Source organism: Elephas maximus, chromosome 3 (genome assembly GCF_024166365.1).
Source record: "Elephas maximus indicus isolate mEleMax1 chromosome 3, mEleMax1 primary haplotype, whole genome shotgun sequence".
In the NCBI taxonomy this organism is placed as follows: domain Eukaryota; kingdom Metazoa; phylum Chordata; class Mammalia; order Proboscidea; family Elephantidae; genus Elephas; species Elephas maximus.
The window spans coordinates 171106161-171249577 of NC_064821.1; the positions used below are offsets into that span (position 1 = coordinate 171106161).

The 143417-nt window shown below is 49.0% G+C and overlaps 3 protein-coding genes across 5 annotated transcripts in view; all 3 read right to left on the minus strand.

Annotated features, from left to right (window-relative positions):
• Window positions 1-8276, minus strand: part of KCNC4 (potassium voltage-gated channel subfamily C member 4) — a 26455-nt gene extending 18179 nt beyond the window's left edge. Inside the window, 1 exon segment of the mRNA XM_049880119.1 lies at window positions 6536-8276. Coding sequence (XP_049736076.1) covers window positions 6536-7213 — 678 coding nt within the window. The 5' untranslated portion in view covers window positions 7214-8276.
• Window positions 8277-22829: 14553 nt separating this feature from the next.
• Window positions 22830-75725, minus strand: SLC6A17 (solute carrier family 6 member 17). 3 transcript variants are annotated; one of them, XM_049880121.1, is made up of 12 exons: window positions 75420-75725; window positions 53970-54342; window positions 48193-48287; window positions 45987-46113; window positions 45053-45234; window positions 43301-43411; window positions 30949-31190; window positions 30486-30678; window positions 28470-28662; window positions 27513-27672; window positions 25233-25395; window positions 22830-24537 (listed from the first exon to the last, which is right to left on the minus strand). In XM_049880121.1, exons 2-12 carry the CDS (start codon window positions 54253-54255, stop codon window positions 24169-24171), a joined length of 2121 nt encoding a protein of 706 aa, XP_049736078.1. In that variant the 5' UTR covers window positions 54256-54342; window positions 75420-75725; the 3' UTR covers window positions 22830-24168. The 3 variants fall into 3 exon arrangements, with proteins under 3 accessions (XP_049736078.1, XP_049736077.1, XP_049736079.1); XM_049880120.1 differs by having other exon boundaries at window positions 48193-48350; XM_049880122.1 differs by having other exon boundaries at window positions 24507-24571; window positions 48193-48350.
• Window positions 75726-124759: 49034 nt separating this feature from the next.
• On the minus strand, window positions 124760-125266 carry UBL4B (ubiquitin like 4B). Its single transcript, XM_049875577.1, has one exon. The coding sequence runs from the start codon at window positions 125264-125266 to the stop codon at window positions 124760-124762; it is 507 nt and encodes a 168-aa protein (XP_049731534.1).
• Window positions 125267-143417: the final 18151 nt, after the last annotated feature.

Below are 143417 nucleotides of genomic sequence, written 5' to 3' on the forward strand. Positions count from 1 at the left end.
GGGCTCCCCTAGGAGCAGAACCTGACCCTGGCCCCTCCCACCCTAAGCCAGGACCCTCTGGTTCCAGTGTCCAGAGCCAGCCCCTACCTATGCCTATCGATGCCCGTCCACTAGGAGCCTCTCAAAGCTGTTGGGCTGCCCAGAGCAGATGGGTCTCGGCCCCAGAAGGAATTAAGCCCAGTCAAGATCACTGGCCGAGAACTTGCTACTGTCTCACCAAATGCAGTTCCTGGTTATTGCCTAGCCATGGCCCATGTGGCCCCATCTCTGCTCGGGCTGGTCCCCTAGCCACGCAATTTCCCCCTTCCCTAACTCGGCATGGTTCAGCGCTACCCACATTGAAGGTTTATTTATTTATTTATAACGTGTCTCCTTCCCAACATTATTTAAGGGAGTTCAATCATTATCATCCTGCCAGGCCCACCCAGCTCATCTTCTATTTCCTTGTTGAAGACTCTCTATCAAAAAACCCAAACCCACTGCCATCGAGTCGATTCTGATTCATAGCGACCCCACAGGACAGAGAAGAATTGCCCCATAGGGCTTCCAAAGCTGTACATCTTTATGGACACAGGCTGTCACATCTTTCTCCCAAGGAGCGGCTGGTGGGTTCAAACTGCTGACCTTTCGGTTAGTACCCGAGCATTTTAACCACTGCTCCACCAGGGCTCCTTATACACCCCCCAAACCCCATCTGACAAAGAGCTGGGGTTTATTACTCTCACTTTCTATTCAACTTATTATTATTATTTTTTTTACAACTACCATGGCTCCTCTCATGATTTGTCTTGTTTTATTGTTACCATTTCTTGTCAGCTATTTCCCCAACCGCCACCTACTCCACCTAACCTGACATTTTTTAGTCTTTGTATTTCCAGAAACCAGCATAGTACCTGTACACAGTGCTCGATAAATGTTTGCCGCATTTCAGAATGCCTACTTCCTCTCCCAGTCCCGGGGAGCGTGCCACTAGGAAAGACTGTTAGCCCCACTGACTAGGGCTAGAGATGACAAAGGTGTGCTCAGGAATAGCGCCAAGCATTGGGCCTCCGGGGGCAGTGGTGGTTCTGTGGTAGAATTCTCTCACTCTGTGCAGGAGGCCCAGCTCTGGTTTCTGGGCAGTGCACAGCCAGCACTGTTTGTCAGTGGAGGCTCGCATGTTACTCTGATGCAGAAGTTTTCAGCGGAGCTTCCAAACTAAGATGCTAGGAAGAAAGCACCGGTGATTTACTTCCTAAAATCAGCCAGTGAAAACCCTGTGGATCACAATGATCTGATCTTGTTGTGCATGGTGTCACCATGAGTCGAGGGCTGACTCAACAGTAGCTAACGACAACAACCTGGGCCTTCAGAAATCGGCTGCTCTCCAGGGGGGCCAAACTCACTGCCTGATTGGTACCCCTGTCAGGGGCCAGACAACCACCCCTCCAGCCTGAAGAAAACCCCTGCAGGGAGCTGGGCCGGAGGTCATGGCAGGCTGGCTGTGCCCAAGGAGCAAGGATGGCACGAGTGCCCCGGCGCCCAGCATCCCAGGCCAACACTGTCCTGGGTGGAGGTGAGGGGCCCAGGGGCTCCGCATTCCCAAGGCCCATCTGCTTGACTCTGCTCTTGCCTACTCTTGCCCCCGCTTTCCAAAATAGCCCAGGTTTATTTTATTCTCCCCTTACTCCACACCCCACCCCAAATGATGACAAACAGAAACACCTCATCATCGAGAGACAAGATGTTCAGAGGCAAATGTTGGTCTGTTCAGAATGAGACAGGAAAACACAAAATAAACCCAGGAGGAAGCTAGAAGTTTGCCTCAGGGCAGGGTCTGCAGGAGGCCTGCAGCCCTCAGCCTGGCACCCCTCCTGCTCCTCAGGAGGCCCAGGGGTTACCCTGGGACATCTGCCCTCCTGGGGACTGGGCAGGCAGGCCAGGGCACCAAACTTCCTGGGCTTAGGTTCCCGCCTCACCCTAGCCCAGATGGCAGAGGCTCAGCGAGCCCTGGGCCTCATTCCGAAGCTAGATATGGCCACAGCTGACTGGTCCCGAGGCTTCACAAGTCCCAGGCAACGTCAGGTCCGGAGAAAAGAGGGTGGAGGCCTTCAGAAGGGGGCAGGTAGGAACAAGGCTCTGAATTTCTTTTCTAGAAGGCCTTGGTTTCATTCCTCTGCTTGTACCAGTGGAAACCAGGCCTCTACTCCTAACCAAGTCTCCTTTTTTTTCCTAAGAAAGTCCCATCATGAGAAAAAAAAGAGAGTGAAAACTCAGGCTTGAGCAATTCTAGGGAGTAAAAAGACCCGAGCTTAAGTCTATAGGGGAAAGAAATAAAGGAAGGGCTGGGAGGAGAGCAGAGAAGAGAAACATCTCCACTTGTCCCTCACGCTGTCTGCTGAGAGGTGTCCTGCGTGCCCTCCTGTAGCCAAAGGCTCTCTCCAGTCAGAAGGCACAGGAGGCTGCTGAGGCATAGTCTTGGATTCATGAGACCTGGGTTTGAATCTTAGTCTACCATCAGCTGTGTGACCTTGAGCAAGCCCCTCTGCGCCTCAGTTTCCTCTTCTGTAAATTGACGTTAGTAATCCTTGGGTCACATGGGCCAAACGAGGTATTAGGAGAAGGCACAAGTCATAGCTCCTGACACACTGTGGGTGCTTAACAAATGTTAAAGCTAGCTCTAGCTGCATTCCTGGAGCAATGGGGATCCTATGGGCTACTTCAGAAGGGAAACATCGTGACGAAACTCAATCCAGGAACTCACTCAGTATGACTATCATCTGTATAGGGCCACTAACTGAGATAAAGCCAGCCCAGCCCGAGACCTCTGGAGACTGGGGGCGAGGGAGGGTGTCCCAGGTCCCCATTCACCAGGCCCTCCTGTCTGCCCTCAGAAAAGGAGGAAAGCATGATTTTACAGCTGTAGACACTGCCCAAGGCCTTCCTCAAGCTGTGAAGCCTCTCTGGCAGCTGGTGAGGCTCTTATTTTGCCTGGGATGGTGAGCAGCGGGCAGGTGGGAACAGGGCCAGCCTGCCCCAGGTCAGGCCACAGCAACAGAACCACAGCAACAGCTGCCCATGGGCCAGCCACAGAGAAGGCAGCAGGAGCCAGCACCCTAGGCCGGTAGGTAGCCTGACTTAACGGGAATGGCACCGTGGGCCAGGCTGGTAGCTAGGCAACAGTCTCCCATAATCAGCTCAGTTCACTTGCCGTGTGTGTCTGTTTTGCTCCTGTCATAACGCACTTCTCAAATGACTGGGCTGCCGTGTGAGAACAGAAGCCTCGGGGCAGAGCACTATCTTCTGCCCTTATTCGCCCTCGGCAAGCACCCCCAGCCCACCACTCTGCAGCCTGGCTGTTCTGGGCTGCAGGCTCTTTCCAGGGAGGCAGTGGCTGAGGGAGGAGGTATGGGAAGGAAGGCTGCACACATACCTAGGGCAACAGGGCTGGGGTAGGGAAGAGCAGTGGACTACGCGGAAAGAGGGGGGTTTGGCCCAGAAGCCCCTGCACAACCCTGTACCCTCGGGCCTAGAGGCATAAGAGAATAAGTTCCCTTTGGATGTCCCCATCTGCCCCTGGGTCTCCTGATGTCATCCATAGAAGGAACAGAACCTGAGAACACCTCCCAGGCCAGAGTAAGAAACGAGCCACCTCTTCACTTTGAAAACAGCCTAGTTTAGTGGAAAGAACATGTAATCCGAAGAACAAGGGCTTGGGAGTCAAGGAACCCTGGTTTTGATTCACAGCCCAGCCACTGTCAAGCTGTGTGATCTTGGGCAAGTTGTTTACCCTCGCGTAGCCTCAGTTTCCTAAACTGTTAAATGGGAGTAATACCTCCCTTTTAAGCTTAACGGAGATAACGCCCTCTCTTAAGTTCCCTGGGACACTCAGAGATTAATGTAAACTACATACCAAAGTACCTGCACTAGGTGCTCAATAAATAGCAATTATCAATTACTTTTTAAAACTTACGTACTCTCCCACGAACAGGCAGCCAGCCAGAGGGCTTGCCTTTACCTGTGTTCCTTAGCATCAGCCACACCCTCTTTTGGCACATATGCCGGCCAAGGCTCCACCCAGCTATTCACATCAGTATTAAGAGCCAGAAGGTTGGAAACTAGGGGTGGCTTGCTGGCTTTGCTACTAGTTAAGTGTCTCTGGCAAGATACTTAACTCCTCTGGATCTTGGTTCCCTCGTCGCTGAAATGGGAAGAATTAATCCTGCCTTTTTTTTTTTTTGCCCCCAACTTCAGACCTCAACTGGAATGCCCTGGCTGATGTGATTCCACGTCAAAAAGGAAAAGTACCTCGGGCTCCAAGAAGCCCTGGTGGTGTGAGTTAAGCATTTGGCTGCTAACTGAGAGGCTGGCAATTTGAACCTAACCTGTACCTCTGCAGAAGACCTGGCGATCTGCTCCAGTAAAGGCTACAGCCTAGAAAACTGTATGGAGCAGTTCTGCTCTGTCACATGGGGTCACTAAGAGTTGAAAAATCAACTCAGTGGCACCTAATAACAACAACATCTTGGGGTCCTGGAGGGCTCCAAGGGGGCAGACAAGGCTCTGAGCTTACTCACAGAGGCCCCTGGCTGGGCCACTCTGCGGTGAGTTGAGGAGAAAATAAACTCATTGATGATACAGTAGTGCCCTAGAACCCCAGAGAAAAGAATCCGAGCAGGTGAAAAGCCCCCCGAGATCCCAGAAGGCTCAGAAGTAACGTCTGGCTCCTCTAACCACCTGGTCTCACTTCTGCCTCCCTGGCTTGTCCTCTTTTCCCCATCTCTACCAAAGTAAATACGTCTCCTCCTCCTGCTAGCTTTCAAAGAGGCGAGATGATGTGTGGTTGTCTTTCTCTTCTGGTGCAGCCAACCAAGAGCCGACACCAGCAGGGTTAGCTTACTGCATGTGAAGTCCATCCATGGCACTCAACAGCAGACCTAGGCCAGGGACATTACTGTGCCCTCACCTTCTGAGCTGGTGTCAGGCTTGTAGGGAAAGAAATGAAGGCAGCTGACTCTGGTTTCACGCTTAACCATGAATAACGTCCTTGGCCTTCCAGTGGTTGCTCTGTGGTACCTGCAGCCCCAATCTGGAAGGCCACAGCCCCTGACACCTCCCTTCTCTGCCAAGGTAGATGTCTGCCCTGGTCTAGCATGCATACCTGCCTGGCCCCTCCTTGCAATCCTATCCCCCAATCTCCTCCCCTCCCCTGGGTGGGGAAGTGGAACTTTTCCTGCCATGACTGGGTTGAGGCTCAGCACATGAGATGCTGAGGAAGGAAGGTGGCAGGGCTCTGAGACTCATTAACATGACAACTTGGGACCCTGTCCACAGCAGGAAGCAGTCAAGATCCAACAATTCATGTTGCTCTTTCCTATCTCCCAGACCGACCTCAGTGGGCCTCAGGATGCTGGTCATAAGATCAGACGACAGCCTGCAGGGCTTTCTTTCCAGTCGACAGCAACTTTTTTTTTGTTGTTGTTGCTATTGTTGTTTTGGGTGAAACCATCCTTTGGGTTTTTTTTAGCTGCCCAATTATAAAGGGTAGAATGAGTGTCTCTCCCACCACACCTTTATATGAGACGATTAAGGGAGCCTAGATTGATGGGGGGGTGCTGGTGGGAAGGGACAAGATCTTGCCTAAATCAGCCTGTTCCCCCTAGCCCCATACACCCATTTCAATCAGTAACCTGAACCAGGCTTTGTGGGGAACCAATTTGTGCTGTAGCAGTAAGAAACAAGTGGTACCAAATCTGGTAGCATCACCAGCAGCCTGTGGCTCGCCACTAGCTGTGGGTGCTGGAAGGACCCAGAACACGAGGCCCATCCAGTCTCTCTCTCACTCCAGCTGAGGCCAGGTCATGCGAGGTGCGCTCCCTGCCAGGTGTGTCCCTTGGGGACATGACATGGGGCAGGCATCTTGACTCAGTGCCTGTGAAGAAAGGCCTCTCCTAAACCTGGGTGATAGGCCTGAAGTCGAAGATGCTGGAAGCCTGCATCCCCTCTTCTAAAACCAACAGTTCCTACCACAGTGAGCTGCTGCTGGAAGGATTTAAATGAAGTGACCTGTATGGAAACATCTAGCACAACGCCTGCCACAGAGCAGGTGCTCAGCGCACTCGAGTTTTCTTCTACATTCTGTGATCCTAGCAGAAGGCCTTATCCCAGCTCCCCAAAACCCCGGCCCTGTGGGGTGGGGGGCAGCTGGAGATGGTGGCCTGTGCAGACCAGAGACCAGAGAAGGGGGTGGAAGAGCTGAACTAAGGGCACCCCACTCTCTGGAAGGGTATGCCATGAAAAAGACAGCTGGGATTATATCCAAGTAGTAAGTGTGCAATCTCCTGATGAAGCGTGCTGGGAGAGGGTGGGAGTGTGTAATTCCCCAGAGGGCCCATGTAAACCGAAAAAACCTAAGCACAGAGGAATTGGGAGAAGGGAAGGATGAGGGAACATCACATCCCCTGGGTAAGGTAAGTCACAGCCTTAGCTCCCCCTCTGTCTTGTCCCTACCCACCACCGCCAAGGCCCCTCGCAGACCTGAGATCCTGCCACTCACCCTGGCCGCCCGAGAGGAGTAAGGATCCTCGAAAAGCGCCCACATGCGGGGCTGCCAGCCGCGGCAGCCCCCCAGCCCGGCGCCGGGGCCCGCGCCGCCTTCATGGGGGCCCAGGCGCTGCAGGGCTAGCTCCCGCTCATCGTCGCCGGCCTCGTCGCTGGGCCCCGCGCCGCCAGCGCCTCCGTCCGGGCTCTCGAAGATGTCGAGCGCCTCCTCGGCGTCCCGGTGCTGCCGGTAGGTCATCCAACAGCAGGGCTCCACGTCGGTCTCGTCGATGCCCCAAAAGGTGAGCTCCTCCTCGAAGAGCGGCCCGCAAACGTCCGCCGGGCAGTGCAGCTTGCCGGTGCGGTAGTAGTTGAGCACGTAGGCGAAGACGCCTGGGTGCCGGTCGAAGAAGAACTCGCAGCCGCCGCTGCCGCTGCCGCCGCTGCTGCCAGCACCGCCGCCATCAGACTCGGTCCGGCCCCCGCCGTCGGGATCGGCCAGCCAGGCGAGGCGGGTGCCCGGTAGGGTGCGCAGGGTGCTGCGGTAGGTCTCATGTCGCGTGCCGCCCACGTTGATGATGATCTTCTCCGACGCCTCGCCCTTGGCCATCTCCTCCTTCAGACATGTTTTGGACGGCGGCTTGTTCCCCGACTTGCGCCCGCGGTAGGAGGAGACACACACCGAGCTGATCATAAGAAGCGCTGCGGGGCTCCGGCTTGGGGCTGCCGCTGCCCTCCAAACACCCTTCCCGAGGAGGCAGCGTCAGACGGGGGAGGGGGAGGAGACGAGGAGTAGGCAGGAGGTGGCTGCGGCCCCTCTGCGGCGTGGCCCTGCCTCCCCGCCGGGGCGCGGAGCCGGAGGAGTTGGGTTTCTTGGGCGCACAGGTGGTTGAGGTTTGGGGAGGCAGCGCCGAGAAGGAGACAGGAAGGGGAGAGGTGAGCCGAGGACCCAAGTGAGAGGCCTGGGGAAGCAGGGGCCGGCACACACGCTCCCCAGAGAGGACAGGGCACGCAGATGCTTGGGGCCGGGCCACGCCCCCCCTACCCCCGAAAAGACAGGGAAGCGCACAGTCCAAGCGCACTGCGAGGGGCCGGGACGCGCGCGCGCTCACATTCACACGGGCCACCCTCCGGTTCCCAGACCGCACCGAGCTCCGGGAGCTGCCGGCTTCCCCGCAGCGGCTGCAGTGCAGCAGCAACAAGTCTTCCGAGCGTTTGCCGGGGCCGGGGCCGGGGCGACGCTCTCACCGCAGCCGGAGCTCCGCGGGCCCGGGCTGCGTGCGGTCAACACGAGGCGGCGGCGGCCGCATGTGGCCTCTTCCCCCCATTCATAAATCCAGCGCTGGGCACGGATGGCGGGCGGGGCTGAGCCGAGCGCTGCGGGCGGGCGAATGGGGGCTGCGCAGGGTGAGGCGGTGGCGACGGCAGGAAAACAAGCGCGCCCGCAGGAGCGAGCCTCGGGTCCAGCGTCCGCGGCACGGCAGCGGCTGGCAGCGGGACTGGGCTGGGCGCAACGCTGCGGGGGCCGCGCTGGGGCGGGGGGGCCTCAGACGGGGCGTCCTGCGTGGCGCGGAGCGAGGGGCGGGGCCCCTCCGGGCAGCTCGGCTCTTGGCACTGGCGAAGGAGTCCCCCGGGCGGCGGCGACTGACCGGCCAAGGACACCTGCAGGCTTCCCGGGCCGCGCCGAGCGGGAGCCTCAGCGCAGCGCCCCGGCGCCGGGCTCCTGCGATCTGGCGCCGCTGAGAGCCACGCCATCTACGCGTCTGCCCATCTCCGGGCGGGGAGGTGGCCTAGGGAAGGGGGTGCCTGGGCGGCGGTTGGCGGGGGCTCGGGGGGCTCCGGGTCTCACTCCCGCGATGGCTGCGGCCGCCACGCTCCAGTGGCGCCTTTTCCTCCTGGCTCCGCCTCGCCCGGATGCGCCCTCCTCGGGGCGGGGTCGGTGGGGCGCGGCGCGGGGCAGGCCCGTTGCGCTGCAGGGCCCCGGCGGCGGAGCTCAGCTTGCCTCCGCCGATCCGAGCCAAGCTGAGGCGCGTAACCCCCTCGTCTCCAGGGCCCAGCCCAGCGCGCGGCTCCTGCGCGCCTCCGCTACCATCCCCTTCCGCCCCCCTCGGCCCAGCTCCCGCCCTCCCCGAGTCCGCAGCTCCTCCCACTGCAGCCCGTTGACACCGGAGCGCTCTCGACCCCTGACCTCTAACCTCGGCCTACCCTCCGCCAGCCTCACCAGTCTACGTCCATCGTCCCCCCCCCCCCCCGCCAAGCTGGTTGTGTTGTTGCGGTTTCACTGCAGCTGACTAGAGGCCTGGAAACTAAGCGAGTGGGGAGACGGCGTCGTCAAGGAGCGGCTGCCCCCTCCTGCCCCAGACACCATATTGGGGCCTCCTGACCACCCCGCCCCCATCCTGTGCCTTGAGGCCCAAGCAGGGGCCAAAATGTCTGTGGCCTTGATGTTACTGCCTCGGTCACGGCCACCGAGTCCCCCGCCGGATGGATGGGGGATAGGGCGGCCTTGGGCAGATAAGCGACTCCTTGCCTGGGTGAAATGAAACCGGAACCCTGAGGGGGCGGGGTGATGAGTGGCCCTGAAAGATCATTCTATTAAAGCCCTTGCTCATTGCTGCTCTGGGGGGCAATGGAAGGTGACTGCCTCGTGACTCCTGCTTTTACTATTGTTTCCCTCATTGCAGTTTGACTTTGCCAGAGGCATGCCTCATCTCCCCTCACCGACCCTGAGCTCCTCAAGACTGCGCTGTGCTTTTTCATCTTGATAGCTCCTACAGTGCCTGCCTCAGAGAACCTATTTGCTGAGTGATTGAGAAGTTGCCATACCCAAAACATTAGGCACCAATCCGACTTTTCTGGCACTATCCCAAGAGCCATTTCCAGATTCATTTGTTTTTGTTTTTAAATCCAGAACCGCTTTTGCATCTTTAATCCCCAGTTTTTCTAGTTGAAGGCAGTCTCCATGACTGGGTGATGTAAGGAGGATTTTAAGGCAGAAATCCAAGGTGGGTGACACATCTGCCCTGGACACCTGTGTACCATCCACTTGCCAGATCAGGCAGTAGCAAGGTATCCTGGGAAAAACAAGACAAGAGCCTGGGTGTGCTCTGAGGAAAACTTAAAAGCCTAGTGCAGATGGAAAGGATTCTTACAAGGAAAAGTCACTCATGAAGTCAGAAAACCAAAACAACAATGAGCTTTGATGGTCTGTACTCATTTTTACTCATATGCAGGGAAGGTGGGGACCATCCTGGATGGTAATCAGAAACACACATTTGCTGGCACCCCTTTGGTGCCCAGTTCCCTTACCCCCCAGGCTTGAGGTTTACATTTCAGACTTCAGCTGACTATGAGTTTGCTACAGCAAAAAAGAAATATCCCAAATGCGACTGGGCAGAGAAGACCCAGGAGTGGCCAGGAGCTGGACTTAGGAAGGAAGAACCACAGAGAGGATATTCAAAAATTGACCTTTAAAGCCCTGTTTGGACTGTGTTCTGGCAAGCTCTCTTAGGGTCCCTCCTCTTCTTTCCATTCCTCCAACTTGCCAATTCAGCCACTCCTCAAACTGGGAGAAAGGGGAGAGGTTCATGGGGATGGAGTGAGAGAGGGGAAAAGACCAGCGCAGTATCCTACACCTAATGCATTTATTTATTCAATAAGTATTTCTTAAGTCCCTACTATGTGCCAGAAACTGTTCCCACCTCACTTCCCCTCCCCCTCCAATAAATCTCTCCTCTCATGGGGCTTCCGTTCTGCAGTGTTTGTGGACGAAGGTGATGAGCACCTGAAGAGATATGCGGAGGGAGAAAGGTGGCAAGGGAGAAGGAGACCTGGAAGGGAGGACGGAAGACTGGGGTGGGCTAGGAAAAGACAAGGAAAGCAGAGAGTCCAGCCTGGGAGAGGCAGCCGAGTGAAGGTGAGCTGGGTGGGAGGTCACCTGACTCAAGCACTGACGCCCTCCTGGACATGCAAGCCTAGCCTCAGGCCAGAGGCCTACAGAGAAGGCCTTACCAGTTGCTTCAGGTTTTATTCTAGAGCCCTGGGCTAGCCTGGACTTTTCTGGGGGAGTCAGCGTGCTGTGTTGCCATCATGTGGCTTGTCTCCATTAGTTCTCTGTGCCTGAGGTCATGATACTCCCCCAAAGCACAGAACCCACGAAAGAGAGCCCCCTGCCCAGCCTGCTTTATGACAGCCACTGTGGATGGGTGGGTGCTGCCCCCTGGTGGCTTTAGGAGACCCTGGTTCTGGCCCGCCCCCTCAGTTCAAAAAACCCCAAATAAATACAGTTGCTGTCAAGTCTATTCTGACTCATAGTGACCCTATAGGGCAAAGTAGAACTGCCCCCATACAGTTTCCAAGTCTGTAATCCTTACAGAAGCAGATTGCCACATGTTTCTCCCACGAAGCGGCTGGTGGGTTTGAACTGCCAACTTTTGGTTAGCAGCTAAGCAGTTAACCACTGCTCCACCAGGGCTGCGATGACCAAAAAACAGAAGTAAACCAGTTGCCATCAGTGGATTCCAACTCATGGCAGCCTCATGTGTTGCACAGTAGAACTGCACTCCACAGGGTTTTCAAGGCTATGACCTTTAGGAAACAGATCGCCAGGCCTTTCTTCTGAGGTGCCTCCGAGTGGGTTCTAACTGCCAGCCTTTCAGTTAGCAGTTAAGCACTTAAGAGTCTGCACCACCTCTGGACTTCTGGCTGTGATTAAAAGCCCGATGCCATTGAGTCGATTCTGACTCATAGCAACCCTGTAGGACAGAGGAGAACTGCCCCATAGGGTTTCCAAGGAACAGCCGGTGGATTCGAACTGCCAGTCTTTTGGTTAGCAGCTGAATGCTTAACCACTACGCCACCAGGGCTGTGATAGTGGAGAGAAAAAGGGACTAGTAAGTCTGGTCTAGGAGCCCCTTGGTGGTACAAACCGTTAATACTCCTGTCTGCTAACCGGAAAGAGGTTCAAGTCCACCCAGAGGTACCTCAGAAGAAAAGCCTGGTGATCTACTTCTGAAAAATCAGCCACTGAAAACCCTATGGAACCCAGTTCTACTCTGGCACATATGGGATTGCCATGAGTTGAAATCGGCTTGACAGCAACTGGTTATTTATTTTTTTAAGCCTGGTTTTGGCCTGGGGTGGCACCAATTCTGGGCTTCCTATTAATTCTAGGACCTCAGGTATCTCCCCCAGCCTAATGCTCCCATCTTGGGACTCTGCCTGTTCTTCATTCCTCTAAGACCTTGATAACGGATAGGCTTAAGCAAGACCATGAAGCAGCCACAGTTGGAAATTCCTAATTCGCCAATCTTCTTGTTCCCATTATCATCTTTTCTCCACCTTCTACCTCGTGGAAACCCTGGTGGCGTAGTGCTTAAGGGCTACAGCTGTTAACCCAAAGGTCAGCAGTTTGAATCCACCAGGCGGTCCTTGGAAACTATATACGGCAGCTCTACTCTGTCCTATAGGGTTGCAATGAGTCGGAATCGACTCGATGGCAACGGGTTTCTACCTCGAGGTACCCTGGTTTCTTCTGGCTGTCAGGGAAGAGCATCTGTCTAGGAGCCAGTTCACATGAAGATGTCAGCCATGGTGGGTTTTCTCCCCGGCAATAGAATAGGAAGAGAGGGCAATGTTTGATCCCAGAGTGACAGATGGGGGCCGTCAAGCACTTGTAGCCTTTCTGTTATTGTTGTTAGTGGCTGTCGAGTCCACTCCAACTTATGGTGACATCATGTACAACAGAACAAAATGTTGTCTAGTCCTGTACCATCTTCACATATGCTTCAATCCATTGTTGTGAGCACTCTGTATTTTGAGTGCCTTCCAACCTAGAGGGCTTATCTTTCAGCACTATTTCAGACAATATTCTGTTGTGACCCAACAAATTTTCACTGGCTAGTTTTCTAAAGTGGGTCACCAGACCTTTCTTTCTAGTCCATGTTAGTCTGGAGACTCTGCTGAAAGAGTCCTGCCTACCATGGGTGAGACTAGTGATATCTGAAATACCAGTGACATAGCTTCTAGCATCATAGCAATACAACAAGAAGCATAGTACAATAGATGGTCGGGTAGTGGGTAGCTGTCTTAGCTGTCTAGTGCTGTTATAGCTGAAATACCATAAGTAGATGGCTTTTACAAAGAGAAATTTATTCTCTCACAGTTTAGGGGACTAGAAGTTCGAATTCAGGGTACCAGCTCCAGGGGAAAGCTTTCTCTGTCTGTCAGCTCTGGGGAAGGGCCTAATCATCAAGGTCCCTATCACTCCCATAGTGTTGGAGCTTCTCAGTGCAGGGATCCTGGGTCCAATGGATGCATTCTGCTCCTGACTCTTTTTTCTTGGTGGCATCAAGTGCCCAGAAACCTTGGTGGCATAGTGGTTAAGTGCTACAGCTGCTAACCAAGAGGTCGGCAGTTCGAATCTGCCAGGTACTCCTTGGAAACTCTATCAGGCAGTTCTACTCTGTCCTATAGGGTCACTATGAGTCGGAATCAACTCGACGGCAGTGGGTTTGGTTTGGTTTTGGATAAAGTCCCCATCTCTCTGCTTGCTTCTCTCTCCTTTTATCTCTTGTGGATCAGGGCTGTGACCTCAGCAAGGGTGTTGCATCTCACCCTAGTTTTCTTTAACAAAGCCTAATCTTGCCTTCCCTTTTGGTTTTTCATCTCCAGCTCTTTGCACATGTCATTATACTACTTTGTCTTCTTGAGACGCCCTTTGAAATCTTCTGTTCCGTTATTTTACTTCATCAATTCTTCCTTTCGCTTTAGCTGCTCGACGAGAGCGAGCAAGTTTCAGAGTCTCCTCTGACATCCATCTTGGTCTTTTCTTTCTTTCCTGTCTTTTCAATGACCTCTTGCTTTCTTCATGTATGATGTCCTTTCACAACTCATCTGGTCTTCGGTCACTAGTGTTCAATGCATCAAATCTATTCTTCAGATGGTCTCTAAATTCAGGTAGGATATACTCAAGGTCATATTTTGGCTCTCGTGGACTTGCTCTGATTTTCTTCAGTTTCAGCTTGAACTTGCATATGAGCAATTGATGGTCTGTTCCATAGTCGGCCCCTGGCCTTGTTCTGACTGATGATATTGAGCTTTTCCATCGTCTCTTTCCACAGATGTAGTCAATTTGATTTCTGTGTGTTCCATCTGGCAAGGTCCATGTGTTTAGTCGCCGTTTATGTTGGTGAAAGAAGATATTTGCAATGAAGAAGTCGTTGGTCTTGAAAAATTCTATCATTCGATCTCTGGCATTGTTTCTAAGGAAGACCAAAGAAGAACTGATGCCTTTGAATTGTGGTGTTGGTGAAGAATATTGAATATACCATGGACTGCCAAAAGAACGAACAAATCTGTCCTAGAAGTACAACCAGAATGCTCCTTAGAAGCAAGAATGGCGAGACTGCGTCTTACATACTTTGGACGTGTTGACAGGCGGGATCAGTCCCTGGAGAAGGACATCATGCTTGGCAAGGTACAGGGTCAGCAGAAAAGAGGAAGACACTCAACGAGGTGGATTGACACAGTGGCTGCAACAAGCATAACAAGGACTGTAAGGATGGCGCAGGACCAGGCAGTGTTTCGTTCTGTTGTGCATAGGGTCGCTATGAGTCGGAACTGACTCGATGGCGCCTAACAACAACAACAATCTTGCCTTATTAACCCCAGGCAGAGATTAGGATTTACAACACATAGGAAAATTATATCAGATCTCAAAATGGAGGACAACCACACAATACTCAGAATTCTGGCCTAACCAAGTTGACACATATTTTGGGGGGACACAATTCAATCTATGACAGTAGTGTTTCCTTAAAAAAAAAAAAAAAAAAGGTTCTGAGTAGATTCTGATTCATGGCAACCTGAAGTGTGATGGAGTAGAGCTGTTCCATGGAGCTTACTTGGCTGTAAACTTTACAGAAGCAGATCACCAGGCCTTTCTTCTGTGGTACTGCCGGACTTAGGCTAGTAGTTAAGCACCAACCATCTGCACCACCCAGGGACTGGCTCTTGAGAACCGAGAACTGAGGCTGACCCTGCCAGTGAGATGCTCAAGAGTCTTCAATCAAAGCCATTTACCTCCCTCCTTCCTCCACCAGGGGCTTTGTGTGGGGCTCAGCTTTATTGTCTTAGAAGAAGTACAACCAGAATGGAGTAGCTGGAGCCATCTAATCTGCTGGAGCCATCTAACCTCCTCTCTGCCTTCCTACCTTGGGCCCGACTTGTTTTGTGGGGCTCCAGGCCTGGGAGCAGGCCCCCATGGCTGCCAAGGCAAGGTCCCATCCCCACTGATACTCAGGTCTGCTTTTGCCATTCCAACTCCCGCCAGGTCCAGGCCAAGGAGCTGACATCCTTTCCCAGCATACCCTGCTCCCTCCCAGCCTTGTAAATTGAATTGCTTTATCAGACATCATCTTTGGATGGAGGGTGATGGTGCCTTTCTCTTCATGGAGGGCAGAGAGGAGGGAGGATGAGATAAAGCTGGAAGCCTCCAGTTTGCTTATCAGCTCATTTTATCCTGCCTTCCTCCACCCCACCCTCACCCCCAGGCAGCCTGCAGAGACTTGCAGGTCCCAAATCAAATGCTGATAGCCTTCCTTGGAGGGATATGGGGAGGGCTCAGCCTTAGAGGACAGCCCATGAAGATCCGGCCTAGTGGAGGTCAGCTAAAATGGCTCTGCCCACAGTTGTAAGCAAGGTTGGGTTGCTGTGAAAATCCCAGTGAAAGTGTATGTGGAGTTCTGGACAGCTCCAAAACAGCCTCTGATGGCCCAGCTCTTAGAGGGAAGGAACCAGAAGGGTATAAACCATAGCTTGGGCCAAGTCAGGGCTCAGGGTCTCATAAATCATGGACTTGAAGTCATAGGGCCAGAAGGGACCTGGGTGCCAGCTCACAGGTCCATTCCCTTTGAGGGGTTTCAAGCCGCTCCCTAGAGCAGCGGTGAACTGTGGGAGACTGAGTTGGGATGGGGTTGGCCAAGGGCAGGTAATAATGTGGGGACCCAAGTGGCCTCCTCATGGGAGCAACCACAGGCTAGAGTCCTTCTCTGTCAAGGCTGCTGGGCTGGGGAACCAGCTTGAGTCCAGAGCGCCTGTCCCTCCCATTCATCCCACATGGTACTCAGGGCCCAGCTGGCAAGACTCCTTGGCACTCAGTATTTCTCCATCTAGAAAAGTACAGATTCCTTCCACCTGGGCTAAATTCCAGAGAAACTGGTTCATTTCATTAGAGTGTGTAGTTAATTAGTCCTGATGAGCCCGGTTCCCTCCAGCAAAGTCCTGGGGAAAGGGTAAGCAGCTGTCTGGAGAGGCAGACCAAACTCTGGACCCTCTTGGATGCTCATGAAGCCCAGAGATCCTTCTCTGCCTGGGCCTGCCCTGGGCAGAATGGAGAGACCCAGCCAGTTCTGACAGGGAGCCAGAGGGCAGACCTTCACTAAGTCTTTTTGCTTAGCAACTGGCACTGTGCCTGGCACGGAGTAATCTTAGTAATGGTTTTCTTGTTGTTGAGTGACAGAATCTTCTCCCCATCTCCTAGCCTTCTTACCTAAGACAATGTAAGTAGAGCAGTGTGCCTGGCACCCAGTGGGTCGCCAGAGAGTGGGATGTTTGAGTCAGATTGTGAGTCCCTCTGCAAGGGAGGGACCCGTCTGATCCTTCTTTGCATATTCCTAGTGCTCAGCACAATTCTAGCCACACAGGAGACTGAACTCATACTTGATGCGTGGAATTACTGAGGTGAGTGGGATGAGGGTTGGAGACGTCCCGTCAGTACCTTGCTGTGTAGTAGAGGGAACACTGGATCGGGAGTCAAAAAACAAGCTTTGGCCCAAATTTTCCCACTGCCAGGTTATGGGAATTCTGAGTAGGTCTCTTCCCCGCTTTAGGCCTCATATTCCTCAATTGTTATATGAGGAGATTGGACCAGATAATCTCTGAGGTTCATGTTCTGGCTACTATCACTGTAAAACAAATGACCCCCAAAATTTAGTGGTGTAAATACAACCATTTTATTTTGCTCATGATTTTGTGGGTCAGGAAGTAAGGAAGGGCTTGGTTGGACAGTTCTTATTTAGGATCTTTCTCATGCAGCTCCAGTCAGATGTCAGCTGCAGCTGTAGCCATCTGAAGCTCTGCTGAGCTGAACATTCAAGATGGCGCAGTCATATGGCTGCCAGTTGATGCTGGCTGTCGGCTGGGAGGCCAGCTGAAGCTCCAACCGAACACAGCCTCCCCAGCACAGCAGATTCAAGGTAGCTAGGCTTCTTACATGCCACAGATCTTATGTGGATATTGAGAAGGAGTATCCCAAGAATACTAGCTGGAAGAGGCGTGGCCTTTTCTAATTTAGCCACGGAAGTCATGTAGCTTCACTTCTACCATACACTATTTGTGGAAGGAGGTATTTGCTGACCCAGATTCAGGGGAGGGTATAGACTCCTCTTCTTGCTAGGAGAGGTGTTAAAGAATTTGGGGGCTTTTTTTAAACCACCACTTCCCTGCAGTCTGTGGAGTCCTTCAGTGCTGACGAAAGCTCTACAACTGGAGCCGGATAAGGGTGTGTGTCTAGCTGTGGGCGTTTAATGGAGGGAACACGACAGTGTGCAGGACTACCCTGGGTATCCCTTTTCCTAGAAATGGTGCCTTCTCTGCTCTCCTTCCTTGGTTTCTTTGGGGTGTAGGTCAAAACCATCCTTTTTTAATATCTCTGGGAGCCTGGCTCATTGCACAAGTGATGGGGCCTCCAGTATAAAGCAGTCCCCATGGGCTCACTCACCCAGGGTTGCAAGAAAGAAGGAATCTAATAGTCAATGAGCACCTATTGTATCCAGGATGGAATACAATCTTCCCTCTGCAGGGAAGATATTTATTGCCACTCCCCATTTACAGATCAGAAAATGGAGCTTCAGAGAGTTAAGTGCCTTGCCCAAGGTCACACAGTTGGTGACAGAGCCCTGACTCAAACCTATCTTATGCCATCTGTCCCTGGGCAAACACGAGGCAGAAGAAGCTGTCTCTCATGTCCTCCCACCAACCCTTCTCTTCTCCCTCCCTGGCTGCTTCTCCACCCTGGGCCCAAAACTAGCCCCTCACCTCCCCACCAGAACTTACCTGTGCTATGTCCCAATTCTGTGTCTCTGAGCTGGATATCGCCTCAGGAGAAAGCAGTTCCTACTTGGGTGCATATGGCTGACAATGAAGATCCCCAGGACTCTGGGACAGGCCCGTTACATGTGCAGCCACAAAATCTGTGACACCCCTTCCATGGACAAGTGGGGTCTGTGCACACTCCCCTAAATTCTGGGCAAGCGCTGTGACCCAGAGAATGTGGTAGAAGTGACTGTTTCATTTTCTAGGCCCAGGTCTTTAGAAACCAGCAGCTTCCACCTCCTGTCTCCTGGAACATTCTCTCTGGGCACCCTGAGCTGTCATGGAAGAAGTCTTGGCCACCCAGATTACCTGTGCTGGAGAGGCCAGTTGTAGACACACTTGAGCCCAGCCTTCCCGCCATTCACCGACCTACCAGACATTTGAGTAAATGTAAATGAAGCTGTCTTGGGCCCTCCAGACCAGCTCGTCTGCCAGTTAACTGCCACTGAGTAACCTCAGTTGCCATGGAAGAGTTGCTCAGACAAGCCCTGCCTGAATTCCTCACCCATAAAACCGTGAGATATAATAAAACGGGTGTTTAAACCACTAAGTTCTGGGGTAACTTGCTACATAGCAATAGATAGCTGGAGCAACATGCATTGTCTCATTCAATCCATTAATTATCCCTATCTCATAGACTAGGAAAAGCTGAGAGAGATTTAGTAAATTTCTCAAGGTCTCCCAGGAAGCACGAGGAGAAGCTGGCATCTGAACTTGGAAGTCTGACTGCAGAGCTCCCTTGCACCCATCCCCTTGCTATGCTGCCTTCTGACAGGCCTATGTGCCCCTTCTGGCAGGAGGGTTGGCATGAAACACTACCTTCAACCAGAGGATTGAATTTCTAGCTTGGGGACATGCCCATTGAAGAGAGATTTGGGGAAGATTTGGTGTCAGAGGGTGGGTTTTCTGCCAAACTCAGGGCAGCAGAGACTGATTTACCTATTTTTGTGTATCCATAGCTTGCATGGAGCCTGTCCATGGTGAGTACTTAATGTTTGTTCAATGAATAAACTAACCCACAAAGGAACAAGTGATGGAGGGGGAGAGGGTGAGACCACTAAGATCTGGAGACAAAGGTTTCCTGCCATCTGGTGGCTATTCCTGGAACAACACTTTCCGCTCTATGGCGGGAGAAGAAAATGGAAGGTTCCTTTGAGGAGACCTTAGCTGTGTGTGTTGAAGACTGAACAGCACCATTCAAGATTGGAGTGGGGTGGAATGGGGCTGAGACCACTTCCGAGAGCCAACCTTCTTGCCCCTTCCAATACCTGTGCTCTTTGAGGTGCTGTTCTTCAGAGGGCTGCATTCAGTATCTAGTTGCACCAAGTAGATTTGGACTCACGGTCAGTGGCGGCACTCACTAGGATTGGTGTCACCCAGTGCAGTAACTCGTGGTGTCCCACCCCACCCGCCTGGAGCCGGGGGTCAGCCCGTGAACCCCTCCGGGAAGGTGGAGAGGCCCGCACCCGGCCAAGCGCCCTGCCACGCGGCCTGGCCCTCCAGACCCCGCCTCCCGCGGGTCCCCACAGCTCCTCCCCTCTTCCTCTTGGCCCAGTGCCGCCTGGGCTCGCATACCCTGACTGGCAGGTAACAGGGTGGGGGGAGAGTGACGAGTGACCACACTGGGTGACGAGTTACACCAACCCTAGTGATGCCACTGCCTTGGCGGCCCCTCCCTGGCACTGCCCACCACCACTACTGTGGACCCTGGGGGTCGTTTTGGTGTCACCCCTTCTGACGGTGTCAGGGGTAGTGTTGGCACCCCCACACCCCTCTAGCGATGCCACTGCTCATGGTGGTCCCATGTTTCAGAGTTGACCTGCGCTTTAAATGGCTGATTTTTTGGAAGTATCACCAGGCCATTCTTCCTAGGCACTTCTGGGTGGACTGGAGCCTTCAACTTTTGGCTAGCAGCCTAGCATCAACTGTTTGGACCACCCAGGGACACCAAGCATTCAGAAGGACCCAAATCCAAGTACCAAGTACTTAGAACCGAATGGGAACCCTGGCAGCAAAGTGGTGAAGAGCTATGGCTGCTAACCGAAAGGTCCCCAGTTTGAATCCACCAGGCACTCCTTGGAAGCTCTATGGGGCAGTTCTACTCTGTCTTACAGGGTTGCTGTGAGTCGGAATCAACTCAACGGTAATGGGTTTGTTTTTGGTTTTTTGGAACCTAATAAAGTTCAACACAAGGGTGTGCATTTTCCTGTTAGCTGCCATGGAGTTGGCGCCCAACTCGTGGCAACCCCACACACAATGGAAGGAAACACTGCCTGGTCCTGGGCCATTCCCGTGATGGGCTGGGGATTTGACCATTGTGATCCATAGGGTTTTCATTGGTTAATTTTCAGAAGTAAATCACCAGGTCTTTCTTCCCAGTCTGTCTTAGTCTGGAAGCTCTGCTGAAACCTGTTCAGCATCATAGCAGCACACAAGCCTCTACTGACAGCCAGCTACATCAGCCTCCACATGAGGTACATTGGCTGAGAATTGAACCTGGATCTCCCGCATGCAAGGCAAGAATTCCACCACTGAACTACCAGTGCCTCACGTGTATTGCTGATACCTGGAACTCCTAAGAAAACATATACTTGTCCCCTTCCTGCTTTCCCCCAACTCTTCACCCATCCAACCAACACCCACAACTCCCACACACCACCCTGTCTAGCCCACTCCATTCTAACCTTTTACCCCAAAACTTCCCTCAGGATCCTGGGCTTCCCTCATTTCCTTTCTTGGATCCCAGGGGCAGGTAAGAAAGGCAATGGGAGTTTGGTAAGAACAGACACTTTATTGTACATCAATAGAGAAGGAGGGGTGCTGAGGGATGACAATTCCATGTCCCCTCCCTTGGGCTGGGCGGTCCTGGCCCAGGACTGACCAGCCATGGGACACATGGACTTGAATGGGTCTGAACTTGTGCCAGAACTGGAAGTAACTGCCTGGTGAGTGCGCTTGGGTCTGTACAAAGCAGCGCTTTGGATTGGTAGGGACGCTGAATCCCCCTCCCCAGCCTGTCATTAGGCCCCAGTGAAGGAGCAGCAGACCCCACATTTCAGGGCCTGGTGGAAGGACCCAGGGATGCTCAGGAAGTTGGGGTGCATTCCAACCTGTCAGCCTCTCTTCCACAGTGGGGTGTACTGTGGCGGGGGAGGGTACGCCTGTGAGGAAGGGCAGCCTCACGCCCTGTAATACTGCAGGCCTGTACGGGGCCCGGGGCCGCGCAGCTTCTGGCCTCCAGTCTCACTGCTTATGGCAGCTGGCTCAGGGGGCTTCTTCTGGTAAAAGCAGCAGCAGCCCTGACAAAGTTATTGCTGGAGGATAGAAGCCATTGTGACTTGGCATCGATGTGTGCAGCCCACCTGTCTACCCTCCCACCCCCATGTGGGCCTCGGCTTCACATTGCCTCAGTAGAGAGGGAAGAATGCTCCCTGAGCAAGAAGCTGGTGATTGGGGCCAGAGGGCGGGATAAAGGGGACTCCTTCAGAGGGGCCCCGGCCTGCCCCCACCTCCAGGAAGCCCAGCTTCAGAGGGCACTTCACTGTGTCCACTGGTGAGTGCTTCATCCACAGCACGAAAGCCTGAGCAGATGGACCCTGTGCAGGGATTTGGGGGCTTGCCCCTCTCTGGCCACCTTCTGTTCCTCCAGAGATTCTGGGGCTGGATCTTCCCTCGTCAGGGGGGCCACCTGCCCCTAAACCCCTCTGGCCTCGCCCCACTGTGGGCTCCCCAGCTCCAGTGGAGTGAGCAGAGGTGTGTCTGAAGCACGGTGAAAGGGCCAGCTGTTCTCTTCTGAACACTGTCAGGATTGTCTCAAGGACAAATGCAGGGACAGAGGCCCTGTCACCCGTGCTTTTCCCCCAGGTAAAGAGCATGTGATTCCAGTGGGAACAGCAAGAGGCTGATGGAGAAATAAATTCGGGGGATTTTTTTTCCCCCGAGGCCCCTCTGTCCGTGTTGCCAGCAAGCCCAGTGGTATGAAGGCAACGAGCTGCCAGGAAGAATCACACTCAGGCTTTCTGCAGGCCCCACCCTGAGGCCCAGCGTGCTAGAGCTGAGAGGAGGAGGAGGAGGCAGATGAGGGCAGTGTGGGCTTCAGGAACGTGGTGAACACTGGGAATCACAAATCAGCACCCAACACACACCCACACCCATGGATGCACACGTCACACATATACACACGCACACAACGAGCTCTGGGCCCCACAACTAACACGACACATAGCCGGAACAGGGCCAGCGGACAGCAAAAGGCTACGAGCACTACTAAGCCCACGGAAACCAAGCGAGAAGCCCAAGCTTAGCCCCTCTTCCCGCAGGCTGGCCCAGACACACGCTACAAAATTAAAAATATATCAAATATACAATGAAAATAGATCTGTACAGCACTGAGGATGAAAATAGTCCACCAGCCACGGTATAATATTGGGTTTGTCATTTAACAGCATTTACACCCACATGTACAGATTGAATATACAATAGAAATAGAATATATAGAAGAGTATATATAGTAGGGTGTCTCTCCTGGGGCCTCACTTTTCCTGTTGCTAATTCTGCTTGGGTTTAGGCATGGGGCCAGGTAGGAGGTGTTGTCAGGTGAGGCGGCCTATGGCGGGACGTTGTGCCCCAAATCTCATCTTTCTGGGGAGATGTGGGCCTTCCTCTCCCCTTGGGATGAAAGGGGGAGAAGTGAGGGAGGGGTGAGTAAGGGAGTTGGTGGTGGGGGTAGGTAGAAGAGAAGCTGGGCAAGGGGGAATTATGGGACCAAAGGGAGAATAGGGAACCCTGGGCCTAGTCTGTCCTTCCCAGAGCTGAGAGCAGTTATAGCCACAGGCAAGAGTAACTTGGGACCCTCCATGAAGGTGGGTCTGCTCCTTGTGGCCTGCTCCTACCCTGCCAACCACAGCTCTCAAAGATGGAGGCTTACTGTCCCAACGAATCTTCCAATTTTTTTCCTTCCTTTCTTCCTTCTTTCCACCCTTCCTCCCACCCACCCATCCATCTACCCCTCCATCCTTCCATTTACCTTTTCACCCATCTACCCACCCATTCATCCTTCCTTCCTTCCTTCCTTCCATCCATCCTTCCTTCCATCCATCCATCCACCCACCCACCCACCCACCCACCCACCCATCCATCCATCCATCCATCCATCCATCCATCCATCCATCCGTCAGGTCTGAATCCTCCCAGCCTGCAAATCCGAGGGTAGTCGCTCCGTCCGTGGAGGCCCTGTAGATGAGGGTAGGTGCGGATGCTGCCATTGGCCCGCACTCTCCTGGGGGTACCCTCAAGACAGAGGCTCTGCCCTTCCCCTCAGCAGCCTCCAGCGTCCATAGTGCTGCCTACGGGGAGGCTTGGGCAACGTTTCCAAAGTGTCTACACAATGAATGCATACTGGGTGGCTGTGCTTGTGCAACAGGGAGACGGGGTGGTGGCCCAAAGAGGCAGTGAAGTTACCTGTCTCTCCTCAGGCATGAGGCTTCCTGGGTGTGAGCCCCTGAACTCCAGGAAGCTCTGATCCAGGGGAGAAGCTGCCATTAGAGAGAAAATCCAGCCCCAGGTGAGGAGAGAGGGAGTGTGCTTCACAATTGTGCTCCAAACCATCAAAACTGTGCTGTGAACCTTCTAATTTTGCTCTGGAAACCTCTCCTTGCACTGTCCCCTTCTCTCCTGGGTGAAGAGGCAGAGGCCATCAACCTGGGCTTCAGGCTGGCTGGGGGAGGAGGGGCAGGGAGACAGTTAAGCTCTAATGGAGGTGGGGAAGGTGCTGGGCCAGTCATTGCGGGAACACATCCCACCCACCCCAGGCTCAGGCAAAGGACACCCAAAGATACCAACCTGGAGCCCAGAGTTGAGGAGCCCCCTCACCCTTGCTGCTGCCAAGGCTTGTGCACAGGCCAGAGGGCAGCGTCCTGCCTCATAGAACAGAGCCTTGGGGCTTCTGCAGAATGCTGTCGCAAGGCTGAGCCTGAGTCCTGGCACTCCTGTTCCCACCCAGCCTTACATCAGGCAGACTCTCAAACCCAGGAGCAGCCTGTCTGGGCTGGGCAGGGTGGGGAGGCCTGTTTCCATGGCAGACTGAGCCATAGACACCCACCCACCTCTTCACACCACCACCTGGAAGTTCAGGGGGACCCCTAAGATCTAAGAACTACAGGTGGCAGGTTGCAGGGAGAGAGGGAGCGTGGGGTGACCTCTAAAGTGGCCACTTGGAATTTTTCCTGACAGGGAGTCAGGCCTTCTGGATTGTTCCTGTTATACAGCTGCAATTTGATGAGAGGATCTCAGAGGGTAGAGGGGTTGAGGGCTGGACCGAGGGGGCACAGCTGCTCCTAGCTCCCTCCTCAGGTCTAGGACTGGGTGGGGCTGTGGCAGGGCGAAACCCTCTCTCCCTAGGCAGAGGGCCTGGCCTGGGCTTGGTAGAAGAGGCCAGGCCAGGACAAGTGGGCAGGTTGGGCGTAGGGGGAGTGGTGGGCAGGGTGGGGACAGTGGTCACAGCTCCGACTCAGGGGTGCCGGCCAGGAGGTAGCCACTCCCATAGCGTCCGTTGGGGTTCCCGCTGGTCTCCAGGGGTGACGTGCTGCCTGGCCCCAGATAGGAGCGGTGAGTGGGCATGGGGGAGGGCGCCTCACTGGGCACCTTGCTGAGGATGAAGCGGGTCTCGTCGTTCTCTTCCAGGTTGGAAATGTCCTTCATCATGCGACCCTTCTTGTAGGACACAGAGAGGGTGTTGGAGCCATCGGAGAGTAGGTGGAAGTGCCTCAGGACAAACACCACAGGGATGGGCAGGGTCGCCACAACGATGAGGGTGATCAGAAGGGCCATGGCCCAGTTTGGGAAATACAGGTAGCGCTCAGCAGCCTGGGGGTGGGTGGGAGACACGCAGGGTTGAGGGCTGCTGCCAGTCCTCCAGGACCTCCAGGATAGCCTCTTCCAGTCCTTGCCCACTGCCTTCCTATTCCCCACCCCGCCATCCTGGCCAGGCACCAGCAGAAATGGGGGGGCAGCAGGGGTTGCTCCTTGAATTAGCTGGTCACCTCAGTCAAGAGCCTGAACCTCTCTGGGTCTCGGTTTCTATACCTGTAAAAATGGATGCATAATTCCACTCCACAGACATGGAGAGAGAATATGGGATGGAAAGACTAATCAAGTGTGTTAGCCTTTCTGAGCCTCAGTTTCCCCATGTGTACTACAGTAAAACTTGGGAAGGCCAGGACTGGTGTAAGGCTGAAACCTGTCAGACAAGGAAAACTCAAATACTTTTCACTAAACCAAGCGATAGAAAAGTAGTAAGACTGCACCCTGTCAAAGGCAGAAAACTAGCAAGGCCCAGAAAAACAAGGCCATCCCGTTGAGTTTCGGCTCTCACAGATTTCACTGTATAAGGATAATACTATCTTCCTCTTTACATTATGTTGAAGGTTACAGATGAGGTAAGCAAAGCACCTGGCAGTACCTGGCACATAGTAGGTGCACTATAAAGGTTTATTCCTATGGCTTGTTGCAGTAAGGCCTGGGAAAAAATGTCCCTGAGGTTTTGGGGGCTCACCCCTTACCTCCTCCTTGACCCAGGCGCTGTAGCCAGGTGGTGTGACCCCCAGCTGGATGATGCTGGCAGTGGTGAGCACAGCCATGCACAGTGGAGACACGAACTTCCACATATAGAAATAGAAGCGGTAGGGCCGGAAGCCCAGCATCTCCGTCAGCTCCTGCATGAACCTGCCAGGTACAGGAGAAGACCCAGCAATCGGCAAACCCACTGCATCGCCTCCTCCCTCCCTTCCCCAACAGACAGCTCCTCCAAGAGGCCTTCACTGACCAGGCCCTCCTTTCTGGCCTCTTCCTTTTTCAAGGTGCCCACAAATGCTCATGGTATATTATTCTGTGGCCAGCTGGTGTCTGGGAAGATTGCTGTCATCTCTAACCTCCTCTCTGACTCCATCATGTCCCTCCCAGGGATATGATATAGCTGATCAGACACACCTGGGGCAGGCAGGTGGCACTAAAGGGGCTTCTATGTTCACCATGGGAATCCCTGGGTGGTGCAAATGGTTTAAGTGCTCAGCTGCTAACTGAAAGATTGGAAGTTCAAGTCCACCCAGAGGCACCTCGAAAGAAAGACCTGGCAATCTACTTCTAAAAAGTCAAAAACCCGTTGCTGTCGAGTCGATCCTGACTCATAGCCACCCTATAGGACAGAGTAGAACTGCCCCATAGGGTTTCCAAGGAGCAGCTAGTGGGTTCAAACTGCCAACTGTTTGGTTAGTTAACCACCGCACCACCAGGGCTCCTCAAAAAAATCGGCCATTGAAAATTCTATGGAGCGTAGTTCTACTCTGACACACAAGGGGTGGCCATGAATTGAAATCCACTTCACTGCAACTGGATGTTCACTATGAACTCAGCCCCCCACCCCGCTCACTGTCACGGCTTCAAAGAAGTCTATGGAGCTAGACTCCCCCTGTTGGGGAAGAGGGAGAAATGCACTTCCCTAGTGTCCAAAGGCAGAAGTCAGCCCTGGCTCAGGGTTTTTTAAACACAGGGTCTGTGGATAGAATTCCAGGAGGTGGGCAATTAAAAAAAAAAACTTTACTTCACTAATTCTTAGATGAAATCTAGACCTTCTTTCTATAAGTGTAAGCAGCAAATCACAGTAGTGTTAACAGTACTGACTTTGTCACCAATAGATTACATCAGATATTTTCATACCACATAACAGTTGCTTGAAGTCACCTAGAAGCATCACTTATACTCATCACCACTTTGAAATCACAGTTGTTATTAGACCCACTGCTAAATCCTGTCATTTAATGCCTGAAAAGTAAAGCGCACACACATTGCTATCTCACAAATTTTAAACAGTGTTTTGTTACTTTTCAATATAATTAGTTTCCTACATAATCCTATATATTTTACTTTATGCATTTAAAAATAATATTCTGAAGCAGAGTCCAGGGGCTTCACTGCCAAAGGAGTCCATGACATAAAAAAAAGAGTAAGAGCCCCTTCTAGCAAGATGCCCCCAGCCTGGCTCACAGGGGGAGGTGGAAACCGTGGCGTGTCCCTTTTTGTATCACTCCCTGTCCCTTCCTAGGGAGCAGAGAGCTGTGAGAGAGCCCCGATTCTAAGACCCAGTCCAGGCATCAGGAGGGAGTGAGAACTGAGTGGGTCATTGGTGGTCCCAGCCTTGCTGAGGGCAAGGACGGCACAGCCACCGCCATGGCTGAGTGAGTGGGAAGGACCAAGTCCTGGGGCTTCCTGGGGACACAGATGTGTTCTTAACTGAGGAACGAGGCTGGGAGCTGACAGTGAGTGTAGGTCTGCCCTAGGCCCTGGCCGTGACCCAAGCCTTTCTTATTGCTGAGTCCTCCTTCCTCGCCCAACCTCAAACTTAGGAACTGCATCTGCACTGCATCTCACACCCTTACCCAGAGAACCTTATGACTGTGAATCAGGCTGCTGAAGTCCACAAGCACCCTGACGGCAGGGACCCCTCGTATACCCGCAAAGTGCTTAACAAACTGACAGAACCCTGAAGATGAGTTGCTGCGCAAAAAGCAGCTACGGTGATTCAAGGCAGTTTAGGATAATGCCAAAACACTGAACCTGAACCCAGGAGACTTGGGTTCTCATCCGACTCTCCTCTCACCAACCGTGTGGCCTGGGACCAACTCATGTCCTCTCTCTCTGAGCCTTAGTTTTCCTAAGTGAGCTGACATTCTGATTCTACACTCTCCTGCCCCAATCACAAGCAGCCCTGGGAACAGAGGATTCCCCAGAGTTGTGGTGAGACAGAGCCTCCCTCCTGTCCCTCAGGTCCCCCAAGTCCCCCTTACTTCTTGGTTCCATAGATCCAGGCCACAGCGACGTTCTCTAGGATGACGATGACTGTGAGCGGCAGGGTGGCTGAATAGTCATCAAACATGGTGACAAAGTAGTTTCCGGAGCGCTGGACGAACAACAGCCCCGCGAAGAAGGCAAAGACACAGCAGCCCACTACAGAGAGCCGGGAGGCCAGTATCAGGGCACAGGTGCAGGGTTGGCAGGGCCCAGGGGTCTTGGGGGCACCCAGGTCCCTCCCATTCCACCCTCACTCCTCTGGGCCTGCAGCCTGCCCTCCTGCAGGCCTCGGCCTGTAAGAGGGGCCCAAATGCCAAGGTTCTGAGCTCCTCCTCTACTGGATACGAGCATCTTGAGAGAGGCATGGTGTCTTCTCCCTTCTCCCATGCCCCCTGCCCCTGGCACTGTGCCTGGTCCTAAACAGGAGCTCCACTTAATTGCTGGGATTTAGTTTAAAAGATTAGTCTGACTGTTCGCAGAGTCTTTTCCTTCACCTTAGTTTCCCATTGGAGAACAGGATACTCCCTTCTGAGGATAATGGTAAGAGGTCGCCCTATGGAGCCCAGATCAACTCGGAAGGTGGGGGACCATGGACACAGCCTAGGACTGGGAGCAACAGAGCTGCAACAGGGTGCAAGGCTGAAGGAGGGCACCCCTTCCCAATATGACTCAGCAGGCCCTTGGGGGAAGGGGCAAATGAGCCCTAGGAAGAGGCCCATCTCCCAGCTCTGGTGTGGCCAGACTCCCCAACAGCCCCTCCCTCTCCTCCTGGCGTGAGCTCTTCTCTGGGAGGCAAAGCCGGGCTGTGTCCCAGGACTGGAGGTGAGCCTGCTGGCTATGGGCCCACAAATGACCCAGTCAGCCCCCAATCTTTCAGAAGTCAGAGCCAGAATCTGACCGCTGGCCACGAGGGCAGCCCCCAGGGCCAGGCGGGGGCCGCAGGGAGGAGTTACCTGTGAACATTTCCTTGGGCACCTTGAAGGTGTCAATGATGGGCGTGGTGATGCCTGCCATGGTCCCGATCATGCTGCCCAGGCCCAGGTTGATAAGCATCAGGAAGAACATGACGGACCAGAATGGGGAGGCGGGAAAGTGCGTCATGGCCTCGGTGAAGGCGATGAAGGCCAGGCCTGTGCCCTGCACGGACTGAGGGGTGGGAGGGGCAGAGTCTGAGGGAGGGCCAGACCCAGCCCCACTCTGGGGAGCCCTCTCTCACGGGGATCCCCACCCCCACCTAAATCCTGTTGTTGTTTCAGGCCAGTGGGTCTCAAAGTTCAGGGGGCATCAGAATCCCCCGAGGAGAGTATAAAACACCAATTCAGGAGTTCACCCGTGGCACCTGCCATCTACGATTTGGACAAGGACCCCAGGTGACTCAGATGAAGATTTCCACGATTAGAAACATGCCCAGCTCTAGACTCTCCCCCTCTAAGAAGCCTTCCCCGATTGCCCCAGCCTCAACTGAGCTCTGAGCTCTGGACCTAACGCAGTGGTTCTCAGCCTGGACCACCCAACGGAATCCATGGGAGCCTTTAAAAACGCTGATGCCTGGGTCTCACCCTGGGAACAATGATTTTATGGGTCTGGGGTGAAGCCTGGGCAGCAGGGTTTATAAAGCCCCCAAGTGATTCCAATGGGCAGCCAAGGCTGAGCACCACAGCTTTGATGCTTGGGCCCTTGCTCACCGGGAAATCTGCCAAGCACGTCTCGTGGATACCGCTTATCTGTTGTCATGCAATGTTGGGTGACTGTGAGAGAATGCCTAACCCCAACTGTGTGGGTGTGTAATTCTTGTCATTTGGAGGCTCTTGGGATTGTGTTGTATGATAAATCTGCTATAATCTTCATTCTCTTCAGGGACCAGGCCGTAGCCCGTGAGAAGGGAGGAAAGGTCTCATGGAAGGGGAGGTTCTTTATGCTGCCAGGGACCTGGGGAAGACACCAGGCAGGGGCCCCCCAGATGGGGCCTTTTGCACTTGACTGCACGGGAGGACCTCAGGGGCCCAGGGTGCAGCCTCCTTAGTGTCACACTGCCAGTCGGGCAGAGCTGGACTTTTAACGTGGAGGTCAGGGCTCAGGAAGGGTCACCTTCCCTGGTCCCATGAAGAAGGGGCAGAGTTGGCCTGACTGAGGGGAGCTGGCTCTGCCCTTGCCTGACTCTGCCCCATGTGAGCCATGGCTCTGGACTGGGTACCAACCAGGCTCCAGGGACCCTGGGGACTTGTCTGTCTCCTGTTACGCTTTCTACCAGAGTAGTCATTTTGGAAGTTGCAATCTGTGCAAATGGGAACAGAAAGAAGGTGTCCAAACTTGGGTCTGAGCATTAATGGGGGGGGAACACCCCCTCCCCTGCCATGCCCTGACCTGGGGGTTAAGGGTCATTGTGGCAGTGGGAGTCAGAGTGGGAACAGCTGTGGGAGGGGCAAAAGCATGGGCTCTGGACCAGTCTACTAGGATTTGAACGCTGACTCCCCACTTACTAGCTGTGTGACCTTGAGCAAGCCCCCCAACTTACAGGTTATTCATCTGTAAAATGAGGGACAATATCAGTACTCAAGTCATAGGGTAGTTGTGAGGGTCAAATGAAGTAGAGAGCAAAGGGCAACACCAATTTCAACTCTTATTTTATGCACACTGTCTACGAGGCACTGTTTTAAGTATTCCACACGGCAGTGACCAGTACACAGGAAACATTCAATATGTGTGAAAGTTCTCCTGCACAGTTACTTGTGATTTCTTGTGTGTCTGCCTTGCCTCCTCATCTAGACTCAAGCCTGCCTAAGGGCAGGGGCTTTGGCTGAACTGTTTTCTCTGTCTCTTGCTGGGAACATAGAAGGTCCTCACATATTAAGTAAGTGAAGTAAGTGAATGACTCCCGGTCAGTTTTCTAAGGCCTATGTCCAAGCCCCAGCCACCTGTGGCCTGTCTCTGGATTCCACACTCTCACATCTGCCTGCCCGTCCCCGCACCTTGTCCAGCTCGTCCTCCAGAAGGCAGGGATCGAGGCCCAGGGCTGAGAACTGATCTTCCTTCACAGTCATGATGACATTGTACATCTCTGTGTAGTCCTTGGTGGTCAGGTGGGAGAAGTTGACGTGGGGTGGGATGAGGTCCCGGCTCAGGACGTTGGTGTTGAGGTACCCCAGGATTTTCTCAGCATTTCTATAGTATGGGGGGGAGAGGGTGAGGTAAGAAGTCAGGGGTGGGGTGGCAAGATCCTGGAGGCACCTCTCCGATACCTAGGACCCTCACAAGCCATCAATAGAGACATCTCTGAACTTGTCCCTGTGGCCTAGGACTGGGGACAGAGAGCTTCTCTGATCCCCATGCCCCAAACTGGTATGGGGAGACCTCCCTCCAACCACAGCCCAGCTGCCCACTCCTAGGTAAGATGGACAGACACAAGGAAGGCTAGTAGGAAATGCCACCTACTCGACCACACACTTCTCATTCATGATGTTGGCCTTGAAGCCCAGCACAGCAAACACAACGAGGGTGGCCAGCACTGAGGTGAAGAAGTTGATGAAGGACACCAGGGCGGCGTCAAAGTGGCAGTTGTTGTCCTGCTTGTTGTAGCTGGAGAAAGCGATGACACCACCAAAGCCCAGCCCCAGGGCAAAGAATACCTGTGTGGCTGCCTCCCGCCACACCTGGGGGTCCAGCATCTTGTCCAGCTGAGGAAAAGGACCATGGCAGGAGGAAGAAAAGGGACACAGAGATGAGAGTTTTATCTATGTGTAATGGGGTTCCTTCCACACCCATTTCCTCAGCCTCAAGCAAGTTCAGAGGCAGCCTGACATGGTGATAAGCAAGCTGTTGCTGTGTGACCTTGGGCAATTCTCCTAACTCCTCCGAATCTCAGCTTCCCCGTCTGTGAAACATGGGTAACAATAACATCAAGTTTCAAGGACTGTTGTGAGGTCTAAGTAAAACAAAATAAATGATAAGTGCTTACATAGTGTCTTAGTTTCTCAGGGCTGCTATAATAGGACTACCACAAATGGGTGGCTTTAAAGACAGAAATTTATCAGGAGGCTAGAAGTCCAAATTCAGGACACCAGCTCTAAGGGAAGGCCCTCTCTCTCTCTGTGCCAGCTCTGGGGGAGGATCCTTGTCTCTTTCAGCTTCTGTAGCCCTGGTGTTCCTTAGTTCCACGGAGAGCTTCGCCTGACATCAACCCCCCCCCCAATTTGTACTCACTTTTCATAATAAGTAAACCCTATTTCCAAATGGGTTACATCCACAGGTATAGGAGTCAGAATTGTAACACATATTTTGGGGGGGGACAACTCAATCCATAACACATAGTTAAGTTCTCAGTTAATTTTCACTGTTATCATTGTCTTACCATGAAGGATCATACTAAGGTATATTGCCAGGGCCATCACATACGGTTGTACAGTGCCTAGCCAGAGAAGGAAGTGAGGAGATAAGCCGGGGAGAACAAATGGACATGATGAGGATAAACAGCTCCTTGGAGATGCTAGCCTTGGAATGAGCAGATGAAGCCAGGGCAGTACCAGGAGAAGGCCATGAAATCAATGACCCGAAACAGGTGGCTTTTTTATTTGTTGTCTTGTTTTTGTTTGTAATGGTGTGACTCGGCCATATTTAAAAGCTGATGGAGGGGAGGGATCCAGAGGAAGGGGGATTGTCTTCCATAAGGAGACCCTTGGCTGCTCATTTGAAAGCAGGAAGGAGGGCAGCATGGGGCAGCTGCAGGCGGGTTGGGACAGTTGATTCCTGAGTCTGAGGGAGTTCTATTTAGTGGCTTCTGTTTTCTCTATAAAGCAGGAGGCAAAATCATCTGCTGGGTATGGGATGTGCTGGGAGGGGAGGCCAGAAGGTCCAGACTTGTGGAAAAGGTTCAAAATGGTCACTGGAGAGCAAGAGGACCAGAGAAATGGCGTAGGGCTATCCAGCACTGTTGAGGGCTGTTTTTAAAAAATAAGATGAAATGTTATCTACTTTCCAAAAATAAAACAGCCCCGCGCCAATGCTCACAGCAGCACTTTTTGTCAGCTAAAAGGTGGAAACAACCGATATCCATCAACAAATGAATGGATAAACAAAACATGCTATATACACACAGTGGAATATTATTCAACCATAAAGAGAAAGGAAGTTCTGATGCATGCCACAACATGGAGGAACCTTGAAACCACTATGCGGAGCAAAATACGTCAGTCGCAAAAGGACAGACGCCATATCATCCACCCCACTTCAGTGAAATAAGCAAATATATAGAAACCAAAGATTATTAATGGTTGCCAGGCGTGAGAGCAAGGTGGAAAGGGAGAGGCTTTTGTTTGAGAAGCACTGAGTTTATGTTAATGGCGGTGGAATATTCTGGAAAAGGATAGTGATAACAGTGGCACAAATGAATTATAAACATGGAAGCTGTTGTATTAGGGAATGTTTTGGTCAGTATATTTTCACCACACACACACACAAATGATATGGGCCCACATTCTCTTATTTAAAAGCCCTGGGGCCAGAGGGGTTTCGGATATCAGGATTCACAGAAATTATTTTACAAAGGTAGTATGGTACATATGCCACATAATTATATAACACCCCCAGCAGGGCCTGGGGCAGCACCCTGTAACCCAACACATTAGCATTTCTGCGCCAGAATGTAGGAAAGTTCACACACACCAAGTGAATCAATCAGGACTATAAATAGCCTCACATCTGTTCAGGTCATTTTGCTGCCAACTGAGTCCTGGGGAGAAAAACCCAAACTTTTGTGTTCCAGGGCTATTTGGATTTTGGCATTGTGGATAAGGAAATAGGGGTGTATGCAGGCTCCTAATAGAAATTTGGGGATGATACTAAAGAAGAAAATAATCATAGTCCTACTGGGGAAAAAAAAAAAAAAACCACTGCCATTGAGTCAATTGTGACTCATAGCAACCCTATAGGACAGAGTAGAACTGCCCCTTAGGGTTTCCAAGGAGTGGCTGGTGGATTCAAACTGCCAGCCTTTTGAGTAGCAGCCAAGCTCTTAACCACTGTATCTCCAGGGATCCTGACCCTGCTGGAAGAGGAAGTCTGTAACTTCACTCTCCAGGGGGCAGTGGTGGGTGAGTTACATGATTATCCCAGAAGGCTCCAGAAATGGGTGAGAGATTACTTATGCCTAGAAGGCACAATGGCATTCACTGGTGTTCAGGGATGTCAATCATTAAGTTCTACCAGTCAGCTGAAACCTGGGCATCTCCTTCAGGATAGAAACCGGGACCCAGTGGGAAGACTCTTGGCAGTTTGTTGAGTTCCAACTAGGATGACGAAGTGCAAGATTTTTGGAAGGGGGGCAGGTTGAGATGGACACAGCTCTAATCGTGTTCCTCACATGTTGAAAAATCTTTGATGGCTCTCCACTGTCTGCTGGGGGAAAAAAACTAACCCCCTTAGTGGCCTACAAGGCCCAGTCTTTTTCAACTCTTCTGTGTTCCGAATGGAGTCGCTGGTAGGTGCAAACAGTTAACACGCTTGGCTGCTAACGAAAGGTTGGAGGTTCGACTCCACCCAGACACACATTGGAAAAATGGTCTGGTGATCTACTTTCAAAAAATCAGCCATTGAAAACCCTATGGAGGACAGTTCTACTCTGATGCCCGTGGGGTCACCATGGGTCGGAATCGACTCAAGGGCAACTGGTTATGTTCTGAACACTCTAAATGCAGTGAACTTATTACACTTCTAAAGCTTCACAGCGTTTTATACCTCTAACCTTTACCTAAGCTATTCCCTCAGCCTGGGATTCCCTTCCTCCTACTCACTTCCTGGTGAACTCCCATTTATTTCTCAAAACCACACATAAATATCACCTCCTCTTTAAACCTTCTCTTGACTGCTATGGGCAGTCACTTCCTCCTTGGGCTCTCACATCTCTTGTCAATACCCCTATTACAGGTTTATGTGATGTCTTCCTTTCAATACTCTGTGCTTCTAGGAGTGCGACCCATCTCTTGTTCTTGTTCATCTTTGTATGAACAGTGCCTGCCACAAGGAAGAGAAGAAAGAGTGGGGAGCAAGAAAGAGACAGACAGAAAAAGGTTAAACTGCCTCCTCGAGAGTGTGAGCAAAGTGAGCAGGGCCAGAGAAGAAAGAGTCTGTGAAATTGTACCAGCCTTTTTGGGCTAAGATGTGGTTTCCTAGGACAAGAAGATCCTTAGGACTTTAAACTTTACCTTCTAAAACAAGGCTGTTTAAGGCTGGTTTTATTTATTTATTTTTCTTTCCTTTTCCCTTCCTTCCTTCCTCTATTTCTTCTTATAAATATTTCCCGTTTTGATCTACATCAGTCATTTCTAAAGTTTTTACAGAAAGACCTGGACCATCTGTGAGACTCCAACACTTGCCATCATCAGGATTCTCACCACTTCCTAAACCTAAAACTAGGATATGGATAAATTCCCAGGCCCAGTCACTGTCAGGGCCAAATTTCACAAATGAAGGCAGCCAACCCGGGAAGACGCCACAATCCCAAACAGCACAAACAGAGTTGGCCCTGCAGCTTGGGGCACTTCTCCGAGGAGAGGGCCTCTGACAAGTCCCTTACACGTGGTAATTTTGTAAGGGAATGAAAATTCTTATTTTTTCGTTTTGTTTGTTAAGATTTTATCTACTTGTTGCTCTTTTTCTTTTTTTTAGAAGTATGGAACATTTATTATGAAAAGTACAAAAGTAGAGAGGACAGTGTTATGACCCCCCCACGTACCCACCACCCAGCTTCAACAATTGACAGCACATGGCCCATCTTGTTTCCATTCTCCCCATTCCTAGATTATACTGAAGCAGACTGACAAATCCGTATCTGATATCGATAAGGGCCCTGGGAAAGCACCTGAGGGTGCCAAGGCTTGATGGGCCTTTGAGGAGACAAGAGCCCTAGATGAGTGGTCCCTGAGCGCTTGGAGGGGCACTCTTGCTAATGGAGAAGATGACCACAGATGACCTAAGCTGATCTGGGGGGTAAACTGAGTCAGGCACCTTCAGTACAGGACCTGGGGTGATGGAGTATGATCTCAACAAGGTCCTGATCATGGGGTCCACCAAGGATGAACTCATGGCCAGACCTCAGGAAGCCCAATATCCCTTCTAGAAGACCAATGGGAAACCAGCTTTCCCCACCAAAGATATGGCTTGCATTCTCCCTGGGGTACCTGCTCTGATATAGAGTGATGACAGCTTCCTGCCATTTCCTTGGCACAATGACTGAGTCACTTCCTCACGCAAGGGAAAGAGGTGTTTCACTGTGTCTGACTCACGGGCATGAAGATGCCTTTTGAATCAACAAGCAGCAGCCGAGACCTAGCTGCACTGCAGTGTGTGACAGGAGCTCACGCGCTTGCTTCCCAGCCTGCTGCAGCACCAGTCGGTGTGAGAGCCAGACGGGCCACGAGACACCAGATGGCACTGCAGCGCTGGGCTCCCACTGCCCCAGAACAGTCTCACCTTCACCAGGGACTAGGATAATAACAGCGAATGCCCAGCATGTGCGCTCCATTCGCCATGAACAGTCCCACGTGCTCTCCTGACAAGCCTGCGAGGGAGCTACCACTGTGTGCCCCAACCTGCAGCTGAGGAAACTGAGGCCCTGAGAGGTCAAGGAACTTGTCTACCCCAGTACTGAGTGATGATGAGCCGGGTTCTGAACCGGATCATCTGATTCCACCACCACCCACACTGCCTCTGGTAACAAGGCTGGGCTGCCTTCATCACCCTGCTTGCTCTAATTGTGGAGTCAGGAAGTTTCACCACTAATCTCCACACCTGGGCCTTTAGAGCTTACAGAGACCCCGCTTCTCTTTTCTAACAGTTAACGCACACCCTTGATCCTGTGGCCACTATGGCCCATAGGGCAGGACCATTTGATAGTCTAGACCCCAGAGGTGACCAAGTGGAAGGCAGGTGTCCAAAGCCACTGCACAGCTCAGGTTGTGCTGCACCCACCCCCAGAAGATTGGTAAAAGAGCTGAGAGGCCAGGTTGTTGGAAGGGACATCTGTGTAGAAGATAGGTAGGCGGTTAGCTAGGTGGGTAGGTAGGTAGGTAGGTAGGTGGGTAGATATAAAGACAAGAATGTTGTTGTTATATTGTTAGTTGCCATCAAGTTGATTCCAACTCATAATGACCCACGCGTGCAGAGAATAACTGCTCCATAGGGTTTTCATGGCTCTGACCTTCCAGGCACCCCTGGGTGGGTTCGAACAGCCAACCTTTTGGCCAGTAGTGAAGTGTTTTAACTGTTTGCACCATGCAGGGACTTGAAATCTAAATCTAGATATCCCTCCCCCTTTTCTTCCTACTGTCCATGGAGCTCAGCGCACTCCTGGTGCCACCACCACCCTTGCCCCAGCCTCAACACTTTCTCAGAGTGCTGAGCTGGGAACCCCCAGATTCTAGCAAGCTGTCTCCCTCTGCCCTTGCCCCCTCTTAGCCTTGCCCCTACAGTCTGCATGAGGGACCACCAGGCCTGAGCCCTCATGTCCCAGGTCCCTGTCTAGTCCAGTCCAGACACTGCTGGGTCACCCCTCTTCATCTGTACTTCATTCCCAGATGGCTGGGTCTGTCCCCTACTCTGACTCAGGCCTCCACGCCCCCCCCCCCACAACTCTTTGCACCCTGCTAACAGGAGCCCTGATGGCATAATGGTTAAGAGTTCAGCTTCTAACCAAAAGGTCAGCAGTTCAATCCACCAGCCGCTCCTTGGAAACCCTACGGAGCAGTTCTACTCTGTCCTACAGGGTCACTATGAGTCGGAATCAGCTCGACAGCCACAGGTTTGGTTTTCTGGTTTTATAACAATGCTGGCAGAGTTCACCTTCCACTCCTGACCCCTAGCTTCCCCTCAGCAGTGCCCCTGCCCACTCATTCCCCTGATCTCTTACAGAACTATTTCACACTAGCTCCTCCTCAAACTTCCAACCCCACCTTCGCCATTCTTACTCCCAGCTGATGACCTTGCTTCCTACTTCACTGAGAAAAATGATGCAATGAGAAGAGAACCCCACAGACCATCCTTGCCACAGCTTCTCCTCTACCGGCGTCTGTGCCCATGGACTTGACCTCCTGAGACTCTGGGGAACCGTCAGTGCTCCTCGCTAGGACCAACTCCCCCACTTAGATGCTGAATTCTTTTGTTGATTTAAGGACTTTGGTCCCCTCCTCTCGTAAATCATCAACTTCCCCCTCTTTTGTGGATTATTATTTTTTCAAGTGTACAATTCAACGGTTTTTAGCATATTCTCAGAGCACATTTTCATCACCCCAAAAAGAAACCTCATCACCATTAACAGTCACTTCACATCTATCCCCCAACCTCTCCTTAGCCCTAAGCAACCACTAATCTTTCTGTCTCTGTGGATTTGCCTCTTCTGGACATTTTATATAAATGGAATCATACAATATGTGGTGTTTTGTGACTTGTTTCTTTCACTCAATATAATGTTTGCAAAGTTCATCCACGTTGCAGCAGGTATCAGGCCTTTATTCCTTGTTATGTCTGAATAGTATTGCATTGTATGGCTATCGAACTAACTAAAACCAGCAACTGCTCTAACCGGTTGCAGTCAAGTAGACTCCAACTCATGGCTACCCTATAGGACAGAGTAGAACTGCCTCATAGGGTTTCCAAGGAACAGCTGGTAGACTCGAACTGCCGGCCTTTTGGTTAGCATTTGTAGCTCTTAACCACTGCGCCACCCATATTTTTTTCATTCATCAGTTGGCATTTGATTGTTTCTCTTTTTTGGCTATTATGAACAATGCTGCTATAAACATTCATTAGAGTTATTTTCAATCTTTTGTTATCAAAACAAATGCTTGTGTGGGAGTACAAGTGTAGGATAAATACCTAGGAGTGGAATTGCTGGGCTGAAGGACATGAACAGTTATAATTTTGATAAACATTCCCTGAAAGTTTTGGTGGTTAGAAAAATCCATCATAATCCGCCATTTTATGTTGACCAAATCACTTGGTTAATTGCCTGGTACCCCAGGCTGACCTGGGTTTTTAACTGGATGGAAAGAAAGTAATCAGGGGGGAAACTACCCAAGAAGTTCACTAGCTATTAACATGAGTTACTGGTCCATCGAAGGTGCTAGTGGGTCACCATGTTATCCTGGTCACATTGTATTCATCATATCCAGTAGCTGTCTGCTTGAAGACATGAACCAAAAGTCCAAGTCCTATGGCCTGGATTATTTCTGACGCTGGAAGACTTTCTAGGAGGTAGAACCTTTCAGGTCATTCAGTATAATTCAGGAGAGACTCGGCCCCTCCTGGATAGGTTCTGAGATGCCCTGGCCAAAAATCTACTTGCACTTTGCCAGGGCTGCCAAATGGCACAACCCCTGGGAAGCCATTCACATTGTAGTCTATGAATGGAGCAGTGCACAGCCTGGACAACTGTGTGCAGTGATCCTGGCTCTCTATAACACCATTCTAGGGCAAGAACTTGAAATGGCTCCCCACAAAAAAACAAACCTGTTGCCACCAAGTCAATTTCAACTCATAGCAACCCTATAAAACAGAGAACTGCCCCATATGGTTTCTAAGGAGCGGCTGGTGGACTCGACCTTTTGGTTAGCAGCCATAGCTCGCCATAGCTCTTAACCACTGGGCCACCTCATTTCACCCCAATCCTGTACTGAAACAGTCATAGCTCTGCACTAGTAGTGTGTATAGACTGTCAGGCAATTTTTGAGTGAGTCCGCCCTCAAAGCAGATGACTTGGAGGGGTTTGTAATTTGGAGCCTCACCCCAGCCATCACCACTGACTAGCCTTACCTGCCTTGAGCAAATTGGCACAGGCTGTGAAGGGCCCTTGTTGGAGCAGTTTAGCTTCTGAGGCCCTCTTGGACTCCTCTTTCTGCTCAACACATACCTCCATGGGGAGCTGCCCCCATGGAGCTGGTCAGTGGCAAGGTCTCAAGATGGGCCCCCAGGCTCTACTCAGACCTGAAACTTCCAAGGCTTGGTTGGGCCAGAGGCTGCACCATGCTGGTCATTGGTGACTTGGCTCCTCTAGGGCCCTCCAGGTTTGATCTTTAAAGCTTCACCTCATGAAGACTCCGACCTCTACAAATGCTCAGGTAGAATCATTCTGTGTTTCCTGAACATCCAAGAACAATTTTGGAAAGGAGCGCCCCCTGTTGTTCAAAGGGCATATCGATCATTTTGTATCTGATTTGCCACAGGGTCGCTGTGAGTCCATATCGACTCAGGGCAACAGGTTTGGTTTTTGGTTGATTGGCAAAAATTGATGTCTGACAAATGTGGGGCAACTAAGACTCTCATATACAAAAGGGGGGAGCGTTAGTAAGTACGACCACTTTGGAGAGCAATTTGGCCAACGTCTAGTGAAATTGAAGCTACGCATACCCTTTGACATAGCAGTTCCGCCCCTACATATATGCCTAGAGAAGCGCGTGCACGTGAACACCTGTGCAAGAATGATTGCGGCGCATTATTAGCAATAGTGAAAAAAGTGGAAATAAAGGATCATCAACTAAAACATGGATACATACATTTTAGTTTAGTCCTTCAATGGAATACGAGATGCACTACAGCTATGCATACTAGTATGGGAAGTCCCAAAACAGTGCTGAGCAAAACTAGAAGCAAATCGCAGAAGGATACGTATAATGTGATGCCATTTACATAAAGTTTAAAAGGATGCGCAAATGCTGTACATTGCTTATGCACGCCCATATATGAACAAGTTTTTTTTTCCTTTTACTGTGCTTTAAGTGCAAGTTTACAATTCAAGTCAGTTTCTCAAACAAAAACTTTTACACACATTGTAATGTGACCCTAGTTGTTTTCCCTTACAACGTGACAGCACACTCCTCTCCACTCTGTTGATTCATAATTTTAAGGAGAAAAACAAACAAAGCCAGTTGCTTGCCAGTTGACCTGACTCATGGCGACCCCACATGTGTGGGTAGAGCTGTGCTCCACAAGGTTTTCGATGGCTGGTTTTTCAGAAGTAGATCACCAAGCCTTTCTTCTGAGGTGCCCCTGGGTGGACTGTACTGCAAATTTTAATGTCTTAGCAGGACAAACCCCAAATTCAGCATAGTGCTTATCTTTGGGGAGGGAAGGCAATGAGATCAGGGAGGGCTACACAGGCACTTAAACCGTATCTGTAATATTTTATTTCCTAAGGATATTGGTGGAAACCCTGGTGGCGTAGTGGTTAAGTGCTATAGCTGCTAACCAAAAGGCTGGCAGTTTGAATCCACCAGGTGCTCCTTGGAAACTCTCTGGGGCAGTTCTACTCTGTCCTGCAGGGCTGCTATGAGTCGGAATCGACTCAAAGGCAACATTTTTTTTGTTTTTTTAAGGATATCGGTTGTATTATTACCTTTGTTTTTACAGCCCGAAATATCTTTTTCAAAACTAAAAAGAAGTTTTAAAGAGTGTTTGAATCAAGTGGGGAGCAATGCTGTGTATGCTGGGACCAGAAGCTAATCCCAGCAAATCTGTCCCATTTCCTCCTGGAGTTCCATGACCCGGACTCAATACCACCAAGGCGCCCATCTGGAGACCTTTGTGAATCTCCACACTTATGGACGAAACCAGAGCATATAAACTCCTCATAAAGTGAATAACTGAAAAACTCAAGCGAACACATTCAACTGATTATGAAATCTAGAAATATAGTTGAAGCCATTCATAAAAACAGTTGGCTTCCTTTTCACGGCCATTTTCCCCCCAAAGAAACCAGGCTTGTATTTTTTTCTTCTTAACAACCGGGCCAGTCACATAGCCAGGGATTCACATTCATGCCTGAGGAAATTCACTAAGTGCTTCATCAAGGGGGCCTTTGTGGCTGTTCCCGCAGAAAGCTCTGATGTTATATCCAAGAAAGCCTGGGGTCGGTGTACGGACGTGACCGGAGGAGTCTGTGCCTTGGCCATTGCCACCCCGCCCCCCACCACAAACATCACAGCAGCAGAGCAGGGGAGAAGGGAGGGAATGGGGGTTTTAAGCCCCAGTGGAGCTATACTCTTTTTTTTTCCCCCTTTTTTAATTTTTATTGTGCTTTAAGTGAAAGTTTACAAATCAAGTCAGTCTCTCATATAAAAATCTATATACACCTTGCTATATACTCCCAGTTGCTCTCCCTCTAATGAGAGAGCACTCCTTCTCTCCACCCTCTAATTCCATGTCCATTCAGCCAGCTTCTGTCCCCCTCTGCCCTCTCATCTCCCCTCCAGACAGGAGCTGCGCACATAGTCTCATGTGTCTACTTGCTCCAAGAAGCTCACTCCTCACCAGTATCACTTTCTTTCTATAGTCCAGTCCAATTCCTGTCTGAAGAGTTGGCTTCGGGAATGGTTCCTGTCTTGGGCTAACAGAAGGTCTGGGGACCATGACCTCCGGGGTCCTTCTAGTCTCAGTCAGACCATTAAGTCTGGTCTTTTTACAAGAATTTGGGGTCTGCATCCCACTGCTCTACTGCTCCCTCAGGGGTTCTCTGTTGTGTTCCCTGTCAGGGCAGTCATCGGTTGTAGCCGGGCACCATCTAGTTCTTCCGGTCTCAGGCTAATGTAGTCTCTGGTTTATGTGGCCCTTTCTGTCTCTTGGGCTCATAATTACCTTGTGTCTTTGGTGTTTTTCATTCTCCTTTGCTCCAGGTGGGTTGAGACCCATTGATGCATCTTAAATGGCCACTTGCTAGTGTTTAAGACCCCATACTGGAGCTATACTCTTCTCCCAGTGTCATCTGGTATGAAATTTCTGTGTGTTTGCATGCGTGCACGGGTGGGTGTGTGTGTGTGTGTCCGTGAGTACGTGTGCAAGATGGTACCATTGAGCAGTGGGGGCCAATGTGAGGGCCTCGAGCTGGCCTGGCCCAGCACTGACCTAAGACCGGGGACTGGCATCTCCCTAGGCCCCTGCTGGTTGCTTATTGATCAGCTGGCATGTTGGAGGTGGACTTTCCAGCCTGGCCCGCCGAGGTGACTCAGGTACATTGCTTGGAGCACCTTGAAAGGCATGCCAGTCTGCATTTGAAATTCTCTTATTCCTCAATGGACTGGCTCATGCCAGCTGGGTCCAGTGGTCTGGGGGGTCACAGAGAGGCAAGGCCACATGTTGGAGCAAGACCACCTTTAGGAAACCTGGATATTCATCTCAAGACACCTGTGCCTCAGCTGCAAGCTCTGGATGTGACTGTGACCTAGCTCTGTCCCCCTCCCTGGACTACTGAGAGAGTTAAATGAGAGGAGATGCGAAAGGCCTTGAAAAGGATGAAATCACTCTCCATGTAATTTATTATCTTTAATAAAATAGTAACCTCGTTCCCCCGATTTGGGTCTGAACTGGGGTTCCCAGGGGAGCTCTTGTCTCTTAGGCATCTTCTCTCCGTTCCTGCTGTGATGGATCCACCCAAGGAAGCCCCCCACTTCTCTCTCCCCACTACCCCAGCCACACTGACTTCCCACCCTTGCCTCATAGGCCCAGGGCTTCCCACCTCCACGCTCTTGCCCAGCTGGCTCCCTTTAATTGCAATGGCCTAGTGCAATCCTACCTGTTCCCTAAGGCTCATCTTAGATGTCACCTCCTCCCTGAAGCTTTTTCTGATTTCACCCAAATTGATGCATTGTCCCTCTCCTTGGATCCTTGAGGGCAGGGCATCCCTCTGAGACCTGATACGATGCCCAACACAAGGTACCACTGCTCAGTGTGCATTAAACTGCGTGCAGTTGACCAGGCCCAGGGGAGCGGTCATTGTCTCCCAGCATGCGGGAGCCCAGACTCTTACCTTGGGAGTGAACATGTGAAGGATGCCATCGACAGCCCCTCGCAGCAGTAGCCCCCGGACCAGGAAGCAGGCCAGCACCACGTAGGGGAAGAGGGAGCTAAAATACATCACCTGCAGAGAGGACAGGGACTCATAGAGGGCAGAGCCCCTCCTCCATCCACAGCTGAGGCACACGAGCCTCCTCTGAAGGCAGCACAAGGCAGAGCCCTAACGCTCCTGGGCATGGGGCCAAACCACCGCACGCCTGGCTTTGAGCAGAGGGAGAGGCAGGATCAGGACCAAGCTGGAGTCCGCATGGGCTGTACCTGGGCTTGTTTTCTCCTTTCAAGCGCTGGCAGGGCCAGGCCAGGCATCCCCCCCACACTCCAGGGCCACCAAGAGCCAAGAGAGCCCTTTGTTCTCCCCTCTTCATTTTTCCATGCTTCGTGTCTGCTCTTCTCTTCCTGCCTCCAGCGGACCCCCTAAGCATCTCCCTGTCCTCAGAACTCCTTTGACACAAGATCTGTGGGAGGTTCGATAGGTAGGTCCCAAGCAAAAAACATCAGGAGAAGGTCCTAGCTTCCTGTGTGCTCTTTTTCAGCAGGGACCATGTGCATCTTTTGCATATTTCCATATCCCCATGTGCCTGGTGGAAGAGCCTCACACAAAGGACAGGCTCACAAAATGTCTGCTGAGGTGAAACAAAGTAACAGGAGAGCTGCTGGGGCAGGATGGTGGAGAGGTTAAGAGCCTGTATATCTGGAGCTAGACTATCTGAGCTCTGATCCTGGCTCTACCATTTACTAACCATGTGACCTGGGCTAATTACTTAACCTCAATGTGCCTCTATTTCCTCACCTACAAAATGGGTATAATGATCCTAACTCATAAGGCTGTTATAGACCATATGCATTCATACATGTGGCAGTGCCTAATAAGTGCCATGAAGTGTCAGCTGCTATTCGGGACTCTGGAGAGGGAAGAGGCCGGTGCCTGGGACCACTCTACCTTTCCGGGTAACTTAGCTTCACTCCTCCTCAAGTCTGGTTAAGGACCCTGGAGGCTCAGACAGACGGCCAGGGTTCTAGTTTCAGCTCTGAGACTGACTGGCTGTGTGACCTTAGGCAGGTTGCTGTCCCTCTCTGGGCCTCAGTTCCCTCATCTGTAAAATGAATGCATAGGACTACAGGATCTCAAACATTCTTTCCAGCCCTAGCAATTGATGAATAGTGATATGTGACAAATAAGAAGGGCCCCTACTTAAAAGAGGGCTGAGCTGATGGAAAAGGGTGTATGGGGCGTGGCTGGTCTGCACTCTCAGAGATTGGTACAGAGCAGCCCTCCAAACCCCCTTCATGCACAGCACCCACCTGCCCAAGGAGCCCTTCAGTTGTAGCCATGATGAGCTGCTGGTTTTTACCCAAAATTGCTCACAGCAGACTTTTCTAGGGCTTTTGTTTGGGAACCTTGAAGGACCAGGATCTAGATGGATATCCCTGGGCCAATGCTTCTAGTTTTCCTTCTCTTTAATGCCTTCAGAGTAGGCCTGAGTTTCCTGAGTGCGGAGGCAGCTGGCGGGCAGGGCAGTGATGTCCCCGCATCGCCACTCCTGATGGGCCGTCCACGGGGAACAACGCTGCGACAGTGATGTTCCCACCCCCTCCTCTGTCATCACCCTGAGCCACTCCAGAGCCGGAGCCCACCCTAAGGACCCCGCACGGGGCCACCCAGGATTCTTAGCCCTCTCTTTGGGTCTGGGTGTCCCCCACTCACCTTCCCTGAGGACTGGATGCCCTTGACGACGGCCATGCCCACAAGGCTCCAGGCCACGAGGAGGCAGAGGGTCATCTTCCAGTTGAGGCCCCCGCTCTCCGAGATGGAGTTGGAGATGTCCAAGGCCTCCCGGTACCAGAAGTAGGTGGTGGCTGAGCTCTTTTCACACTCAGCCTCCACCACTGAAATGCAGCAAAGACCACAGGGCCTCAGTGGCCGAGATCTGTGGGGTCACCTCCTCTGCTGGACCGCCACCAGGGCAGCAAGAGGGTGACAAGATGGCTGACGGTGGACAGCAGGGAGGGGCTGTGCTTGTTCTGGGTTAGCCAGGATCTGGCAGAACCTGAAGACTCCCGAATCCTAGTGGGGCCTGGGAGGTGTCAGGACACACTGACCTGGCTGAATTCCCACCCAGGCCCCCCTCCAGCCCACCTCCACCCGTGGAGGGCAGGAAGGGTTAGGATGAACCGGCCTAACATTGTTTGGGAAAGGTCCCAATCTGGGACCTGGGGATCTGGATTCTCATCCCAGACCTTTGGTTAAATGGGTGGTGTGACTATGCGAAAGTCACCCTGGACCTCAGTTTTCCCATCTGTGAGGTGGGATAATAATCCAGCCTTTATAGGACAGGCAGGCAGATTAGATTGTTCCGGGTTAGGATGGCGTTAGAGTTACACAGCACAGATGATAACAGTTAAATGCAAATCACTCATTATTTTACTCAATGCCCATAAGAATTCTGTTGGGATAGGCCAGTAAGAGATCATCCTCACTGGGGAAGAGGAAAGGAGGTTCAGAAACATTAACTGACTTATCCAGGGTGGCACAGCAAGTCAGTGAACTCCCAAATCTGTGCCCTAAATCTCTTATATTCCTTCAGGGGACAGAGCTGGCTGGGATCCCCAACGGGGTCCCTCATGGGTCTCATACTTGCCTGCCACGGTCCCATTCCTGACAACGGGACATTCGCTCCAGGGCAGTGGGTACTGGAAGGACTTGAAGAAATAGAAGATGCTCCACCCGATGATCACATTGTAATACAGCCCGACAAAGAGGCAGACCTGAGGGCAGCGGCCAGTGGGTGGGTGAGGAGGCTGCAGGCGGCACCACCTCCCTCCAAAGCCCAGGGCACAGGACCCAACTGCACAGAACCCAGCTGCACGGCCTCCAAGAAGGAAGCTGAGACAAGTCGTGGGCAGCTGAGGGCCTCCCCCCAACACTCCACTCATCTGGTATCCAGGGAACCCACAGGAACTTTCAGATATTAACATTTTCTCCTTTAAGCAACAAACTCTTAACGATGCTAATCCTTTCCTGTTCGAAATTCTTCCCAAATGCTGGAAGCTCTTCCCCAGCTTTCCTGATGACTCAGGATTGCAATTACAGAGAGCCCCCAAGGCTATGGGGGCCTGTACAGCTTTTTGCCCCGGAACAAACAGCCTCAGACTGCAGTGTTTTTGAGGCTTTCTGGATGCTTCTCATTGGTTTCCTATGTCCTCGCTTCTCTCTGGATACTACTCTCTCTTTGCCGCGGTCAGCAGCCTGCCTCTAGAAAGATAACCGTTCTCATTTCTTGCTTCTAAGCTGCTGTAGGCCTGGAAACACAATATCTAACCTTAGTAGGATTTCTTTAAAATAGGCGGGCATGGACTCTGACTGAGGGTGCCAGGGGTTTCTTTGAAAGCAATGCTTTTCCTGTGCAGGGATGTGCTACACCCACTTCGGGCATTGAGAGGTCCCTCCTTCCTATCTCCAGGGGCCTGGCTATATTATGCATCACTGGGATTGCTTGTTAGTGCAAGAGCTGAAGGCCATTTGCTTCAGCAATTTGACCTGAGCCCCTGTGTACAGGGGCAGATGCTCATATGGCAAACCTTATGGGGACTATAGGGGGAGAAGCCACAACCTTTACCTGGGCATGTTCAGTCTAAGGAGAAGATCACACACACACTCCTGCGTATACACGCAGCAGCCTCAGCAGAGGGCTGGATTTGGCTGTGTTGTAGTACCTGGGTGGTGCAGACAGTTAACACTCTGGGCTGCTAACCAGAAGACTGGCACTTTGAGTCTACCCACAGGCTCCTCGGAAGAAAGACCTGGCACTCTGCTTCCGAAATAGCAGCCATTGGAATCCCCTATGGAGCACAATTCTGCTCTGACACACATGGGGTCACCATGATTTGGAGCTGACTCATATGGCAACTGGTGCTGTTTACACCCGTGCAGAGGTGATGCCCTGGGTCACACAGACCCTCTTTTGCTCTCCGCCTGCTGCCAGGCCTGAGAATTACCAGCCCCTTGCAGAAGAGATTTCCAAGTGTGAGCATGGGTGTCTGCAGGCTCTGCCCGTAAGGGATGCTTGGTTGCCTCACCTACAGCTCTGAGGAGGGCCTCATCTGCAGCCTCCTTGGAGGGGCCAGGACCTTCACAGAGTCCCCCACCTAAGGCCAGTAGGGTCACCCTGTCTCCCATTGTTCCAAAGCTTCACCTGTCCTGGGTTGGCCACAGGGTTCCTGCCTGAGCCTTCTCTCACTCTGCTCACTTGCACAGCAAAATGGCAAGGAGACCTTGAGGCCCAGTACTAAATCGCCTCTTCCTGCTCCACCCACTTACCCAGTTAAAATGCATTTTAACCACGGAAAGAGGAAGAGCCTCCCCTCACAGGTAGCTGGCCGGCTGATCAGGAGATGGTGGTATCTCAGATGGCCCACAGGCCCGCAGAGAACTCTGCTTGACATGTCTCAGGTAGCCCCTCATGAATAAGTCCCAGCTTTTTCTGCCTAGCACCAATATCAAATATGACGTCCTGTTTTTTAAAAAAACCTGTTGCTGTCGAGTCCACTCTGACTCACAGTGACCCTATAGGACAGAGCAGAACTGCCCCATAAAGTTTCCGAGGAGCGCCTGGTAGATTTGAACTGCCGACCTTTTGGTTAGCGGCTGTACCTCTTAACCACTACACCACCAGGGTTGGCAGGAAATATGGTGACTGTGGTCCTGGGATACTAGTTGAGGGTCTCCCTCTCTGCCCTTGACCCAGCCCAGGGCCCCGGTCTGTAAACGGTGACCTCCTCCCAGGTATCCAAGAGCAGCCCCTTTGCCTCTCACTTAGCCGGCCCCCAGCAGCCCCCTCAACTCACTATGCAGCTGGAGAAGCCGATGCCCCCCAGGCGGGGGCACACGTAGTGCCACACACCGATGCTCCCGCGGCGGATCCTCTGGCCCACAGCCAGCTCTAGGAAGAACAGGGGCATCCCGATAACGATCAGCAGCACCAGGTAGGGCACCAGGTAGGCACCTATGGGGAGAGAGGAGGGGTGCTGGAGAGTAGGCAGGCACACAGCAGGGTGAGGGAGAAGGGGTGCGGCACATCCTGTATCTCGGCTACATCGCTGACATCCTCAAACCGCTCCAGTCCTTGTGCTCCTTTGTGAATGGCCTGGCTCATTCCTGTCACCCAGGGGCAGATTATCCAATAGGCAAGGTAAGCACAGTGCTTACCTCGCTTACCAGATCATGTGTAGTGACCAATTTCACATTTTTCACCACATCGAAGATTCTGTTTCTAGGTATGGTTGGCATCTGTCTCTCTCCCAACCCCACAGCACCTTCCTCTTTTCAAATTTACATTCCCTGATGAGGTGGATGACTCCATAAGCAAGCTAAGCACGGGCTTACTTGTGCTTACTTACCAATCTGTAGTGAATAATTTCACTACAGATGACCTGGTAAGCAAGGTAAGCACCCTGCTTACCTTACCTAATGGACAATCACTGCTCCTGGTGTGACCCACTACACACTGGCCCATGCAGCCCTCCTCCCCGCAATTCCCTTGACCTGAAACACTAAAGGAGGAATCCATGTGTGGTCGGTGCCTCGCTCTCAAAACGCTAGACTCAAAGACGGACAGACACAACACACGTCGAACTGCCTCTCTGGAATCCACATGCAAGTCACACACAGACAGACACAGTCACCTCATGATGTGGACACCTGATTACACCCCTCCTGCCCACAAACAGCTGACCCAGAGGGAGGGGCCTGCTTGCTTGTCCCCCTCCCCCACACCCAGACACATGGCACAACTTCCCTGAGGAACCAGATGCTGACACAGCAGATTTGGCAGCTCCGGGGAAGCAGACCTTCCTTGGAAGCCCTCCAGGGAGGAGGATCTGACCTGGATGGCCATTAATCTACAGCTAATTAGGAGGAATGGGAGAGAAATTAGCAGCTCAGGAAAGCATAGCCGGGAGGATCATAAAGAGGAGAATGGATCTCACTAAAGATTCCAGATGATAAATTAATCTCGCTGTCCTGGGCCTCACTGCAGACACAATCTCGATTTCAAGTGACAGGGCATTTAGCAGGAGAATTAAAACAACGTCTGGACACAGATGAGTGCCTCCGCTGAGAGCCAGGCCAACAACAACCTAGTCCTGTTAGCAGCGCTGGCAGCACAGCCTGCCTGTCTGCCAAACAGTGTCAGGCCAGCCCAGTCACCAGGCCCCAGACTGGTCACCCAGCGCCCCAGACCAAGCCTCACAAGTGGAGTCTCCAGGAGACCACCAGACACATTGCTCCTCCTCCCATAACATAACCTCCCATGTGCTCCTCAAACGTGTGCCCAATCTGCCAATGAACCGTGGGGATTAGGCAAGCCCGGACACAAGCCTGGGCACTTGTCAACAGTCAGCTGTTCATTGAGGTCTACAGAAGGCACAGACACTACTACAGAACAGCAGGACCCTCAGATTCACACAAGCAGTCGGCGCGTGTGTATACACACACACACAGAGGCACACAACACACACACAGACACACAGACACACACACAGGCACATATACAGATCCCCCCCCACACATGACCCACAAAGCACATACGGGCTGAGGGTCACAGAAAAGGAGGGGTTGGGGTCCAATGGAGCTAATCAGAAAAGGCTTCTCAGGGAAGCGACCCACCAAACCTAAGTACAACAGCATCTAACCAATTAAACACACACATGGACACAGTCCATCTAAATTCAACTCGTCACCAGCAAATAGCCTCATCATAGTGCCCATCGGAGGGAGGGTCTGAATGACCACACCCTTAGACTCCTGGTCTGTCTAGCTCAGTCTCTTATCCTGGGCATGGGGACATGGAAGAGGACAGATGTGATTTGCTGCAGGAGGCAAGGAGATACGGCCTTGCTAATTTTGTATTTTGCCCTCGTGTCCTTGGACAGGCCATGATGTGTAGGGAGATGGGTGTTGGGTATCAGCGGAACAGGCTGGTATCCTCTATGGGTGCTTCTCTCCTCTCCCCAAACAAACAGAGCAAGAGTCCAGGTGAGTGCCGTCCAAAGAGCCACCCTGTAGCAAAGACCAGAAGTCGACCTCCTGCCATCAGGCCCTGTGTGCCCCAGCCAGGCCCAGGGCACTGACGTGGCTGCAGGCCTCTCTGCCATGCCAGGGTCCAGCTAACCAGAGAGCTCTGGGGGCCGCCATCTGGGTGAGCAGAATCCTTGTTTAATCAGAGGTACTCTCATATTAACCCTTGTTGAAATCATTTGGCGACACAACTTGGGGAGCCAAGTGAATTTCCATTGATGTTTCAGTGGCCCCCAGGAGCCTCAGGTCATCAGTTTGAACAGGTGGGAGCACTGCTCAGGGGTTCAGGAAATCAGGCAGAATATGACTACAAAGGGATGGGTTCCGAATCTCTGAGGTCCCTGATCTCTAATAGTCTATGTCTCCATCTACACTCCGAGCCTCTGGCAAACCCTAGGGTTATTCCTGGGGTTTAGAAGCCGACCTTGATCTCAGCTTGTTTAGATACATATTGAGAAGGAGTTAAGATCCAGACCGTGGAATCTGACCTTCTGGGCTTGAATCCCGGCTCTGCCACTTACTAGCTGTGTGACTTTGGCCAAATTACTTGACCTCTCTGTGCTGCTGTGCTCTCACGGTATAAAGAGGATGAAAATATGAGGTGGCTGATATGTGACCATTTTTGGCTTACAAAAACAGCCACTTCATATGGCTCAAGCCTACACCCACTGCACAGGGTTGTCGCAAAGATTAAATGAGTTACTTACCCATAGTGATCACTCGTTAAACACATGTGCTTCCTCATAAAAATACACAGGGGAAAAAAAAAAAAAGGAAACTAAGAGGATGCAAAATAAAGAAACCGTCAGCATCTGGGAGAGCGCAGTGGAGCTGCAGGGTTTAGATCCAGAACTAAGCTTTGCTGTTGAACCTGGGAAGAATTTGTTTTGAAAAGGAGGAGAGTGTTCCTGAATGGAGCTGCGTCTTTGGGGAGAGCCTACATGGGGAGACACTCACAGAGCAGGTAAAGGAGGGAGACCAGTTAAAATGGCTCTAAACTATCGAGCATCAGCTCTCGGAACAAACAGCTGCCTCCTTCTTGTGATAATTCACCTCCTTCCAAAAAATACTCAAGACAACTTACTATAAAACCCATAAATTATTGGATGGTTAAAGGCAGAGATAAAAGAGGGATTCAAGGAACCCGAGAGGATGGAGGAATGCCGGCAGGAATAGGGTATGGTCACTCAGAACCCTGCAGCTGATGGCACTGCCCCTCTGGCATTGGCCCTTGGTGGCTGGTGCCATGGAGACTGTCCGGTGACGCTGTGGCTGGCAGACGTTGGCAAGAACACTGCCCTGGCGGGAGGTGTGTGTGGTGTGGAGAAGGACTCTGTGATTCAGCACCAAGTGCAGACAGAACTGATCACCTAAGCCAGAAAGGACAGCGTAAGAGGTTCCCAGCTGAAGTCCCAAATGCCAGGTGTTATTCAAAGTCATCTTGGGTGCCTCCAAGCTATTCCTAACATCTCACAGGGCATAAAGGAGGCCACGCACTTATACGCATATGTTTGCTTTGGGCTGGACTGGCAACCTTCTCAGTGACCAGGCCATGCTGTGCACAACAAAAGCTCTGATTGGCAGTTACTTATTGAAAGAAAAAAAAAAAAAAAACAGCATGTGGTGAATATACTATTCCATGGTGGAAAGATGGAAGTCTCTGGCCTAATTCAATGGCAAAGGCATCAAGACAGCATTCTCACCCCCTGTCATTCAATAGAAACTAGAAAGGAAGAGAAGTCCCCCGGCCAGAATTTGCTGTCAAACCAGGAAGAAAGAATATGAATGATGCTGCATCTTTGGGGAGAGCCTACATGGAGAGAGACCCACAGAGCAAGGAAAGAAGGAGACCTATTAAAATGCCTGCAAAGCTGGAATGTGGGAATCCCAGGGCACAGGGACTCAGGAGCCAGAAGCTCTCTGCTGACTCAGGTCACCTTTTCAGGACCAGAGGTCTAAACTTGGAAACATTGCTTTCAGCCTGTTGGGTTTCTCTTTATTTTATACCCGTTTTCCCCTGGTTTCAGAGCAAGCTGCCTTTGGGAAATTTCAGCCTGCCTTTGAGTTGCTGCGGGGACACGTCCTGGGTGTGTCTACCCACTCTGAGGGCTGGAAGTGCTGGCAGGGATTTGACACCAGAAGCAGGATCCCTGAGGTGGATTAAATAAGGAGGGCAGGGTAAGGCCCCTCTTACTTAGAAGCCAGTAGGTATGGTGGTTAAAGGCTCAGGTTCTGGGGCCAGGCTGTCAGGTATGAACCTGACTTTGTCACTAGCTGTGTGACCTTGAGCAAGTTACCTAATCTCTCTGTGCCTCAATTTTGCAGTCTCTAAGGTAAGGATAATGAGAACTCTTTTCTCATAGGGTTGTTGGGAGGATTCAGTGAGTTAGTATTTGGTTGAACCATCTGAAATTGGTTCTTGGGTTGTTCAAAACTGCTCAAATATCAGCAGTATTTAGTTTAACCTGCAGGGTAAAGGACCTAGTAAGGAAGTAAGAAAGCCTTTGTCCTTGGCTCTGGAGAAGTAACCCTTGGAGTAATCGAGGTGCCTCAGTCTGGAACTTCCAGGCCACACCTGAGGATTTGTGCTGGCAAGTAGGGACTGACCAGACCAGAAGAGACTTACCTGGGAGGCTGACATCAAATAGCCTGAGGAGGCATGATTTGACCCATCATGCAGGACTGGCCAACTAAAGCCTAGAACACGAAGACTCAGAGAGCTTCCTGGTTGGTGAAGGGAGAGTGATGTGCCCTCTCTGAGACATGGCAAGTCCGCACTGGAAACCTTCCCAGACCTCACCTGTGCATCTCTTTCTTAGCACGATTCTGATTTACTTCTTTTTACTACAAAAAACTGGTAGTCGTAAGTACAATATTTTCCATGAGTTCTGTGAGTTGTTCCAGCAAATTAACAAACCCAAAGACAGTGCCTCGTCACTTACAAGGTCTGCTCTAGCCCCCATGACTAGAAACAGAGAAAAAGAGTGCTGTGTTGGCAGCTGGTGTCAGAAATGATGGAGAAATGGAAAAAGCGGGGATATGACCGATCTCTGCCTTCTGGGAACTGGTTTTATGCTGATTTTCATCCATGAAGCTACTACTGTGAACTTAATATCCATGAAGTGTTTAGAACAGTGCCAGTCACCTAGCAAGCTTTCAATATTAGTGGCCAACATTTGCCCTTTACTGTGTGTCAGGTACTGTGGGAAGCATTTCACATGTAAAGTTACTTAATCCTCCCAACTATCTGTGAGGCAGGAACTGCTACTACCCCATTTTACAGGTGAGGCACAGAGAGGTTAAGTAACTGGTACAAGGTCCCAGAGCTGACTGGCTGGGATAGGATTTGAACCCAGGCAGTTTGGGGCCAGAGCCCACATCCTTATCATCATGCTGTGCAGCCTCTGGAGAGCTACTAGCCATCATCACAGCTATTTCTGGGGAGTCTTACTCTGGAGTTCTGAACACCAACCTACAAGGGCCCCAGTTCTGCCTCAGCACTGGATGTTCCTTTGCAGCCCTCAGCCCCCCTTTTGCTGCCTCTTACCTCCTCCGTTTTTCTGGCACAGATAGGGGAACCTCCAGATGTTGCCAAGGCCCACCGAGAAGCCAATCTGGGCGAGGATATACTGCAGCTTGCTGTTCCAGGCGGGCCGGTCCTCTGTGTCCAGCTCCTCCTCTGCTGCCTTCTGCTTGCCACCTGCCTCGCCAGCCACATTCAGGACGCTCTCCTTGTAGTCCACTGGCTCCTCAAGGGCCAGCAAGTCGGCCACCGACTCTGTGACATGCTCGCTGCTGTGCTCACGCTGGGTCACCTTGCTGTTCTTCGGCATGGGTGCCACCTGGGCCACACAGCCCTGCTCCCGAGCACACAGAGAAGGTGGGGCTCAGCTGCTGTCAGCTGCTTCTCATCCAGGGACCTGTGGACCCAGGTGAAGAGGAGAGGATGAGCTGGCCGCACCAGGGAGGTGAGGAGCCCAAGCGGACACAACCCAGATCAACTCCCTGTCACACACTTTGAGGCTGGCAGCGACCCAGGTGAATTTCAGGCTACTTTTTTTTTTTTTTTTTTCATTACAGGTCGAGCTTGCCTTCCCTCCCATCGGGGCGAGGAGCTGAGGAGCTCAAGATCTACAAACTCAGTGTTCCCACAGGCCTTACCTAAGCATCATTAGAAAGGTAAACCTAATGGCACAAAACCATACACCAAACCCAAATCAGGAGTGATTTATTACTGATATTTTTCTCTTTCATTACTGCACGTCCTAGAGTGTTAAACCCCCTTTGGAGATAGGTGGAGCTCGGGGCATTTTTAGGGCAGTGAAACTCTTCTGTATGATGCTGTAATGGTGGACACATGACATTATGCATTTGTCAAAATCCATAGGACTGTACAAACCAAAGAGTGAACCCTAATGTGAACACTGGTCCAATCCACAACTGATCATAGGGATGATGCAGGACCAGGCAGCGTTTCTTTCCACTGTGCATGGCGCCATGAGTCGTCAACAACAACGTGAACTACAGGCTTTGGTTAGTGATAATGCATCCACATTGGTTCATTAGTTGTAACCAATATACCACACCGGTGTGAGATAGTAACAGGAGACACAGTGTGCAGGGGAGTAGGAAGTAAGTGGGAACTCTCTGTACTTTCTGTACAATTTTTCTATGCCCGAAAAAAATAAAGTCTATTTAAAAAAATCTCTTTGGAGGCCTCACAGCCTTTCCCTCTCAGGTGAGCCAAGGTTGTAGCCAAGAGCCAGCCCTCCCTCTTGTGTTCTATGTAGCCAAAACCACCTTAGGTTACCCAGCCAGTTGTGGACTCAGAGAAGCCAGCGTCTGCCTCCTCTAGGGTCTTTCTATTTGAAATGCAGTCCATGGACCAGTAGCAGGAGCAGGTTGGGAATACAGAATCTCGGGCCTAGTCTAGACCTACTAAATCACACTTTGCATTTTTATAGGATCCCCAGATGAGTCAAAGGCACGTACATTGACGGCTGCAAAGAAAGGCCCTGGAACCCTCAGCTGAGGGCCCCTGGACATCAGCTCTCTTCATTCCCATATGGCCCTTCATTCCCTAGGCAAGAGTGTGAGTTGAGCAGCCTCAGCTAAGCATTCTGGCACCAGAGCCCGAGAGCTGTTTGCTCAGTGCCAACAACACCTGGGTCATTGTTCAGCACTGACATTATCTGAAGGCCACTGCAGCCAAGAGCTGGTTCTCCATTCTCCGGCGACAGTTTTACAGCAGATAATGTCTCCACAACGTGAACAGGGACAGGGGGCGGGGAGTGCAAACCCTCTCCTGCTGTCTCCAGCCCTCATTTGTCTTTCGTGCTTTCTCTTGAAGAAATCAAGCAGGAAGAAAACGAGTCCTTTGAAGAATCCCAACATTCTGCTGTATTTCAAAGCACCTCCTCATTAGGAGGTTGGAGGATTTAAAATTAAACACATGCACATCCCAGCCTGCACTGCCCTACATCTTTCTAGGGATGTAAATTACCCAGCTCCATAATTACTTTATTAAGGGAACAAACTGCCTCCGGAAGGCCTGCTCCCTGTTTGTTCTCCTGGACGTACCACCTGAATGGCACATGTGAGCTCGCTGCTCAGGGGACGGTGCTGCTCCCCTTCCTGCTGGGCTCTGGCCCACCCTCCTGGCTGAGTCCAGCAAAGAGCTGGCCTTCCAGGGGAACTGGCCCACCAGATCCTGCTCCACACAGAATGAGGCTGGGAGGCCTGGTAGACAGGGACAGCTGTCCACGCTGTCTGTGGAGTTAGTCAGCCCACCCCAGCCCAGGCCTTGGACCACATCAATGTGTGACACCCCACCTGTCCTCCTGCCAACGGGGACAGTGAGTTTTTAGTGGACAGTCAGAGTCTTGGGCTTTGGAGTGACTGGGGCAGACTCAGCCTGCCTAAGAGACCTCAGAATGTCCTATCTGTTGGGACTCACTTCCCAGCCAGTCACCCCCTGCTGGCTTGGGTCGGGCACAAGGAATTGTAGGGCTGCTGCACCACCGTCTCCTAGAGAGGAAGTTGTTTGCAAAGGCGGCTGAGCCTGGTGGCTCCGGCACTCACTGGAGTACCTGGCTGACACAAACGGTTAAGCGCTCTGACTATTAATGAAAGGTTCGTGCTTCGAGTCCATCCAGTGGTGCCTCAGGAGAAAGGCCTGGCCATCTGCTCCTGAAAGGTCACAGCCTGGAAAACGCTAGGAGCATAATTCCACTCTGACGCACATGGGGTCACCCTGAGTGGGAACTGACTGGAAGGCAACTGGAACTGCCACTTACTAGCAAGTTCCTTAATCTCTCTTTCCTCCCGTGTTAAATAGGGATAAGAGCATCTACCTTTTAGGGGTATTGTGAGGCTTAAAAAAAACAAACCAAAGCAAACCCACTGCTGTCTAGTCGATCCTGACTCAGAGCGACCCTATAGGACAGAGTAGAACTGCCCCATAGTGTTTCCAGGGAGCAGCTGGTAGATTCAAACTGCCGTCCTTTTGGTTGGCAGTCAAACACTTAACCACTTCGCCACCAGGGCTCCGTGGGGATTCAGGAAGTTATTCAACACATACAAAGGAATATTATTCAGCCATAAAATGAAGTGAAACACTGACACATGCTATAACATAGATGCACCTCAAAAACATTACGCTAAGTAAAAGAAGCCAGACACAGAAAGTCATATATTGTATAATTTCTTGTATAGGCTGTATCCAGAACAAGCAAATCCACAGAGACAGAAAAGCAGACTGGTGGCTACTGGCGGAGCAGGGAGGGAGGGATGGGAAGTAATTGCTTAGTGGGTACAGCGTGTTTTTCTGGATGGACGAAAAAGCTGCGAAACTAGGGAGGTGGTGATGGCACGACACTGTGAACACACCAAATGCCACTCGATTGTACACTTCACAAGGGCTCATTGTATGTTATGTGGATTTCACGCTGAGAAATTTTTTTTTAATTCTACTTTACATGAAGGTTTACAGAACCAGCTTCTCATTAAATAGTTAGTATACATTTTTTATACATATTGTTTTATGACACTGGCTAACAACCCTACGACATGTCAACACTCTCCCTTCTCAACCTTGGGTTCCCTATTACCAGCTTTCCTGTCCCCTCCTGCCTTCTAGCCCCTACTCTGGGCTGGTGTGCCCCTTTGGTCTCATTCTGTTTTAGGGGCCTGTCTAACCTTTGGCTGAAGGGTGAACCTTAGGAGTGACTTCATTACTGCGCTAAAAGGTTGTCCAGGGGTCGTACTCTCGGGGCTTCTCCAGTCTCTGTCAGGCCAGTAAGTCTGGTCCTTTTTTGTGAGTTAGAATTTTGTTCTACATTTTTCTCCAGCTCTGTCTGGGACCCTCTATTGTGATCCCTGTCAGGAAGTCAGTGGTGGCAGCCGGGCACCATCTAGTTGTGCTGGACTCAGTCTGGTGGAAGCTGTGGTAGCTGTGGTCCATCAGCCCTTCAATAAATTTTTAAGTTTAGAAAAATAAGTTATTAAATGCAAAGTGTTTAGAATAGTGCTAGCACATAGTAGGTGTCCAACCCATGTGAATGGCTCTGCGTGGCTCCTAGATCATAAACTGGGAGGGTGACAGCCAGGGAGGGCAGTCTGGGGCCAGCTGGCCTGCCTGCAGTGGGCTGGGACTGGAGCCCCCTCCCAGCAGCACTGCAGGGAGCAGAGCTCACGACAACACCCCACCTTGTCGGCTGTGTGCACAGGAGGCCCACCTGGAGGAAGCAGCCTCTCATCTCCCAGCCTTCGTCCTCAGTGTCCTGTGTCCTGATCTCCGCCTCTGTGCTTTGTCTCTCTTTTGGCCCCTCCTGCCCTGCATTTCTGTGGTTGGGGAAGGGGAGAGGCGTGGCCCTGGGTCAGTTGAACACCCCATTGTGTCCTGGAGGGTGCCCCAAGGTGGAACTTCAGCCCTCAGCCTCCCCTGGGGCCACTGCATTGCCCATGCTATACAATGTGAATGGTGCCCCTAGGAATTAGACGATGGGGGGTTCGCGGCCTTGCCCAGGATGCCAGAATGAGGGCCCCTGCTCAGCATGCTGGTCCCTGTTGTTAGGGTGCTCAAATGGAGGAAAACTAAGGCACATGCAATGGCTGCTTGTCTAGGCCCTCATCCTCCCCTACAGCTTTTCATCAAGAGTATTTATTAAAAACAAGAGCTGTGGAGAAGGGCCCGGCTAGCCCTGGAGGCTGCAGTCACCTGGGCACCTCCGCTCCGCTCAGCGCCTCTCCCCCGCTATTCCACCTGCAATGGGATTTGATCAGGACAATCTGCTGTGCATTAGGTATGATTTACTAATGATCACGCCACAACTGGTGCAAGCCAAAGGGGGATCCTGGGAGTGGGCAAACTTTATCTTGATGCCGACTGACTGGAGCACATGCTTCCCAATAACCAGCCTGGTGAGTGGCAGCTCTGGTCACTAACACCAGAAAGGGCTGGGGCAGAAATCATTGTGAACCTGGAGGACTCAGGACAAAACTAGCACATGCTGGTAAAGCCAGAGAAGGGTACCCACAGCAGTGTCACTGCCACCACAGGACATCAACTCAGTACAAGCAGCTTCCTTCTTCCCAAGACTCCACGGACGTGCCATGAGCAGCCTGCACTGCAGGGTGGGGGCCCAGGGACCCCCATGCCATCAGGTTTGCAGGATGCAAAATGCTGATGCCAACTTGCAAGCTGAGGCCCTGGGCTGGGCTGCAATCAGACCTGGGGGTGCTAGAGCCTTCTGTGCCCACTGAATATGCTCAGGTGACAGCAGAATCAGACTCTGAATTTAAGCACTTGCAGGACCTTAGCAATTGCCTGGTACAATATCCCCATTTTATCTATGAGGAAACTGAGCCTGCAGATCCTTAGTAATTGCCTGATTCAATGTCCCCATTTTATATATGAGGAAACTGAGGCCCAGAGAGAGGAAGTGAATTGACCAAAACCACTCAGGTACTCCTGACACCCTGGCGAGAGACTCACCTGGGGAGGCCCACCTACACGGTCAGACTGAAAGAAGGCAGTCAGGTATGGTGGTAGAGGGCATGGGCTTTGAAGTCACACAGGCCTGGTTGGCAGGTGCCCAGTTCTTTCATCTATTCATTCACTCACATTTACATTTACTGAGTGCCGCTTGTGTGCCAGGCTCTGTTCTAGCTGCAAGGGATATAGCAATGAGACAAATAAACAAAATGTCTCCTTTTGTGGAGTTTACATTTCTAGTGGAGGGGCCAGATATTAAAGAAATAAACTAATATATAATAGAAGGGCCAATGGAGACCCACGCTATAAAGAAATACAGCACAGGGCCCGGGGTGGAGCAAGCTGGTGGGCTGCTATTTTATGCAGGGGCCGGGGAAGTGTCAGGAAAGGCGTCTCTTAGGAGGTGACATTTGAGCGGAGGCCTGAATGACAGAAGGGGGTGGCCCACGCAGAGACATGTGGAAGAGGATGGCCAAGGGAACAGCAGACACGAAGCTCCTGCAAGGGAAGCAGCCCTTGAATTCCAGAACAGCCAAGTGGCCAGAGTGGCCAGGACAGAATGAGCAAGGTGGCAGCGGTGAGAGGTGTGGTCGGGAGGCAGGAGGGCAGGCCACGTGGGCTGGCCAGGCCGCTGTCAGGACTTTGGCTGGACTCTGAGCCAGACAGGTGGCCATTGCAGGACTTGTCCATGTGTTAGTTGTACGTTCTTGGATGAACCCATTCCCCTAAGCCCCTGCAAAAAAAAAAAAAACTCATTGCCGTTGAGTCAATTCCAACTCATAGTGACCCTACAGGATAGAGTAGAACTGCCTCACTGAGTTCCCTAGGCTGCCAATCTTTATAGAAGCAGACTGCCACATCTTACTCCCACGGAGTGGGTGGCGGGTTCAAACTGCCGACCTTTCAGTTAGCAGCCGAGCACTTAACCACTGGGCCACCAGGGCTCCTTCGCTCTTGGATAAGCCACTTTAATGACACAGATTCAGTCTCCTCACGGGTAAAAGGGTCCACCTCCCGGGAAGGGCTGATGTGAGGATGAAATGAGTTGATACATGTGACGTGCCTAGCACAGAGCCTGGCACACAATAAGGACCCAAACGTTAGCTGCTTGGAAGACTTACGTTACCTTTATACATTTAAAAATAGTAAGTCCCCATGTTTATGTTTGGTCATATAAAGCCCCTGTTCCTCCTCAGGAAGGGCCAAAGTGAGTGTGCATGACGGGGAGGAGGTGGAGGGTAGAAAGCAGCATTTTGCAACACCACCACTTTGGAAATTTCTGCTTGTGTTAGCAAGAACTGTCACCACCCTGAGGCTGCTGCGGCAGCACCCTACAAAGTCCAGCACTGCTCACTGCACCCCAGTGTCAACAGAAGCCAGGAGAAGGCCATTCAGCTCCAGGTCTTGGGTGCAAAAGATCAGCAATATCATTATTAACAAAAAACAATGCCTCCTATTAAAAGTTTAGCAATACAATTATTAATAAAAACAATAGCTTATATTTGTAATGATTTGAAACCCTTTAATACATTTTTTACCCACTTTACTGGTACATCTGGGATGGTGATACTGCTCAGGAGTCAGATGGCCTGGGTTCAAATCCCAGCTTCACTGTTTACCAACTGCCTGGCCTGGGCAAATTTCTCAGCCACACTGAGTTTCAGTTTCCTCATCTGTAAAAGGAGAGTAATAGTTCCTACCTCATAATGAGAGCCCTGGGTGGTGCAAACAGTTAAGCTCTTGACTACTAACTCGCAGGTTGGCAGTTTGAACTCACCTAGAGGTGCCTCAGAAGCCAGGCCTGGTGATCTGCTTCCAAAAGGTCGCAGCCTTGAAAACTCTATGGAACACAGTCTACTCCACACATATGGGGTTGCCATGAGTCAGAATCAAGTTAACGGCAACTAACAGCAATACCACCACCTCATAATGTTGTGAGCACATAAGTTGTATGGGTGTGAGAAAAGTGCCCAGCACCCAGGAAGTACTCACAAATGTTGCCTCTTCTGTGACCTCATTTGAATCACGCCATAGCCCAGGGGAGTGAGCTGGGCAGGAGCCATCAGCCCATGTTACAGATGGGAACACTGAGACCTGGGGGTGCAGTGCCTGGCTCCCGTTACGTAGCTGTCAGGTCTCCTGATGCCTCTGCTCCCTCCACTCTCCAGGCTGAAAGTTTCTTTAAAGGGGAGGTGGCAGCAACAACTTGGTACAACCCTTCTCCCCGTCCCTATTCCCTGAAGCCTGGAGTCCACGTGTTGGCAACAGTTCAGCTCTCAGGCCAGGGCATGGGAACCCAATGTGTACCCAGCCAATACCCCGAATCATTACCTAGGAAGAGTTCCAGGGTCAGAGAAGCACCCAGAGAGGGGTGGATTCCTCCCTCCCTTGCCTTTGCACGCTGTGGAGCCAGCATGATCCCGGGGTCCAGCTGGGTGCTGGTCCTGGTCAACCACCAACCAAGAGTGCAGGCTGGCACCATTGCCTTAACCTCTGTGGGCCTCAGTTTCCCTATGCGTAAAATGGGTTGGTCTGGATGATCTCTTGGGCCCCTTTCAACTCTGGCATATGTCCAGGTAGTGGCCCTCCAGGTTCTGTGGCCTGTCTGTCCTGCCACCGTCCATCAGTTGAGAACTCATGAGGACTGTTGTAGGAATTCATTGACAGCCAGCCTTGCTGTACTCTAACTATCCCCCTGTAGTAGCTGGGGTGAGTTGTAAAGTTGCTCTCATAGGCAACACATCAGATGATTAAGTTCCCCAGTACTCTCTGCATGGAATGCCTCAATTACTTAAAGCACAATTCACAGTGGGCTCGCGCGCCGAGAAAGCCCTCCGTGCCAGATCTGTCACTTAGCAACTAATGCAGCTTACAGCTCAGAATAGCACACTGGACAGAAACAGGACTGAGCGAGTGAACCGTGAATTTTCTTAAAAGGAGAAAAAAAAAGTGTGATTAGGAGGTAGACAATCAAAAATATCTCCCGCCAGAGGGCTGATGGCGCCACAACAATTTTTTAAGCTGGGCACTCTGCAGTTAGCTCAAGGGGGCGAGGACAGCTGCTTTCATTCTGTAACCAGGGCCAACCCCTCCACCTCACAAGCAGCCCTGAGAGGAAGATGAGTCCTTCTGGAACGCTGAAGTCAGCCCCTCTGAGCATCTGCTTCCTGGGGTTGGGGCGTTTCTTGCTCAGGAAGATTGTACCAGGCAACTCAAGGGACAAACTGGAATCATTTACTATTTTCCAAGTCAGACTCCCCAGGGGAGCTGAGTGGAGAGGCCGCCATCTTTGGGAAGCAGACAGCCAAGGTGACTACAGGCTCCACGGTGCCTTGCTTCACCGAGCCCCAGGGCGCGTGCCTCACTTGGCTACCACTGGGTCTCATGGCTCTGGGAAGCATGCTGTGACCAGGCATGTTCTTAAATAGAAGCCTGTGCAACGTGGAAATCCCAAAGAGCCCCAAGAAGAAGAATTTAGCCGGAGAAAGGCCAGCTCCCCGGGTCTCAAAGCCAAGGTCCAATTCAAGAGTAACGGTTACGGGAAGGGACCGTGGTCGGGGTCTCTGTCCCTCAGAGGATACTTGACAGCTTCCTAATTTCCATGTGACAAGCGGTCACAGCCCAAACAGTTCTTCTAATTTCCTCAGAGCTTTCACTGGGCCCAGAACAGGTCAGACTGCTATCAGAGACACAAACTGTCCTCCAAATTACTTTTAGTTGTTTTAGTGAAACCACTGACTGTCACCTGTGGCACACTGCTTCTGACAGGCTCTGGCCTTGACTTGGCAGTTGCTCTCCTTGGATTTTCTTGCCCAGGACACACAGGAGCCCAAGCAGCATTCCTGACCTCTCTCTTTCACCCCACATTCAAGCGTCACAAAGTCCTATCAGCATGTTCAGCTCTGTTCTCTTTCCCATCCCCTCCTGCTCCCACTCTCTGTCTAGACTACTGCAGCAGCTCTCAGCTCATCATTTCTCTAGACCATTCTCACCTTGCCTTCAGAGGCATTTTCTTAAAATATCACGTCGCTCCACTTCCCCTACTAAAGAGAGCCCATTGCCCTTTCCAAGCATTGGAGGCTCTTCTACTGGGTTCCTCTGCCCTTCCCCCAGCCTTCATTTCAACTTTTCCTTCACTCCCCGCCCCCCAACTCACCACTCCCTCTGCATAATTCCCCCCCCCCCCCCACCCCCGTCTCTGCCTCCTGAAAGCCTTCTAGTCTTTCAAGGTCTAGGTCAAGGTCTACTGCCTTGCCCCTGTGACACCTTCCGTGATTCTCTAAGAATTAATGTTTCTTTCCTCTCCCCATCTCAGCACACTCCTTGTCATACTATTTTCCACTTTTGCCATCTGGCTTTCTGGCATAACTAGTTATTAACACACCTGATTTGTTTTCTAAACAGGAAGTTCCTTGACAGCAAGAACCAAGGAGTGTTCAGCTTTGTGCCCACCCTTCACTGGCCCCTGCCCAGTCAGCGTCTAGAACACACAGGTTATTCTATGAATTTTTATGAACTGAAGGTGGCACTTACAGATGTTGTGGGATCCCTCCGTCCCCACCCTCTGAAAACAACTTGCTTCCTATGTTGAAATCCTCACCCCTGCCTTTGCCTTTGAAATAAAGCAGCAGGGGTGGAAAGCTACCAGATCTAACTAGAGACACATTTAAGCCCACTAGATGCCTTCATGCCCTAGCCAGGGGCCTAATGGAGTACAGACCTACAGCACATGTGAGGAGGGCCCAGGACTTGGAAACCAGTTTTCAAGTCCTTATTCATTTGTAAAGTAGGGAACATGGCTTACCCACCAACTGCATCTGGTTACCACATGGATAGGAGAAAAATAAACAACAGCTTATTGAGAAGTTAAATAAACAGAATGGAATGGTAGTTTTCTGACTCCATTTCACAGATTTGCTGGGTTTGTATTTTGTAGTCCCGTGCATATCTCAATTCACACCATCTTTGCTTCTGCAAGGCCAAATTCTGCTGTCTTACTATTAAATATGCTCAATAAATATGACATAAATGTACTGAATGAATGAAATTGGTTCCAGTGGTTAAGAGATCAGCAGCTAACCCAAAAGGTCAGCAGATCGAATCTGCCAGCTGCTCCTTGGAAACCCTACGAGGCAGTTCTACTCTGTCCTTCCTGTAGGGTCACTATGAGTCCGAATCGACTCTACAGCAATGGGTTTGGTTTTTTGGGGTTTGGTTAATGTCTTTTTCCAGCTTCAAAATGTTCTCATTTTCTGACGGAACATCCTGCCCCAAGGAGACCCAATCCAAGCGATATATTGAAAGCCAAGCTGGACTAAGAAGCCTGACCCTCATTCATTGACTTTATGCCTCTTATAAAGGAGCCAGTATTTGTGCCTCACTCTCCTTACTTTGTGGACAAGATCCTCCCCACCTCAGAGAAATAAACTTTGGATGGGACACAGTCTTGGAACAGAGCATTCCATGAGACTGGTAGGACCACTCCAAACAACAAATCAGGCAAGGGAGGCAAACGGGATCTTCTGCAGGCCCCGACTCACCTTCCTGTTGCATTTGCTGAGCGTGTGCTCTGCAGTTGATATTTTGTTTGCTTAGTCAAGAGGGAAGGGAAACAGGAAAAGGGGCAGATGGTCCAGAGAGGGAGGAACTGGCGCTGGGAAATGTGAGAGGGCTGATAGAAAATATGGTAAAACTGAACCAAAAATAGAAATTTTTGGTTCAGTTTTACCATTTCATGTGACAGGGAGAATGCACGCTAAGAGGTATATAAGCAAGAGCGGCATCACGGCAGCCCCACAGAGGCATTCTCCCTTTTTACTAGAATTTAGGTACTGAGAGATCTACTGGGGGAATGTCTAAAAACAGAATGGATATAATAATAATCATGGTGGCAACAACAGCACATAGACAATACTTTTTGAGTATCTGCACTGTAGCAGCCACTGTGCTGAGCACCTTACATCCGTTAACTCCTCTAACCCCACCAATAAAAACAGGAAGTAGGTACCGCTCTTCTCATTTTACAAATGAAGAAATGGAGAGGTCACTTGACCAACAGCCATTTTGAGATGCCATAGATCACATACCATGTCCTGATTTTAAGATGTTACAATGTGCAATATATGCATCTTGGAATCAATGAAATAAGGTAACTGGTCCATGGCCACACAATCAAAAAATGGAGCCCCCTGATATGCACCAGCATGGGCTGTGAGGCCCTGATTCTGAACCCGATATTATCTAGAGTAATCGGAATTTGAATCCTGCTCTGCCACTTACTACCTCCGTGCCTTTGGGAAAGTGCATAGCATCTCCTGAGTTCCAGTTTCTGGATCTGAAGAGACAGGGATGAAGGTTCCTGCCTCACCGGGTTTTCAAGAAGATAAAATGAGATAATACAGGTGTTGTGCTCAACTCTGGCCAGGCCCACAAGGGGCACTCCATTAACCAGTGCCAGCTGGCCCTTCATACGAGAACGTGGGGGAAATGGGCTCAACCAGGAATCACCCACCGTCCCACAATGCCCTGCAGCTGATATGGGGCAAGCAGACTGCACCTGAGGACACAGCGGCCAGTGCAGGTACAGGTGTCTGTACTTCAGCTGACTTCCCACTTCCCTTTGTACTGGAAAGAGAATGCAACCCAGAGACTCCTATAAACTAGTTACTGCTGAAATAAATTCCTCTCTTTATTTCCCCCTCCCTCTCTCCCTCCTTCCTTTCCTTTTCATCCCTCAACAAATATTTTTTGAACATCAACCATGTGCCAGGCCCTGTTCTGGTACAGCAGAGAACAGAACAAACAAAATTCCTGCCCTATGGGATTTATATTCTAGTACCAGAAGTCCTTGGGTGGTGCCAACGGTTAAACACTCGACTACTAGGCAAAGGGTTGGCAGTTTCAATCTACCCAAAGGTGCCTTAGAAGAAAGCCCTGATCATCTAATTCCAAAAGGTCACAGTCTTTGAAAACCCTATGTACCACAGTTCTACTCTGGCACACATGGGATCGCCATGAGTTGGAATTGACTCGATAGCAACAGGTTTTGTTTTTTTTTTTTACAGATGGACAAACAAAAACCAGACAAATATATAATCTATAGTATATATATAGATATATGTTATATCTGGAGTACTGGTGGTGTAGTGGTTAAGAGCTACAGCTGCTAACCAAAAAGTCGACAGTTCAAATCCACCAGCTGCTTCTTGGAGACCCTATGAGGGAGTTCTACTCTGTCCTATAGGATCGCTATGAGTTAGAATTGACCCAACAGCAACAGGAGATACTGTATCTATAGTATATATAAATATATCAAATAAATACATAATCTAAATATTATATACCAAAAACCCATTGCCATTGAGTCGATTCTGACTTGCAGCTACCCTACAGGACAGAGTAGAATTGCCCCATAGAGTTTCCAAGGAGTGCCTGGTAAAGTCGAACTGCCAATCTTTTGGTTAGCAGCCATAGCACTTAACCACGACGCCACCAAGGTTTCCCTAAATATTATATACGTATATAATATCTAGATCATATATTTATATATAGACAGATTTACGGGGGATAAAGCGTGGCAGAGGATGCTGTACCGTACAGGAGGGTTGGGAAGGGCACTCTAATAATGTAACACTTAATGAAAGACCTGAGTAGAGTGTGAGAATGAGCCATGTGGATATCCTAGGAAAGCAATCAGGGCAGAAGGGACTGAAAGTGCAAAGGCCCTGAGGCAGGTCCAGCATGCTTGGTGAGTACAAGGAACAGAAAGAAGAGCATCCTGAGCAAGGCAAGAATGGGAGGCGCTGAGGCAGAAAGGGCTTCATAGACCATTGAAAGGAGCTTGAGTTTTTTCCGAGGCTAAAGGAAAGCTGTTGCAAGTCTTAGAGCAGGAGGGTGACGTGACCTGGTTGTTTCAAAAGGGATCGCTGGCTGCCTGTGGGACAGTGAGTGGGAAAGCAGGGAGGATAGGTAAGAGATGACGGTGACCTAGGCTAGGCTGATGGGTGAGGTTTAGGTTTTGAAGGGAGAGGGAAACAGAGGCCCCTGGGTGCTGATGGGCACATGAGTTCCCAGACATGTAAGGGGCTGATATGACTTTCCCAATTTGAAAAAAATAAAAAAAAAAAAATTCAGATATGAAAATAAAAAGTCCAGAAACAATGAGTGAAGGCCTCACTCCCTTCTTTCCTCATTCGTGGGGGGCCCACAGTGGTGACAGATGAGGCCTCAGAGCATCTGCCCAAACCCTCTGGCCTGAATTTTCTTAAAGCCACTATTTTCTCTCGTCTTGGAGAGAGGCAGAAGGATCCATGGGTGTCCAATTACCTCAGTTACCCAACAGAATACTGAAGAGCACTTGAAGCAACAGTGATCAGAAACCCTTAATTACAATCCTGACATGACATCCCTTTCCTTGCTAGCCTTCAGTGCAGCTTTGTGGAGGGGCAGGAAGAAAAGCTCTCCTATCAGAACCAAGACTTAGGGCAGCTGAGATCAAAGGGAAGGAGCAAACATTTTGGGGAAACTACTACGTGCTGGGTATTTATATATGTTATTATTTATCCTCCCAACAACTTGGGATAAAGTCTAATTCTCATTTTACAGATGAGGAAACCTAGGAAAAGAGAAGATAATTATCAGGTACGAGATTATCCAACCATTAAGTGGGAGAGTAGGGTTCAAACTCATCTACCAAACAGTAGCTCATATTCTTTCCCATATACTAGTGCTTTCCAATCTTTTTCATGTCATGACAAGCAGAGAAAATCACATTGGTATGATACATCGGGGCAAATAGCGGAGGCTCCATCATCCCAGGCCACTCCAGGCTACTCCAAGGGATGAGAGCATCATGATTTCTGAGCCACATAGTACCCATCTGTGACACTGGTTAGGAAGTTCTGCAGTGTACCATGCTGCCTTCTCAAATGATATGCCCAAAACTCATTCTGCAAGTCAACAGTGAAAGAAACCCTTTCTCCATTTCTCCCTGACGACAGGACCTTCCCACTTGGCCAGATATTTTCCCAGAGCTAATGACATTATGCAATTTTAAGGACTGATGCCTTTGAATTACGGTGTTGGCAAGGAATACTGAATGTACAATGGACTGCCAGAAGAATGAATAAGTCTGTCTTGGAAGAAGTACAGCCAGAGTGCTCCTTGGAAGCGAGGATGGTGAGACTTCATTTCACGTATTTTGGACATGTTATCAGGAGGAACCGGTCCCTGGAGAAGGACATCATTCTTGGTAAAGTAGAGGGTCAGCAAAAAAAAAAAAAAAAGGAAGACAATGAGATGGACTGACACAGTGGCTGCAACAATGGGCTCAAACATAGCAACAGCTGTGAGGATGGCGCAAGACCAGGCGGTTTTTCATGTTGTTGGACATAGGGTGGCTATGAGTCGGAACTGACTTGACAGCACCTAACAACAAGAACTGATCAAGGAGATTCCTTCCAGCTTTTCTAAAGGAGTCCCCAGGTTACTAGCAGGCAGATGGCCTCCACAGCGTGCCAGGACCGTGGACAGCGCCCAACAGGCCATTCTGGGAGCCAGTGCTGGGTTGCCAAGCACCAAAGCACGAGGTCACCTTTCTTTAGACCCCCAGGAATAGAAGGCCCGCATTTATCCTTACTGAATACACACCTGGCGGCATCTGCTGGAGTCACCCCCCAGGTGACTGTTCACAGCTCTTGCAAAGTAGATTTACCAAACTGTACTCCTGCCCTGTGTACAGCTGGTGTGGGATTTAAAACCACAGGAGCCCAGGAGTCTTACAGTTAAAGAGAAAACGCAACCAGCAGAATTTTGGGGTGTAAATTAATGGATTCTATTTGCAACTGAAAGAATAGGTGGTAAATCAGTGATGCACAGAATCCTGCAGAAATTCTAATTAAACTAGTAATTAGAAACTATGGAGTACAGCAAGAGGCAACTTGTTTACCTTCAAATGAATTGCTGGGCAGGGTCTGGAAGGCAAGTGGCAGATCGGGGTGACAACTGCAGCTGACAAGATGACCTCTGGGCTTGGAGCTGGATTGGCTCCGCTGGCCCTACACTTGCCCCACCCCCACCTACAAGAGGCCACAAGAGCAATCAGGGCTTTAAGCCTCAACTCCCAAACTGGTGACTCGGGCTGCCTAAGACTCACCTGATCCAGAATTATTCTCTAAAAAAACACAACTTATTCTGAACATTTTATCTTTTCTTCTGAGCATGAGAAAAATTTAGTACAGAAATTCATATCACAACTGCACTTACATTCTCACATGTGAGTTTTTATCTGTATGCAGTGAAGATCTAACTACATTTTTTAAAATAACAGGACCATAGATTAACAACGTTTTAATTTTTTTTTTTAATTATAGGAGGGGAGGAGAGGATAAAGAGAGAATTATCAAATGACTATGGCTCCACAAAATGGCTGCCTATGAAGCAAGGGTTTCTGGGAAGTCCTCTTTTCCCAGCTAAGGGTAGGGGAGTATTAATGCTTCTATTCCAATCATTCATCATCACTGACTGGAACTTTCCACTGAGATCTCGGGTGGTTTGGAGATGGCAGGCAGGCTAGGAGAGCATGGGCCTGTTTCTCCTGGGATGGTGATTTCTCAGAGACAAGAAGAGACACCAGAGCAGAAGGAATCAGATGCCAGACTTCCCAGAACAGCCAAGGACGCAAATGGCAGAGCCCCAGGGGTGAGGAGAGTGGGCTCTCCACAGGGACAGGACCAAGAAGGCAGCAGCAGGCCTCCAAGCAGGCCATGCCAACGGCTGCTGTAAATAACCTTGGAGCGTTAGCAATGTTGCTCTGGGGTCTGGGTCCTCATCGGAAACTGCTGCAAATCCCTGGCACACACTCTCTAGCAGAGAAACCTGACACACCACAGCGCCCATCAGCCACTGGCTGTCCTTGGTTCTGCAGACACAGAGATGCTCAGGGCAACATCCAACCTGCCTCTAACTTCTCCCTCCTGCTCCAAGCACCAACCCTCTGACTTGGACGAACCTTAAGGGAATGAGGTTGGGGCAGCAGAGGTGAGGAAGAAAAAGGACAGGGACAGGACAATAAAGCACCAAGATGTAGCCGGCGGTCTTTTTCTAGATTCCAGCCTACCTGGAACCATATACCGTATTCTCCAAACCTTGCAAGTTTGGTTTTGTTCGCCCTTTACTGATTTCCCATTGGTAGACGCCCATTTCTCCCTTTCTCAGAACGCTAGTTTAAAGAACTGGGCCCACAGGTTCAGGAACCTCATTTGCGTAGTGCCTAAGTTGCCAACAAACATTTATTAAGAACTTATTAAGGAGGCATATCATGTAGCGGCTAAGGGCACGAATTTTGGAATCTGACAGACCTGAGTTCACAATTCTCAGATTGCCTCTCACCACCTGCGTGACCTCGAGCCAACTGTTTAACCTCTCTGAGCCTCAAATTCCACATCTGTAAGCTGCAGATAGCAATATCTGTCCCCTGGGGTTGAAGGGCAGATTAAGCGAGATGGTGTGTAAATAAAGCACTTTAGCACAGTGCAGAAGCCTCAATAAAAATGGGATATTATCGCTGCATGCCAAGTGCAGTGTGAGCTGCTGGAATCTAGAACTGCACCCACCCTGCCGAAAAACACTGGAAGTAGGAATTCCCCCACAGAACACCATCCCACCTGAGTTCAGGTGGACCCGTGGGACTGTACTTCTGACCTCTGGCAGCCAGGAAACTGGTCAGGGGAGGCTGGTGTAAGACAGCCCTGTGGAGGCTGAGATGACAGGGCTTTCTGCCATTCTGGGGGCAGAAGAGTTTGGCTATGAGCACTTCTTGCAGCCCAGCCTGGGAGCAGGTGATAACTCAGACCTGACTCTAAGAGGAAAAGCCCACAACCATCTCCCCTGTAAATTACTCTTGTGCTTATCTTAGCAGCTTTATAGGGATTAATGATGAACTGTACTGCTGCGGCAAACTCAGACAAGAGAGGAGCAGGGGGACGGGAGGGTGCACAGGCAGAGGGAGCCTGATTCTCAGGAATCCTCTTTTCTCTCTCCATTATCCTTGGAATTTGCTCCCAGATCCAGTGGGGAGGGCACTGATTCCAGGGTGAATGCACACCTTACGCGCATGCGCGCACGCACACACACACTTTTTTTTTTTTTTAATGTTTCACCAGCTTTAATCATAATTGCCAAAAACTGGAAATAACCCAAATGCCCTTCAATTGGTGAGATAAAAAATATGTGCTTCATCCATACAACAGAAGAGTACTCAGCAATAAAAAAGTAATGAAACACTCAACAGTATGATGAATCTCAAATATATTATGCTAAGTGAAAGAGACTCAGAAGGTTTCTAATAACCTGATTCCATTTATACGACATTGTAGAAAAGGCAAAACTATAGGGCGGGGAACAGATCATGGTTGTCACAGATTAGTGATGGGAGGAGGCTGACTGCAAAGCGGAAGCAGGGAGGGCAAGTTTGGGGGTAATGGAACCATTCTGTATCTTGATCATAGTGGTGGTTACATGACTACATGCATTTGTCAATATGCACGGAACTGTAAAAAAAAAAAAGTGAATTTCACTGCATATAAATTTAAAAATTAATTAGAAATTAATTTGCTCTTAAGCTATTACTAGGAAGGTAGTATAAAGGAAGAAAGGGCGATATCACCATTCTAATGCTGGCGGTGGGCCACTTAAACCATTTTGTTCTGAATGCCATCTTTCCGAGGAATAGACAAAATGGGAGGTTTCAGGTAAGAGTGTCTAGGATGTTAAGAGTGATCCTCAGCTTATGCTACGTATGGAACTTGTTTCTAATGACCAACTTTGGACAATATAAAATGGCAGCATTGGGCCCCATCTAACTTCATGGTGGGGAGGGTAATCACCTTGGCATCAGCCCAAAGCTGATTCTTCTGAGGCGGAGCTCAGGCATGCCTCCACTCTCCAATGTTTTTACCAATCCTGACACCAACCACTCCTTCCATGGCACTCTACTTCTCTGCTAGGTTTGACATTTCATTATACTGGCCACACAGAACTCACAGACCAAACTCACAATTATGAGGTTTATTAGGGAAGTAATAGGCCACAATTCAGGATCAGGGTCAACTTGGAAGTAACAGGAACAACTCAGGAGATAGGATACAGTTCGTCAATCAGGATAGTTTCCAATCTCTCAGTTTCTTCTCGGCCGGCCTCTGCTGCTGGCCCCACTCAGGTCTGAGAACGGCCTCTTTCTTGCTGTATTGGGGATCCCATTATTTCCTTCACTCTTGAGGTGCACACATCTTAGCTCAGCACCAAGTCTACACACATTACAGAAGGAAGGAGCAAGGACCTAGGATCCTTCAGGAAAGGCAGGAGAAGCCCGCCTCCCTCTCCTCTCCAGGAAAGGCCAGCCTCTCTTCTCCTGGACAATTCTCTTGCAGCTTCCAAATTCACCATGGATAGGCCAGGTGGGAAGGGGAATGGCAAGACCTAATCAAAAGGCAGGGACCCCTGAAGGTCACCCAGCAGATACCACAGGTTGGGACCAAGCCATGATCATGAACAATCTCAACGAGTCAAGGCCTGTACTGAAGTCTTACCCTGGAGCCACTGCAGGCAGCCAAGGGCACCCAGCAGACCCAGTACAGCCCTGCCCACCCACCCCAACTTGCAAATGGACCAGTTTTTACTCAGGCTTCCCCATTTGGGGTCTCTTACAGGAGACGGGAAGGTTAGAAATAGGTCAGTATAAAGCAGAGTCACTGGTCCTTCTTAATCACATGGGAAGCCCTGCCACCTTCATTTGTCTGCACAGCCCCTCTCACCCTCAGAAGCAAGGGCAGGGAGAGAAAGATCGCCTCTAGTTAAAAGGCCCATATGGAAAAGGGCAGAGAACTAACGTTTATTGAGCAACTGCTATGTGTCCAGCCCTGAGCTCAAAACAAGCTTGTGGAGAAGGTGCCGTAGGGATCTTTGTTTTACAACTGATGAGACCGAGGCTCTGGAGGTGAAGTGGCTTGGCCAAGGTCACCCCACTGGCACATGGCAAAGCACTGGGCCGAATTCTTCTGACCACAATCACAGGGCCCTCAGCCTTCCCTCCAGCCCCACCCTCCTCGCCGCCACCACCAATCTGACTCTGCTCACCTTCCCAATGCACTCAGAGCTTGCTCAGGCCCTTTCCCCATGTGGTCTGAGCTCTAGGACCTCTGAGGACTTGCTCACCCTTGGTCAGTGGCCCCGAAACACCTGGGGTTCAGGCCATCCCTGCTCAGAGTCCTGCTAAGCAGCTCCATTCAACTCACAAACAGCTGATACACGACTCTGCTTGTGACTCAGGCCAGACAAACTCACTCCAATCACAGCCGGTGGGCACGATTTGCCTTCTGCACTGAGTCACCCTCCAGCTGATCTTTAGGGATTCGCTGAAACTCAACCACCTACTTAGCCACAGCTGTTTCATTAGAGCACAAGCCAGCAGAGCAGCCGGAGCCTCCCATGGTCCCCATGGGCGGGCCACTGCCAAGGACACGGGTGTGACCTCAAAGCCCTTCCTGCCCAGGTGATGTGGCCACTTCACCAGGCCATGGAATGATGTACCAAAAAAAAAAAAAAATACAACCCAAACCCATTGCTGTCAAGTTGATTTCGATTCACAGTGACCCTACAGGACAGAGTAGAACAGCCCCATAGAGTTTCCAAGAGAGGCTGGTGGAATTGAACCTTTTAGTCAGCAGCAGAATGCTTAACCTGTGGACCACCAGGGCTACTGGGATAAAGTAAGCACAGCTTAATTGCTAATCCCAACATACTCTGACCTGGTTCTCCAGACATCAGTCAGTATGTCCAGCATTGCCAAACGGATAAGCCCTAACTAAAGTTCTGGTTGAATTTTTTTGAAGCCATTATGGGATTTTCAGTTCCTGGAAGTTCCTGTTAACAAGAACAGTGAGCTAGAATGAATTTACCCTTCTCTACGACACTCCCTCAACTCCCCCAGCTGAACCCCGTCTGTCTCATGTTCACAGTTGAACTGCCCCAAAGGTAGTTCTGGCTAGAAATTTCCTAGTCCGTTAAAATATTTCTCAAAGAAGGAAAGAGGAAAAGGATCAAATTACTAAAAACAACAACAACCACAACAAAACAACCCACTTGACAGCGACTGGGTTCTGTAAGGTTAGTGGCCTCAGGATTTCTGAACACTTGGAGCCCTGACAGGGCCGTTTGGGCTTTAAAAGGAAACATCAGTCTTCCTTCCAAGGCGGCGGAGTCCCTGGGGGAGCTGCCCTCTCCAGAGTGCTGCGAGCATCGCTTCAGAGCACTGGTGCGTACAGGTACAAACGTGACCCAAGAGGCCTCTGTCTCTCGGGACGGCGCCCCCTTCAGATCGACACCCCGCGCACGTTCCCCACCTCCACCATTCCAATCCCAGATGCGCTTCCCTAGTGGAAGAAGGGGTCCAGTTAGCTCGGAATTCAGCAAGGACCAGCCCCAGGACTAAGAATTAAATATTCATCCCGGTTGTGAGCGCTCTGCTTCTCCTGCCAATGTTATTGTCAAGGTCATGGGCCTGAGGCCGGGCGCCTGAGAATGGGGTCTCCAACCTTGCGGGAGCCTCCCCGCGGGAACTGCGCCCTGGGCGCGCAGCTCCGGTAAGAGGGACCGGCCGGGTCTCCTCCCCGATCCTCGCAGGGTTTGGCCTCTGCAGCCCTGCCCGACTACCTCCGGAGTTCTCGGGCCCTTCTAAGCCACGAAAACCAGGGCCCCGGGCCCAACCCTTGCTCAGAATCCCTACTGCGCGAGAGGAGCCCCGGCCCCAGGACCCGGACTCCGTCGCCAAGCAACGGTGGCTGGAGCTGCTGAAGAAGCCCTGGGCCCGCGCCGGGGTGGGACGATGTGGGGTAGCACCGTCTCGCATCTGGGTCTTTAGGCTTTCTTGCCTGGGGCGGGGCCGGCCGAGGCAAAGTTACAGTGGATGGCCCGTTAAAGCCGGCCAGGGCGCGGCCGGCGACTTACCTGTCCCGCGTGGGCCGTCGCGAAGACTCAGCCCTTGCACTCGTACCGAACAGATGCAGTCTCCGACGAGTCTAGGGCACACAGATCGGCAGCTTCAGCTCCGCGACGACGGGCCCCGGCTGGGCTTTGGGGGCCCAGGAGCTGCGCGCCCGCGCACGCGACTCCGCAACCCCCTCGCTCCCTCCCACGCCGCGGGTCCGGGCCCGGCTCCCGCCCGCCGTGCGCTCAGGCCCCGGGGGAGCGGCCCGGGGACCCAGGTCCCGCGGCGGAGGGAGCACGTTGGGCTGCGAGCGACGGGATCGAGTGCCGCCCTCCCCGCGCTCGGGCTGCGCCGGCTCTGCGGAGCGGAACGGAGCTGGGCGGAGCGCAGCGCGCACTGTTCCCTCGCTTTCCGAAAGGCCACCCTGGCGGCGGGGCGCCGTGACGCAGGCTTGACTCACGCGCGGGCCCGCGTCAATGCGAGACTCTGGGGCTGCGAGCGAGGCTCTAATGGCCGACGCAGACAGACAGGTGGGCGGGGAGCGAGAGAGGTGGGTGCCCTGAGAGCAGCCTCTTGAAGCCCCTGGGCCGGGAACCCAGACTCTGGAGCCCTTGCCAGGCCTCTCCTCTTGGAGGGGAATGAGGCCCCAATGGCAATCGCACTCCTGAGCCCTTGGCCTCACTTTCTTCACCTTTTCAGGCCCACCTCTTATGGTCCTTCTTCATGAACTCAATCCCAGCCAAAGGGGTTATCCCTCCTGCCCTAGCCGTTTCTACCTCCACGCGTTTATTCACTCTGTGTTCCTCTCTTAGATTGCCTTTTCCACTCAACCTTCTGTCTATCCTACTATCCCTCAAGGCCATTCCCTGTGCAGGTCAAGTCTTCAGTACATCACTCATCTATTGAACTACTCTATGCAAGGAAGATACATACGTCCTTGCCCTCTCTCCTATGGAAAACTGAAGAACTGCCTTACTTTTGATGGAAGCTCCCTCAGTTTTCTACTGAGGACATTTAAACCTGACCCCATCTGCACCTACATTTGCACCTGCCATGTCCTCCTTCCTCCCGAATCAGGGAGAGTCTCTTCTGCTGAGACCAGCCTCCATCTGTCCACCAACTCTCATGGCCTCACCCCTTCTTGGGAACCTCAACCACTATCAGGTATTCCAGTCTCTTCAACCTTTCCCTTTCTACTGGACTCTTCTTATTAGATTTAAAGCATTTTCAAATATCTTTATTTTAAAAAGTCACCTGGGTCTCATCCCCACAATCTCATTCTTTTCCACATTCTGCCTCAATTTCCTTACCCCCACACACTCCTTAACCCACTTCTGTTCCATCATGCTCTCAAGATGGCTCTCGCGAAGCACACCAATGACCTCTGTGTCACTAGATCCATAGCATAGTTTCCAGTCCTCATCTTACCTGACTTCTCTGTAATACTTGTCTTGGATGTCTTCATGCTAATCTCCCTTCCCTCACCTTTTGAGACGCCATACTCCCTATTTTCCTCCTACCCTTCTGGCTACCCCTCACTTTCCCCTGCTGATCTTTAAATGCTGGACTTCCTCAGAGCCCTATCTGTTTCTCAGTCTGTACTTCTTTTTCTAGATCATGTCCTATGCCAATGACTCCCACCTTTACATCTCTATTCCAGACAGTCTTCTGAGCTCCATATACTCAACTTCCTACTCCATCTTTCCACTTGTCTCCCTCAGAGTCATCTCCAACACATGTGCAAGAAATGAAATCAACATCATTTGCCTCAGCCTTGCTTCTCCTCGAGTGCTCTCTGGCTCCATGAATAGTTGATGCAGCCAGAAACCCAACAATCATCCTTAAGACCTTCCTCTTCCTTACTCCTTCATCTAATCTATTGCTAAATCCTGGAGATTTCACCTCCTAGATGCCTCTAGAATCTGGCCTCTTTAGTTCTGCTGCCACGACCCTGCACCAAACTATAATAATCGCTTACCTGGACTCTCACAGTAGCCTCCTAACTTCAACTCCATTGCCTCCTTTTCTCCACAAAGCAACCAGAGTGACCTTTTAGTACAAATACAATCACACTCTTCTGCTTGCAGAGTTGTAAGGGCCTCCTGTTGTCATTTGAATGGACTCACATTTTTTGGCATGTCCTATAAGGTCCTTTCTTATCTCTGGCCTCATTTCACAGCACCCTCCCCATGACCTTCCCTGTAGCGTACTAACCACACGGACCTTTTCTCAGTTCTTCCAACTTGCCCTGTCTTTAGTGACTCGGGCCCTCAGCCCATATGCCCTCTTTGCCTGGAATCCTTTAAGTTCCTCTCCTCCCCTTTCCTCTGTTCTTACCCACTCACCCAACAAAGTTCAGCTCAAACCCCAGTTCTTCCAAGGTGCCTCTCCTGACCATGAAGAAGAATTAAATCAACCTCCTGGGTGGACATGTCTTCTACTTTGTAGCTCTTGCCACAATTGTAAGTCAGTCCTTAATGGTGTGACTGACTGCTTAGTGACAGTCTCCCTGGCTGCTGGGGAAGCTCCACAAGGGCAGAGAACATTTCTTGAATGAATGGATAAAACATGGTTAGAATATGTGTACAGAGCTCAGGAAAGAGGAGTTCTGGAGACACAGACTTGGAAACTATAAATATAAAGGGGGTAGTTGAAGCAGTAGGGAAAGGTGAGACCCTCCCGAGGAAGTATGTAGAAGACTGTCAAAAGGATAGAACCTCGGCAAGAAGTGTTTACCTCTAAGGGACAGGAAGAGCAAGAAGAGTCAGGAAAACAGACAGAGAAGAGCATTCAAGAAATGAGAGAACAATGAGTGTGTCACAGAAGAGAGAATTTCAAAAAGGAAAAGGCAGTCTATAATGTCGAAATCTGAAGCAAAGATCATAAGGATAAAGTCTGGAGGTATCCTTGAGGACAGCACTAATGGGGTGGTGGGTATGAAGCCATATCGAAGGCAATGAGATAGAAATGGGACATAAGGCTTCTGCCATGAAGTTTTCCTGAAAATCCAGCTCTCAATGACCATTCCTTCTCTGAGCATCTAGAGCAGTATGTCATATAGAAATATATGATAATTTTATAGTACAATATTATGAGGTAAGTACTGTTAGTATCTCCATCTTAACTAATGTAGAAGCTAAGGCTCAGCATGTAAGTAATCTGTCCAAGTTGTGTAGTGGGTCCAAAGTCCTTGCTTTCAATCTTGACATTCAGGGCACTATACTGTAAGTCCCTTTTCAAACATCTGTGACTTGCCTCTCAAATTACAGTGTGACTGCATAAAGGTCAGGGACCTTTTCTTTTCTTTTTATTGTGCTTTAAGTGAAAGTTCACAATTCAAGTCAGTTCCTCATACAAAATCTTATACACACATTTTTATGTGACCCTAGTTGCTCTCTCTACAATATGACAGCACACTCCTTCTCTCCACCCTGTATTTCCCGTGTCCATTCAACCAGTTCCTGTCCCCCTTGGCCCTCTCATCGTGCCTCCAGACAGAAGCTGCCCATATTATATAGTCTCATGTGTCTACTTGAGCTAAGACACACACTCCTCATCAGTATCATTTTATGTCTTATATTCCAGTCTAATCTTTGTCTGAAGAGTTGGCTTCAGAAATAGGTTTAGTTTTGGGCTAAGAGAGAATCCGGGGACCATGACATCTAGGGTCCCTCCGGTCTCAGTCAGACCATTAAGTCTGGTCTTTTTACTAGAATTTAAGGTCTCCATCCCACTTTTCTCCTGCTCCATCAGGGATTCTCTGTTGTGTTCTCCATCAGGGCAGTCATTGGTGGTACCCGGATGCCATCTAGTTCTTCCAGCCTCAGGCTGGTGGAGTCTCTGGCTTATGTGGCCCTTTCTGTCTCTTGGGCTCGTATTTTCCTTGTGTCTTTGGTGTTCTGCATTCCTCTCCTTTGCTCCAGGTGGGTTGAGACCAACTGATGCATCTTAGATGTCCGCTTGCTAGCTTTTAATACCCCAGGCCCCACTTATGAAAGTGGGATGCAGAATGTTTTCATAATACACTGTTATGCCAGTTGACCTAGATCTCCCCTGAAACCATGGTCCCCAAGCCCCTGCCCCTGCTACTCCGTCCCTTGAAGTGTTTGGTTGTATTCAGGAAACTTCTTAGTTTTTGGTTTAGTCTAGTTGTGCTGACTTCCCTTGTATTGTACGTTGCCCTTTCCTTCACCTAAAATAATTCTTGTCTACTATCTAGTTAATGAATACCCCTCTCTCCCTCCGCACCCTCGTAACCATCAAAGAATGTTCTCTTCTGCACTTAAACCTTTTCTTGAGTTCTTATAATAGTGGTCTCATACAGTATTTGTCCTTTTTGCCACTGACTAATTTCACTCAGCATAATGCCTTCCAGATTCCTCCATGTTATGAGATGTTTCACGTATTCATCATTGTGTAGTGTTCCATTGTGCGAATATACCATAATTTGTTTATCCATTCATCTGTTAATGGGCACCTTGGCTATTTCCATGTTTTTGCTAAACAGTGCTGCAATGAACATGGGTATGCATCTATCTATTCGTGTGAGGGCTCTTAGTTGTCTAGGATATATTCCAAGGAGCAGGATTGCTGGATCATATGGTAGTTCTATTTCCAGCTTTTTCAGGAAGTGCCAAATGAATTTCCAAAGTGGTTGTACCATTTTACATTCCCACCAGCAGTGTGTAAGTGTTCTAGCCTCTTCAAAACCTCTCCAACATTTATTATTTTGTGTTTTTTGGATTAATGCCAGCCCTGTTGGGATGAGATGCTATCTCATTGTAGTTTTGATTTGCATTTCTCTAATGGCTATGGGAAACCTTGGTGGCGTAGTGGTTAAGTTCTACAGGTCTAACCGAAGGATTGGAAGTTCGAATCCACCAAGTACTCCTTGGAAACTCTATGGGGCAGTTCTACTCTGTCCTATAGGGTCGCTATGAGTCGGAATCAACTCGACAGCACTGGGTTTGGTTTTAGGTTTTGGAATGGCTAATGATCATGAGCATTTCCTCATGTACTGTTAGCCGCTGAATATCTTCTTTGGTGAAGTACCTGTTCCTATCCTTTGCCCATTTTTTAACTGGGTTATCTGTCTTTTTGTGGTTGAGGTTTTGCAGTATCTTGTATATTTTCAAGATTAGACACTGATCAGATTTTTCATACCCAAAATTTTTTTCCCAGTCTGTAGGTTGTCTTTTTACTCTTTTGGTGAAGTGTTTGGATGAGTATAAGTGTTTGATTTTTAGCAACTCCCAGTTATCTAGTTTCTCTCTGGTGTTTGTGCAGGGACCTTTTCATATTCATCTCTGTATGCCTCACATACCCAACACAGCAACTTACACAAAGTAGGTGCTCAATCAAAGCCCATAGACTGGGCAGGTCTCTCAAATATGGCAGGTCCAACCCAATAATCTAATCCGTTCTTCTCAATATGGTCCCTGCTCAAAAGAGGAGTCACATTTGCTGGCTAACCTCTATCTCTAGCTCTCTCCTTTCCATCAGAGCCTACCTTCCTGGAAGAGAGACATTGAAACAATGCTCTTTATTCTCTCTCTCCACATGAACTTAAAGGGCACCATTCTCAGACATGTTGAGTAGTAATATGTAGTAGGAGGTGTTGGCTATGGATTTTATCCAGGACACATAGAAACAAATCAAGCTACAGTTTACCTAAGGCGTGTTTTGTGTTTCTGAGCATCTTAACTACACAGATGTTAAGATATGAACTCCTCTTTTTTCTGAATGACACAATTATTAGAGTTTCCCCAGAGTGGATGTTTTAAAACATGCCCCCAATATTCTTTTACAATGCTCCCTTCAAAAAACGAGCTCTATATTTCCTTCCCTTGAATCTGGGCTCAGTGACTGCTTAAACAAGAGAAGTAATACTATGCATGTTTCTGGACCCAGGCCATACGAAAATGGTAGCCTCTATTATCCCTCTCTTGGGATGCTTGCTTTTAGAGCCCAACCACCATTCTGTGAGGAAGCACAAGCAGCCTGTGGAGAGGAACCGAGGCCCCCAGGTCCCAGCCCTGGCTGAGCTCCTGAGCATGAGCCTGCACCAACTTGCCAGCCATGTGAGTGAATCATCTTGGAAGCAGATCCTTCAGCCTCCAGACCAGACTCCCTGGCTGATGCTGTGTGGAGCAGAGACCAACTGCCTAGATGAACCCTTCCTGAATACCTGACCCACAGAAGCTATGGGAGAAAAAAATCATTGTTTAATCCATTAAACTTTGGGATAATTTGTTATACAGCAACAAATAACTGGAACAGCCAGTGTAATATTCAAATAAGTATGGACACAACAGGAAGGGCAGTGACCACTCATCCTCCACCTGCTACTCTCACACCTTTGAGAACTCGCTCACCTCTGACTGTTGTTGTTGTTGTTAGCTACCGTTGAGTCAGTTCCAACTCATAGTAACCCTATGTACAACAAAATGAAACACTGCCTGGTCCTGCACCATCCTCATAATCATTGTTATACTTAAGCCCATTGTTGCAGTCACTGTGTCAATCCATCTTGTTGAGGGTCTTCCTCTTTTTTGCTGACCTTCTACTCCACCAAGCATGATGTCTTTCTCCAGGGACTGATCACTCCTGATAACATGTTCCAAGTATGTGAGACGTAGTCTTCCCATCCTTGCTTCTTGGGAGCATTCTGGTCGTACTTCTTCCAAGACAGATTGTTTCATTCTTCTGGGAGTCCATGATATAGTCAATATTCTTCTCCAACACCACAATTCAAAGGTATCAATTCTTCTTTGGTCTTCCTTATTCATCATCCAGCTTTTATATGCATATGAGGCAATTGAAAACACCATGGCTTGGGTCACATGCACCTTAGTCTTCAAGTTAACATCTTTGCTTTTTTACACTTTAAAGAGGTCTTTTGCAGCAGATTTGCCCTATGCAATACATCACCTGATTTCTTGACTGCTGCTTCAATGGGCGTTATTATGGATCCAAGTAAAATGAAATCTTTGAACTTCAATCTTTTCTCTGTTTATCATGATGTTGCTTATTGGTCCAGTCGTGAAGATTTTTATTTTCTTTGTGTTGAGGTGTAATCCATACTGTGGCCGTGGTCTTCCATCTTCATCAGTAAGTGCTTCAAGTCCTCTTCACTTTCAGCAAGGAAGGTTGTGTCATCTGCTTATTGCAAGTTGTTAATGAGTCTTTCTCCAATCCTGATGCCCTGTTCTTCTTCGTATAGTCCAGCTTCTCGAATTATTTTTTGAGCATACAGATTAAATAGGTATGGTGAAAAGATACAACCCTAACACACACCTTTCCTAACTTTAAACCATGCAATATCCCCTTGTCCTGTTCAAACCACTGCCTCTTGATCTATGTACAGGCTCCTCATGACTACAATTAAGTATTCTGTAATTCCCATTCTTCGAAATATTATCCATAATTTGTTATGATCCACCGAGTTGAAGAATGCCTTAGCATAGTCAATAAAACACAGGTAAACATCTTTCTAATATTCTCTGCGTTCAGTAAGGATCCATCTGACATCAGCAATGATATCCTTGATTCCACATCCTCTTCTGAATCCGGCTTGAATTTCTAGCAGTTTCCTGTAAATATACTGCTGCAGCTGCTTTTGAATGACCTTCAAAAAATTTTCTTACGGTGTGATATTAATGATGTCATTTGATAATTTCCACATTTGGTGGGATCACGTTTCTTGGGAATAGCCATAAATATGGATCTCTTCCAGTCAGTTGGCCAGGTAGCTGTCTTCAATTTCTTGGCATAGACGAGTGAGCAGTTTCAGCACTGCATCCGTTTGTTGAAATATCTCAGTTGATATTCCGTCAATTCCTGGAGCCTTGTTTTTTGCTAATGCCTTCAGTGCAGCTTGGAATTCTTCCTTCAGTACCGTTGGTTCATGATCATAAGCTACCTCCTGAAGTGGTTGAACGTGGACCAATTCTTTTTGGTATAGTGTCTCTGTGTATTCCTTCCATCTTCTTTTGATGCTTCCTGCGTCATTATTATTTTCCCCATACAATCCTTCAATATTGTTACGCAAGCCTTGAATTTTTTCTTTAGTTCTTTAAGTTTGAGAAATGCCAAGCATGTTCTTTCCTTTTGGTTTTCCATCTCCAGATCTTTGCACATGTCATTATAATACTTCACTTTGTCTTCTCAAGCTGCCCTTTGAAATCTTCTGTTCAACTCTTTTACTTCATCATTTCTTCTTTCACTTTAGCTACTCAATGTTCAACAGCAAGTTTCAGAGTCTCTTCTGACGTCCATATTGATCTTTTCTTTCTTTCCTGTCTTATTAATGACCTCCTACTTTCTTCATGTATGATGTCCTTGATGTCATTCCACAACTCATCAGGTCTTCGGTCATTAGTGTTCAACACGTCAAATCTGTTCTTGAGATAGTCTCTAAACTCAGGTGGGAAATACTCAAGGTTGTACTTTGGCTCTCGTGAACTTGTCCTAATTTTCTTCAGTTTCAGCTTGAACTTGCATATGAGCAATTGATGGTCTGTTCTACAGTTGGCCCCTGGCTTTGTTCTGACTGATGATATGGAGCTTTTCCATCATCTCTTTCCACAGATATAGTCAGTTTGATTCCTGTGTATTCTATCTGGTGAGGTTCATGTGTATAGTCACCATTTATGTTGGTGAAAAAGGTATTTGCAATGAAGAACTTGTTGATTTAGCAAAATTCTATCCTGGGATCTCTAGCATCATTTTTATTACCAAGGCCATATTTTCCAACTACCGATCCTTCTTCTTTGTTTCCAACTTTTGTTTTCCAATTGCCAGTAAGTATCAATGCATCCTGATTGCATGTTCAATCAATTTCAGACTGCGGAAGTTGGTAAAAATCTTCAATTTCTTCATCTTTGGCCCTAATGGTTGGTGTGTAAATTTGAATCATAGTCAGTTTGTTGTACTGTGGGGGCTTGTGTGTTGCTGTCATGCTGGAAGCTATGCCACTGGTATTCAAATACCAGTAGGGTCACTCATGGCAGACAGGTTTCAGCTGAGCTTCCAGACTAAGACAGACTAGGAAAGAAGGACCCGGCAGTCTACGTCTGAAAGGGATTAAACCCAACCAAAAAAAAAAAAAAAAAAGGGTTAGCCAGTGAAAACCTTATGAATAGCAGTGGGACATTGTCTGATACAGTACCAGAAGATAAGCCCCTCAGGTTGCAAGGCTTTCAGAATACTACTGGGGAAAAGCTGCCTCCTCAAAGTAGAGTCGACCTTAATGATGTGGATGGAGTCAAGCTTTCAGGACCTTCATTTGCTAATGTGGCAGAACTCAAAATAAGAAGAAACAGCTGCAAACATCCATTAATAATCAGAACCTAGAATGTACGAAATATGAATCTAGGAAAATTGGAAATCATCAAAAATGAAATGGAACGCATAAACATCGATATCCTAGGCATTAGTGAGTGGAAATGGACTGGTATTGGCCGTTTTGAACTGAGCAATCATATGGTCTACTATGCCAGGAATGAAAACTTGAAGAGGAACGCCATTGCACTCATTGTCAAAAAGAACATTTTAAGATCTATCCTGAAGTACAACGCTGACAGTGATAGAGAAATATCCATATACTTACAAGAAAGACCAGTGAATACAACTAAAATCCATCTCTGACTAGGAAGCAATAAATGGGGCCTTTTCCCATAGCCATCCAGAGTCCCTGGGTGGTGCAGACAGTGAACATGCTCACTTGGCTGCTAATTGAAAGGTTGGAGGTTCAAGTCCACCCAGAGATGTCTCAGAAAAAAGGCCTGGCAATCTATTGCTGAAAAATCAGTCACTGAAAACCCTATGGAGTGCGGTTTTACTCTGACGTGTACAGGGTCTCCATGAGGCAGAACTGACTCCGTGGGCACCTAGGATTTCTTCCCTATAGCCATCATAGGAACCTCATCTTCCCAGATTAATATGTTAGATCAGCAAAGAGGATGAGCAGAACCCACCCAATCAGTGTTCAAATCTAAAATACAACTGTTAAGAAAGGCCCCGTCCACCATTGTTACTGTATAAATGCTATTTCTAGAACAAACTGCTAGGCTTATTGTAGTGTCTTGAAAAGTGGTGCGTTGAGGGACAGTTATCCTATTGATTGCTGCCTCCAAGTATAAAGCTAATCTCTCTGGGTATGTGGAATTTTACCTGAAGGAAGGGGCAAATTCCAGCGTAATTAATTCCCACTGAGAAGAGGAAATGGGAGCCTAGAGCCTGAGCGCCATCTTTCTTTAGCCCTAGCCCACATCCATGGCACTTTCACTTCCTCAATTCCCTTTCCTTGTCCCTGGCTGCCATCCCTAATAAATTGTGCATTCTCTTTTCTAAAGGTCCACTACTTGATCTCAACATTTACCAATCAGTTGGAGTTAGCAAAAGAAATGAAACTTATTTGCCTTCCTGGGTTAGGAAATAAGGAGACCTGAAGTCTCAGCTCTCAGAAGCAGGGATGGGCACTGCAGTGCCATGGAGTAGCACAGTGAGTGTGTGGATAAATACTTTGCCTCCAGAGTTCAGGTGCTGGGGTTCATGGTCCCACCCCATTATTACTAGCTCTCAGTGCCTGAGTGTCCTGGTCTACAGAATGGGAATAATAGTGTTGTATTAGATGACATTTTTTCATTTAACATGTTTATAAAAGCAACTTGGCACACAGGGAGTACTCAGTACATGTAAGCTGCTACTCTTACCGTTGTAACAATGATGATTATGATAATGAAGATGACAATGATGACAATAAAGTGAGGATCTGGGCCAGGAGCTTGGGAGGAGGTCTTTAGGCCAGAGTTCTTTGTCCTGGAATCCTGTGTAGATGGAAGAACTCCGAGCCCAAGGAAAGAGCTCTGCCTTGCAAACTAGGCTGTTCAGACATTCACCTGTCCAAATTTGAGCCACATTGTTAAAGGAGGAAGCGTTGAGAAACTGAAAGGAGAAGGGAATTTGTCCAGCCAGTGTCAGGACAGATTAGGCAACCCCTGCTCACCTGGCTCATCCAGTGCCAACCCTGAGAACGACAGCCCTTCCTACACAGCCCCAAGCCTGCCTGCTCCTGTCTAATGCAGTGGTCTAGTTTCAAATCCAACTAAGTAATATCTGGGAGACTCTACTCTGTGTCAGGCACCATGCTAGGCTCAGCTCATGGCAGAATTTGGAGGAAGGGTTTATATAATCAGTCAAGGACAACCTGGAAGGTATTAAAGTTGCAAAACAAATTTTCTCTGTATAGCTTTTGGAAGTGTGGTGGATCCTACAAGACCAGGGTCTTATAAAAGCCACAAAGAAGCCCTAGAAGTGAGAAGACACTGAAGACCTTTACCCAGATATAAGAGAAAGCAAATGTTTCCTAAAGCAGTGAAAAAAGGGATTTCCTGTAAGTTGTGGGAATTTGTTACTACCAGACCTGTCTTACAAGAACTGCTAAAGGGTGTCCTTCAAATGGAAAGGAAGGAACACTAGACAACTATCTGACCCAGTATATGGGGAAGAAAACTTCAAAAATATAGGGGAGATCTCCAATAAAGGTAATGTCATGGGCAAATGAAAAGGCCTGTTACAGGGTATTTTTAGTGGCTAATTTAGTTATTATGTGCTACAATCTTCATATCATCAAATGTATAAGAAATAAGTACAAACTTGGCTTACCAGACACAGAATGTGTAATGATATGAAAAATGATACAATAACCGAGACAGAGGGAAGAGAGAATTAGGACTAGAATTTAAGAATGTTAATATTGTATGCTACTTGCTCTTTTATGTTAACTGTTGGTATCAAGATAAAATATGTCATTGTAAATGTAGGGTCTCAACTGCAATTTTCATGATAACCACCGAGAAAATAAAAAGTATACACAGAAGGTACGAGGGAAGAAATCAAATATGTGCAACACAAGAAAGCAACTTAACACAAATTAACAATGAAATTCCAAGAAAGGCAGGAGAAAGAAATTATAAGACACACAAGAATCAAGTAACAGAATGACAGAAGTAAATCCTTCCTTATCAATAATTACCTTAAATGTAAATGGATTAAATCTCCATGCAAAAGGATAAGGAAACATGACCCATCCTTATGTGGTCTACAAGAGACACATATTAGGCCTAAGGACACAAATAGACTGAAAGTGAAAGGATGGAAGAGAATATTCCATGCAAATAATAATCAAAGAGAGCAAGGATGGCCATACTGATATCAGACAAAATAGACTTTGGGTCAAAGAATATTATAAGAGATGAAGAAACCAAAACCAAACCCACTGCCATCGAGTCTATTCCGAGTCATACCAGCCCTATAGGACATAGTAGAATTGCCCCATGGGTTTCCAAGGCTGTAAATCTTTATGGCAACAGGCCACCACATTCTTTCTCCCACAGAGTGGCTGGTGGGTTCAAATTGCCAACCTATCAGTTAGCAACTGAGCACTTTAACCACTGTGCCACCAGGGCTCCTAAGAGATGAAGAAGGACATTATATATTGATAAAAGGAACAATCCATCAAAAAAATATAACAATCATTAATATATATGTAACTAACACTACGCCACCAGGGTTTCCACAATAATATTAAAACACTTCAATATACCAGGAGCCCTGGTGGTGCAGTGGTTAAGTGCTCGGCAGCTAACTGAAAGATTGGAGATTTGAACCCACCAGCTGCTCCTCAGGAGAAAGATGTGGCATTCTGTTCCTAAAGATTTATAGCCTTAGAAACCCTCTGGGGAAGTTCTACCCTGTCCTATAGGGTCACTATGAGTGGAAATCAACCCAGCAGCAGTGGGTTTTGGTTCAATACCACACTGTCAATACTAGACAGAACTTCCAGAAAGAAGTTCATTGAAGCATTATTCACAATAATAAAAAGGTGGAAACACTCTCAGTGCCCATCAACAGATGAATGGATAAACAAAATGTGGTACATACATACAATGGAATACTACTCAGCCATAAAAAGAAATGAAGTCCAGATATGTGCTACAACATGGCTGAATCCCAAACATATTATGCTAAGTGAAATAAGTCAATCACAAAAGGACAAATACTGTATAACAGTACTTATGTGAAACGACAAGAATAGGTAATTATATAGAAACCAGTGGGGTGGGAGGAGGGAGATAGAAAGAGAAACATCTGGGAAGTAGTGAGATTGTTTACAGTGATGGGAAAACTGGCATCAATTAAGTGTAGTAGTTACACAACTTGACCAATGTAACTGATATCATTGAACTGTACACCAGAGAAAGGGCAAAACGACAAATGTTGTGTTATATATAAGTCTACAGCAACCAAAAAAAAGAGGCTGCAATTGCTGGTACTATGTAGGTACAACCAAACACCTCATGGAATTAGTTCTTTAGTGCGAAGTATTAGAGTCATGGCTTTGTGGAAGACTGTCTGGTCAATGGGCCTAACATTGTTTTTAAAGTTTCTGTACTGGCCCCTAGTCCGGTAGGTAGTTCCTGGGCTCTTAAAATCTTTCAAGTGGCCATCCAAGATACAACAATTGGTCTCTGTTTCTCTGGAGCACCAGAAGAAGAAGATCCAGGAATCAGAAGAGGAACTGCACTGCAGGTCTAACGCCTACATTAACTACTGCTTCCTTTGTCATGAGACCAGAATAACCAGATAGTGCACCTCTACAGTTACTGAAGGTTTCGATCAAGGACTCAATAGATGAATCCTGATCAAAAGGGAGAAGAGTAGAACAGAATTTCAAATTCTTACGGAAGCCAGACTTCCTGGACCCATTGACACTGGAGGAATCCCCAAACCTATTGCCCTAAGAAAATCTTTATACCTTGAACTGAAGCTCTCCCCGAAGCCATCTTTAAACTAAACAACTACTTAGCTAATTAGTAAAAAAGTATTTGCCGTGAACATTGCACTCCTTTAAAGAATTATTTATGTGAGATCAAATTAACAACAGTAACTCTAAAGCATAGATGAGAAGTTTAGGTGATGGTAAATTAAGTCAATGGTGGTAAAACAATATGGGTAGAGATAGCGGGGAAGGTGACACAACGTGAAGAACGTAACCAATGGCATTGAAATGCATTGTAGAAATTGTTAAATGGATGTATGTTATGCTGTGTATATTTCCACAAAAAAGGGACTTTATTAGCACCAAGGAGTTTGTATTCAGTTCAACTCTTGCTCTGGTAATTATGTTGCTAGAAGGAAATAGAACTCTGTATGTGTATGTATATATATATACGTATGTATGTGTATACATGTATGTACATATATATCCATATACACACACATATATACATACATATATGTATACACACATAGGAGTCCCCGGGTGGTGCATATGGTTAATGTACCCTATGCTAACCAAAAGATTGGTGTTCTGAGTCCACCCAGAGGCACCTCGGAAGAAAGGCCTAGTGATCTACCTCCAGGAAATCAGCTATTGAAAACCCCATGGAGCACAGTTCTGCTCTGACACACGGGGGTCACCATGCGTCCGAGTCAACAAGATGGAAACTGATTTTTTTATTTTAATGAATGTATCTATAGGGTTGCTATAGGGTCGCTATATGGTCGCTATGTGTCGGAATTGACTTAACGGCAATGGGTTTTTTTATACATGGGAGCCCTGGTAGCACAGTGATTAAGAGCTTGGCTGTTAAGCAAAAGATCGGCGGTTCGAATCCACCAGTTACTCCTTGGAAACCCTGTGGGGCAGTTCTACTCTATCCTATACGGTCCCTATGAGTCAGAATCAACTCGACAGCAACAGGTTTAGTTTTTGGTTTTTATGTATATATGTATATGCATAAACACCCCAAACCCAGTGCATATATATATATTTTTGGGTCAAGTAAGAACCTTTGTAGAAACAGCACAGGCAAGTTCATTACCTTTTCCATTTCTATTTCAGGTTTCTTCTCAAATTCCATCATTCTCAGTTTCTTCAGAGTGAATTTTCAAAATCTGGCCATGTCACTTCCTACTTAAAACCCTTCCATGTAAAATGGTACCACCACTTTGGAAAATGTGGCACTTCCTCAAAAAGCTAGAAATAGAAATATCACATGGCCCAGCAATCCCACTCCTAGGTATATACCCTGAAGAAATAAAAGCTGTGACATGAATAGACATGCACACCCGTGTTCATTGCAGTATATTCACAGTAGCAAAAAGATGGAAACAACCTAAGTGCCCATCAACAGAAGAATGGATCCACAAACTGTGGTACATACAATGGTATACTATGCAATGCTAAAGAAACATCTCACAACATAGACGAATCTGGAGGATGTTATGCTGAGTGAAATAAGTCAATCACAAAAGGACAAATATTGTATGAGACCACTACTATAAAGCAACAACAAAAAGCTTACACACAGAAAAAAACAAAAAACATTCTTTGATGATTACTAGGGACGGGAGGGGGAAGGAGAGAAAATTACCAATTAGATAGAAGATAATATTGCAGGGAAAGGCAGTCCATAATATGGGGGAAGTCAGTACAACTTGACCAAAGCAAGAGAAGACACTGAAAGGAACGCAAGAGTAAAGGGCAACTATCATAATTACTATAGTTTAGACAATCCTGCAGCAATAGTATCAATAAACAGTTTATGAATGGACAAATAGGTAGGTAGATATGCCAAGAGCTGTGGGAGAATGTAAGGAAACACACCCACTGGCAAATATAGGTTTGGTGGTAGATATTTCTACATACGTGACTGTAGGTGCCGCTCATATAGAGCACACAAGCAGTATGGTCAAGGAAACCTCTTAGATGTTACCAAACACGAAGCTCCTAGGCTAGATGACAAAGGACCATACACTTGGGGACATCTAACTCAACTGGCACAACATAATACATAAAGACAAAGTTCTTCTGTGTCCTACTCTGGTGAGTAGTGGCTGGGGTCTTAGAAGCTTGTAAGTGGCCATCTAAGGTATAACTATTGGTCTCTTCCCATCCAGAGCGACGGAGAGTGAAGGAGATGAAAGACTCAAGGGAGCATTCATCCAAAAGGCTAATGGGCCACACAAACCACAGCCTATGTGACCCTGAGACCAGAAGAACTAGATGGTGCCCAGCTACTGTACCAACTGCTCTGACTGGGATCACAACAGACAGTCCTGGACAGAGCAGGAGAAAACTGTAGAAAAAAAAATCAAATTCACCAAAAAGACCAGATTTGCTGGTCTGACAGAGACTGGAGGAACCCTGGAGACTATGGCCCTGAGACACTCTTCTGACCTGGAAATGAAGCCATTTCCGGAGACTACCTCCCAGCCAAACAATAGACAAGCATAAACAGTAACACCCAAGAGGAATGCATTCCTTAGAACAATCAATTCTATGAAATCAAAAGGGCATTATCTGCCCCAAAGCAAATATATGAGAAGGCAGGAAGGGGTAGAAAATCAGGATGAAAGAAAATGGGGCAATCAGGGCGGAAATGGGAAGAGCACTGACACACTGTGGGGAACGAAACCAAGGTCATGAAACGCTTTATGTACAAACTATGGAATGGGAAACTAATTTGCTCTGTAGACTTTCACCTAAAGCATGATAAAAACAAACAAAAAAACTTTCCCAGCCTCCCCTTCACCCTCATGATGCCCTGGGTCTGGTGCACTGGGCCCGCCCACCTCCCCTGTCTTGCTCCTTGCCCCACCACCCAAATGGGCCATGCTGCCTGGCCAAAGCCCCCAAACACACCCAGCTCTTTCGAGCTTCTGCAACCTGGCACTTGGAGCTCCCTTTGCTTAGCAAAAACTCATCTTTATGTCTCAGCGCACCTTTAATTCCCTGACTCCCCCTACCCTTTTCCCAGAGAGTTGTCACTTCTCTGAGCTGTCATAACACCTTATGCTAATCACATTATAATTACAATTCTGTGTTCAGTTGGCGGTCTTTCTCCAGGTCAAGAGCTCACAGGGAAGGGAGTGGAGGCGTGGTCAGTGCTACCCAGTACCTAGTCTGTGTACCATCACTTTTGACTAAGTGGGAAAAAAAAAAAAGTGGAAGCCTGAATACAGTCACTCTCCAGGGAGGGCTGAGATGCTTACAGAATGGTTCTCTCTGGGTTATTCAGTTCAATGTTTTTATCACTCGCTTGAAATCATACAAGGTTGATCTATCAAAATGCAGGTTTTAAAAGCTGAGCAAGATAAATAATATGAATGCCAAAAGCAAAATGCACCAGTAAAGGCCAATGTTAGGTTTAAAAAGATCAATTGTATAAGTTCAGAATGGGGAAAAGTGGACATTTCAGCAGTTTATATGGAAAATACCCGGAGCTTATTTTGAGTTAAAAAAAAAATGAGGTGACAATGGGAAATGGCTGCTGAAACAGCTGACTTCATTTGAGCTGCACTGATAGAATAATAGCTTCCAAAACAAGGGATGAGTGGAACAAGTCCATCTAGCTTCCTGTCTGGAGTGAGAGGACTACTGTAAAGAAATATACCAAATGCAGGGATGAGCTTGTGAAGGAATTCACCATGTCCCAGACCACAGACCTAAGTCTGGATCCTAGCTGCGCCATTTGGAAGCTGTTGAGCCTAGGGGACAAGTGGGAGATAAAGCTGGAAGGCTAGTTTGATTCTGTAATGTGAAGACCTGACGTGTGAGGCTGAAATACTTCTACTTCAGCTCATAGGAAGAGAATAGGGAGCCACTGAAAGTTTCAGAGCGTGATAGTGACATCATGGGGATGACTCGCTGTCTAGGCTTAAATGCAAGGTGGCAACCTCAGAGCCTTTCAGAGGACCCTGCATCCCTGCTCCCTGAGAGGAGACCCTGATTTCTATTCCCAGGCCCTACCTCAGATCACCTTCGAGAAGGCCTCTTCATTCCTGACCTTGACTCCTCAGTCTGTAAAGTAGAAGTCTCACTGCAGCAATAGGGTCAGGGGAGGTGGGGTGGGAACGGGGAAGAATGTGAGGAGAGATGCAGCAAGGGGTCAGAGGCCCTGGAGGTCCAGGATGGGTCGGGGAGGGGGGCTCCAAATTCTGTTCCTGTGCCTGCTACCTCTCCTTCCGCTGTGATGCAGGCCAGCTTCAGAATCACTTTGCTCCTTATCTCCCCCTGGCAATGCGAGGGCAACAGGAGGGATGATGGAGGAGATGAATGGACAGCTCTACACAGGAACAAGAAGTACCACACGAATGTAGGTCAGAACCTATTGCCCAGACTCCAAAGGCAGCCCCAATTCTTTTCTTATTGGAACTCAGTGGCACAGAATGTTGTCCCCAGAGACTGACCATAGAGTACCTACGGAGCAGGTTAGGGGTGCCCCAAACTGAACACACCTGTGTATGAATATCCAGACTAAAAATCAAAACAGATCTTTGGAATGAATGATTCTCAGAGACCCTTTGCTTTACCAAAGGATTCACTTTTCTTTTTCTAAAGCAGGGTGATATATATGTATGTACTCAGATAAGCCTCAGGTTCTGATCTTGGCACTACCTTGCCAGGTGACCTTTGGCAAATCACTTAATATCTCTGAACTTCAGATTCTTTATCTATAAAATGAAAATAATAATCTATTTTCTAGCCTCATGGGGTCGTTACAAGGATTAAGCCAAAAACCAAACCAAACCAAACCCGTTGCCACTGAGTCAATTCCGACTCATAGAGATTCTATAGGACATAATAGAACTGCCCCATAGGGTTTCCAAAGAACTGCTGGTGGATTCAAACTGCAGACCTTCCTGGTAAGCAGCCGTAGCTCTTAACCACTGTGCCACCAGGGCTCCATGATAAGGATTAGATGAGATAAAACTCTGTGTAAACTCAAGGCAGTATTATCACTGTTGTTATTCAAACCAAAAAAAAAAAAACAAACTAAACCTGTTGTCATCAGATGGATTCTGATAGCGACCCTATAGGACAGAGTAGAACTGCCCTACAGAGTTTCCAAGGAGCGCCTGGTGGATTTGAACTGCTGACCCTTTGGTTAGCAGTCGTAGCATTTAACTACCACGCCACCAGGGTTTCCATTAACTCGCTGAATCAATAAATAGCCATTTTCCCTGGGGTTTTTTTAATATAATGTGCATTTCCTCCCCTACCCCCAAAGGCTGGAAGCATCATTTAAAAAATAATTTACAATGAAAAAAACTTTAACAAATAACAAGATAACTCAGTAATGTAGTTGGATGAAAATTAATATACAAAAAATCAATAGCCTTCAGATACACCACAACTAGTAAGAAGATAAAGAATAGTAAGTGCTCTAGTTATAATAATAACAACAAAAAGAAAGAGAGATAATACTTAGGAAGAAGCTTAAAGATAACGTGTAAAATCTACGTGAAGGAGGCTTTCAAAAGTTGCTGAGAGACCCAAAAACCATTTGAACATAAGAAAAGAAATAGTGTTTTCAGATTGGAAAACAAAACATAATAAAGATGTTAATTCTCTCTAAATTAATCTATAATTTTAACCCGACCCCAGTAAAAATAACAATTGTTTATTTTTTCTTTTTGGCTAGATAGGCTGATTTTAAGTTTCCTTTGGAAAAACAAAAACAAAGAAACAAGTAAGAATAGCCAAGAGAATTATGAAAAGTAAGAGTAATGGAATATGTGAAGAATTAACTCTGTGAGATGACAAAACATACTATAAAGCTACCACATTTAAAATGGTGTGGTCTTAGTCATGAAAAATACACGAGACAGAACAAAAAGTCCAAAAATAGACTGAATACAAACATGCACTTAGACTATGATAAAGATTATATTTCAAATTAGTGGGGAAAAGATGGATTTTTAACAAATGCTATTAGTTTGGCCACCTGAAAAAAAAAAAAATTGAATCCTTACTAAATTCCTTACAGCAATATAAATTTTAGATGTTTCAAGATGAATAAATGTAAAAAAATAAGCCGTAGAAATGCATCTAAAGCAGCATTTAGAGGGCTATTTATTGAAATAGATACATTAGAAATCAGTGAACCAAGCAAATATCTCAAGAAGTTAGGCGAAAACTACAAAATAAACCCATAAAAGGAAGAAAATAGTGAAGACAATGTAGAAATTAATAAAATAGGAAAGCAAACATACAACAGAGGATCCTCAAAGCCAGAAGTTTATCCTTTAAAAAGTCTAATAATTTTTTAAATGAAAATATATAAGTACTAAAAGAAAACATGAAAAAATTGTTATAACGTTGTGTCTTAGTCATCTAGTGATGCTATAATAGAAATACCACAAGTGGATGGCTTTATCAAAGAGAAGTTTATTCCCTCACTGTCTAGTAAGCTACAAGTCCAAATTCAGGGCACCAGCTCCAGGGGAAGGCTTGCTGTCTGTCAGCTCTGGAGGAAGGTGCTTGTCATCAATCTTCCCTTAGTCTGGGAGCATCTCAGCGCAGGAGCCTCAGGTCCAAAGGACGCACTCCGCTCTCGGTGCTGCTTTCTTGGTGGTATGAGGTCCCCAGCTCTCTGCTTGCTTCCCTTTCCTTTGACCTCTTCAGAGATAAAAGGCGGTACAGGTCACACCCCGGGGAAACTCCCTTTACATTGGATCAGGGATGTGACCTGGTAATGGTGTTACAATCCCACCCTAATCCTATTAACATAAAATTACAATCACAAAATGGAGGACAACCACAGAATACTGGGAATCATGGCCTAACCAAATTGATACACACATTTTTGGGGGGACATGATTCAATCCATGACATGCTGGGTGGGGAAGATCTTCCCAAGTACGATATAATCACTGGCCCACCTTTCCCCTCATCCTGCTTTCTTGTTCTCCAAATCACTTGTCACCATCTGGCATTGGAAGCACTCAACTACTTATTTGCTGTCTGTCCCCCAACTAGATAAAAGCCGTCTCACCATGCCTAGAACCGTCTTCCATGTAGTTGGTGTTCAGAAACACTTGTTGAATGACTATTTAAGAAGGGGGGTATCTCTTTATAAAGAATACCTAATTTCAGTCAGAAAAAGAAAAGGATAGGAATAGAAGTTCACATAAAATGAAATACAAGTGGCTCTTACACATATAAAAAGATGTCCCATTTCATTCCAGAATAGGAGAAATGCAAACTGAAAAGTGATGAGGTACCATTTTTTAATCTATCAGGTTGGAAAATAATTCAAAAAAAGAAAGATAACACATGCCGCTGACAGAAGAGCAATTAGGCCATAGAATCTCTGCAGAAGATAATTAGGCCATTATTATCAAAATTACAAAGACATTGACAATTAGGCCATATCTATAAAAATTATGTAAGCAGATACTCATTTTGCACACGTGTGAAATGACATTTGTTTTAAGATGTTCCTTGCAGCAGTGTTTGTAATGGGAAAAGATGGAAACAATTTAAACGTCTATCAACAAGGGACTGTTTAAATAATTTATGGTAGGCCCATTCAATGAAATTCTTTGCAGCCGTTCAAATGAACAAAGTCTGTTCTATGCGTTCAGATGTGGAAAAGTCTCCAAGCTACATTGTTAAATGAAAAATATGCAGAATCATATGTGGAGGGTATGACCATTTGTGTATGCTACAGAACTCACAGAGGCATAGAATATTTCCGGAACGACACATGGGAAACTCGTCACAGTGACTGCCTCCAGGGTGAGGAGCTGGGTGACTGGGGGAAGGGATGGGAGATTTATTTTTCATTGTATACCTTTTGAGTTTTATATCACTGGCCTGTACTACGGATATCCCATATATCTGCTTCTATATGCATATGGATCTTTGGAAAGAGAACACTTGAAACTGGCCACAGTGATTTGTTCTACAGTCAGGGGTGAGGGGAGTTTAAAAGCGTGGGGAGTCCCCGGGTGGTACAACAGTTAAGCCCTCAACTACTAACAGAAAGGTTGGTGATTCAAACTCACCCAGAGGTGCCTCAAAAGAAAGGCTTGGCAATCTGCTTCCCAAAGGGCACAGGCTTGAAAACCCTATGGAATGCAGTTCTACTCCACACACATGGGTTGTCATGAGTCGGAATCGATGGCAATCGGTTTTGTTTTTTCCTTTTTTGAGCGGGGGGAGGAGATGGAAGCTGGAGAACATGGAGAAGGGAAATTTCATACTGGACATACTTTTGTTCTGTTTGAAGTTTTCTTTGCCCGTGTGCATGTATTACCTGTTCATTAAAATAACAAAATGTATTTCTCCTTGCTCCTCTTAACTGGGCCTTTCTGTTGCTCTCTCCGTGACCCCTGCCTCCCACCACCTCGGTTCAGGCACACTCAGCCGCTGTGTATGGCAAAGCACTGGGGGAAGAGCATGGATTCTGGAATCAAACCCATCTGGGTTGTCATTCTGACTCTCGGCTTCCTCATCCTCATCTACTAAGTGGGAATAACAGCTGTAGCTATGTTACAGGGTGTGGTGAGGATGAAATGAGATAGCATATATAAAAAGAAAAAACCTGTTGCCATAGAGTAGATTCCGACTCATAGCAACCCTATAGGACAGGGTAGACGGAACTGCCTCTATAGAGTTTCCAAGGAGCACCTGGTGGATTTGAACCACCAAACTTTTGCTTAGTAGTCGTAGCACTTAACCAGGGTTTCCAGCATATACAAAGTGAGTGCTTGATATATGCTAGTTAATTCGTTTTTCTGGAACATGACTATAACACGGCTGAAGGGCTGAGGGGCTGGACCCTTCCGAATCTTGTGCTCAGATGTACACACACCCTCCCTCTAGCAGCTACCCCCAGATTGTCTTTTAACAGAAGTGGCAAAGACTTTGAGTAACAACAGTATCTTCTAATATTTACTGAGAGCAGCAAGGGCATTCCTCCAGTTTGTGCATGGTGGAGGGTGAAGGAAAACCAAAAACCAAACCAGTAGTCGTCCAGACTCATGGCAAGCCACGTGTTTTCAGAGTAGAAGTGTTCCATTGGGTTTTCAAGTCTTTCTTCCAAGGTGCATCTAGGTGGATTCCATCTGGGAACTTTTCAGTTAGCAGCCAAGTGCTTGTTTGGCCAGGAGGGTGAAGGAGGGTGTCCTAAATTGCCCACATGCCCAACATCCTGGGGTCCCAAAACCAGCCTAGGAGGAAGCATTCAGTGTAAACAGAACCAGGGAGTTGTCCGAGGCGGGAGTGGAATGTGCAGGAAGATAATAGGAAAAGGAGGTGGGGGGCGGGGTGGGGGTAGGGGTGGGGTGGAGGTGGGGGAGGGGTGGGGCAGGGTGGGGTGGGGTGGAGGTGGGGGAGGGGTGGGGCAGGGTGGGGTGGGGTGGAGGTGGGGGAGGGGTGGGGCAGGGTGGGGTGGGGGCGGGGTGGGGGTGAGGGTTGGGGTGGAGGTGGGGAGAAAATTAAATTGAAAACCTCCCTCGCCTCAGGGGCAGCCAGGAGGCTTGGGTACCAGAGTCAAATATAGACCATTTCCATAAAGGCACTAGCCGCTGCTTCTATAAATACCTTAGCCAGTTTTCCGGGGTTCTCATGTGACTTTGATGCCTACCTCTGCAGCGAGGATTCGTCGCCATGGTGACTGGGCCACGTGACCAGCCACTCTTCATTCATGGCAGGTTGCACCGTCCTGGGGTGGGGGTGGGGTGGTGAGGGGGGCTGGGAGGGGAGGGCCAAGGGAGGGGGAGGGCTAAGGAGAGGGAGAACAGGGATCAGCAATGAATAAAGATAAAGTTTCCAGCCTTGGGGGAGACTGCAGAGCTCCGGCTTTACTGCCCGGATGCTCTGACGGAATTATTGATCTCCTGGGGTTGGCTGTCAGGGGAGGAACGTTTTTATTTGAGAGGCAGTAGGCATCCTTGCCTTTGAGTCAGAGAACCAAAGGTTCAGTGCTGGAAGGCACCTTAACAATCCTCTGGGCAACCACCCTCGTTGTACCGATGAAGAAAACAAAGCTCAGGAAGGTGGAGTGACTTGTCCAAGGTCACCTGGCAAGTAGGTTGCAAAACGAGGGCAAGAGCCAGCCTGTGTGTGTGACTGACTCCTCTCTGGACCATTAGAGCTCAGCTCTGGGCAGGGGGCAGTGTGGGCCACAGAGATGTGCCTGTGACTCTGCAAGCGGGACTTCAGGTGCCTTTGCTCCCAGGTTAGACCACCTGGCTGGAGTCATAGGTCCTTGAAGGGAGGTGAAGACAAAGCTCATTTAGTCTGGGCCAACGCTCGGCCTTGGCCCCTTGTCTGATAAATGTGGAGAGGGTGGCTTATAAATCAGGCAAAGTCCTCCAGTACCGAGTGAAGCCAGATGTCCTTGGTAATCTGCGGAAATCTCTTTTGGATCAGAATGCCCCAGCTCTGCCCCATCCGGCTGAATAGCTCCAACATCACCAAGTCCTGCACCCTTCCTTGCTCACTGCTGAGGATGAGATGAAGAAGCAGGAAAAGAACTTGCCCTGCTCTCACAGAGCTGCCGTGCTTAGGGACATACGGGCAAATAAGAGAAAGGAGCCGGGAGCCCTGGTGAGCAAAGAGTTGAGCGCTAGGCTGCTAAGCCAAATGTTGGAGGTTGGAAAGCACCCATGGGCTCCAAAGGAGACAGATCTGATGATCTGCTTCCATAAACCCTATGGGGCAGTTCTGCTCTGAGAAGAGAATCATATTAACCAACAAGCTGTGCTCTGGGGGAAGTTCTGGGGCCACCACAGAAGTCAGGGAAGTCTTCCAGGACAAGTGGGGAGGAGGACGTGGGCAGGCAGGTGGACAGGGAGGAGCCATCTTGTGGGAAGGTCAGTGGTGGGACAGGACTGAGCATGCAGGGTCAGGCAAAAGTGGGTCTGACTGCCGTGGGTGAAGAGGAAATGCTGGCCAAGTCCTTGGGTCAGGATGCTTCAACTGCAGGGCTGGTTCATATTACCAATCACATGGGCTCAAGCAGCCAGCAGTGGAGGGTCCGGGGGTGGGAGAAGATGGATTCAGCGAAGATAAAGAAACACTTGCGTTGAAATATTTATTACTGAAGGAGACAGAGAACAAAAGCAGACATCATCGCCGGGCTGGAAGGCCTGCCCAGCTGTCAGCATCAGTTGGGGGCTCTGTTACCACCTGGCCTTGAGACAAATGTCCAGCAGGTTCCACGGGGGTTAAAATCACCTACTGGAGCCTGGTAGCAGCCAAAGTGATCCCAGGACAAGGCACTGTCATTCTTCACTAATGCAGCCTCAGTGGAGCTTCCAGGTGATGGCGTGAAGTTGAGGGCAGTGTCCCACCTGCCCCCACTCCACCATCTGTTAGTCAGCCAAGTAGACTAACCATAACACCCTCCGCCCCAGCTCAGGGTGAGAGCATTTACTCTGAAGTGGGAGGCTGTGCCCACCCATCTGAATGTCACATTTCCTCTGTGCTTCTCAACCAGCTGAGCACCCACGCTCTGAGTGCGTCTGTGTGTTTACCAAGTTGGGAAGTTGCTGGGGTCCAGAGGCAGACAACGCCCAACCTATTTCTATAAGCCCTTCCCCTAGCTCATGTTGTTGTCGGCTGCTCTTGAGTGGGCTCCTGACTCATGGTGACCCCGTGCACAATGGAACAGAAAACTGCCCTGTCCATAGCAGGAGGCATTGAGCGGAAGCCCAGATTCATCCAGGGTGGGCGCAGGAGTTGGCGTTCAGCACGATGGTACCGAGAGAGCTGGGCTCTGAGACAGACCTGAATCTGTGTCCTGACTCTGTCACTTACTTATGTGGTCCTGGGGATCTTATCTAGACTCTCTGAGCCTCAGCTGCTTAGCTGTAAAAGGGGATAATGTCACCTACCTTGAACAGTGGTTGTGAAAATTAGAGATACTGTTTACAAAGTGGCACACATAGAAAGTGATTTTCACAGTGGGTGCGTGAATAGATGCAACTCCTTGCGGGGTTCCTCAGTTTCTATATTCAACTGCCTCAGAATTCGTTTTGAATTTTCCCTTCTAGCATCTTCCTGTGTACCATCCCTTCTGCCTAGAAGGTCTTCCCACTTGTCTCCTCCCATCCAAAGCCTTTTTGTTCTTCAGAGTCCCATTGAAATGTCACCTCCTCCCTAAGACAGCACACCATACTGGGGAAGCCAGCACAACCTGTACAAGGCAAGGTCATGGAAGCTCCATAAACACATCCAGGCTCCCTGAGGGACCGAATTGCTGGGCTGAGGGCTGTGGGGACCGTGATCTCAGGGAATGTCTAGCTCAATTGGTGTAACATAGTTTATAAAGAATATGTTCTACATTCTACTTTGGTGAGTAGCGTCTGGGGTCTTAAAAGCCTGTGAGTGGCCATCTAGGATACTCCATTGGTCTCACACCTTTGGGAGCAAGGAAAAATGAAGAAAACTAAAGATACAAGGGAAAGATTAGTCCAAAGGACTAATGGACCACATCTGCCTCCATCAGACTGAATCCGGCACAACTAGATGGTACCCAGCTACCACCACTGACTGCTCTGACAGGGATCACGATGGAGGGTCCTGGACAGAGCTGGAGAAAAATGTAGAACAAAGAAAGACCAGACTTGCTGGCCTGACAGAGACTGGAGAAACCCTCAGTGTATGGACCCCGGACGCCCTTTCAGCTCAGTAACAGGGTCACTCCAGAAGTTCACCCTTGTACTTGTTGCGTGTGCGCTATTCAGAATCTTTACTGTTCTTTATCTTCTTCCCTGATTGATTACCTTCACTCTCTCCAACTGTAGTATAAGCCAGGGTGATGTGATAGAAAAAAGAAGTACCCTGGAGTCAGCTAGACATGGGCTTAAAGTCGGAGTTTACCGTTGACTAGTTGGGTGACCTTGTGCACATCCTTCATCTCTCCAAGTCTCAGTTTCCTCATCAAGAATTGCTGAGGGGTTAAATTAAGTAACATGACATGTCGTAATGCACCTGTCTCATAACAAACAACATTACTACTCATACTTCCAGTTTCCTCCCAGTGCCTAGCACAGAGCTGACACATAGGTAATGAAAGCGCTAAGCCAGTAACCGGGTGCCTTGGAGTCAGTTCTGACTCATGGCAACCCCACGTGTGCCAGAGTAGAACTGTGCTCCACTGAGTTTTCAACGGGTGATTTTCTGGAAAGTAGATCACCAGGCCTCTCTTCTGAGGTGCTGCTGAGTGGACTCAGACTTTCAACCTTTTGGTTAACGGTTTGCACCAGCACCATCCTGAGGGCTCCTCGTACATCCTTTTATTTTATTCCTTACAACAAGTTATTATCCCCATTTTGAAAAACCAAAACTTAAGTTTATTTATTTATTTACTTTCTTGCAGGAGAAACCTACTTTATTACTGATTTATTTCTGAAATAACCAGAAAATGTGCTAATCAAAGTGCTTTTTTTTCTCTCTCATACAAAAATTTATACACACATCGTTATGTGACCCTGGTTGGTCTCCCTGTGATATGACAGCACACTCCTCCTTTTCACCCTGTATTTCCTGTGTCCATTCAACCAGCTCCTATCCCTTTCTGTCTTATCTTGCCTCTGGATAGGAGCTGCCCATTTAGTCTCATGTATCTGCTTGAGCTAAGAAGCACACTCTTCACAAGTATCATTTAATGACTTATAGTCCAGTCTGATCTTTGTCTGAAGAGTTGGCTTCGGGAATGGTTTCAGTTCTGGGCTAACAGAGAGTCCGGGGGCCATAACTTCTGGGGTCTCTCCAGTCTTAGACCATTAAGTCTGGTCTTTTTACTAGAATTTGAGTTCTGCATCCCACTTTTCTCCTGCTCCATCAGGGACTCTCTGTTGTGTTACCTGTCAGGGCAGTCATTGCTGGTAGCCGGGCACCATCTAGTTCTTCCAGCCTCAGGCTGATGGCATCTCTGGTGTATGTGGCCCTTTTCTGTCTCAAGCTCATATTTTCCTTGTGTCTTTGGTGTTCTTCATTCTCCTTTGACAAAGCTTAATTTTAAAGAGGTTGAGAAACTTGCCCAATGCTACATAACCAAGCAGGAGAGCCAGGATTTGACCTCAGGTCTGTCTGATCCCAAGCCCCAGCTCTGAACTATGTGACGATTATGTTGGATGATTCCCCCTCTATTTCTCCTGTGAGATGGTTCAGGCAGGACTCACAAATTCCATTGTTCAGATGAAGAAGTAAGAGCTTGAGGATATTAAGTGACTTGCCCAAGGTCACAAGCCAGTTCGTGGCAGAGTCCGTTCTAGAACTCAAGGCTCCTGAACCCAGTGCTCCACTTTAGCTCTCTTGCTCCCTGCTGCCTGTGGCTAAGATTCTTGATCTGGAGATACTGGGACTCTGGGACGTTGGCCAGGAAGTTGGCCATCAGCCTAAACCTGGGCCCAGAAAGACTCCAACCATGGAGGAATTTGCTTCGAAGAGAAAGGATGACTCCTGGCACAGAGAGTCGTTCCTATTTCTGCTCCAGACAAATGTGAGGCTGCTGCAGATTTCATGATAAATCTTTTTGCTAAAGATGATGCATCACTTTGGGCTGGTTATGCGCACAGAGTCTTTGGACATTATACAAGTCAATTACTAAGACCAGGTTTTCAGCACTGAGCAGAGATATTTTCATCGAGTGGTTGTAACTGAGCCAGAGCCTCCCAGGGACCCAGCTGGAAAGTTGTCCCACTTCGTGTTTAATGCCAGGGCTGACTGCAAAGTGGTGAGACCTGTCCCTGGAGCCCTGCGGGAAAAGTGTATCCCACTCTTATCGTGATGGCCTCCACTCTGTTTGCTCCTGAGGTCACTGCAAGGCTGCTGGCCAGCCAGGATTATTCTGCCCATTTTGGATCCCCCAGCATAACACGCCCTCACTTTCAGCCGCCTGGAGTTGGGGAAATAAGTTTCCAACCCAGGCCGAAGCTCAACTACAGAGCTATAAGCAGGGCCTTGCTTGCTCCAGTCCTGAGTCACAGAGGTACTTCCCCTAGACCCTGGCCACCTCCTTACCTGAACCCCAAATGCTTCCAGCTATCTCTCCTACCCCCAGAGCCTCTTGGGCATCACAACCTGCTGAGGCATCCTCTGGGAACTGCACTGGGCCAGCAGATTTGGCCTTTCCTCCACTCGCCCCCAAAATGAAAAGTATGTGGATGATCCTCCTGAACCCAGGGATTTTAAACCTAGTATATTTGTTGTTCCAAGAGCATCCTCCTTTGGCCTGGGTGTGGTTTTCAGGGTTTCGGAACTAAGGTTTGAGGTCCTGGCAAGAACAGGCCTGGGAGATGTGGGCTTCACCTGCTGGCTGGGTGCCTTTGGACAGGTTCTTAACCTCTCTGGGGCCAAACTTCCTCATCTGAAAATGAGGCAAATGGTTCTTTTTAGCTCCAGAATGCTAAGATTCATTCTGTGGAATTCCAAGAAAGCAGTTGGATGTGGCTGGAGCATAAGCTGCGGGGGCTGGGGTGGTAAGAAGAAGGGAGGAGAGAGTAAATGGAGAGGACAGGGGACTGAATCACAGAAGGCTTGAATGGCAGGCTAAGCACTTAGATTTTATTTTGAAGGTAATGGAGAACCATGGAAAAATATAAGTATTTAAATTTAAATTTTTGCCAGATTTAGCCAATAAAAATATGGGACATTCCGTCAAATTTGAATTTGAACTGGGCATCCTTATTTTAGCTGGCAACCCTGCGTGAGTGAAAAGCCTTCTGGACACTGAGTGAAGAATGTATTAGAAGGGACAAAACTGGAAGCAGGGAGACCATTGAGGAGGTTATTATTATATTCAAGGCAATAATTACAAAAGCTAATATTTATCGAACACTTGTTTTTTTGCCAGACACTGTCTTATGTACTTTATATGTATAAAATCTCGTAACAAGACTATGAAGTGTAGTATCTAATATCACTTTCGTTTTACAGATGAGGAAACTGATGCACAGAGAGGTTAAGTAGTCTCCAGGTCACACAGCTAGTAAGGGGCAGAACTGGAATCTGAGTCAAAGCCCATGTGCTTAATCACTGTGCAATACTGCCACCCTTGGGGAGCCATAAGAACCTGAACCCAGGCCTTACAGTGGGAATTGACAGTTGGACACTGTTTTAAAGCCCCAGCCCCTAGCGTGGGGTTTGGGATAGTGGAACAAGCAGAGAAGTGAGAAGAGAAGCTCAGAATTGGGTTGTTTCACGGAGACACGTTTTCAGATCGCTTGATACTTTTGAAAGCAGGAAGTGGGGCTGGTAAGAAAAAGAGCTAGCATTTTCTAGCATCTGCCAAACACTGGGCGTGGTGGCTTCACGGCCATTATCCTGCTTACTCCCCTCCACTGCCTAGTGAGGTAGTACTGGACTTATCACATGGGTGAAAGGGAGACTTTGCAGGATTTTAAGCCAGAGGACAAGCTAGAGTAGGGTGAGGTGGGTGGCAAGGAGCCCAGTTAGGTGGCTACTGCATAAGCTAGGGCCAAGAAGATGGGCCCAGGGACAGTGGCCATGTCTATGGGGACACAGAGGGGGCAGTGATTCCCAGGGTGTTTAGGAGGCACGGTCAACAAAGTATGGTGGCTGATTGGAAGTGGGCGAGGATGAGGGAGAGGTGATGGAGGACATATGGGTTTCTGGCTTGGGATAGATGAGGGCGATGTTAACTAGAGAGAGATTTTGAGATGATGAGCGTCATGGAGTTCTGGACTCCAAGTGTGGGGGGCTGGAGAGAATACGAGCTCAGTTCAAGACATGCTGTATTTATGAGGTACAAAAACTGAGACAAGCAAGGCCCAGAGAGGTTAAGTGAGTCTCCTAGAGTCACACAGCAGAGAGTAGGCATTATGGCAGAAACTAGAACTGAAATCTCTTGACTGTTTCTGGGGTACCTGGCACAGACAGAGCCCTGGTCTAGGCTCAAAGGTGGGAGGAGGATAGAGACACCCCAAAATACAAGGTGTGGTCAGCGTTTTAAAGCTTCTGTTTGATGCTGGCTCAGGCAGCCTAGCTGAGCTCTGAGGGCAAATCTCGTCCCTTCCACTCTGAAACAAAAGTTGAGGGCAGAGCTGGGCTGAGTTGGCTCTGGGCACTGTGAACCAAGTACAGTCTTTCTGCAACAGTTTTTCTCTGTCTATAAAATGAGAACAATACCCACAGCCTAGTCATCTTGAGATAAATCAATGGGAAAGTGTTGAACTGTCCAAGTTGATCGTGTTATCATTCCACTCTTCAGCCTCTGCCGCACTCCCTGGACCTTTCCGTCCCCCGTGTTTCTCATACCCCCTCCCTCCCCACTTTCTTATATGCCCTCCCTTCTTTCTAGGCTGTTCCAGGGAAGTGTCTTCAGATAAGTAGTCTAGAGACAAACCTGCCCTGCACACATCTCAGCCTGTCTGGTTCTTTCCACCCACCTCCTGGTCCCCACTGCCCATTCTGTGTCCTGTCTCCCTTCTCACACCCTCCCCCCGCCCCACCGTGTCCTTCCCTTCCCACACACCACACAGGACATCCCCATGCAGCCAGGACCAGTTCCCCTGGACTTCTCTCCAGGTGACCCTCTCAACTTCCCTGCCCGTTTCCCCAGCCAGATGCCCTCCGAGGGAGCCCCTTCCCACTGCTGCCTAGGGAGGCCTGAGCTGGGAGCAGGATGGCATGAGAGACTCAAGGGGGATGGGGAGGCTTCAGCCCTGATGGCCTGGAAATGTACAAAGCCCATCCCCAGGGACTGAAAGGGAGCCTGACGTCAAACCGAGGCTGAAAATACAGTCTGGAAAGTCACGCGGCACCGTGAAAAATGAGTCGCCCTCCCCAGTCAGAGATATCGGCAGCGGGGGAAGGGACATAAATCCTGGCAGCTTTTTACCTGTTTCCAAACGCCCTCTCCCCTCCACCCCTCCCCTCCACCCCTCCCCACCCTCAAAAGCCTCCAAAATATTTGCTGAGAAATCTCAGGGGTCCTTGACACTCCATTCAGGGACACCCTTGGCCAGGACACCTTTCCCTCCCCCCATCCCTGAGGGCAGCCAGTGCTTTGAGGAGGGGGGCAGTACTGTTCGGCCCCCGTTTCACATCCCTACACCTTCCCAGGGCATCTCTGGCCCAGCCACAGTATGGTGGGGGTACACTGTCCCAAACCACACCTGAAGGCCTAGAGAGTCAGGACTAACACCTCCTGTGAGGGCCAAGATCCCTGAGGGCACTAAGCTTCCCATCGTTGTCTCCACCCACTCACCACCACCAATACTTACCCATCACCCCTCTAATACAGGTGGAGTTCTGATGCGCTCTACTGCTAACCGAAAGGTTGGAGGTTCAGGTCCACCCAGAGGTGCCTCAAAAGAAAGGCCTGGTGAGCTGCTTCTGAAGAATCAGCCACTGAAAACCTTATGGAGCACAGTTCTCTGACACACATGGGGTTGCCATCGGTCAGAGTCCACTCAACAGCAATTAGGTGGGTTATACAGGAGGCCTGAGGTCCAGAGCTGGTCCGTGGCCTAGTGTCTGCCCCACAGGCTGTCGGTAGCAGGAAGGGCCCCTGGAATGCTCTCTAGCATGTGGTGGTCAGAGACCAGACTGTCCACCAGCTGAGAGGCCCTGGCATCCCCCTTGGACTGGTGTGAAAGGAGCAGAGGAGTCTCAGCCCCCAAGGGCCTAGCCATAGGATCCAGGCTTCCTGGGACAGCCAGCAGGGGCCTTCGGGGCTAGACAATGTCAAAGCCAGATACCCCCACCCCAACCCCTGGCCTTGGCTCTCCATGAGTTCCATGAGTTCCCAAAAATTAAAGCAGTTCCAGGGAAAGTGATGGGGGCCCCCCAACTGTCCCGTAGAGTTTCCAAGGCTGTAAATCTTTATGGAAGCAGACTGCCACCTCTTTCTCCTATAGAACAACTAGTGGGTTCAAACCACCAACCTTTCAATTAGCAGCTGAGTGCTTTAACCACTGCACCATCAGGGCTCCTTAAATTCTCATCACCCTGGCGAGATGGAGTCAAAAGACAATTTAAGCTGTTTGAGAGGATAAAGAAAATTCAATTTGTCTCACACCTCAGTTTGAGAGTCTTACCTTCTCCACATCTTCCTATCATTGTGTTTTGTTCATGTTATTCCCTTTTCCTGGCCTGCCCTTCTAACCTCTCTTTTTAACACCCTGGCTCCAGTGTTATCCACATTTTCTAGATTGCCACTCTCCTGACCCCGCACCGTGACCCCTCCAGAGATAATGCTCTCTTCTCTGAGCTTCCGCATGATGGTCCCTGCTCACCCTGCATCTCAGTGTGTCACAGACTGCAGGGCACAGGTCATGCCTTGACCATCTCTGTAACCTCAGGACTGACAGAGGGCTTGGGTCATGTTCATGGAATCTAATCAAATACAGTTTGTTATCCTTTGAAAGACTCTAAACAGACAATCAAGGGCTGGAGCCCTGGGCTGGGAGGCAGAGGGGTTACCAGACTCCCCTTCTCTGGCTCTGGACCTCGGGGAAGCAGTTGTTACCATGTGAGTGTCTGGGAAGGACGATGGGACAGTCCTTCTTATCCAGATGGCCAAGGGTGGTTTAAGCCTCAGGACAGCTGAGACATTTGTGTGGAACCCTAAGTCACAGCACCTCCCTCCTCAGCTCAAAGTCCTGCTCCGACACCCCATCTTACTTAGGGTAAAAGCCGAATCTTTAGCATGACCCACAGTGCCCTACATGATACAGTCCCTGTTATCTCTCATCCAGTCTCAGGCTATACTCTGCCTCCTTCACAGTCCAGAATTAGCAGGCCTCCTGCTCTCCCCATAATAGCCTCACAGGTTCCCTGGCCACACATGCACACACACACCCACACACGGGCATTCATGCACATGTGTGCATACACACACTCCCTGTCCCTCTTCCCTGCTTTATTTTTCCTCCTCGTATTTATCACCAACTGATACCTATATATTTTACTTATTTGTGTGTTTATTATTTCTCTCCCCCACAAGAATGTAAGCTCAATGAGGGTAGAAACTTTTATCTGTTTTATGTTCATTCTTCTCCTAACTGATTCACATCCCTTTAATACCCTTTCACTTGACTTCTGAGATATAAAGTTAACCAATATTAACATATCTTACGTTAGTTGATAAGGGAATGAGAGGAAAAGAAAATATTTGCCTAATGGAGGTATATACATAAATCAAAAACAAAAAACAAACCAATTGCCGTGAGTTGCTTTAAACTTACGGTCACCCCATGTGTTTCAGAGTAGGACTGAGCTCCATAGCGTTCTCACTGGCTAATGTTTCGGAAATAGGTCACCAGGTTTTTCTTCTGAGGTGCCTCTAGGCAGATTCAAAGCTCCAATCTTTCTGTTAGCGGCCGAGCACTTAAATTTGTGCCACCCGGGACACACACACACACATACACATACACATGAAAATATATATACAAACATTTTTATATCAAAATAAGGAAAAAATACAGTCCTCATTTCTACAACTGGCCGTGTGGCCATACCTGGTATTTTTAACTACTTTCTTTCACTACCTTGTCCAGGGTTCCTTTGTCCTTAGCAAGCACTTCAACTGGCTGTGGGTCCTTGCCTGGGTGGGTGCCTGGGCACACAGTAGGTTCTCAAGTAATATTTACTGAGTCGGTAAGGAAGAGGCTGGTCTACACATATCATAGGAAGTAGAGAAAAACCAGGAAGGAGCCAATCTACTTTGTGTAGACAGCCAGCATAGTAAACTGATTTTAAAAAGTTTTACTCCTAAGATAACTATGCAATTTACCACCTGGATCCAGAACAGAGAATATCCCCTTGTCAGTTTTGCATTTTCCAAGGTGCTGTGAACATTCAACTAGAGAGCCATCACTCTGGCTGCTGTTGAGGACTGCCTGCTTCAGTTTCCCCACATCTGTGCAGGGCAGGGGCACATGGACAGTCCTCTTGGGCACTGGCTGTGGGAGGACTTAGAGGCTAGAGGCAGCGTTCAGAGGAAGGAGGCAGGCAGTCCCTTGTGCCCTTGTACACACCCTCCTCAGTGCCTCCCTCCCGGTGGCATTTTCCAATGCCATTACTGGGGCCTCTAACAAGGCCCAGGGGACCCTCAGGGACTGCCACCAGGGTTCCTGCTGGCGCCCTGAAAGCGCTCCACTCTTCCTCCAGGCCCGGGAAGCCTACCTCTGCATCCACACAGGGCAACCAGGTCCAGCTGGGAAAGCCAGCTCCAAGACATGGCTCTCTCCTGCTTCAGCATTAACCCTTCAGCACACCTGGCCCTGAGAGGCACCCCTGAACTGGAAACTCCATGAGGGTAGGGGAAGCCTCTGTTTGCCCACTATCAGATCCTCATCTCCAGCACAGTGCTCAGCCCACAAGAGGCACTTAACACATGGAAGCCCTTAACACACAGAAGGCGGCTAAAGAGACAGACGGTGCAGCTGCGTAGCTGGAAGGGCCCCGTGGGGTCAGTGGGATCTCGATTCTGTCACTTATTAGCTGAGCGATCTTGGGAAAGTCAGTTAAGTTCTCTGAGTCTCCCATTCCTTATTTGAAAATTGGGGCCAATGATGTCAATCTCACCTACTGTTTAAATGCCATAATGTGACCCTATATTTACTACCACCATGGCAGAGGGGTGGTAGAAGCTGCACAAATGCTGTAGGCGAGGCAGACTGAGGCAAAGTTGCCTTATCCTTCCTCCTCATCCCAATTACCATATAAGTAATTAAAACTTATGAGAACGCCACTGGGTAAATGTCATTTATGTGCTGAGAGCTACAGCCCTGAACGAACTTACTTTCATCTCGGCTCATCTCCCCATGGTCACACACAGCTGGTAAGTGGCAGAGCTGGGACTTGAACCTACCTTTACCTCACTCACTCACTTCCTCATCAGAGAGGTATTTTGCTAAGGCGAAGGAAGGGGGTGGGGGTGGGGGGTTGGTTGCTGGCTGCACTTCAGAGGCCAGAAAAAACCAAAGGAAGAGAGATTAAGGTTTCCAAGGCAATCTTTGCCTCAGTTTTGGTTTTGCTGGGGCCTCACTCTGGATGATAACAAGAGAAAGTATCATGAGTAGGGAATCTTGCTCCCCAATATATATGGTATAAATAAGGTCACATTTCTTTCTCCAAATCAGATTTCATCTGCTCCAAGCCTCCATCCTACCAGGCTAGAGGGAAATTCAATTTGCTCTTATTGGAGCTTCTTTGCCCATCCATCCATCAGAGGTGAACAAAGACTCTGGGGTTTCTCACATTCCAGAACATTCAGAGAAGGGCCTGTGCACAATGGTCTCTGTGCATTATGTCCACACAGATAATCTCATTGACCAATCCTCATGATCCCTGAAGCGTAGTAGGCCCTCTGTTTCAGGATCACTTTGGGGTAAGTGTCACTGCTGAGGATCAGCCTTCTCAGGGCACCTGCAACTGTTGTCCCAAAGTCCTGTCACTGCCCTGGGGCACCACGAGGAAGTAGGGTACCCATCCTCAATATTCCCTTTAGCCTGTTTTATTCCACGCTTCCCTCTCATCTCTTCCTCCTGCAAGACAATCCAGCATAGCCCCCTCACCTAAAGCCAGGAAAGCGTAAGAGTGGTCTTCTGAAGGCCTGGCAGTGACTGCTTTCGGCCCTACCACTCCGAACAGTAGAACAATGATAGAACCGCTGAATATTTACTATATTTTAAGCTCTTCACTTGAGCTAACACATTTAATTCTGTCAGTAGTTCTCTGAGGTAAGTACTGTTATTGTTGATGGTGTTAGCTGCCTAGTTCATAGAGACCCCACACACAACAGGACAAAATGCTGCCCCATCCTGCGCCATCCCTACGATCAGTTACAGATTGAATCATTGTGATTCATAGGGTTTTCATTGGCTGGTTTTTTGAGGTAGATCCCCAGGCCTTTCTTCCTAGTCCTGCTTAGTCTGAAAGCTCCTCTGAAGCTTGTTCAGCCGGATAGCAACACGCAAGCCTCCGCTGACAGGTGGGTAGTGGCTGTGCGCGAGATGCATGGGCTGGAAATCAAACCTGGGTAGCAACCTTCATACGTGAGGAAACAGACAGAGGATTAAGTAACACGTCCAAGGTCAGAGTCACTCACAAGTGGCTCCCAGCATTCTTACTCCAGGTCCCGTGCCCTAAGCCCGGCTCTGTGCCATTGCTCACAGAACTCTGCGGTAAGGCAGCGTTGCAGAAAGGCCTGACTGCAATCTCAGGATGGAGAAAGAATGATTGGCTACAAAAGCAAGGTCAAGTCACAAACTGAAATTGTAATAAATCATCCCACCCACGTGGATAGGAAGTGAAGGGGAGAAAGGGATTCAGATGCTCCTGCTCTGTACCAGCTCAATGACCCTGGGCAAGTCCTTTAACCACTTTGAGTTTCAGTCTCCTCATATATAAAATGAGGATGATAACCCCAATCTTTCAAGTTTATTGAGAGGGCCAAAAAAGAAAATGTTTGCGAGATCTCTTTTTAAACTCTAAACCCTGCGTAAATGTCACACATGAAGGGTACGGGGCAGAAAGTCTGCCTTGCCAATGCCTGAGGTTAGTACCTCAACCATGGCAGACAATAAAAGACTGTCCGAGCCACGGTTAGGTCCTGTGCCATGCCACCTCGCTGTGCTGGGAGCTAGGGACAGAGCAAGAAACTCTCCCAGAGACAAAGACAGACAGAGACAGTTGGCTTTCTTATGCTAAGAGGCTGGAAAGCTTAAAAATACATTTCCAGGACTCCTTTGCAGCTTCTACCAAGAGACCCAGTTCTACCAAGAGACTCCCTGCATGAGATTTGGAAGATGGCAGGAGAGGAGGTATGCAGGTGGAAGGAAACGTGAGGCAGCAGCTGGGTCCAGGGAGATTCCATCTCCTGGGTCAGCGGAGGGGGGCTTCTAGGGTCTCCTTTCTGGATAGCAGACAGCAGGGCAGTGTGTTACCACCAGATCAGCCCTGAGGGATGCTCGAGTATTCCTTCCAGTCATGTTGTTCCAGAGTTCCTGGGTGGTGCACCTGATGAATGCACTCGATTGCTAATCATAAGGTCGAGGATTAGAATCTACCCAGAGGCACCTTGGAAGAAAGGCCCGGTGATCTATTTCCCAAAAAAATCAGCCATTGAAAACCCTAGGGAAGGCAATACTCTCCATATTGGTTTATAGGGTCAACACAATCTCTATCGAAATTTCTGTTGGGTTTAAAAAAAAAAAAAAAAACCCTACAGAGCACAGTTCTACTCTGACACACATGGGATCACTATGAGTTGAAGGCAACCGGACGACAACCAGTTTTTGTTTTTTTATGCTGTTCCAGGCTGTGTAGTGTCTTGGCCCTCTCCACTATTCTATAAACTACCTAATATCCTCTAATAAATTCCTTTCTGCTTAAACCAGCCAGAGTGGAATGTGTTGTCCCCAGCTAAGAGCAGTAATTGATATCAGAAGAGATTCCAAGTAAGAAACCCTCAGGGAAATGAGAATCTGGGCTTGGTTTTCTGAACGAGTTGCACTTGGAGGCAATGGAGAGCTGGTTAGCATCAGAGGAAGGACTGTTGGTGGTCCACGGCTCCTCAGGATGAGACCATGACCGATATTATCACTTGAGGTCACTGGAATAGGTGCCCACTGGAGCGAAGGCTTTGGCAGATTAAGCGGCTGCTGAAGCAAATCTTAGAAAAAAAAAAAATTAGTTATGAAAAATGTCAAGCAAACACAAAAATAGAGTAGTATGATCAGCCTCCATGTATAAACTATCACCCAGTTTCTACAGTTACCACTGTAGAAACTTCCCTGACCCTCTTCACTGTATTATCCTGAAGCCAGTCTAATAGATCATGTTATTTTACCCGTAAATATTTTCAGCATGTATCTCTTAAAGATGGCTATTTATTGTGGTGAAATACGTATAACACAACATTTGCCATTTCAACCACTTCTACATGTACAATAGTAACGTTAGTTATGTTCACCGTGTCGTGCTACTGGCACCACCATCCACTTCCAATTTTTTCATCACCCTTAACAGGAACTCAGTAACCTTGAATGTTAACTCCCCATTTCCCTCTCCCATCTGCTCCCGTTAACCACTAATAAACTTTGCATTTGCCTCTTCTAGGTATTTTACATTAAATGGAATCATGCAATATTTGTCCTTTCGTGTCTGGCTTATCTCACTCAACATGATGTTTTCAAGCTTTATCCATATGGTAGCATGTCTCAGGACTTCATTTCTCTTTATGGTTGAGTAATATTACGTCGTATGTATATGCATATGCCACCTTTAGTGTATCCATTCATCTCTTGATAGACACTTGGATGGCTTCCACCTTTTGGCTACTGTGAATAATAATACTGCAGTGAACACTGGTATCCATGTGTCTGTCTGAGTCCCTGTTTTAATTCTTTTGGGAATATACCTAGGGGTAGAATTGCTGGGTCTTATGGTAATTGTATGTTTCACTTTTTGAGGAACTGCCAGGCTGTTTTCCATTAAAAGAAGACTTTTTAAACAGAAAATACTGAGTAGGAAAGAAAGACGAAAAGAAGAGAAAAAAGGCAAGGGTAAGTAAACCACATTCATTCATTCAATAAAATGTGTCTCCTAAAAAAAAAAAGATGACTTTTAAAACACAATCATAATACTATTGTCTCACATTTAAAAAAATTAACACTAATTCCTTAATACCATCAAATATCTAGTCAATATTAAAATTTCCCTAATTGTCTTTTTTTTTTATTTAACTGTTCAAACCAGGATCCAAATAACTCTACACATCGCAGCAGGCAAGGTGACACTGGGCTTTCAGCCGTCCCTTGATGTTTCTGGGTGTTCCTCTTTCCTGCAGTGCTCCTGGCTAAGTGTTCAAACCTGGCTCCTTGGCCTTCCCGGGAATCCTGTAAACTACCTACCTCCCTGCAATAAATCCGTTTATGTGCAAACTAGCTAGAATGATGTCTTAGTTACTTAAAGTTTCTTAGTGCTGCTGTAACAGAAATACCACGAGTGGGTGGTTTTAAAGAACAGAAATGGATTTTTCTCCCAATTAAGGAGACTAGAAGTCGGAATTCAGGGCACGAGCTGTAGGGAGGGGTTCTTTCTTACCTATTTCAGCCTCTAGTAGCCAGTAATCCTTGGAGTTCCTTGGTTTGCAGACTTGTCTGCCTTCATTGTCTTCCAATAGCGTCAGTCTCCCCGTGTCTGCTTGCTTGCCTGTGTCTACGCTACTGCTTGTATCCCTCAGCAGTGATTAGGTTCAGCACACACCCTACATCTCATTAACATAACAAAGAAAATGGTATTTCCAAGGAGGATTACATCCACAAAAATAGAATGGTATGGTCAACTTCCAACCCATATTTTGTGGCAGTCAGGATTCCAGCATATATTTTGAGGGGGACAGAATTCACAATCCCTAGCAAATGGATTCGTTGACTGTACTAGAAATCTATGTAGAGAGGGAGGGGAAATAAACCCTAATTCTACATAGTATTAAAGAGTTTACAAACCATTTTCATGTACATGATTTCATTGGGTGCTCTTAACTACCCCACAAGGTGGGCATTATTATTCCCATTTTACAGATGAGCACACTGAGGGTCAGAGAGCACAAACTACCAACCGAAAGCCTCATAGTTAGAGATTACCAACCAAGAGTCAATCCCATCTTTACATTCTAACACTGCTCTCTCTCACACCCTACCTCCCTTTCCTCCAGGCTGCAATATTCACAGCACACATGAGGGAGGTACTGGGCCTGAGATGGCAGCACAGAGATGTAGAGTTTGGAGAAAGATGCCACACTTTGCTTAAGATGAAAGTGCATCTCCTCAAAGTTTCCTGCTTAGGGACAGCAGCTATGGCGCTGCTTAGACAAAGTCCTGGGGCCTGAGGGTCTGGGTGCTTTTCCTCCTGGCCAGGCTGTGCCGAAGGGATGGGCACAGGGTCAAGAAAGGTCGTCATCCAACCTGAAGCCCTGTCCCCAGCTCTGTCACCAAAGCCCCTCTAGTCCCTTATTCGTGTGTGTGTGTGTGTGTGTGTGTGTGTGTGTGTGTGTGTGTGTGTGTGTGTGTGTGTGTGTGTGTGTGTGTGTGTGTGTGTGTGTGTGTGTGTGTGTGTGTGTGTGTGTGTGTGTGTGTGTGTGTGTGTGTGTGTGTGTGTGTGTGTGTGTGTGTGTGTGTGTGTGTGTGTGTGTGTGTGTGTGTGTGTGTGTGTGTGTGTGTGTGTGTGTGTGGTGGGGGGTAGAGGAGTACACTTGGAGTTATCAGGGAAATAAAGTGGAAGGGGCTCAGGGGTTAGCACTGAGGCTTTCTCCAACGCATTTCATTCAAGTTTAAAAGGCAGCAGAGGCCTGAGGGTTGTCTGAGGAGGGACCAGCAGGGGCTCCAAGGGCCTCCACACTGCCCTCTCTGATGGACAGGGGCTTTGATCCTGGGATCTGAGGCCCATAAATCACCCACCAAGACAGGTGCCCTGGGACTTCTCCAAAGGTGGCTAGCTGACAAGGCAGACTCAGCCAGGCCTCAGTAGGCAGCCCTGGCCCTGCTGCAGTGGGGCATGACAGGTTTACAGGCAGCTAGCCAACAGTAGTTAGCCCAGATTTATCACCTTTCTGTGAGGGCAGAGGAACCACTAAAGGCTGCTTGGGAGCCCTTAAATCACCCTGATGGGAAATGCTGTCAGGCGGGGAGAGAGGGGATAGGAGGGGTAGGCAGGTAGGAGCCATCCTGGGACGGGGGCTGCCTGCTGGCTCCGTGGCTCCTCGGGTTATAGTCCTTTCCAGAGGGGGATTTTACAGCCCTGGAGCCGAGTGGAGCCAGGCAGCCCCTGGGAAGGAGCCAGGAGGGACCTCAGGAGCTGAGTCAAGAGATTAGGGTGCCCAGAGCACCAGTCGGGCTGGCTGGGGGCAGAGCTGGGGGTGGAGGTGCAGGGACCCAGCACCACTCGAGCAGCGGCTTGCTCACCCCAAGCAGCTGCAGCAGGCACTGACTCTGTGTGTGTCTGGGAGGTCCCACCTCCCTGCCCCCATGTCTATCTGCAAGCAGGGCTGTTTAAGGCGAATGTGGGTGCCCTTTTTTCTGGGTGTGGATATTAGTTTCTTTACACCAAAACAAAACGAAAACCTTACCATGGAGTCTATTTCAACTCATGGCGACCCTATGTGTGACAGAGTAGAACTGCTCCACAGGGTTTTCTTGGCTGTAATCCTTATGGAAGGAGATTGCCAGGGCTTTCTTCCACAGTCCTGCTGGGTGGATTTGAACCACCAACCTTTGGGTTAGTAGTCAGGCACAAAGCGCTTACGCCACCACAGACCTTTATCAGATCCCTAGGGCAGCCATAACAAAGTACCACAAACTGCGTGACTTAAAATGACAGAAATGTATTCTCTCACAGTTCTGGAGGCTACAAGTCTGAAATCAAGGTGTAGGCAGGGCTGTGCTCACTCTGAAGGCTCTAAGGGAAGATCTTTCCTTACCTCTTCCACGTTACGGTGGTTGCTGGCTATCTCCGCTTTCATCTTTATACAACCATTTCCCCGAGCCTCTCTGTTGCTCTGTCTCCTCTTTTTATAAGGACACCACTCATTGGATTAGGACCCATCTTGATGTTAACTTAACCTCCTGCTAACCTAACATCTTCAAAGACCCTATTTCCAAACAAGGTCACATTCACAGGTACCAGGGGTTAGGTCACAGCACATCTTTTTGGGGAACACAATTCAACCTATAACAACGTGTGAAATATCTGTTTGCAGTATGTATCAGCGAACAGGTGTGCGCATGCAGTGAGACCATCCTTCATTGTATTCGAGCACCAGGCCTATGAGTTAGTATTGTACCTGTGGGCCAATGGGATGGAGGGTCAGGGACAAATTCACGGTGGTGGGTTCCAGGTCCCTGTCCATGCCTGCCCACTGGATGAGTCTGGGTAGGTATGAGAGGGTACACGGTAGGACAAGGAGAAGTGTGGGTAATGTTTTTGTTTAATAGAGGGCAACTACTGGAGGCTGAAATGAATGAGAAAGAAGAGAAGGTGGGCAGGGATTGGGCAGAAAGATCCACAAGGAGCAGAGAGAGAAACAGCTGAAAGGAAGCACCCAGATGTCCGTTCAAATGTCAGGAAGAACGGGGGGAAAGTGAAGAGATAAAAGAAGAACAACAAAAAGGACAGGGAGAGGAGAAAGGTGACCTGAGGGGTGGAGTGGGCGGGGCAGCTGGTGGGGAGCGCCTTCTGCTCCAGAGGGCACGGGGATCTGGGCTTTCCAGCTGTTCCTGCCTCAGCCCCTCTATGAGTGACAGCTGGCTCAGCAGCAGGACCCTAACCTGAGCAGCCTGCCCTCTGGCCACTCCCCTGCCACAGCTGGCAGCCACCCAAACCCAGCTTCAGGGCACATGGAGTGTGAGCCACGCTGTCCTTGCATTTGCTGGGAGGAATCTCCTATAGTTTAACTGCCTGGACCGGGCTGGGTTAGCCAGGCTTCCGCAGTCTGAACCCAGCAAGGCAAGGTCCAGACTCCCGATGCTGCAAGTGGTTCCCTTCTGCAAGCCTGGCTCTGCTACTGTAGACCCCACCCTGTGAGTCTGAGGTCTTGAGGGGAGAGGGGTGTCTATGGTGTTTGTTGGTGTGCACCTTAGTGTGTCTGCATGTCCATATGTCTCTGAGTGTGCATAAGGCACCCAGCAAGGTCAGATGCTGGGTGTACAAAGCCAAGCGACAGTTTTCCAGGTGTGATATGTGGATCCCTGGGTGTTCGGGAAAGGAGCCCAGGTTGCGAAGTGGTTAAAGTGCTCCACTGCTAACCAAAAGGTTGGCGGTTCAAACCCACCAGCTGCTCCACTGGAGAAAAGATGTGGAAGTCTACTTCCATAAACATTACAGCCTTGGAAACCCTATAGGGCTGTTCTACTCCATCTTATAGGGTTGCTATGAGTCAGAATTGACTTAACAACAGTGGGTTTTAATGGGTGGGTGTGAAGAAAAGTCCCTCAAATGTTCCTCAACGTTCCCTTCTCCCCATTCTTCACCACCTCAAATGCTACCTTCTCAATGAAGCTTCCCTGAGACTCAGCTGGGAATGACCACTCCTCAATTGTGCCCTTACAGCTGATGGGCTGACCATCACACTTTAATTGGTTTATCTTCGGTTATTTCATACATACACAAAGATAAAATGACCTAAGGGATACCCACTGTGGGGACAGACTAATGTGACCCCCATGATTGTCCCTTTGTAGAGCCCCCTCCCCTTGAGTGTGGATGGGGTCCGTGACTTGCTTCTAACCAATATTGTCATTGTTAGTTGCCATCAAGTTGGCTCTGACTCATGGGGTCGCCATGTACAACAGAACAAAATGTTGCCTGGTCCTGCACTGCACCATCTTCACAGTCGTTGGTACGCTCAAGTCTACTGTTCCGGCCACAGTGTGTTTTGAGTGCCTTCCAACCTAAGAGGCTCATCTTCCAGCACTATATTAGACAATATTCTTTTGTGATTCAGAGGGTTTTCATTAGCTAATTTTCAGCCTTTCTTCCTAGTCTGTCTTAGTCTGGAAGTTCCACTGAAACCTGCCTATCATGGGTGAGCCTGCTGGTATTTGGAATACCAATGGCATAGCTTTCAGCATCATGTCACACAAGCCACCACAGTATGACAAATTGACAGTCAGGCCATGGTTCTAACCAACAGAATATGGCAAAGTTGAGGTATGTCATTCCCATTGTTACGTTATATAAGACCTGCTAGCTGACTCACTCCCAAAATTCTCCTTGATGGAATAAGCGGCCACGTTGAAGACACCTATTTGGCAAGAAACTGTGAGCAGACAAGGACACTGCTGAAGGCGGTCTCCAGTCAAAATCCATCAAGAAACTGGGGCCTCGGTCCTACAACCTCAAGGAACTGAATTCTGCCAATGAGCTCGGAAGTGGATTCTTTCCCATTCGAGCCTCAACCTGGACAACATCTTGATTGCAGCCTTTTGAGATAATAAATATGTGTTGTCTTAAACCACTAATTGTTTTAAGCTGCTAGGTTTGCAGTCATTTGTTACGCAGCAATAGAAAACTAACAGCTTTGTCAAACAAACAAAAAAAAAATCCCATTGGCTTGGAGGTGATTCTGACTCATGGCAAACCCATGTGTTACAGAGTAAAACTATTCCGTCGGGTTTTCTTGGTTGTAATCTTTATGGAAGCATGTCAACAGGCCTTTCTTCCATGTGCCACTGGGTAGGTTTGAACCGCCAACCTTTCAGTTAGTAAATGAGCACAAACCATTTGTGCCACCCCAGACCTAATACCCACGTACCCACCCCTGAAATAATAAACGTTACAACTGAAGTCTCTGTGAACCTCTCCGCGATTGCATTTCCCTTCCTCCAAAATATTCCTTAATATTTTCCCATGCATGTACCCCTAAACAATATCAGTGGTGTTTTGAATTTTAAGCTTCATATTCCTTTCCAAAAATGTATCCATAATGTACATGCTCTTTTGTAGCGATCCATCCTGACCGTTTCACTGTCGTCAATAAAGTCCATCTCCAACGTGTTGTGTATGGCCACACAATGCTCTGTGTGAGCCAGCTCCACCGCTGAGAGTTAAAGCAGCTCACGTTTGTGACTTCATGCCATCACACAACCTGGGCATCGGAAGGCACCTAGAGTTCAAGTCCAGCCCACTCTGCTTCTGTTTTGTAAATGGGGTCTCTGGTCCAGAGATAAGTGCCTTGCCCAGGGCCACGGCATTAGCCAATGGTAGAGCCAAGATGGAGACCCAGGCCTACGTGTGGGGGTTTCTACCCATGGATATCTGGCTGTCAAAAAGCACCCTGTTCAAGGGTCAGCCTCACCATTCCATTTCATACCAGGGGTTTTTGTCAGATTGGTCCTGATCTGGAGACCTAGCCTGAGTACTTCTGGGCTTCCACATTCAGTGATTCTCCCACTAACAGGGCCACCCCAAAGTATGAGAAATTCAACAGTCTTATAGCTGAGTCCAGTAGAGCTTACCGCATTTGTTATTTTTTTCCACGTTGGTTTTTTTCATTTAGTGAAAGCCAAGTTCTGTTCAAGCTAGTTAAGCTGGAGACAGAGAAACAGAAGCTGACAATCTGTGCCCGCCCTTCTTCCCCCTAATGGAACCTCCCTGGACACATACAGATAGTTGCCCAGAACCCTGCCCATCCTGGCTGGTTCACATCCCCATATAGCGTCCCCATACCTTCTCCCAGGCATCTCAACTTGAATCTGTCACTTTTGGGGGGAAGCACGCCCCTGCCTTCCACTTCCTTCTATCCAAGGTCACTACATGCCCCTCTTCCCCAGCTCAAAACAGCTAGCAAGTTTGTAAGGTGACTAAAATTTCACTTCTTCCTGAACAAAGAGGCTGGGGGAAGGGGTCTGGGGGTGGGGTGGGAAGAGAGGAGAGGTCTGGGGCTTCCTTCTAAAATCAGGCACCCGGGATTTCTGGGGGCCCTGGAACGTTGTAAGCTCCCTCCTTCCTCAATATCTGTAAGAATTTTTATCCTGACAGACCACTGCCTACTCCATCATTCAGGGCTATGGCTAAAAAACGCCAACACATCACCACCTCTTAGACGGGACTGCAGCTAGACGGTAGGGGCTTCCCCGTGCCCCTTTGCTGCACCATGTTGCGTAGGACAGCAGGGGGCGTGCTTCTCTTTAAACTGCCTTCTAGCAGAGACAGGGCTTCTCATCGGCAAGCCTAAATCCTTAGCACAAAGCCTAGAGCGCATAGTAGAAAGATCATAAATGTTTATTGATCAAAGAATAAAGGACTGATGAAACAAGCAGCACATGAGCCAGGGTGCTGTGTCTGTTTGCATCAGAAAGGTTCTTTTGCCAGGAATCAGGGGATAGAGGGGTGCAGATGAACCCTGAAGTAGCTAGGGTGAGAAAACAATTGCCCTTGGATAGCAACACAAAGCTGAATACCTGGATGAGTGGCAGTCCTGAGATCCTCCTACCTGAGCAAGTTGTTACCTGCTGGAGGGGCGCCGTGGGAGACTTCAGGAGAAGGGCTGTCTGTCTGCCCCCAGCTGCAGTGTAGAAAGGGGAGCCACCTAAACTCACCATGCCTCAAGTGGTGACAGCAGGGAAGGTGCAGGTAGACTTCAGCTGGTTCGCTGGCATGGGTGTAAGTTTGAAATACGGGGAAACAGTGAAACTGGGTGCAGTGAAGGGTCTCTGTGGCAGGCAGCCCAAGAACTAGGGGTCCCCGCATAGGATAGGCTTCTACCGCATCACTGTGGCACTAGGGGCTGCTCCTGCCCCCAGCCTCTCAGTGTCTCCCACCTGCTGTTTGCTGACACTTGTAAATTCAGCCATTCAGGGACAAAGCCTGTCACCCCACAATGAGAAACACAACATTGAGTAAAGCTATCCCTGGGAGAGTTAACGAATGGATCCAAATTCTCACTAAAGGATGATAGCGCATTCTGGCCTGAGCTCAGCTTTGGGGTGGGGGACAATAGCTGAAGGGCCCTTGGGAAGGGGGAGGTCAGTAGTGGGGGGCATACATGGGCATAGAGGGCTGACCAATTTTACTCTGGACTGGAGTCACCCTCCCCTGCAGCACTGAGGGCAGAAACTATGGAGGTGGCTGCATCCCCTGGCCTGCATCTCAGCCAGACCTGAATCTCAGCCAAACCTGACACTCCCACTAACTAGAGAGAAAACAAACACTTTTGCTGTCCTTCATGCCAGCGTCTCTCAGCAAAAGGAATAAAACAGCCCACTTATTTTTATCGCTCACAGATTTCCTGGAAAATGGGCTATTAGTTCCCCTAATGTAAAGATAATAGGCTTATCCCCCTTGGCAAATGGCACCACCCCAGCACATACTCACTCACAGAACCGTCGGGAGGCCTCCCCTGCTGAGGGTGAAGGGAGGACGTAGAGAGCAGGACCAGGACACAGAGGGGAGCCAAGGAGAGGAATTGGGCTTCCCTACCCCCACCCTGCGGGTGCTGGCCACAGCCACCCGAGCTGAGTTCGTGGTGCCTGGGGAAGCCATGTCCTCAGAGCCCCTGCCATTTTGCTTCTCTTGGCTGGCAGATGCTACAACACTGGTAAAGGAGACATGCCGTGAGATGGAATGAGGAAAGTCTCTTGCTGTAGGGTGGGGACGTCCTCTAAGCAGGCTAACACAGCCAGAGATTTGGTTTTTGGGATCCATCCCTGCTCTACCACTGACCCCACTGCCTGTAATCCTGGGAGACATCACTCCCAATTGTACAGACTTCCGGTTTAAAAGGTTTAACTGTCACAAACACCTATGCTAAGTAGATACTATTAGAATTATCCCCAGTTTAACAGGTGGAAAACCCAAGCATCGCACAGGGTAAGTGAGTTATCCAAGGTCACATAATGGCTGAGCGAGGGTTGGAATCCAAGTCACCAGGCTCCACAGGCCAAGACAGAATGCTTCCTGGGGATGCAAGCCCTGCTGTCACTTTCAAGACGTTCTCTCCATCCCCTCCCCTCCATCCCCACCACCCAGGGCCAGGTGTGGCTCTTAGCAAGCTCCACTGCTCCCCACCCCATGCCCACAGTGTGGGGGCACCCCAGCCCTTGGCAAAGGCCGCTTTCTTCACACTAAGAACAGAGAAAAGGGCTTGGCTTCCCCACAGTCTGCAGAGGGACCGACCCTTCGTCCTGAGCCCGGAGTTCTGTGAGGTGGTGGCCGCAGCTGGGCACTTAGTCACACAGGCTCTGCTCTACATCACTCCTTTACTTTTCATATTTACGCCTTGTCCCTCCATCTAGGCTAAATGCTGATAGCTGGGATCCCGACTGATAACATTTTTTCCCCCAGAGAGCCTTGGACCATGCCAGGCAGGTAAGGGGGGCTCAGCGACACTTATTGGTCAGACCTGGGCGGTGGGGCACGACTCTGTGCACACTGGCCAAGGGGAGTGACTGCGCAACCTCTGTTCTGCCTCAGCCTGTTTCCTTTGTTTCCTGGGCCTGTGCTGTCTCTCTGAGAGCTCCAGGCTGTATACCCAGGGCCCAGCTCCTGGCCTGACACACAGTGGGTCTCTCCTTCCAGCCTGACCTCTGCGGTCCTGCCCAATAAGCTGTAGAAACACAAGCAGGCAGAGGGCAGAGAGCCTCACCCAGAGGGCACGGGGCAGCCACCCGACAGCAGTCCCTTCCTCTTGGCTGGCGGGGGTTGGAAAGAGGGCCTGTCTAGAGCCATGGAGACTAGGCCTGGGGAGAGGTATGTGCTGACAGTCTGGAGGGCTCTGGGCATGCTGGGGTGATGCTGCTAGCCCAGGAGGAAATGTAGCCTTTGATGGTCTCCTTGGGGCTGCCCACAGGGTGGCCAGAGCCCCTTTAAGGGGTGACGATGGGGGTGAAATCATCCTGCATTTGAGAGGGGGGTACCTTAGGCCCAAAAAGGGACAGAGATGTCCGAAGCACCTCTAGCTGCTTTGAGAGTCCAAAAATGGGGAGAACCTGTGTCTACATGAGCAGAAGCTAGTGGGGAACACATAAGGACGAGGCTGGGAGAATGTGAGCTAGCAAAGAGTGGGGTGGGTAGGTTTACTGATCAGCCTTTTTCTCCTCCTTCATGCACAGTGGGTGCCTCCGAGGCCAGGGCCCTGGGCTCCATCTCTCCAGCCGGCTCCACACGGGGCTCCTCGGTCAGGAGGTAGTGTGCCAGCTGCTCCAAGGCCTCCAGGCTCACCCTCTGCAGACGCTGCTCGTGCTCCTGCCTCAGCAGCCGCAGCACTGCCTCAGCGTCCCGCGGCTCAAAGTGCTTGGCCAAGACCCGGCCCAGCTGGTGCCACAGGGGCTGCGGCCAGGGGCTGGGCTGGGCCTGGCGCGCCTTCTCCGGGGGCCGAATGACGACATTGATGGAGGCATTGGGCCCACTGCAGTAGTCAGAGAGGCACTTGTCATCGTCCATGAGCTGGCCACGGAAGAGCAGGTGCTGCTGCTCCTCAGGTATCTGTAGCCGCTCTGACACCAGCTTCTTCAGCATGGCCACGCTCTCTTTCCCAGACACCTCCAGGCGGCATCTCTGGCCCAGGAGCAGCTTGACCGTGAGGAGCATTGAGCCAGGAGTGGAATCAGGTGGGACCCATGCTCAGGAGCTGACCCGAGGATTAAGAGCCTCGCAGGAGAGGTTGGTGTCTCCCTGTCAATAGAGGATCCCTGAAGCCAAGGGCTCAGCCCAGGTGGGCAGCCATTGGCCAATGCACAGTGATGCCACAATGCTGCAGGGGGGCTCATTCCAGAGTGGAATTTCAGGAAAGGAAGTGGGACATTGTGAGAGGAGGAAGGGAGGCAGGAAAGGAAAAAGGAGGGCCAAGAAGGAAAAGGTGGGACTAGGAGAAAGGACGGGGAGATTGGGTCTCATCCTTCTTGGTATCCCTGTCTCCCACACGGGGTGCCTGGTACACGAAAGGTCTCAATACATGTTTGTAGAACGAATCAGACAAAATGTAGAAAAGTTGGGCCATTCAGGAGGACGCAGGGTCCAGGACTGCAGGCTGTGGGAGGATATCAACCAGCCCGCAGCCCTCCCCCTCATCCCACCTCCTTCCTTCCCCAGAGAGATGAAAATCCAAAATTACATAAAAAATACATCAGAAAGTGATTCCTGTCTTTACCAAAGGATCTTCTGTAACATTTCTTTAAAGAGCCAGCTCCCCTGGTGCATCTGAAATAAGATAGAATTTGTGAATTTACCTACAGCATGTGCAGGACACATGGACTCCATGACGACAGGGAGCAGAGGGATGGATGAGGCTTCTCCTGGGCCATCTGGGAGCTCCCAGTCTCTGGAAGGGAGGATCCTGTGGTGGGCAAGCCTTGGGACGGACAAGATTGGGGACTTGCCTTGGGAGACACCCAGAGCAGAACTAATCCAGGAAGGCGTCCTGGAGGGCTGAGGTTTTCTCAGGTCTTTCACAAAAGACAAAAGGAAGGTGAGTTAGGGAAGAGGGCAGCTTGCAATCTTTCTCCCGGTTATGGGACTTCTGAGGAAAGGGGCAGGAGCGAGACTTCCGAACATGGAGTAAGATGAGAAACAGCCACCTACTTCCAGCCTCTCCTCCTCAGACCCGTCTACCCGGCCAGTCCTGACCACTGGAGGCCACAGGGGAAGGCACTTTGGGCTTGGACTTCCAGAAGCAAGTCAGAGCCGCAGCTCTCTGAGGCCAGTGGCCACCTGTAGGCAGGTGCCCCTGTGCCAGGGACTTTGAAGGCTACGCTTGCTGAGTCATGCTTTCCAAATCAGGCCACCTGGTCTAGAGAGTCATCCCAGTGTTCTAGTGGGCCATGCAGACAGAAACTGCAGCGTCCTGGGAAGCTGAGACAGACGGTCAGCCCCCAGATCCCTGCCCCTGGACCCTGGAGTTCTCACTGTCCTGGTCAAGGAGGACAGTGGGGGGCACCTTTATGGACCCTGAAATCACATTGGGAGCCTGGAAATTTCATAATTTTTCCTATGTAATTGCCTGTCTTAATTACACAATTAGCATGAGAAAATGTTAATTGTGTAATCAGAGCATGCAATCAGACAAAGATTGCCATAATTAAGGGGGAAGATTAGAGGGAATGAGTGGGTTTTGTGACTTCAGGAAAAGGAAAGTGTGTGTCCAGAGACAACAATGGACAGTCTTGGGCTTGGACCCCACTGTGGACAACTGCAAAGGCAATTCATGTCTTTTGGAAACAAGCACAGTGTTGAGGGGGGAAGGAGGGGATGAGGTAGGGAGGGTAGTTTGGGTCAGGTCTGTGGGCATCCAGGAGCCCTTTACGCTAATTCCTGAAAGGACTGTTTGAGCGTCGGGACACTGGAGTCTTGTAGAATGAAACTGTAGAAATGAACTCTGTAGGATGAAAGCCAAGTATGCAGCTGCCAGCCTGGGGCCCTGGCCTTGAGCAAGCCTATTCCTGGAGTCTCCTTTTCCTCCTTTGTCAAATGGGAGTGTAATCACTGCCCAGCCATCCTCCCAGGGCAGCTGTGAGGGTTAAGAGAGGCAGGTCATGTCCTCCAGGACTTGGCAAGGTGTCTGGCCCTAACATAAATTCAGTATATATTTGCTTAAATTTAAAAATCTAAAACAAAATTGCCATAGAGTCAATCCTGGCTCATGGCAACCCTAGGTTTGTCAGAGTAGGTTCAAACCGGCTTAACCATTTGTACCTAAAGTGCTATGTAAATGTGATCTCTTATTAACTGTCATCCCCACGCGGTCAGGGAAGACCCAACTGCACCTACCAGTATGCGCAAATCGTGGTTCTCCACAGGCACGGGGCACGCCCATTGAAGCAGTCCTCTGCAGATAAGGCCAGCCGAGGGGAAGGAAGGAAACGGATATCTGCTGACAGCTGAGGGAGCCCCAGGCTGTGGGGAGTTATAACCATTCCCTGGGGTTTCATGAAAGACTCATCAAATAGAAAAGTTATGACCTCTGCCCATCTCATTCTCTAGGCAAGTTATCAAGTTATTACACTTTAATCATGTCAGGCTGGCCCTGCAGAGGAGGCTGGGGGAGAGACAGGGGGAAGGGCACAAAGAGACACTCAGAGAAGAGAGAGCAAAGAGACACCGGGAGAGAAATGGAGACACGATGTCATGGATTGAATTGTGTCCCCCCCAAAATATGTGTATCAGTTGGGCTGGGCCCTGATTCCCAGCATTGTGTGATTTTCCAGTATGTTGTGAATCCTGCCTCTATGATGTTAATGAGGGAGGATGGGTGGCAGTTGTGTTAGTGAGGCAGGACTCAAACAACATGATTAGATCTTTCTTGAGGCAACCTCTTGAGATATAAGAGAAAGTAGCGAGCAGAGAGACAGGCGGATCTCCTACCACCAAGAAAGCAGCACCAGGAGCAGAGCGCGTCCTTGGGACACAGGGTCCCTGCGCCTGAGAAGCTTCTTAATCAGGGGAAGATTGGGGACGAGGACCTTCCTCCAGAGCCAACAGAGGGAAAGCCTTCCCCTGGAGCTGACACCCTGAATTTGGACTTTTAGTCTACTTTACTGTGAGGAAATAAATTTCTCTTTGTTAAAGCCATCCACTTGTGGTATTTCTGTTATAGCAGCACTAGATGACTAAGACACATGGGGACTGAGAAAGAGAGCAAAAGAGAGAGAGATTGATAGAAATAGCAGGAGAGGGAAGGGAAAGGGGGCATGGGAAGCCAAGTGCAGGAGGTGCTTAGAAAGGGGAGAATGTCAGAGGAACCACAGAGTGGGGAGGATAAGGAGAAAAAGTGCAGGACAAGGAGCAGGGGCCAGAGGCACCAGGGAAGAAGATATAAAAGGATACTTATGCCAAGAAAAGGTCCCTGGGTGTTTTAAGTGGCTTGCACTCATCTACTAAACTAGAGGTTGGCTGTTTGAATGTACCCAGTGGCACCACGGAAGAAAGGCCTGGCCATCTGCTTCGGTAAGATTAAAAAAAAAAAAAACCCATTGCCGTCGAGTCGATTCTGACTCATAGTGACCCTGTAGGACAGAGTAGAACTGCCCCATAGGGTTTCCAAGGAGCGCCTCGTGGATTCGAACTGCCGACCTTTTGGTTAGCAGCCATAACTCTTAACCACTACACCACCAGGGCTTCCAAAAAACTTTGGTTGTAAAGATTACAGTCAAGAAAACTGTATAGAGTGCAGTTCTACTCTGTAACACGTGGGGTTGTTGTGAGTGGAAATCAACCTGACGGCAATGGGTTTTTGGTGCCAGGAAAGAAGACGAGGAGAAGGGGAGCAGGAAGGGTTAATGCACAATTTAACTAAAGTATTGATTTATTAAAGTGCAATAAGTACCTCTGTAGAAGTCACCTCTAAGTACAGTGTTCCTGTTCCCCTCTCCTTGTTGTCTTCCAATGATTCCTGGGAAACCTTAGCAGAGAAAGTAGAGCCCTAGAAGCTGTTTATTGACAGAGGGGTTGAGAGTCTGAAGTTGTGGTTCTGCTGCACCCCACCTCCTCCACCCCAGGCCAACCCCACTGTCCAACACCCAACGGCATTTCTGAGTGCCCATGATGGGCTGCTTTCTGCAAGGCCCTGGAGGATAGAACCTAATAATGGCGGGGGGCGGGGGGAGAGGGTAAAGACCAGCAGGTGCCTAGACACTTCTGATCCTGTTCAGCCTATGCCACCTCCTGTAGCTGTCACCAGGACCCCTAGGGCCCTCTGAGGAGGGGTATCTTGGGGCCACTCTGTTCCCAGCCAGGCTTCACTCAGGAGAGGACCAGCAGTAATTCAGGTGGCCTCTTGCCCAGGGCTGCCCTCCCATGGGGCCTGGCATTCAGTGGGTGCTCAGTAGTAAATGTGGCCCCTCGTCCATTGGCTGACACTGGCTTTATCAGCAGCTGAATGAAAGTGGGTCTGCAGCTGCTGCAGTGGGGACCCCAAAGCCTTCCCCGCCCCCAGGCCTTGGGGAGCTGAGGCTGAGGTAAGTGGGCTGGAGCCTGGTGTCAGCAGACCTGAGGGGAGCAGAAGGAGGCAGCAGACCTCATGGGGCCACAGGAGCCCGGGAAAGCCAGGTCCCAGTCCTGCCCTTGCTGACAGCGGGTGGCCCAGCATCTCTCCAGGCCTCGGTCCTTGCATCAGGCAACGCCTAAGTCCAACACTATGCTGCTGCCCTGGAACCCTGGAGAAGTCAGACACTGACTGGGGATAGCTCAGCAGCCCTGCCCAAGAGTACCTTCTGGAAAAACTCATGGGGCTGCGGGCTGCTGTGACCACTAGATGTCACTGGCGATCCCTCCAGCAGGCTCCAGCCTCAGACACCAAACGAGCGAGCCTGGGGTCTCCACACCCTTAGGGCTGGACACTCAGGACCAGACCACCCCCCACCCCAGGTCCAGAGCCTCCTCCGCAGACTAACCCCCCCTCCCACAGACTGCCATTCCCCTCCCTCCCTCATGGGCCATGCTCCAGCAGTGCCCACTAGGTGCTGGGCCGGGTGCTGAGGCAGGAACAGAGGATAGTAAAACACATCCCTGGCCTTCCCGACATCTCAGTGGGACACATATAATAAGTTCATCATTTTAGCCCCACCTATAAACTTTGGGTCTGGGTATAAACTTTACCTTGGAGGGGGAGGAGCTCCTGACTCTAGCTGGAGGCTTCATCAGGGAGGGGCTTTGGGATGGGTTTTGAAGGAGGAACAGGAGCTGCCCCAGTGAAGAAGGCAAGAGGGCATCCTGGTTGAGGGCCCAGCACATGCAAGGCGTGTGAGAATTAGGGAACCGAGAGAGAAGCAGTATAGTTGGAGTGTGGTGTAAGGGGGAGGGGGGGATACGATGAGGCTGAAAGGTGAGTGAGAAAATAGGCAGGGCCAGTCACCTTCACAGAGGTGTTCTTTTCTGGGGCCAAAATTTCTCTGAGTTCAACGCACCACACCCTAAATCCCTACCAAAGGAATCCCAAAGGAGCAGTCCACAACTATTGCTCACTATCTCTTACACACATGTACACACAATGCACAGACACTCACATGCACACACAAACACACACTCTGCCAACCTAAGCTTGAAATCAGCCAAGGGACTCTTCCCCACACCGTCTCTGAGGTCTTCCAGAGCTATGGGAACTGCAGGAGACCCCACGTCAGCAGTCAGGCTGCCAAGAGGTGAGTTCCTCCTTCCCTCCCTCAGTGCCTTCTGTGGTTAGCCCAGGTGCAGCCCCTGCCCGTGGTTTGGCTGGTGGCACATCACCTCAGTTAAGGGTGTTTCAACCACAATGAACATAGAGTGTCTCCTTGCCCATCTGCACTCTGGGCTGCTAGAAGAAATAGTTTACTATTTCAGCCCTTAGCTGTGTGACCATGACTGTACATATAGACCCTAAAAGTACTAAACTTTAGAATACTGATATTACAAGCCTTTGGGGACTGGAATTCTCTAAGACCCCTCCTTGAAGAAGGGACCATCAGTGAGCACTGGGGACTCCGGGAGGCTTAGATTTGCTAGACCCAGGCTTGTTTATTCATCCATGCATCCGTGCCTACAATATACATATTCCTTACAGACTAAATACATGCCAGGCATTTGCACTAAAGGGTGGGGAGTGATCTCTGCTCTGCAGATTTAGCAAGAACAAGAGGTAGTGCTCAGACTGGACTCGTACTTGGCAGGTGAGCAGCGGGGCAGGTGAGACAGGGAGAGGAGGAGTTCTAGAGTCCTGGAAAAAGGGACAGATGTGAGAAGAAGTTCTGTGAAGGGAGATGTGGGCAGAACTAGCTTTAACAACCCAGCACATCAATGTCTTTCAGGGCAGGATGGAGGGGCTAGCTATGAAAATCCTTCGAAGCCAGATGAAGAAGGTCTTCCACAAGGCTGTGGGCAGCACCTGCACAAATAGTGTTAGCCACCTGGGGGTGAATCTTTGGGGCCAAGTAGAAAACTGACTTGGGGGCACTTGGGGACCAGAGAATGGAAAGAGCTGAAAGGCTATGGTAGCTGAGGCTGGGGCTGATAAATCAGGCCGGGTGAACCAACAGGGGGCCAATTCTGGTTCCATTCAGACTGAAAAAACCAGTTGCCATCAAGTCATTTCTGACTCATGGTGGTCCTACATGCTGCAGAGTAGAACTGTGCTCCATAGGGTTTTCCATGACTGTGATCTTTTGGAAGTAAATTGCCAGGCCTTTCTTCCAAAGCACTTCTGTGTGGATTTGAACTGTCAACGTTTCAGTTAGAAGCTGAGTGCTTAACTATCTGTGCCACCCAGGAATTCCTCCATTAGGACTAGTGTTCCGTAATTCATAATGTGGTCTTCGAGTTCTTGGGTATCATTTCTCCCTATTTTCCATATAAAGGGCTTCCTGGAAATTCTATAATCTGGTCTTGGTTGAAACAACAAGAAGAAAGGTTAAGTCACAGCTAGGCCAGGTTAAGTGGAGAAGCAAAGGCTTCCTGGATCAGGTGGAATGGTGAAACCCAGCTGAGGCCCTGGAGGACTTAGCATTGACAGGTGCCTCCCTGGGAACAGCTTTGATGAATGCTCCCCTCCCTCCAGGGGTGACTGTTACCTTGAAGATCTGTGATATCAACCAGAGTGTCAGGAACGCCTCTACCATGCAGCAAAAATAAAACATGACGCATTAAAAACGAGGTCAGAGGAGGTGACTCAGAGCCCTGCCCTAAATACTCCCTTCTCTTGTGGTCTTGCAAGTCCATAGCTGGGTCTGGATGGAGAAGCCTGCGGCAGCTCTAAAGATTAATTCAGCAGGACCAAAGAGGCCCCTGATGCTCTTAGAGAGATGCAAAGGCTGGTCCTTCAACAAGGCAGCTTGCATCAGCCTTTCAGCCCAGCTATTGGCTTAAGAGTGCCGTCTCAGGGTGGGTTCCCCAGAGAAGCAAAACCAGTGAAGCAGAGAGAGAGAGAGATTTATATCAAGGAAATGACTCCTGTGGGTGTAGAGGCTGGAAGTCCCAAGTCTGTGGGTCAAGCTGGAGGCTTCTCCTGACTCATATAGTTGCAGGGGCTGGTGAACCCAAGATTGGCAGGTCAGATGGCAGGCCTCTGGCTCATAGGCTGTGGAGGCCAACGAATCCCAAAATTGACAGGTAAGTTGCAAGCTCAAGTCCCAAGAACCAGAGGACAGATGAACAGGGGCCAGCTGCAGAATGTAGAGGGAGCTCAAGCCAGCAAGCTTTGCCAGAAAGTCCACATATACTGGATACGCCCCCAAAGAAACTCACTTTCAACTGATTGGCTGCTGGTAACAGATCTCATCATGGAGGTGATTACATTATATCAGATCTCATTATGGAGATGATTACATCATTACATAGCTGCTAAACTACATCACAACTGCCAAACCACTGAGAATCATGGGCCAGCCAAGTTGATACACAACTTTAACCATCACAAGTGCTAAGGTGAGTCCTTGGATGAGATTCTTGTCCACAAGCCCCTTGGGAAAATGGTATCTAGCAAACTGCGTGACCTTTGTGCAAAGGATGCTGGAACAAAAATGGAGGTCTGGATGGGAAAAACAGAAGAAAGCTGGGAACAGACTGGGAGGCTGGGCTTGGGGGACTGAGCTATGAGGCAGACCTCGGTTAGGAGAAGAGGAACCAAATTCCAGCCAAACAAGGGAGGTAGTAAATTTGGATTTGATTTGGACTTGTTTAACCCCATGAGTGTCCAGTTGGCGGGTGTTGTTGTTGTTGTTAGGTGCCATCGACTCAGTTCCGACTCATAGCAACTCCATGCCCAACAGAACGAAACACTGCCCGGTCCTGCGCCATCCTTACAATCGTTGTTATGCTTGAGCTCATTGTTGCAGCCACTGTGTCAATCCACCTCGTTGAGGGTCTTCCTCTTTTCCGCTGACCCTGTACTCTGCCAAGCATGATGTCCTTCTCCAGGGACTGATCTCTCCTGACAACATGTCCAAAGATGCAGTCTCGCCATCCTTGCCTCTAAGGAGCATTCTGGCCACACTTCCTCCAAGACAGATTTGTTCGTTCTTTTGGCAGTCCATGGTATATTCAGTATTCTTCGCCAACACCACAATTCAAAGGCATCAGCTCTTCTTCGGTCTTCCTTACTCATTGTCCAGCTTTCACATGCATATGATGCAACTGAAAATACCATGACTTGGGTCAGGCGCACCTTAGTCTTCAGGGTATTATCTTTGCTCTTCAACACTTTGAAGAGGTCTTTTGCAGCAGATTTGCCCAATGCAATGAGTCTTTTGATTTCTTGACTGCTGTTTCCACGGCTGTTCATTGTGGATCCAAGTAAAATGAAATCCTTGACAACTTCAATCTTTTCTCCATTTATCATGATGTTGCTCACTGGTCCAGTTGTGAGGATTTTTGTTTTCTTTATGTTGAGGTGCAATCTATACTGAAGGCTGTGGTCTTTGATCTTCATTAGTAAGTGCTTCAAGTCTTCTTCACTTTCAGCAAGCAAGGTTGTGTCATCTGCATAACGCAGGTTGTTAATGAGCCTTCCTCCAATCCTGTTGCCTCGTTCTTCTTCATATAGTCCAGCTTCTCGGATTATTTGTTCAGCATACAGATTGAATAGGTATGATGAAAGGATATAACGCTGACGCACACCTTTCCTGACTTTAAACCAATCAGTATCCCCTTGTTCTGTCTGAACAACTGCTTCTTGATCTATGTAAAGGTTCCTCATGAGCCTGATTAAGTTTTCTGGAATTCCCATTCTTCACAGTGTTATCCATAGTTTGTTATGATCCACACAGTCGAATGCCTTTGCATAGTCAATAAAACACAGGTAAACATCCTTCTGGTATTCCCTGCTTTCAGCCAGGAACCGTCTGACAACATCAATGATATCCCTGGTTCCACAACCTCTTCTGAAACCGGCCTGAATTTCTGGCATTTCCCTGTGGATATACTGCTGCAGCCGTTTTTGAATGATCTTCAGCAAAATTTTGCTCACGTGTAATATTAATGATATTGTTCTATAATTGCAACATTTGGTTGGATCACCTTTCTTGGGAATAGGCATAAATATGGATCTCTTCCAGTCAGTTGGCCAGGAAGCTGTCTTCCATATTTCTTGGCATAGACGACTGAGCACCTCCAGCGCTGCATCTGTTTGTTGAAACATCTCAATTGATATTCCATCAATTCCTGGAGCCTTGTTTTTCACCAATGCCTTCAGAGCAGCTTGGACTTCTTCCTTCAGCACCATCGGTTCCTGATCATATGCCACCTCTTGAAATGGCTGAATACTGACTAATTCTTTTTGGTATAATGACTTTGTGTATTCCTTCCATCTTCTTTTGATGCTTCCTGCATCATTTAATATTTTCCCCATGTAATCCTTCACTATTGCAACTGGAGGCTTGAATTTTTTCTTCAGTTCTTTCAGCTTGAGAAACGCCGAGGGTGTTCTTCCGTTTTGGTTTTCCACCTCCAGCTCTTTGCACATGTCATTATAATACTTTACTCTGTCTTCTCGAGAGGCTCTTTGAAATCTTCAGTTCTTTTACTTCATCAATTCTTCCTTTTGCTTTAGCGGCTCGACGCTCAAGAGCAAGTTTCAGAGTTTCCTCTGACATCCATCTTGGTCTTTTCTTCCTTTCCTGTCTTTTCAGTGACCTCTTGCTTTCTTCTTGGATAATGTCCTTGATGTCATTCCGTAACTCATCTGGTCTTCGGTCACTAGTGTTCAATGGGTCAGATCTATTCTTGAAATGGTCTCTAAATTCAGGTGGGATATACTCAAGGTCATATTTTGGCTCTCGTGGACTTGCTCTGATTTTCTTCAGATCAATTTCAGCTGCTGCAGTCTGAAATTGATCGAACATGCAATCAAGATGCATTGATAATTACTGGTGATTGGAATGCGAAAGTTGGAAACAAAGAAGAAGGATCAGTAGTTGGAAAATATGGCCTTGGTGATAGGAACAATGCTGGAGATCGAATGATAGAATTTTGCAAGACCCGCGACTTCTTCATTGCAAATACCTTCTTTCACCCACATAAACGGCGACTATACACATGGACCTCGCCAGACGGGACACACAGAAACCAAATTGACTACATCTGTGAAAAGAGACGATGGAAAAGGTCAATATCATCAGTCAGAACAAGGCCAGGGCCTACTGTGGAACAGACCATCAATTGCTTATATGCAAGTTCAAGTTGGTGGGTAGGGTATTGCATTGGGCAGGTTCCTAATTATTATAGTATTTGTTTCTTGCTCTTCCAGCTGGTAGCACTAGTCACATGCAGCTGCCAGTAGAAGAGAGCGGATTGACTAGCAAGGGGGAGAAAATTATAACCCAACTAATAGCTGACTGGATGCTCCTGGGAGCAGAATGCACTATATCAACCAATGGAAGAACTCAGGTCCAATCAGGGGTTGCTTCATCTTAATAGGTTGTCAAAATTCTTTCAACCTAGCCATGCCTGGTATCAACATCCAAGTATTAAAGATTGAATTGTGTTCCTCCAAAAGATATGTTAAAGTCCTGGCCCCTGTTACCCGTGAATGTGGTACCTGGAAATGGGGTCTTTGCAAATATAATTAGTAAACACGAGGTCATACTGGAGTAGGGTGGGTCCTGATCCAATATGACTGGTGTCCTTACAAAAACAGGTGAAAATGCACAAACACAGAGGGGAAAAGGTCCACATGACAATGGAGACAGAGATTGGAGTTATGCTGCCACAAACCAAGGAACGCCTGGGGCTGCCAGAAGCTAGAAGAGGCAAGGAGGGATCTTCCCCTAGAACCTTCAGAGAGACCATGGCCTTGCTGACACCCTGAATTCTGATGTATAGACTACAGAAATGTGAGTGAATTCATTTCCGTTAAATTACCCAGTTTGTGGTACCTTGTTACGGCAGCCCTGGGAAATGAATACACCAAGTGACCAGCCGCTGGAATGGCAGTCTGAAATTCCAGCTGGTAGCCAACCTTGGGGTGACCAACATCAAGAGCTTCTGCCCTGCAGTGACTCCTTTGCTGCTAGGATATCACAGTGGGCTACCTTTTGTACATTAAGCAAATCCCTTAATAAACATTCCTGGGATTCATAGACAAGTCAACCCATTACTTCCACTATGTCATTGCTGTTAGTTGCCATCGAGTTGTCTCTGACTCATGGCGACCTTATGTGTAACAAACAGAATAAAATGTTGCCCAGCTTTGTGCCACCTTCATGATTGTTGGCATGTTTGAGTCCATTGTTTTGGCTATTGTGTCAATTCATCTCATTGAGGGTTTCCTTCATTTTTTCTGACCCTTTACCAAACATGATGTCCTTTTCTGGCAATCAGTCTTTCCTGATGACATGTCCAAAGTAAGAGTGTCAAAGTATCACCATCCTTGCTTCTAAGGAGCACTCTGGTTATAATTCTTCTAAGACTAATTTATTCATCCTTCTGACCATCCGCGGTGTATTCAGTATTCTTCACCAATACCACAGTTCGAATGTATCAATTCTTCTGTCTATTTAAAAGTTGAGTGTCTGGGCAGAGGCAGGGCTCATGGTCAGACAGGGAGTATAGAGCATTAGGGACCAGCCCCAAAAGTTTTAGGGGCTAGCAGGAGCGGGTTGTGGGGTCTTTGCTCTGCAAAGAACTGGAGAAAGCCTAGGCTGTCTTGAGCCAGGTGTCAGCCCTGCCCCCTCCCTTAGTTTCTCCAAAATACTGTCTCCCACCTCCTCCCTAGGAGCATGAAGGTTTAGGATTCACTCAGCAGTTGTTCCCAAAGCACCAATATTTTAGTTTGGCCTCATTGGACTGGAAGAAATAGAGCTTCTCTCAAGAGAACCTTTCAGCTAGTAGTCAAGCATTTAACTGCTTATGCCACCTAGTGATCTTATAAGTGGTATAGATCTCTTAAATACAATAAAAGTTGGAGCAATGATAGAAATCATTAGATGCCCCAGGAGGCAAATCTCCTCACCAAAGCCAGTAGACTGGGACCTGGATATCAGGACTCCCCTCATTGTGCCTCTGTTTCCCCTGGAGGATGATGGAAGGCTGAGTCAGAGTCTCTCAAGGGAGGATTCAGGAACTTGTCCCTCACGAACTTGGAATGGTGTAAGATGGGAGAGAGACCAAGTGACAGAGACAAATACACGGAAAGATACTAAGAGAATAAAAAAGAGAAAGAGGGACACAGAAACAGAGGGAGACTTTTGTGAAACCTCTAGGCTCCTTCTGACACTCAACAGACGTCAACCTGGAGACTCTGTGTTCGGATGTGAAGGAATAGAACAAATTAAAGAACATATGTGGAATGCTGCAAACATATCATGTGTCTGTAAAGCAAAGTGCAATCAGAGATCGTTGTGTTATTTCTCATTTTTAAATCTCTGGAAATGTCCACTTCCCCCTCCCCCTGCCCCTGTATTGGTGCACATGCACACACACACCTTTCCTCTGCTTATAAAAGCCAGTTGCTGTCAAGTTGATTCTGACTCATGGCGACCCCATATGTGTCAGAGTAGAGCTATGCTCCACAGGGTTTTCAATGGCTGATTTTCCAGAAGTAGATCACCAGGCCTTTCTTCCAAGACACCTCTGGGTGGACTTGAAACTCCAACCTGTTGATGAGCACCCGAGCATGTTAAATATTTGCACCACCCAGGGACCCATCTTCCGTTTATAACAGGTGTTAATTGTTCAACACTTCACCTTCCTCTCAAATTATGTTTGAAAGTTGAAAAAGTTTATATAGATTTTCTTGGATTGCTTTCAGCAAAAGAAGTTCTTCCTTATAAAAGTTGCCTTCTCTGGAATAGCTCCACATGCCTTCCTCCCTGTCCTCAGCTCAATAAGCGTCCTCCTTGTCCCACTCCTCTTGCCTCTTTTCCTTTCCATCCAGCAGAACCAGGATCTCAGTCAGTAAAGAGCGACTTGAGGCCGTCTATGATGGTTGCAATTGGCCTGAACAGAGGGTGCTCAAAAGAGGCCTGGGAGGCAGTGGGCAGGTGGCGGGGTAATAGGAGGGTCTGGCTGAATGAAGGCTGAGGGCCAGACCTGCAGCCTGAGCTCTGAACACCAGCTGCCTGGTAGGACGGCAGCTGCCCGTCAGATGCCAGTCTCTGTGAGGAGCGGTGTATCTGTAGCAATGGTCCTGGGGCCAGGAAGCTGGGTGGGAGAGGTGTATGAGGTGACTCTTGGCTCCCTCCCTGCCAGTTTGGAGCCCAGATGGAAAGAGGAAGCCTCCAGCCTGGACAGCTGTGGGGAAATGGAAAACAGCCCCTAGCCTCTGAGTCCTGATGAAGCTTGTGTGCTGGGCATTGGGTTTTCAGCCCTGGGACCCTCTGGCCCCCTGGCTGGGCAAAGGCAGAGATCAAGAACAGCATGTTTTTGTTTTTGTTTTTGCCAGACCAGAACAAATGGCCCAAGAATGGAATCTGGTGGGAATCACATGGGTTAGCAGATGGACTCTTCTATCCAACCTGCCTCAGGGGTTGCAGAGTGGTCGATGCAGGAATCTCCCAACTGGTACAAAAGCCTACATGTGTCCTCTCCCCACCTCCCTTTGAAGACATGTGGGGGTGGGGGTAAGCCTGAGTGTGGAAAGATTTAGCATAACATCGAAGGAGATATTTTTGATATGAGACTGGGATGCTGCTTCTTGTGAACCATCAGCAATAACAAGAATGAGCCCTGTTTAACTGAACCAAGTCAGACGAAGAATTAGCCAGAAGCAGGGGCCTAGGACAAGATGACCTTGAGAAGCCTTCTTAGTGAACTCACACAGGGGTGGCTGGAGCTCTTGTCCACTAGGGCGTAACTAAAGCAACAGGAAAAAGGCAATTGAGATACAATGATCATGTTTTGATCAATGGAAGAGGTTTTCAGGGGTCCTGCTGCTATCCAGACTGGAGGCCCTGAGTTGTAGAATCATAGATTATCATAGGGAAAAGGAAACTGAAAGAACAAATCTGACTACCTCATGAAGAAACTGGATCCCGGAAAGGTAACTTGATCATTTCAGGCCTATTGGGGAGGGATTTCCACACACATGGATCCCTGAGGAGATGCCTTCCAGGGCAGAAGCTGGCCCCAAGGCCCAACGAAGTAAGGCAGGCCAGCCACGGGGGAGCCGGGTGTGAGGAGTGGTCCCCACAGCCCCAGCCAAGTTTCTGGGCCCCATATGAAGAAAGAATTGCTAGTTCTCCCTGAAGAGGAGTAGTCAGTCACCCCATAAAGTTTATTTTTATACATGTCTGATCTATTTCACATCCGCTCAGATATTTTGACACACATACAGGAAATGTAATTCTCTCCCACATGGCAGTGTTTGGTTGGCCAGACCTGGGGAAACTCAGTTGGGTCACAGAGGAGCAGGCAGGAGGTACAGCATCAGGGAAGACTGCCGGAGGCCTGAGGTTGCCATGGGCCTGAGGGCCAGCAGGCCAGGGACAGGGGTCACACAGGAGTCAGCGCAGAAACCTTCCTCCCTGGGTAGAGAGCTCCAGGGTCCTATCCTGGAAGGCTGAGTGTGGCTCTGGTTGCTGCACCCCAGGAGAGACGGACTGAGGATAAAGGAAGTCCAGAAGAGGGCAAGGAGAATGGCCAAGGGCACGGGGTTGTCGGAAAGTCAAAGACGGGTCAAGCCTGAGAGGCAGGGGCAGAGAGGACAGTGCTGAGGACAGGACACCGCTGACATCGGCAGAAGAGCGGAGCTGTTCTTCACGTCCTGGTGTCCTGAACGAGGACGTTAGGAGACCTACAGCTCTAGTGAAGAAAATAAAAAATCCTCACAATTGAACCAATAAGCAGCATCATGATAAATGGAGAAAAGATTGAAGTTGTCAAGGATTTCATTTTACTTGGATCCACAACCAATACCCACGGAAGAAGCAGTCAGGAAATCAAATGACATATTGCATTGGTCAAATCTGCTACAAAAGGCCTCTTTAAAGCATTGAAAAGCAAAGAGATCACTTTGAGGACCAAGGTGTACCTGATCCAAGTCATGGTATTTTCAACTGCCTCAAATCCATACGAAAGCTGGACTTTTGCCAGAAGAACTAACAAGTCTGTCTTGGAAGAAGTACAGCCAGAATGCTCCTTAGAAGAGAGGATGGCAAGACTTTGTCTCACATACTTTGGACATGTTATCAGGAGGGACCAGTCCCTGGAGAAGGACATCATGCTTGGTAAGGTAGAGGGTCAGCAAGAAAGTGGAAGACCCTCAACAAGATGGACTGACAGCGTGGCTGCAACAATGGGCTCAAACATAGCAATGGCTGTGAGAAGGGTGCAGGACCAGGCAGTGTTTTGTTCTGTTGTAGATACGGTCACTATGAGCAGGACCCGACTTGACGGCAGCTAACAACAACAACAGCCCTAGTGAAGGAGCCCTTGGATGGCACGAATGGTTAAGAACTCGACTACTAGCCAAAAGGTTGGTGATCTGAAACCAACCAAAGGCGCCTCGGAAGACAGGCCTGGAGATCTGCTTCCGAAAGATCACAGTCTTGGAAACCCTGTGGAGCAGCTCTACTCTGCAACACATGAGGTTGTCAACAATGCAACAATAATGAAACAAAGGAGCAGGGAAAGAGCTCTAGGCAGGCACTGCCCAGCTGGGCTTTCCCCAAGTTACCGCACTTCCATGGACCTCAATTTCCTCATTTATAAATTGGAGGCGATATTACCTAGTTGGTAGTTCCGGAGAGTTAGAGGACAGAAGGCATGTTCTGGCTCTAGAAAAGTTCTGATAAAGGTGTCCAGCCAACTCCGACTCATGGCAACCCAATGTGTGCTCCATAGGATTTTCAAAGCTTCGACACTTTGGAAGCAGATCACCAAGCCTTTCTTCCAAGGTACCTCTGGGTGGATTTGAACCGCCAATCTTTTGCACTTAATCGTTTGTGCCCCCCAGAGACTCCTGATAAAAGTGGAGGGCTTGGCAAATGCTAGTTTTCTCTCTTCTTAACTACAAAATAGAGAAGATACTAGTACCCCTTGCACAGGGTGCTGGAAGGATAAAATGGGACAATGTATGCGAATCACCAGCATAACACCTGGTACCAGAGTTTGTCAGTGAACTTTGGTTCTTCCCTTCAGCTCTACTCAGCAGGCAACGTGCTCACAGTTTAGAGGGTCTTTAAATGACCCTATGATAGGCACTGTAGTGACGTAAGCACAGGGTCCTGTGGAAGAACAGGGGAGGGTAACTTCCCTCCTCCACATGGGACAACTCAGCTCAGACTTGCTGAGTTCACCTTTCCCAGGGAGAAAAGCAAACGTGAACCTCTCATATTCCGAGAGGAGAAGTGGGCTGGAATAACACTGATTTTGTGGGGCTTTTTGTTTTGCTTTTTGTTTTTAAGTGTAAATTCATGGACGTTGCATTCACACAGGTTATCGAGGGAAGGCAGGTTGGTTGACCAGCATCCCTAACTCAGGGAGTAGAGATGGGGGCAGATAGTCTGCTCTCTTCCCATGATCCCTTGGTGCTGGTATCAGACACAGGGCGTGGGCAAGTCTGGCCATGGAACAATCTCTCCTAATGAAGCCATTTGGATCTTCTTGCTCCTAAAATACCCCCCCCCCCACAAAAAGCCTGTTGCGGTCAAGTTGATTTTGACTCATGGCAACCCCACATGTTACAGTGTAAAACTGAGCTACATAGAATTTTCCTGGATGTAATCTTTATAGAAGCAGATCACCAGGCCTTTCTTTCACAAAAAAAAAAAAAAAAAAAAATTTTTTTTTTTTTTTTTCATAGCACTGCTAATTTGGTAATTCCAAACAACCAATCTTTAGGTTAGTAGCTGAGTGCAAACAATTTGTGCCACCTAGGGACCACTTCCTGTCCCTGCACATTTAACCTTTTCAAGACCCTATTATTTTCTTTTATTTTTTATGTCATGTGTTTTCATCAATGGAAGCATGCTAAGTCATGGAGTATGTTTAAATTTTTGGTGGTAATATGGATTTTGAGAAATATTATTTGGGAATACATGGTCCTACAAACCTTGGGGGGGTGGTTCTCAGGCACCCATCTGTCCCACTGGTCTTGGGTGACAGGATTTATTGTGACATACACACACACACACACAAACTCCGCGAGGGCTCTATAACTATCACCAAGAAATAATAAATATACTTACAAGACTTATTTAGCTGTACAAAAGCCAAAAGAGAAAAAATTTTTACCCAATCACATTTCCTGGATGCACTACCTCACATTTTGCCATTTGTGCAAGCCATTTTGCCTGAATGTTTCTTTTGCATTTCACTGTTGTGCTCATCCCCACTGGAGGGCAGCAAATACTTTTAGCAGGAAAATTAGAGTCCCAAGAAAACCGAGAGCCAGAAAAAGTGGGTGGGATACTGTATGTCCCATGGGTCATGTTAAAAACCACACTGGTGGGTGGCACAAACAGTTAAGTGCTTTCAAACCTACAGAGAGGCACCTTGGAAGACAAGCCTGGAGATCTGCTTCTGAAAGATCGCAGCCTTGAAAACCCTATGGAGCAGTTCTACTCTGCACACATGGAGTTGCTGTGAGTCAGAATCAATTCAGTGGCAACCAACAAAAATAAGCCTAGCCTCCATCTCTTGAGAGTTTTCCCTCTGTCTCCAAGGCCTCCTTCCCCCTGGCTCTGGATGCTGCTGGCATGGAATATTTCACTGCCTTCGCCATCAACACTGTTCCAGAGGACTGGTTCAAGACCTCAAAACATCAAAGAGGAGCCTCACAGTTCGTGCTTAGTAAATGGAGTGAGACAGCCAAGAGTTGCTGTCTTCTCCCAGGCCAAAAAAA

Bases quoted from the DNA above. Each gene is read 5' to 3' on its own strand.
- SLC6A17 (XM_049880120.1), bottom strand. From the start codon at position 54,255: ATGCCGAAGAACAGCAAGGTGACCCAGCGTGAGCACAGCAGCGAGCAT. The intron at 48,351-53,969 runs GTAAGAGGCAGC...CTCTCCCCATAG, and splicing joins GTGCCAGAAAAACGGAGGAG to GTGCCTACCTGGTGCCCTAC. The intron at 45,235-45,986 runs GCAAGTATGAGA...GCTGCATTTCAG, and splicing joins CAGGAATGGGACCGTGGCAG to TGGTGGAGGCTGAGTGTGAA.
- UBL4B (XM_049875577.1), bottom strand. From the start codon at position 125,266: ATGCTCCTCACGGTCAAGCTGCTCCTGGGCCAGAGATGCCGCCTGGAG.